The 144179-nt window shown below is 32.5% G+C and overlaps 6 protein-coding genes and 1 long non-coding RNA gene across 8 annotated transcripts in view; 4 read left to right on the top strand and 3 right to left on the bottom strand.

Moving 5' to 3' along the window:
• LOC127716548 (deoxycytidylate deaminase-like) overlaps positions 1-21075 on the top strand; it is a 29816-nt gene extending 8741 nt beyond the window's left edge. For both annotated transcript variants that reach the window (XM_052222774.1, XM_052222773.1), the window contains exons 2-6: positions 3688-3736; positions 15549-15655; positions 16676-16808; positions 19338-19578; positions 20729-21075. In XM_052222774.1, coding sequence (XP_052078734.1) covers positions 3709-3736; positions 15549-15655; positions 16676-16808; positions 19338-19578; positions 20729-20792 — 573 coding nt within the window. In that variant the 5' untranslated portion in view covers positions 3688-3708 and the 3' untranslated portion in view covers positions 20793-21075. The remainder of the gene's footprint in view (positions 1-3687; positions 3737-15548; positions 15656-16675; positions 16809-19337; positions 19579-20728) is intronic.
• A 1359-nt stretch (positions 21076-22434) lies between these two features.
• Positions 22435-31398, top strand: LOC127714292 (probable G-protein coupled receptor 158). Its single transcript, XM_052220351.1, has 6 exons — positions 22435-22530; positions 26295-26842; positions 27434-27601; positions 29586-29718; positions 30323-30404; positions 31009-31398. Exons 2-6 carry the CDS (start codon positions 26304-26306, stop codon positions 31065-31067), a joined length of 981 nt encoding a protein of 326 aa, XP_052076311.1. The 5' UTR covers positions 22435-22530; positions 26295-26303; the 3' UTR covers positions 31068-31398.
• Positions 31399-41224: 9826 nt separating this feature from the next.
• Positions 41225-49163, bottom strand: LOC127714517 (uncharacterized). Its single transcript, XM_052220602.1, has 6 exons — positions 48596-49163; positions 47716-47832; positions 46825-46906; positions 45971-46114; positions 45100-45215; positions 41225-41807 (listed from the first exon to the last, which is right to left on the bottom strand). The coding sequence occupies exons 1-6, from the start codon at positions 48734-48736 to the stop codon at positions 41760-41762; spliced, it is 648 nt and encodes a 215-aa protein (XP_052076562.1). The 5' UTR covers positions 48737-49163; the 3' UTR covers positions 41225-41759.
• An 18974-nt stretch (positions 49164-68137) lies between these two features.
• Positions 68138-74874, bottom strand: LOC127714518 (uncharacterized). Its single transcript, XM_052220603.1, has 6 exons — positions 74691-74874; positions 71606-71722; positions 70676-70757; positions 69827-69970; positions 69212-69327; positions 68138-68221 (listed from the first exon to the last, which is right to left on the bottom strand). Exons 1-6 carry the CDS (start codon positions 74829-74831, stop codon positions 68174-68176), a joined length of 648 nt encoding a protein of 215 aa, XP_052076563.1. The 5' UTR covers positions 74832-74874; the 3' UTR covers positions 68138-68173.
• A 3290-nt stretch (positions 74875-78164) lies between these two features.
• LOC127714405 (uncharacterized) lies at positions 78165-84164 on the bottom strand. Its single transcript, XM_052220462.1, has 6 exons — positions 83970-84164; positions 82859-82975; positions 82147-82225; positions 80850-80999; positions 80174-80286; positions 78165-78635 (listed from the first exon to the last, which is right to left on the bottom strand). Exons 1-6 carry the CDS (start codon positions 84120-84122, stop codon positions 78591-78593), a joined length of 657 nt encoding a protein of 218 aa, XP_052076422.1. The 5' UTR covers positions 84123-84164; the 3' UTR covers positions 78165-78590.
• An 8738-nt stretch (positions 84165-92902) lies between these two features.
• Positions 92903-98735, top strand: LOC127714407 (ependymin-related protein 1-like). Its single transcript, XM_052220463.1, has 5 exons — positions 92903-93050; positions 95453-95563; positions 96044-96131; positions 96608-96864; positions 98596-98735. Exons 1-5 carry the CDS (start codon positions 92907-92909, stop codon positions 98629-98631), a joined length of 636 nt encoding a protein of 211 aa, XP_052076423.1. The 5' UTR covers positions 92903-92906; the 3' UTR covers positions 98632-98735.
• A 14071-nt stretch (positions 98736-112806) lies between these two features.
• On the top strand, positions 112807-117848 carry LOC127714415 (uncharacterized). Its single transcript, XR_007987723.1, has 4 exons — positions 112807-112923; positions 114674-114806; positions 115640-115897; positions 117674-117848. It is a non-coding gene; the product is annotated as an uncharacterized LOC127714415 (long non-coding RNA).
• The last annotated feature ends 26331 nt before the right edge of the window (positions 117849-144179 follow it).

Genomic DNA, 144179 nt, shown 5'->3' with positions numbered 1-144179 from the left:
TAGGATTTGTATAACAGTAATCTGCTAAGATTTGTTACAAATATAGCTAATTCAGCATGCCGAATATTAAGATATTGATAAACGGTTGTTTTAATGTGATGTAAACATATTATCAGGATAACAATCAGCAATATTATATCAAATGTGTGCTATTAAACTTGCATTATCAATATTTCATACTTACGCAGTGGCACGTTAAATAACCTTTTCATAAGAAAAGTAATATACACTTTAAAATAGATGATGCATACTACCTTTTAATCGTTTACATCAAATCAACCTACCTACTGTAGGACATGTCAATGTAGATATTGTATACAAAAATATTCTGCAAATCATATGGCTACATAAGATATATAAGGTTATTTAACAGTAAAGCTCATTTTTATGACCTTGTGTGTGGTTGTATTATTTTTGAAGATATTCTAATCATTTATTACACAACAAGCTTTGTCTGGTTATATTTATTATACAGCTAACTCTTTGTATACACCAAGCTTTGTACGATTTTATTATTTATACAGCAATTTTAATTATACAGCAAGCTTTGTACGATTTTATTATTTATACAGCAATTTTAATTATACAGCAAGCTTTGTACGATTTTATTATTTATACAGCAATTTTAATTATACAGCAAGCTTTGTACGATTTTATTATTTATACAGCAATTTTAATTATACAGCAAGCTTTGTACGATTTTATTATTTATACAGCAATTTTAATTATACAGCAAGCTTTGTACGGTTATATTATTTATACAGCTAGGTTATATTATATATACAGCTAATTATTTATCATACTCCATCCAAGCTTTGTACGGTTATATTAGTTACAAAGCTTTTTCTGTATTATACACCAGGCATTGTGCGGTTACATTATTTATGCAGCTATTTTTTAATTGTACAGTTATATTATTTATACAGCTAATTGTTTATTATACACAAAGCTTTGTGCGGTTATATTATTTATACGGGTAATTATTTCTTAAACATCAAGCTTTGAACGGTTATATTATTTATACAGCCATTTATTTATTATACACCAAGCATTGTGGAAATATATTATTTACACAGCCAATTATGTATTTTACACCGAACATTATACAGTTATATTATTCATACAGCCAATTATTTATTATACACCATATTTTTTTTTGTACAGTTATATTATTTATACAGACAGACAGACAAACAGACAGAATAGTTTATTATAGTTTCACATACCAAATACAGCAAATTATTCATTATAGACCAAGGTTGTATGGATATATTATTCATACAGCCACTTATATATTATACACCAAACTTTTTACGGTTTTATTATTAATAAAGCTAATTATTTAAAGATTTCCACCATTAAACCCTAGGTTTAAACCAAACAACAAATGTCACACAGTGACACAATCAAAGTAAGTTTATTTTAGTAAAGTTTTAAGCATTAATTTGAAATTGAAAAACCCTGGCTTCACGGGAATTTCTCTAGCTTTGTTTTGTTTTATATAGTTTTTCTCTTCATACTTCATTGAAACCTCAAAAGTGCTAACATTATCGTGGACTCATGGCGATTGAGTGCTTGTAATATTTTAAAGATATTTGTGTATAAAGACAGTATTGTGACCTCTTGATATACTTTGGTTCTTTCAACAGTTGGTTTGCTGAAGACGTTTACCCACATATAAAAAAAGCAAAATATCAAAAATAACAAACTCCAAGGGAAATTCAAAACGGAAAGTCCTTTATTAAATGGCAAAATCAAAAGCTCAAACACATCAAACGAATGAAAAACAACTGTCATATTCCTGACTTGGTACAGGCGTTTCCTAAAGTAAAAAATGGTGGATTAAACCTGGTTTTAAAGAAGACATTTCTGTTGAATAAACTGAATGTGATTAATTCTCTGTGAAATACCGGTTATTTCAAGCATTACTGTCAAGTTTTGTCATAATCAGTTCAACAGTTTGAGAGAAATTTAATATAACGTAAGACGACATTAACAGCGATTTGAGCAAAATTTAATCGAAAAATTGAAATCACGCCGCATCATGATAGAATATAGTGTGAACCAATTAATTCACCAATAAATGATCAAATATTCATCGCATCTGCATACAAACAGTTGAATATGATACACAAGATGACTCTTAGATGATGAAAACCACTAATGTACCTCTTTCTCTTTATTATAATGTCCCTTTTGGTCCATTTATACCTCTCATTCCCTCAGAAGGTTTATTTATTCGGCTAATAAATCAACATTTAGGGGTAACTTGCACATATGTATGCAAAAGTTGTGATAATAATTGAGTAATTGAAGTGTTCAAGCTAAATTAACTAACAATATAAAAGTTGCATGACTCCATGGAGGTCTCAATAAGTCCTTACGTAAAACTTAAATTTACGCTGCGTTCCAGAGAGGGACATAAAATGGTTCCCTTTCAGTAGATAATTTGTTGTTACTGCTTGTATAGCCCAATATAGGAAATAAGGAGAAAAAGTCAGTAAAAAGCTCCCTAAAATACTGAATATGGCTTGCTCTTCCTACTCATATTCATGGTAGAGCCCTATTTCAAGGAAATTTCCCTTAAAATGTGTTTTTGAGCATCAGTCCACTCAGAATATTTCAATTTTGTTATATTTGAGTGAAATAGGATGACATTTTAAAAAAATGAGAGAGCATACAAGGTCAAAGGTGCATATGCAGCTTCCCATTTAGGAGTAATACCACCATTGATTTTCCCCTATTAGTCTTTGTTAAATTGGCACTTTTCAAGCAATTGTGCAGAATTTATCTTTGTTTCAAATAAAGAAATATTTGGCATGAGTAAGGTTTTATCCAGTCCAGTACTACAGTGAAAATTTCACAAAACATTTCATTGCATATAAGATAATAACCATCACCCGAAGTAAACCAATCAAATTTTCACCCCTTTTTTTACTCTTAACAAGCTTTAGTAACCATGTCACCTGAAGTTTCCAAAATATTTTATAAAAAAAGAATAGTGCTTTTAAACACTCAAGATATATCATGTATATGTTTATGACTCAAAAAAAAATTTCTGCAATGAAATGCAGGGTTAATTTCCTACAACTGTCAAAATCAAGGGAATTTTTTTTTTCGACCCTTTTTCGTATGAAACCGGTTGTTATTGCACCTTTATAGCTAGCTAAATCTCTCACTTGTATGACAGTCGCACAGAATTCCATTATATTGACAACCATGTGTGAGCAAAACAAACTGACATAATAGGTAAAAATGTCAAAATACAAACTTGACCATAGCACAATATCACAATGGCGGGATGTATAAGTACCGAGCCAATTTGTCATATTCAATTGATTTTTCTTAGTATAAAATTAATACATGAGAAATTTGTAGACCACATTTCTTATTTTCGGTTTATTTCTCTTCATCTTTAATTTGAACATTACTGATTTCCAAAATTTGTTTTCGAAAAACGAAAAACCAACCTCTTGAAATGCGCATATGATGCACCACATTGAATACGGTATATATATTGTTAGTGTGTGTAACAATTTGTGAGTCATTTCTGCTGGTATAAAGATATTATAGATATTATAATACATTTCATAATATACGATTTAAATCAAGTATGCATTTGTCTAGGGTATCACATTAAAATGTAAAAGCATTATAATGCATTTGAAATGTTCTCTTTGCTTATAGGACAAAGTATAGATTTGAAGAATGGAAACACAAACAAATCAAGCAAAAGGTAAGTTTATATGTCATAGTTTGCAATCTTGATCTCTTTTTTGTTGAATAGAAATATAAAAGTAAACGTTTGAATGGTTTTACATTAGTAATTTTTGGGGCCCTTTATAGCTTACTGTTCGGTGTGAGCCAAGGCTCCGTGTTGAAGACCGTACTGTGACCTATAATGGTTTACTTTTATAAATTTTGACTTGGATGGAGAGTTGTCTCATTGGCACTCATACCACATCTTCTTATATCTATAAATTGTTCCTTGGTTTCAGTAGTTATTTTTTAATAAATGTTCTTATGCTATATGACGCTAGAAATCGTCGATTTTGACTTTGATTAGAACATTTAAAAATCAAAACCTAAGAAAACAAAACAAATTGAGCAGTATACATCCAAAATCATTTCTTCTGTTTACGCATTTGCACTGTATAAATAGAGAATATCATATGGCTTTTTCAATATCACACCTGTATCAACCCGAGACACCAATATAATCTCATGAGCTCTGCTTTATTATATATACATGTACCTAAAGTACCATTAATGCAGATTTTTTTTCACGTGACATGACGTAAAACATTAATAAGGGGTTTGATAAAGCCCTTGTAGCCATGACTGCTATCGATAACGTGACGTCATACAAAGTAGGGGTTTGATAAAGCCTTTGCAACCGTGACTGATATTGATATCATCAAGATTGGCTGATACAGCATGATTGCCATCGATTGTATTACACATACAATATACTTGTATTTACTACGAAGTATATAATAAATATGAACATTTTTATGCTCCAACCACTTGCCCAAGTTTAACCCATGTCTGCCATTTTGTAATCCAACAAATGTCCAGATTTTTGTTGTCTTAATATAAAATACAAGGAGACACATGACAGATATAAGCAATTACAGGTCATTGTACGGCCTTCAACATGGAGAAAACCCAATAATGCATAGTCAGCTATTAATAAAGACACTGACATAAAAAAGTAAAATAATTCAAACTTAACGGCCTAATTTATCACAAATCAATTTACGAAAACAAATATTACAGACATGAACCAACAAGAACCACAGATGTTAGGCTCCTGCTATAGGACAGACACATAAAGAATGTAGCGGGGTGAAATTATATAATCATAATGATTCAGTACAGATAGAGTTTGAGTTATTTGTTAGATGCTCTTCTTTTAATGAAAGTGTTATCCTTATTGATATAAAAAAACCATTGCACTTCTCCATTATGCAAAGCTCTAATTCCTTGACCGGGTTTCGGATTTTCAAATATTTTGGCCTCCGAGCACCATTGAAGAAACTGTTCATGTCGAAATACGATCTGGTGCATAAAAAAATTGGTATCGTTAATGTAATTACTACCACTGGATTGATATCCCTGCTAGTCCCCGAGGGTATCACCAGCCCAGTGGCCAGTACCATATACTGGCATGCAAATATGGATATTGTGTTATTAAAATTTGCTGTAGCAGTTACACAATTTTAGAAATCATTTTTAAATTAAGGAATGTATCTCCGTCATGCACAGCTCTGTTTCCTTGTCCGGCTTTGGCTATTCTTTTTGTCCTTTTCGGTTTATAAGCTCTTCGTTTTTTTAATAAGTTTTGGATTTTCAAATATTATGGCCCCGAGCATCACCGAAGGGCGTATCTGGTGCAGGAAAATTGGTACCGTAAATGTTATTCCAACTTATTTCATTATGAATAGAAATATTTTGGTTAGTTTAGATTTGTTAGTGTATAATGATAAATTACTGATCAAGTCCTCGTTTCGATGCAGATGTCTTGCTTTTCGAAGATATACGGAGTCCTTTTTTCATTCCACATGCCAGTTAGTTCGTGTTGTTCCGACAGATGGAAAGTTGTTTCATTGGCAATCAAATAACATCTTCTCTTTTTATAAATGTTCGGAAAAATAGTTTACATAGATATCTAAATGTAATATTGGAACCCTATCGTTATTTGTTTCTGTTAATATTGACTCCTGTCTTATTCTAATTTAATATATTTAATTATCTTAACAACACGACCACACGACGGCAGATGCGAGCATTCATCTAGACTTTAGGACGAGTTAGCGAGATATTTTAAGTCGATTTGTGATCATTTATCTCGGCAAGTCAACATAAGATGTGATTACGTCGACATAACGCAAAATGTTAGTCTACCTGATGAGATAATATTATATTATATTGACTTCACGTCGGCTGAAATGCATATGATTGTCAATTAAACAACTATAGAGTAAAGTCCAAATGAAGCGGGTTTAAGCAACTATAGGTCCACGTACGGCCTTTAACCATAAGCAAAACCCATATCGTATAGTCAACATTATATCGTATAAATCTCTTTTCGTATGTGTATATACATATCGTAATAGTTTTGATAATGATTCTCATTTCTGTTAAATGTTTTGGATGTCCAATGAAATCTCATTACAAGACAACGTTGTATACCAATGAAATTCTTTATGACCCAAGGATGTTCTCGAGGCATTTCCAAATTAATAGTATTCTGTACAGTTTATTTGCGTAAGAAGGAAATGTAACTGACCAATTTTATATCATAAATTAAGGTACTTACCTGACATATGTACTTAAGGATTTCAATCTCGTTGGTATTAGACTCGACCGGAAGTTCAAAACACGCGGGAACCAGATGTTATGCTACATCCGTTCACCATGAACTATCAGTTTTCTTTCTCGGCGGTTTGAAAGATATTCGTGTTATTACGTGCTCGTAATTCTGCCGTTTGAGATGGCAGAGGAAAATAGAAACGGAGATATTTCTCCGGTAGAAGAAGATACTTTGGAGGATTCCTCTCGTGAAGGGCAGAAGCCACGTCGACCTTCATCTTCGTCAGTAGTTATGAAGAAGAGGAAATCGAGGTCCAAGTATACTCAAGTTAGATTATAAATGATACACTAAGTTTGGAAACTTAAACAGTAAGTTAGACAATATGTTCGATTTTATTTAGAGTGAATTAACTACTAGACAGACAAGTACCGCCAATGGTGACAATAATACGTCTGAAAATACACTGTCACAAAGACAGTCCAGTTCAAGTCTGTCACAAAGACAGTCGAGTACTACTACAAGTCAGTCACAAAGACAAACACGTAGATCTAGAGATTCTGATAGTGAATCAGCTGATGATCGTGATGATGTTATGTCTTTGCAACCAGGTCAAAACGAAGTTTTGGGTTCAGTGACAGAGTCTGACAATGAAGGCTTTAATGATGAACAGTTGTCAAGTAAGGCAAAAAAATGTTTGTTTGATATTTTTGGGGAGGATGCCATTGCCAAGAAAACAGAGAAAAAAAATGGCATTACAATGAATGATTCTCAAAAAGAGGTTCTTATGGGTCACTGGCGTGTACGCAAGCCTAATTTAGTATCAGCCTTTGCTGAGGAAACTAAAGAACTTTTTCCTGTTGATGAGGAAACAGATTAATTCCTTCAGGTACCGACTTTAGACGATTTCACTGGAAATTGTTTAGTTAAAAGACATCGCAGTAAAGCCTCTTTTTCTAAAGGAAAAAAATATATTCACAGCCTTAACAAAATGCTTGAGAAAATGGCATACAGAGGGCAGCAGGCAAGTTTCATGGGCATTGTCATTTGCATGTATATGCAACAGAGTCTTGGTAATTTGTTAGAATTATTATCAGATGAGACACAAAACATTGATAAAGCAATTCAACAAGTTAGGGACATTTTTGCGATGTCCACGAAAGAGTTAGATCAAGCTGGTAGAGCAGGTGCTTTTCACCATATTTTGAGACGTCAAATGTGTATGACTGATACATCCATGTTTCTACTTCATGATTCTAGAGACATTTCAGATCTGCCTCTTACTGGAGAAGGTGTTTTTGGTGACAATTTAATTTCTGTTTTAAAAGCTAGAAAAGACAAAGATAAAACTCTTGATGATGTGTTGCCTGATATTTTCTCAAAAGACAGAAAAAGGAAAACACCTTTGACAGATGATTCTAGTAAAGCTAAGAAGGTTAAAATAGAGAAATCAGACCAAAACAAAGACAAGCCATCAGAAAATTTTCGTATACCAAAGCTGTATTCCAACACAGGACCTAGAAAGTTCACCAAAAAGACAGAGGATGGAAAATTCTCCAAACCAGATACAGGTTACAAGAAGACTCCCTTTCCGGCTAGAGTAGGGAAGTTCCATAGAAATGACAAGGTGAGAATAGTGTTGTTTCCGGAGATACCCGTGGGTGGTCTTCTTGTTCATTTTCTTCCAAAATGGGAAGAAATAACAAACGACAAATGGGTTTTGGCTATAATTCAAAATGGTTACAAACTAGAATTTTCACAAAAACCTCTCTTTTTAGGAGTCAAAAAGACATTTGTAAATGTCACAAATTTGGAAGTTTTAAAACAAGAAGTAAAACGTTTATTAGAAAAAGATGCTGTTGAAATTGTGCAAAAAAACGCATGTTCAGACAGGTTTCTACAGCACACTTTTCTTAGCAGAAAAGAAAAACAGGAAGTTGAGACCCGTAATAAATTTATGACCACTGAACAAGAATCTCAAGAAACAACACTTCACAATGGATTCAATGACCAAGGTTTTACATCTAGTCAAGAAAGGAAACTGGGCTTGTTCTCTCGATTTACAAGATGCTTATTTACATGAACCAATCTTCCCAAAACATCGAAAATACCTAAGGTTTGTAATAGACGAAACTGTGTATCAGTTCAAAGTACTATGTTTCGGTCCAACAAGCTCACCTCGGGTATTTACAAAGATAGTCTCAGTGGTGGCAGCACATCTGAGAAAACAAGGGATAAGATTAGCAGTATACCTAGACGACTGGCTAATAGTCGATCAACAAAAATCCGCTCTTTTAAAAAATCCAGATACAACCATCACTGTCCTTACTTCTCTAGGTTTTATAATAAACACAGAAAAGTCAGATTTAATTCCAACGCAAACAATTGCATATATAGGAGGACTATTCAGACTAGATCTAGGACTAGTGTATCCAACTCCAGAGAGAATCAAAAACTTAAAAATAACAATTATTCAGTTAATGAGAGATCAGATATCAGCAAGACATTATTTGAAAGTTCTTGGCTTAATAGCATCATGCATAGAATTGATTCCCAACAGTCGTCTGTTCATGAGACCAATTCAAATGCACTTGTTACAAGTTTGGAGACCCTCCAAAATGAGTCTAGAATATCAAATCCCTTGTACACAAAAGCTTAAAGCTCATCTAGCATGGTGGTTGTGTCAAGCAAATACTATGAAAGGGCGGTCTCTATTTAAAAAAATAACAAGTGTAACAATCACCACAGATGCCTCAATGACAGGTTGGGGGGGGGGGGGGGGGGGGGAACATTTACGGACATAAACAGTACAGGGTCTGTGCTCGACAAATCAATTGGGATTGCTCAATTACATAAACAATCTGGAGTTGGAAGCAGTATTTCTAACAGTCAAACATTTCCTTCCTGTCTTGAAAAACAAACATGTACTAATTCGTTCAGACAATACAACAGTAGTACAGTACATAAACAAACAGGGGGGACAAAATCGATCCAGCTCTCCAGAATCTCTGGAATATGGTTTTGAGAAAGAAGATTGTAATCAAGGCAGCCCACATTGCGGGGGTAAAAAATGTTCTAGCAGATCAACTGAGCAGGATGAAAGTAAAACCAACAGAATGGTCTCTGAACAAGGCAATGATAAACTTTTCTTGGAATGGGGGTCACCAACAATAGATCTTTTTGCCTCAGCACAGAATCACAAGTGTCCAGTGTTTTGTGCTTGGGATCAAGATACAACAGCACTGACACAGGATGTCCTATCTATCCGATGGAACAGGATGTTTGCTTATGCTTACCCTCCTCTATCACTAGTTCCGAAAGTGTTGCAACACATGATAGATTATCAATGCGAGATGATGCTAATAAGACCTTTTGGCCAAAACAATGATGGTATCCACAGTTATTACAGCTGTTCAGAGCACAACCCCTACTATTACCTCAATGGGAAAATCTGCTAGAACTAGGTCAGGGAAGATTAAAAAGAGTTCATCCAAATCCAGAGATATTCAACCTGACTGCATGGCGATTATCGACAAACAATTTGAAGCAAAGGCTTTTCATTAAGCACTAGAAAATTATTGTCCGCGTCATGGAAATCTGGTACACACAAAGACTACAAATGTAAATTTAGACAATTCAGTAGCTGGTGTGATCAACGGAAAATTTATCCATGTGTTGCAACTTTAGAGGAGTGTGCAAACTTTTTAGCATCTTTATTTAATAAGGGGTTCAAATATAGAACAATTGCAGGATACAGATCAATGTTGTCTTCTGAGTTGGCTCCTGTTGATATGACACCAGTTGGACAACATCCTTACATTATCAGACTTTTAAGAGGGGTGTTTAATAGTAGACCCCCGGATCGCAAATTACTGCCAGAGTGGGATTTACCACTTGTTCTGGACATGTTTAAGAAACCTCCTTTTGCTCCTATGAAATTTGCTACCCTTAATCATCTTACGTGGAAAACTGCCTTTTTAATAGCTTTTTGAAGGTGTAGTGACTTACAAGCTTTAAAACTAGGCGAAGGCGCTGTAAATATTCAAGAAAAAGGAGTTACTTTCTTGAGACATGGTTTAGCTAAACAATATAGAGCTAACCATAACAATTCAAAAATTTTCTTACCCGCTTTTCCAGAGAGCAAATTAATAGATCCTTAAAAAACTCTTTACATGTATCTGAAGAAAAGAACAGAAGAACTGTAACAAAAGGAGAAAAAAAATGAATTTAAATTGTTTTTAACAATTAACAAGCCTCACAAACCAGTGACAGCTCAAACTATATCACATTGGATAGTGAAAACTATCAAGATGGCTTACAAGCAGAATAAAAAGCAAATAGACAAAGTAAGAGGTCATTCTACTAGGTCAGTGGGACCATCATGGGCCCTTTTTAAGGGAGTTAGTATGAAAAATGTGTTGGATAGTGCTGATTGGGCAAAATCCACAACTTTTACTAAGTTTTCTTTAAAAGATGTTAATGTGAATTTTTTAAATTTGTAGGATGAAGAATGAGTTTTTCCTCGGCGATTTGCTGAGGGAGTGTGTATATATGTTTTTCATTATGTGGGAATGGTGGTAGATTTTAAATGCACATAGACAACAGTTTGCCTGAGTGTTGGAAAATACAGGTTTTTAACGGTTAATCTGTATGATCAGATGATTTTCAACAATGTTGAAATATATATAAACTTTTTAGAACTACATAGTAAGAGTACGTATTTCCATGTATAATAAGTTGTATATACTATACTTTATAGTTTGTGGTTTATTGGAAGAAGTATTTTAGGAAAACTTTTTGTCAAAACTTCCTACTACAAATTATTACTTTGTAATCAAAAGAAAACTCTAAGTACATATGTCAGGTAAGTGACTTATTTTTGATATAAATTTCCAAAAATTTGAACTCAAATTCAAATTTTATGAATAAATTATACTTACCTGACATATGTACTACCCACTCTTCCTCCGCAGGAAGTTTTTAAGTTTTCTTAACGGGGTCTTTCAAACCACCGTGAGAAAACTTATAGTTCATGGTGAACCGGATGTAGCATAACATCTGGTTCCCGCGCGTGTTTAACTTCCGGTCGAGTCTAATACCAACGAGTTTGAAATCCTTAAGTACATATGTCAGGTAAGTATAATTTATTCATAAAATTTGAATTTGAGTTCAAATTTTTGAATTTTATCTATTGTTTCAACTTCAACTTTGTATTTGATTTGGCATTCCAACTGTTTTGATTCGAGCGCCAATGACGAGTCTTGTGTAGACGAAACGTGCGTCTGCCGTAATACATTATAGGCTTGGTATCTTTCATGATTTTTTTTTTAACTAAATATGGCTTGCTTTATATTCATTTTTCTTTGTTTTTGTGCATAAGCAAAAACAACTAATTAGAATTATAGGTCTCGTGAAATTAATTTTGTACCAATAAAATCCGTGCTAAAAAATCAAAAATACTTGTATTTAGACAATGAAGGACGAGGTTTGGTACGTTACATTACAGTTATAGCTCGAGCTTAATGGTCCTATATTGACTGAAGGTAATGGTTAACAAAATAACAAAACTGATTTCTTGTTCAAAATGCAAAATTCGGTGTTAAATGAAATTAATTTAATCAAACACTTATCATTCATTTTGAGGTTGGGATGCCGCTTGCCTTATAATGGATGATTGGGGGTACATGTTAAACATTTAGTCGAATTTGATCAATTGAGTGAATGTCTTAGCTAAATGTATTGTAAAAAGAAACCCCTATACATAATGATATCGTTTCTATTTAAATCTATGCTTACCTTATGTACAGTTTATATGACGAAACAACTAATAATACAATATTATCACGCAAACGAAGTTTAAGCTGTACAATTTCAATACCAAAAATATCGAGCACCATGTATCTACCTCTCTTACCGTTCCCTTTGAGTAAATTAAGTCTAAAAATACAATCCCCGTGGTGGGAGAGTTATACTGATATGTGTTGCACGTAAAGAGAAATCTTGTAAAATCTTAAGGTGTCGGCAGATGATGTATTACAATTTACATTAATGAAAAAATTTATGTCCTAACCACAGATACATCTTTTCAATAGGCAATCTTAAATTTTCACCGTCCATTCATCAGTCCCATTCGACCCTTCATTTAAAATCAATCGCCGTAGGTATAGTGTCCGTCTTTGATCGTGGTTTTTTTTCAGTAAATCAGTGCACTTTTTTCGAGTGATATTACATGCATTCAGACCGATTTATTGCTATTTCGCAAGTATAATAGTTTTATTTATGACTGTTCATCTTATTCTGAATACTATGCATACTTTGAGCACAAACTGCGCACAATTTCCTTGATTTTCACTTAAATTTCAGCGTTTTACTTTACTTAGTGTTTTGTTTTTCGAGAGCAACATTTAAAACGTCAAGGTTTTTAACAAACGGTCCTGGTTTTTCAAAGAAAATGTGAATAAGAAAGAAGGCAATATCTGCATTTAAAACTGATTTTTTTTCTAGTTTATAACTGTAGTTTAGTGAAGAACAATTTATATTCCCAATAAGTCACAAAAACATATTACAATATTGATCAAATTTAACCATTTTCGATATAATGCTCATTTTCTGTAATGAAAACATTTTATAATGACCTAGCAATATAACGATATATAAGAAATCACTGGATCCTTTTTAAAACAGTCTTTTGAACCGAGTACAGGGGACTCGTAATCTTTTCCTTTTCATTTCATGCTACTTCTGTTTTTACAGTCAATACTATCTTATGATTTATATATATTACTGTTGCGAACCCATGAGTTTTGAAATATGGGAAAGAAATCTGAAATAGCAGTAAAAAATTAGAAAATTCAATATATACACAAATATTCTACTAAAAACATTAAGGTTATCAATATTTTTCTTCACGAGATGCGAATGTCGACAATAAATGTCTCTTCAGTGATGCTCGGGGCAAAAATATTTGAAAAAATAGCTAAAAGAGCCGGGAATGGCTGTGTACTTGTACATCCCGCACAGCCAAACGGACGCCCCACTTTGGTGAGGGTTTTACTGCCGGTCGAAAGAGGACATGATTGACCATATTTTTAATCCCCAATCCCTCCTTGGAGATAAACAATTTTAGCAAAGCTTTGTTATAAATCAAGCCGTACTGACTACTGAGCTGATGATTGCTATCCAATGTATTTAACAAACATTGAAATTAATAATCTATAAGCTTTAATACGATCCTTTGAATTCGAAACAATTTAACGGTTTTCCAAATGTGTTTACAAAAATCTGCTTGTGGTTATATTTTGAAACAAAAAATATTTAGGTATGTCTGTTCAAAGGATATTTTGATAAATGTATAAAACTTTGACCCCATTTATCCCTAAAAGTAGCACATGAAGGTATATTTGTATTAGTATCATTATAGTGATTAAGATTATAACACAATGTTGACTGATGTACCCCTATTTTTGACATTTTTACCTATCATGTCTGTTTGTTTTGTTCACACATCGTTGTCAATATAATGGCATGTTATGCGACTGTCATACAATTAATGGTTTAGCTAGCTATAAAACCAGGTTAAATCGACCATTTTTCTAAATAAGAAAAAGCCTGTACCAATTCATGAATATGATAGTTGTTATCCATTGGTTTGATGTGTTCGAGCTTTTGATTTTGCCATTTGATTAGGGACTTTCCGTTTTGAATATTCCTCGGAGTGCGGTATTTTTGTTATTTTACTGTTTACATATTTGAGTTCACTAAGTGAAAAATAGCTTGTATGTAAATTTTCGTAAAAAATCACCGTGGACTAAAAACTGTATCGTATGCACCTAACTGAACGTTACCGTCTACGATTCAAATTTGGATTAAATCATCAAAACGGCGTGCTTGAGGTTAGCAATCGATCGTTTGTTGACCCAAGCAATTCAAAATGGCGGGTCAGTCCTTAGTTACGACATGTAAAATGTGCATTTGATGGTAACTTTTAGCAAATGAAAAAAAATGTTAACATAAAAATTGATTCAGTATCCTCAACTCACTTCTGAAGGCAGTGATAAGCCAGAGCTAGTCTATTTATAATATACAACGATTTGATTGGACAATGAATATGTGCATATTTTGTACAGTCAACTAAGACACGACATTGAAACAAGATTAATAACTATGATACAAATCCTTGAAAGCTGTACAATCAACGTACGAGAATTGAATTAAGGAAATGAAGTATATATTAGTAGTGAACATTGGAAAATGAAGAAGTTGCTAAATCTGAACTAATTTTGAAACTGTTTATACGTAGAGTGATATATCTATAGCTCGAAAACTCTAGTTACGTTTACCAGTTGAAGTAGTTTTATTCTAACGTTAGTAAAGGAATAGTTATATCACAGATATAGAATTGAGGATGGAAACTGGGAATGTGTAAAAGAGACAAAAACCCGACCGAACAGCGGGAAAACAGCCCAAGGCCACCAATGGGTCTTTAACCCAGCGGGAAAATCCCGCAACCAGAGTCGGGATTCAGCTGGACCCTAAACAATGATGTATACTAGTTCAGCAAAATGGACGCCACACTAAACTCTGAAACATATAAATGAACCAATTTTTTTTTTAAATACTAACAAAGCCTATAGATTCTTAACTTGGGACAGACGCAAAAATGCGGTCGTTTTAAACATGTATTGTTAAATCTCAACCCTCCCCCTATACCTCTATACCGTTCTTTGAGTTAGTTTTTTTCCTTTAACTTAATTTAGATTTGGTCCATTTTAAACTGGCACCAAATTCTCCTATTAAAATAAAAAATACCTTTGTATTAATACCTTAAAGTAACATAACTCGCATTTTTGAGTAATGACACTCGGTGGCTAGCGTGTTATATTCCGCAGTAATCTATAATCTAACCGAAACTTGTTATGTTGTAAATGTGCATTTAGTTATCTACAAATGATCAATGTTTGAAACTCTTATTCAGGGGCGGATTTATAGGGGCAGGGTGCCCGCCCCCTAATGAAGCTTCATATATGGTTTATGCATAGACTTTTTACATGATCCACTCATACAACTATGATTGCCTTCAATGAGACGAAAACAACAATCAATCATCTCCAAAAGCCGTATTTACAAATCAAATAATTAAAAACAGCAGAACATTTTCTAATTACGCACACGGAGACAACATCTATCATAATGTTGTCTTTTTCTACACAAACAGTTTTTTTTCTGAATTTTACAGAAACAATCGAAAAGAGTACCAAGCGTGAGTGGAATTTAGAATGGGACGAGTATTTCATGGCGTTAGCATTTTTATCAGCACAAAGAAGTAAAGATCCTAAAACTCAGGTTTGTGACAATAAATGATATTCCTGTTGTATTGAATGTTTATACTAAAGTTTTGCTCATAGTTTTCTTTAAGAATAATTTTCATGTAAAGGAAGCACTGATCATAATATGCATGTACAAAATAATTAATGAACGTGTACTTGTAATGCTACGTTGAGGCCTCTTGCCCCGTCTTGATAGAAGTTTAAACGCATTATCGACTCGCATGCGATCCGCCAGATTTTTTAAATTCTCAACTTTTACTTACAAATTAAGATATTCAATTCTTTTTCTTTCTATCAAGGTAAACAATTTTTGGTTTTATTAAACCAAAGTGTAAAGAAAGATCTCTTAATTTTGGTTTATATGTGTCTTTTAAGAAAATTCTGAACCTGTTTCAGACCTATTGAACAAAATATTGAATAAATAGTAATCGACTGAAAAACGAATTGTCAAAAAAGCATTTAATGTAAAAAGTAACAAAATTGTTTTCAAATTTAGCAAATAGACCATAAAAACTCAATAACTTCTTAATTACACTCTTTTCAAGATTTGTCTAAAAAACTATATCCATTTCAGTTCAATTTCCGTATCGCCTCGGTGGTTTTCGTGGTATCGTGCTTCGTATGCGAGAGGTCTTGGGTTCGAAACCATATCGAGTTTAAGCAAAACTTAAAAATTGGTATTTGGTGCTTTTTTAAATTTACTCTATGCATTTAAAAGGAAGATCAATGACCGATCAGCTCGACGTCAAAATAACATGTCTTTGTAGGGTGATATTTCTCTTTCGAGTGTTAACGTAGCTAGTATACTATCACGCTACATATCCGGCTCAGCTTGTTTTTCTGGTACATAGTATGATTAATATACATATTAAATTAACATTTGCTCGTTCTTATATGTTTCTAAAATTTGCTTAGAAGTTAACGAAAAAAAAATCCCCAACATCACCAAAACAATCGTTTTATTGGTTAAGTAAGCATACATACAACCATTTCAAATTAAAGAGCTCGAAAACAATAAACAAAGATATAATTTCAGGTTGGAGCATGTATTGTCAATAACGACAATAGGATTGTTGGGATGGGATATAATGGTATGCCAAACTATTGCAAGGATGAAGACTTTCCCTGGGGAAAAGGTCAAACTGCTGAGGACAATAAACACTTGTATGGTAAGTCAATTTGATGAATCCTAAAAAATAATTAACAAACCAGAATTGCTATTGCAAACAATAACGGATGCCACCCTCCCAAATTGCCACTAAGCGGCGGCCACTTCAAAAAATCTTAAAAAAGAGCTCGAGGCTAAAGATACCAGAGGGAATTTCAAACTCATAAGTCAAAAATAAACTAACAATGCCATGTCTAAAAATGAAAAAGATCAAAAGACAAACAATAGAACACAAACCACAACATAAAAGTGAATGCACATTATATGCATTGCTATACATCTCTCTGTAATTTTTCGGAACATTTGGAGCAGTCTGAAAATTTGAGTATTCTCAGATCAGTAATTTGAGTCTTTTGTGTTTTTGTTAGTTGTTATAATAATTGTGCTTTACATCACAACTAATTGGTTTTGGTTTTGTTCTTATATAATGCTGTTACACTACTGCCCCAGGTGAGGGAGAAGGTAAGGCTCCTGCAAACATGTTAAGCCTGCCACATTCTGTGTGTGTTTGTGCAAAGTCAGACGCCTGTTATTCAGTGGATGTCGTATGTTGCTGTATATCATTTTTGTTTTTTCGTTTATTGTTTTGTACATGAATAGGGTCGTTTGTTTTCTCGTGATTTTTTTTACATTTGTCATGTCCTTTTTTGGCATATGGTATGGGTTTATACATTGTTTTGTTAAGGCAGTGAGGGGAGCTAAATAATTGCTTACATCTACGTCATTTGGTCTCTAATGGAGAGTTGTCTCATTGGCAATCATACAACATAACCTTTTATATATATATATATTTCAAGATATGACATACAAGATCAAACTAAAAGGTTGCTGACGTTGAACAGGCACACACAAATGTAGTGTTTTTGTTATTTCAATTTGAACTCCCCAAGTCTTAATGTCGATCAGTAGATTATCAAAACGTACATAAAAGAACACACAAAGAAGTCAGACCAGGAATAGCATTTAACGCTTAAGGTAGATAGGGTGTCTTCCTCCATCTTGGATTTTGAATACCTGAAAACAATCGGTCTAGATCTTTAATAGAATGTGCAAATTTTGAGAGTAGTAGGTAATTCATGTGTAAGAATTTTCATTTCAATATAGAAAATGACATGTTTTATCATATTTATGGTTGTATTTTACAAAAAACAGAAAACTTTTGTTTGATTCAATTTTTTCCAACTTTGCCACATAAGGGGAGGCAACTCAAATGTAAGGGCAGATAATTCAGATGAAGGTACTTTTACAATAGAATGTGTTAGGAATTTACCTATTTTATTATGTAGCAAGAAAACGGGTCCGGTGACCCCATTTTTTCTTTTTCTTATCTGAAAGCATACTATTAAAGCTATCTTCTCATATTTTATCTCAAAATTCTATGGTGTAGTTTTCGTTTTATGGCAGAAAATTGGGTTTTCGATGCATAATCTATACAAAATCTGTTAATTTTGAACAACCTGTAGCGTGAAAATAAGCCCCGTGACCCATTCTTTTTATCATTTTTTTTTAAAAAGCTTGATATAAACTACATTTTGGCAAATTATTAAAATATTCTATGGATTATAATTTAGACACCCCATCTACCTTAAACTAGATTATAATAGGGAACTAAAAATCAAAAGGAATAACAAACTATACTGTATGCTCGCAGTAACCGAATGCAAGCTCTGATGGCTTAAACGGCCGAGAAGAAATCATATCGTTCACACTTAATGTCAATTGCTGTACTTCATTGTACTTCATAGAATATTTTACGCAGCAACGTCATAAACAGTACAAAAAGATATGATCTTTCTTTGGTGCCGAAAACAAACTAAACCAAAGAAACAAGAGAAATAATACTAGTACTAGCATTGATATCTACCCAAATGAAATACGAATCGCAGTTATCGAATAATATATATAAAATGTACATGTATAAAGTTAGGAAGACGAATTTATAGGACATTTCCTAATTATGTTAACTTTATAAACAATGTTACCGTTAAAAGCTGGATGCAAAATACTACTCTTTATTATGTTCATGCACGTTGACTTCCACAATAATTATCAACAATAGTGATTCAATTAAGTAGAGTTGTGACTTATTTATGACATCTATGTTCATGCAGTAAAAGTTTTTTAGTTACAATATTACGTCCATTGAAATCCGAGACGTCACTACAAAACACTCGTATATCGAACCAACTAAGAAATATACACTTATACAAATGTATATACCGTCTTCCTAAAGTCAGTTGTCTTATAGGAAAAAATTAGAACTTTGAGAAATCCAATTGTAAAATTAGTTCTACTTTTTGACAGAAATAAGCAATAATGCACACTTTTCATTAAACCTACATTAGTAAATATCTTTTTTTCTCTATAACGTTAGGCAACCAGACTTTATTAGATACTTATGTTTAAAACGTTGGATGTTGTTAAAAATAATAGTCATATGTTTTACTTTTTGTACTTAAATGATTTCAATGATAAATATATAAGGTTTTCAACTCTATACATGTGATTACTTCTTGCAATGCTTTTGTAGTATGTCACGCTGAATTAAATGCTGTAGTAAATAAAATACAGGCAGATGTTAGAGGATGTCGTATGTATGTGACGCTTTTTCCTTGCAACGAATGCGCCAAGATAATAATTCAGTCTGGATTAGAGGAAGTAATATATTACAAAATGCCCGACCTACCAGAAGACGAAAAGAAGCAGCAAAAAGAGGAAAAAATAAAAGCCACTCAAAAAAAGTTCGAATATAAAAATATTGTTAAGTTGACGTAAGTACACACACACGTAAGTCTTCTTTATAATAAAGCACCGATTATTCTGCGTACATGGAAATTTGTTACCAACACTTTTTGAGTGATTCTCTGGTAGCATTGCACTTATATACAAATTACCAAAGACAAAACTAACCTTTATATGAAAACTAAAATCGTATAAAATCAACTTTGCCCGAGTGAGTATCACATGTATCATTAGAACAGAGGCACTTGCTACGGGTAGGACAGAATTCAAAATTTAAGGACAAGCAAATTAACCTTTTGCACTTTTTTTCTATAAGTTTAATTATATATTATTCTTTGTGTTTATTTTGGAATCATGGTACTTTAAGAGGGGGAAGATACCAAAGGGGGATTCAAAAACATGAGAAAAAGGAAACAGACGACACCGTGACTATTAAGACAACATTTATCAAAACACTACACAGAACATTAGAGATAGAATATTACAAACCTAATTAGACTGGTTCCCTGTCCTTTATCTGTTTGGCTCTGACAACAAGGGTGTCTCAGATACCCGTATGTTGCAAGGGAGAGAACCAGCCTATGAACCCAATCAAAATATTTGGGGCTGAACTTAAATGTTTCGGAAGGAAAACAGTTCCTACTCCCATAGTGGCACCCACTGTGGTTGATATAACAAATCATTGGTGTTGATCTCATATCGGTGATAGATTTTATTTAAATTTATTAATCTAAATTTTTGATTAATTATAAAGGAAGTAATTGAAGCATTATCCTTAAGAATAAATTCAATGATATAAATAAAATGATTAAGCAAGTCCATTTACCCATTGATACCAGAACATTACAAAAACGTATTTAGGATTTCTAAATAAAATGATATTTAGGTTTTAGCCAGTAATACATCAAAGATTGCCGAACGAACGGATGGGCAACCAACGTATCACATAATGTACATCTGTATGGTTTGCTTTGAAACTAACAAATTGTCAAAAAAGGCTATCAACGATTATCCGAGCAACTAAATCTTTTAATTGAGAGTAAACGTAAGGATATAATGATTAATTGTATTCAAAAGTAGAACTCATTATTATAACTCTTAAAGACAACATAATCCCGGCTTAAATTTGAAACAATATAAAATTGTCCAGAAACTTGTTTAATTTGACCTTTATTTCAGGAAGTACGAACCCAAAAGGGGAACAGAATTTAGAATTGGAACGGAAGATTCTATAATTTTGTAAAGAAATCAATGTCCAAATTACAAAACGAACAGCTGGAAGATCACTGATATATTTCAGTAAACGAATGATATAACTATAATTCATGTTTATCATATTAATTGCTGTGATAATTTTGTTTGATTAATAGTTACACTTTTTATATAATTATAATATATCAAGATTTCTGTTATTCGTTGTTTTATCAACTCATTTCTATCTGTGATCAATTTTGAAAATTTTAATTATGATTATAATGTGTCCTAATTTGCATGATTTGTTTAATAAACTAATATGCTATTTATAAGCTTTTATGTACTTGTGAGTTTTGGTTTTTTTGTTTTTCTGTGTATGTAAACAACTGAGAGGATCCAAAATGAAGGTTTAAAAAACAAGTCGCTCTCCAAGCAGACATCATCATGATCAATGAGATATAAGAATAAAAGACAAACCACAGTTCCTAAAACACTATAAAGAAAACTAAACATTAAGCAAAAGGAGCCCTGCATACATGTAACTATGGGATTAAGCAATACGAGCCCTGCATAACTATGGGATTATGCAATACGAGCCCTGCATAACTATGGGAATAAGCAATACGAGCGCTGCATAACTATGGGATTAAGCAATACGAGCCCTGCAAAACTATAGAATTGGATTAATCAATACGAGCCCTGCATAACTATAGGATTAAGCATACAGACACACATAATAAGTAAGTGAATTCTTTTCAGAGTAAGTCTTTTTTGCGGTGTGCTTTGTAGTGGAAACTGGTGAAGAAATTTGATGAAGTTAAGGTGTTGGGGGCTTCGGCTTCGGGCAAATCTTATACAGAGGACTGCTCTGTGATTTCGCTCCATGTTTATGAAATGTAATTGCCTTAAAATGTTTTTTTGGTTTTATTTCATCGTTAATCAATTTGTTTTCATACAATGCATAAGCTATAAAACAATCCAATCGGGGTAAACTGAGATAGGAAGGTAGATGGGTATGGGAGACTTTGGTATGTGACTTACCGAATTATACTATTTACCGGATTTGTAATAACATAAGCAACTCGACGGGTGCCACATGTGGAGCAGGATCTGCTTACCCTTCCGGAGCACCTGAGATCACCCCCAGTTTTTGGTAGGGTTCGTGTTGCCTAGTCTTTAGTTTTCTATGTTGTGTCATCTGTACTATTATTTGTCTGTTTGTCTTTTTATTTTTGGCCATGACGTTGTCAGTTTGTTTTCGATCTATGAGTTTGACTGCCCCTCTGGTATCTTTCGTCCCTCTTTGGTAAAGATTCTTGATAATGAAGATTTATGATCTTGTAGTCAGAAAATCAAGTTCATTTATGATCTGTTTTAGTCATTACAGTCAGTTCATATTGAACTTTAAAATTTGCAATATGGCAAGACATGATTTTATTTATTACACGTTTATCTAGGAGTAAGAATAAAGCAAAACAGAAGACTTCTGGTAAATTTGTTTGTCTCTTTGAAGCTGTCTTTTTGTGGTCCATCAGCGTACTAAAAATTATACATTTACGAGTCAAAACACTTTTTGCCGGGTTGTGTTGACAAAGTGTATTTGTGTATACACCTAAATGTCATTCAACATGGTAATTATTCGCTAATGTTTATATAATGGTTGCCTTATCGTTTATGACAGAAAAATTATTCTTTTAGTAAAGGGCAGATATCAATATTGTGAACAATGAATGTTTAGAAATGTATGTGGGATATAGTTCTGTCAGTGTATTCGGCTGAAGCTACAGGTAAGGAATAGGAACACAATGTGTGTTATGTAGAAGCTAAATATAATAGGATTACGGAAAATATAGATAAGAGTTAAGGTCGGGGATTAATGCTATAGAAATGTTGAGTAGAGATTGGATTATAGTAAGGTTAATATAAAAAGAAAGGTTAATATATAAAGGTGGCGAAAAGGATTATTATTAATTGTCAATGTCAGCAAGGTCAATATGGTTGGTTGTCTGTAAGTAAAACAACAATCATTCTATTATTGTCATGACGATTTTGTGTCAGGAGAATACACAATCAATCCTCAATTTTATCAGTTATAACTAAATAAAGCAAAATACCTATAGCAACATATATAATTCTAAAATAGGGGTAGAATAATGATTAGATTTTATTACTTTGTTTGGACTAAGATCGCGTACTGTTTATGTGGGATATAATTTTTACATTTTACTGTTATTTGGTTATTTTGATTTTGTTAAACAAGTGTTTTACACTGACTTGATTGATATGGTACTGTTACACTGACTTGACTGTTCTGTTACTGTTACACTGACGTCAGTTCTCTTACTGTTACACTGACTTCAGTTCTGTTACTACAACACTGACTTCAATTCTGTTACTGTAACACTTACTTCAGTTATTTTACTGTTACACTGACTTGACTGGTATGTTACTGTTACACTGACTTCAGTTCTGTTACTGTTACACAGACTTAACTGTTATGTTACTGTAACACTGACTGGACTGTTCTTTTACTGTTACACTGACCTGACTGTTTTGTTACTAATACACTGACTTGACTGTACTACTACAGTGATACTGACTTTACTGTTCTGTTACTGTTACACTGACTTTAGTTCTGTTACTGTAACACTGACTTGACCGTTCTGTTACTTTAAAACTTTAAAACTGTTCTGTACTCATACATTGGCTTGACTGTGTTTTTCCTTGTACACTGCGCTGACTGCTCTGTAACTTTAACACTGACTTGACTGTTCTGGTTTTTTTTTTAAATTACCTGACTGTTTTGTTACTATTACACTGTCTTGACTGTTCTGTTACTTTAACACTTACTTGACTATTATGTTACTGTTACACTGACTTTAATTCTGTTACTGTTACACTGTATTGACTGTTCTGTTACTGTTACACTGACTTGACTGTTCTGTTACTGTTACACCGACTTCAGTTTTGTTACTGTTACACTGACTTGACTGTTCTGTTACTGTTACATTGACTTGACTGTTCTGTTACTGTTACACTGCCTTTTCTGTTCTGTTACTGTTACACTGACTTCAGTTCTGTTACTGTAACACTGACTTGACCGTTCTGTTACTTTAAAATTGGCTGTACTGTTCTGTTACTCATACATAGGCTTGACTGTGTTTTTCCTTGTATACTGCGTTGACTGCTCTGTAACTTTAACACTGACTTGACTGTTCTGGTTTTTTATTTAATGATTTGACTCTTTTGTTACTTTAACCCTTTCTTGACTGCCTTTCCTTTCATTTTACACTGATCTGACGGTTCTTTTACTTCAACATTGACCTGTTTGTTCTGTTACTATTACACTGTCTTGACTGTTATGTTACTTTTACACTTCCTTAACCATTATGTTACTGTTACACTGACTTTAATTCTGTTACTGTTACACTGACTTGACTGTTTTGTTACTGTTACACTGACTTCAATTCTGTTTCTGTTACACTGTCTTGACTGTTCTGTTACTGTTACACTGACTTCAGTTCTGTTACTGTAACACTGACTTGACTGTTCTGTTAGTGTTACACTTACTTTAATTCTGTTACTGTTACACTGACTTGACTGTTTTGTTACTGTTACACTGACTTCAGTTCTGTTAGTTACACTGGCTTGACTGTGCTGTTACTGTTACGCTGACTTGACTGTTCTGTTACTGTTACAATGACTTCAGTTCTATTAGTTACACTGGCTTGACTGTGCTGTTACTGTTACACTGACTTGACTGTTCTGTTACTGTTACACCGATTTCAGTTTTGTTACTGTAACACGGCCTTTACTGTTCTGTTACTGTTACACTGACTTCAGTTCTGTAACTGTAACACTGACTTGACCGTTCTATTATTTTAAAATTGGCTTGACTGTTCTGTAACTCATACATTGGCTTGACTGTGTTTTTCCTTGTACACTGCGTTGACTGCTCTGTAACTTTAACAGTGACTTGAATGTTCTGGGGTTTTTTTATGATCTGACTGTTTTGTTACTTTAACACTTTCTTGACTGCCTTTTTTTTTATTTTACACTGATCTGACGGTTCTTTTACTTCAACATTGACCTGTTTGTTCTGTTACTTCAACATTGACTTGTTTGCTCTGTTAATTTTACATAGACTTTTGTTGTTGCTTTTACCTTGACCTTTTTTGTTCTGTTACTTTAATATTGACTTTGTTTGTCATGTTACCTTTACATTGACCTTTTTTGTTCTGTTACCTTTTACATTGACCTTTTTTGTTCTGTAACTTTTTACATTGATCTTTTTTGGTTCTGTTACTTTAAAGTTGACTTTGTTTGTCATATTACCTTTACATCGACCTTTTTTGTTCTGTTACCCTTTACATTGACCTTTTTTGTTCTGTTACTTTATACATTGACCTTTTTTGTTCTGTTACTTTAACATTGACTTTGTTTGTCATGTTACTTTTACATTGACCTTTTTTGTTCTGTTACTTTTACGTTGACTCTTTTGTTTGTTACTTTTAGATTGACTTTTTTTGTTCTGTTACTTTTAAAATTAACATTTTTTGTTCTATTACTTTTACGTTGACCTTTTTGTCATGTTACTTTTACATTGACCTTTTTTTATATGTTACTTTTACATTAACTCTTTTTGTTCTGCTATTTTAAATTTGACCCTTTTTGTTCTCTTACTTTTACATTGACCTTTTTTGTTCTGTTACTTTTACGTTGACTTTTTTTTCTGTTGCTTTTACATTGACCCTTTTTGTCATGTTACTTTTACATTGACCTTTTTTGTCATGTTACTTTTACATTGACCTGACTTGAATGTTCTGGTTTTTTTTTTTAATGACCTGACTGTTTTGTTACTTTTACCCTTTCTTGACTGCCTTTCTTTTCATTTTACACTGATCTGACGGTTCTTTTACTTCAACATTGACCTGTTTGTTCTGTTACTTTTACATTGACCTTTTTTATATGTTAGTTTTACATTAACTCTTTTTGTTCTGTTACTTTTAAATTGACCCTTTTTGTTCTCTTACTTTTACATTGACCTTTTTTGTTCTCTTACTTTTACATTCACTTTTTTTTTTCTGTTACTTTTACATTGACCCTTTTTGTCATGTTACTTTTACATTGACCTTTCTTGATCTGTTACTTTTACATTAACTCTTTTTGTTCTGTTACTTTTACATTGACCCTTTTTGTCCTGTTACTTTTACATTGACCTTTTTAGTTCTGTAACATTTTCACTGACGTGACTGGTCTTTCACTTTCATATTAATTTTGTTGATTGCACGTTCGTTATGGTTTGTTCTACCCGTAAAGTGTTCATAAGATTGTAGTTCAACACAGATCTTTTTAAACGCTTTTTAATACCAACAAGTACTTCTTTATTTCAGTATTGTGTAAGCATGTGAAAAATGTTTATATTGCGTCCCACATTCCATCCCTTTATTGTAACAAAAATTCCGTCTTGTCTTTGTTGTTTTAAGAAAATTGTGTATTGAAAAAAACCAAACAGTTTGTTTTACAAATAACTTATATAACCTTTTTTTAGAAAGTCTATATGATGATGAATCCAAAATGTAGATTCTCAATTGTTATCTTCACAAGTTTCCTTCTGATGCAAGAAATCAACTCATTTGCAAAAGATGGTAAGTTAGAAGCAATCACTGCTCTCAATATAATTGGAAATACTCGTACAGACATGTGCTCTGCGGCTAATCTTGACTTAACTCTAGATTTCACACTGTGGAATGGATATACAAACTTAGCTATTTATAATGCTAATTACATGTCGACAAGAATTTACCAGAACAAAGGAACATTGGAGTCTATTCCAGATTTAACATTCTTTAATTTTGCAAGAAATGTCGTTATCACGGGATCACCAAAAGTGTTCAGTTCTGGTCTTGCGTTTGAGCCAGGTGTATTTTCAAGATACAAAGAGTTTGCACCTTATGCTTATTATAAACATGGAGTCATTCGTCTATACGATTTATCTCTTTCTTATGTTTACACATCAGTTGATTCAGAGTGGTATTACAAACTAAAGTCAAGAAAGTGGGATAATGCATCGTCAATTCTAACGGAAATACACCAGAGGTCAGTAAATAACTTTTAAACAGAAGTGTATTTGCGCCAAACAATTGTGTTGATGATTTTCTTAGCATTTGGATTATTTGCAAACTTTTTCGTAATTTCGACATTTTAGTATTACTTTGTAAAATTTGCGAACTTTTTCAATCATTTGCATTAATCTGCAAACGAAAACATTATTTTTCAGAATCATTAGAATTTTCATCATATATTGAAAGTTCGCATTATTGTGTAAATTTTATCTTCTGTACAACTGACGTCATAACGAATAAAGGAAAATGCGGGTTATACGTCAATGATCAAGTAACCAAACGACACAAACATAAAACAAAAGACGTTAAGATGTAAACCTTCGGTTTTTAACAATGAAACAATTTTCTTTACAATATTGCAAGCTCCGCATCGCCTCTAAATCTCTGTAAAATTCTACCCTCAATACCACATTCCCTGAATTCATTGTTTTGTGTCTTTTTGACATTTCACATTGACAAAGCTATTTTAAATACAGGCAACTATTATAATACCGGAATCTATAATTATTTCATTGTTGACTAATTGACCCGTATCATTTTCTTATTCATAATCTTTATGAAATAGGAACGGTAGTACGGACATGAAAGATGAGAATGTTGTGTTGTATTTTGCACAAAAAGAAGATGGATACTGGAGTAAACCTTATTTTGATTGTGGGTTTAATAACATTTGGTTAGTTACATTTTCTGTGCCTATATTTGGACAAGATGCCACTGGAAATCCCGTTTTCAAGTAAGTCTTGTTTATGGTTTTTTATTTCAATTTTCCATACACATTTTCAATATTTTTTCATTTTTCTTTTCAAAAACTTAATATGATTAAAACGGATATGCTGGGAACAAATCCATGAGACGGAAACCGAACGACAAAAATAACCAAAAGATATTTTGGAGGGCACTATATAAACTTCAACAATAGACTGACGAATATATGATATGCCAAGCTTTACCGAGTCTGTAAAAGTTGTGAATAAATTGAAGAGAAACAATTCAAACGTACAATGTACTATTAGTTCTAATCGACATTTTCCTTAGTTAGGTAAATTCAGACGATTGACATTTCAACATGGTGTTTATGATACAAGGAACAACTTGAATACTTTTTAAAACAATATCTAAAAATAAGGAGATGCGGAATGATTGCCAATGAGACCATTAGTCTAAATTATGTTGATGTAAGCAATTATTATCGGTCACTGTTAGATAACGATTTCCTAGTGAGTTAGAATTAAACTATACTCTGCAAAAAAAGAAACGCATAATGGATTTTTAAGAATTTTAATTCGTGTATTTTGAATGGAAATTTTACAATTACTAATAAAGATATTCACTCAAAACGTGTTTGATTGAGAAGAGGACAGCCAATTCCTTCGAGATTGATGAACAAAAGTCAAGTTATCACAATTAGTGTTACTTCCGGTGCCATTAAAGTTAGTACCGTGTATGACCACCTCTCGCTGCTAAGACTGCTACGCATCTCCTCGGCATGGATGCTATTAATGTTCTAATGTTGTTGCGTGGAATTGCTCGCAATTTGTCGGAGCTTATCAAGGGTCTGAGGCGGGGTTTGATGATGGCGCACATGTTTATCCAGTCGGTCCCATAGATGCTCAATATGATTCGAGTCCGGTCATTTGGAAGGCCAATGTGGCACATTGATGTTATTCTGCTCAAGATAGTCCATTGTTAAACGCACTGTGTAGGGTCTAGCATTGTTCTGCTGGAATAACTCCCTCTGTCGGTCAAATACCCGGATGTAGCGATCTTGTCCAGGAGTGGTTAGGCGAGGTCGTCCACTCCTCGGGCGGTCCTTAGTACAGCCAGTCTGCTGGTATTTGTTCCAAAGTCGCGAAATAGTGCTCTGGTTAACATTTTCAGTTCTTGCTACTTCACTGTGGGACACTCCGGTCTGTTGATGGCCGATGACGATTTTTCTAATAGCAGGGTCCAATCTTGGCATGGCAGCGTTTTAACGTTGTGATGAAAAAAATCTTCAAACTTAGTCATTATATGCGCAAAAGTGTAACAGTGAGTTGACCACAAAATTCTCGTGAAAAACGTTAGCAAAATTTCGCGGCGAAAAAATTCATATGCACTAGGCAGAGAGCCAATTCAAACGAACGGGCATTTAAAGTTTAAAACTTACCTGTAAAAAGCCGAAGATGCAATATACCGTTTCATTTTACCTTGTAAAATATATATTTTGCATTTTGAAAAATTCATCCGAGCTATGCGTTTCTTTTTTTTTTTTAACAGTATAGTACGCTCGAACCACCTAACAGAAAAACGGATTAAAATGCGAAAATTAACAAAATATATAAGTGGGGAGAAAGACAGAAAAACCATCACCATCAGAAACAAAACAATTGTCTGTAACAGTTTATAAAACAGTTTACAAACAAACCTAAAATAAAATGTAACGAATCTAACCAAACCCAACACATGAAGTTATGTGCTCTGGAAGGGTTAGCAGTTCCTTCTCCACTAATGTCCTACGTCGTATGCTTATATAAAGTAAAGTCCAGTGTTAAATCATATTCGGGTAGCAATAAAGGAGGAACAGTTTCTTTCAAAATTGCATGTGTCATATAAGTTTGAGGCTACATGTTTCATATTCTATTTCAATCGCACCATAACACATTCGTGTATTATCACCTTTATTTAACTATGCATGTCCTGAAACAGAGAACTATTTATTTTTTCTTATTTTTTTATAGAGGTATTGCATTCATAGATATGAACTTAAATGAGTCTGATATCAATCAATGTGACATTGATGACGATGATGAATCTGCTGATATATTCCTAAATGTATTTAGAGGCACTCACAAATGTCTTCCCAATACAAAGGTAAATTGAAACAAGACATTGATTTTATATTTTATTCGCCTCATCTACTGACTATTGAAATGCCCAAAATTCTTTTTGTGTGCAGGTCAGATCCTTATATCAGAACAAACGAAAATGTCATGTAATTTTACACACAGACTTATTACATAAAATGTTTGAACAGATACCGTATCATCTGAGATAATTCACGAATTTTGGTATATTCGGAATGCTCGTTCTTTCGTTTTGTTCTGTTAGGTTTTTGTAGAGTGCTGTTGGTAGTTTTCTTCGTCTTGTTCTTTTATCGTGGTGTGGTTAGTCTTTCTTTAACTTAAGTTTTGTTCCCTTGGTACCTTTGTGCTTTTTTCGTCCTTTTAAAAGGAAAAATATGCAATTGTGCTTTAATTTCACAATACGAAGGAACGACCTGTGTCAATATTATAGGGAGAATGGAAATTTTGTAATTTAATTCTGGTTTGAATTTTGTGCAACAACTTTTTATTCTAATCCCTTTCTTATTGATTAAAAAAAACGCTGTCTTTTTGTTCTTTTATCTTAAATATATATACATCATACTTGTATATTGTAAAGTCGTATTCAATGACAAATTACAACTTTATTTCAGTGCGAGTTCCAACCTGGATTAGGTTTTAGAAAAGGTAGTTACAATTGTTTGCAGGTGAATGGATCCTTTTTCAACAGTGAAGGTACTTATTCTCTAACGAAATCACATGAATCATGCTACAAATGAAGTTAAATATCTTCATTTGTTAACTAAATCCCAAACAAACAGCAGTTCTTTAGAAATATTTAAAAAAAATTGAAGTTATGACACACACACCCATACACGTGTCTAACAGCAGAACAGACAGAGTTAAATACCAAATGATTATAGCACTGAAAACTATGTTAGTGTGAGAATTACCCAAACAAAATAATTCCATAATACTTGCAGGCTTGCATGACAAAGAGAGGCGAAAGATACCAAAGGGGCATTCAAATTTATAAGTCGAAAATAAACTGACAACACCATTGCAAAAAAAAAACAAAAGACAGAAGACAGAGCAACACGAACCACACCAAAAACCAGTTTGTAAACTGTTTAACATTTATGTATAAAACACAAGCAAAGGATAGTTTAATAAACATGAATGTACTTCAGTAATGTAAATTATGATGTGAAACACATCAACCATTGATAATCGTAAGAGTTTTTAGAAAAATATTATCACAGAAAGGTACTCACTACGAAAGTCATTCACTTAATTCATGTTAACAATATTAATGTCACATATTTCTTTCTTTATACAGGAAGATTATTAGTTATTCTATTTGGTATTGGTTTCCAGATATTTTGGACTGCTTGGTGACTGGGGATAATCATGTTTTGTTTAGTTTAAAATTAATATTTGTGTATTTAATAGTTATACTTTTTGTCACGGATGAGTCTTTTGTAGACGAAACGAGAGTCTAGTGTACACAATTGTATACCTAGTATCTATGATGAGTTTATTTTTCATGTACTTTGCATATATGCGTCATGTGAGAATGACAAGAAACAAAAGGCTTCTAAACATTTGTCAAAATTTACTTCTACATTTGTAGATTTAGCCAATAACCTCATATGCAGATGTAAATTTGTTGAATATTTTTGCTATTTACAATTTTTTTCTATCTATTAAAGTTTCGGCAGAATGGTTATCCCTATTATTTCTTCTTGTAGAAATTTGAAGAAGCGGTAAAACACTAAACAATACAGAAATGAATAAAGCTAAAGGTTACAATATAGTTACTAGCGAGATTCCTGTCTTCGGACAGGCACACGTCTAGGCTGCGATATCTCAAACATTTCTATTGTTAAACGGGATCAGTGAAATAACAAAAAGATACATAACGGAACGTAAAATGAAAATCATTTCAGTGAAAATCACCTACCTCTGTTATACAGATATAGTAAACAACAAAATGTCCCGATCAATCAAAATTAAATACTGTGGATTCATCAACCACGAAATCTAATATCCACGAAAATACAATTTTTCCTAAATCCACGAAAATTAGTTACCAACGAAAATAATTGAATCCACAGTAACACAACCGTGTCAAAGAATGCTGGCAATCACCAAAACTCAACCTTTTGATATTCAGTCATACTGCGTAACAGTCACAAAATTTAATCCTGGTATCTATGATGAGTTTATTTGATACAACTACAAGGTATCGATGCAAATCAAATTGATAATGTAAATTGATATTGAAAATGCAAAAGTAAATAGTGATCTACAACTTTGTCAACAAGTCAATGAAGCCATAAGTAAAACTTTGAAGGACAATTCCCGAACTTTTACAAAATATGTGCGCAAAACACCACATTGTAATAAACGTGGAACAATATTAAAACCCCGCCGCATTTTTGCGCCTGTCCCAATTCAGGAACCTCTAGCCTTTGTTAGTCTTGTGTGTGTGTGTGTGTTTTGTTTTTTTTTAATTTTTAATCGTTAATATGTTTCTGAGTTAAGTGTGACGTCTTGTTCGCTGAACGAGGATACATTATTGTTAAGGGGCCAGCTGAAGTTTGCTCTGTGGTCGGGTTGTTGTCTCTTTTACACATCCCCGTTTCCATTTTCTTTTCTATTACACAGTAAATCCTGTTCTTGTAATAAACTGTTATAAAATGTTTGACCAAATCATGTTTTGACCACCTGTTTATCTGCCTGACTTGTCAGATTTGATTTGATGAGAAGCCGATATGTATTCTACGTTTTAGAAACTCCCTTTGTTATTACGACGATTCGGAATAAAAAGGGTAGGGGGGTGATATTTTACAGAAACAGCGTTTTACCTCGCCAATTAATCCTCTACCTGTCTCATGTCAGAGGTTGCCTTTTCTTAATTATACCTTGAAGTGTTTTGTCATTTGGATAATGAAGTGGTGATGACAGATATGTGATAGTCTTTGTAAAATTTATATGTTGACATGGATTATCATTGATATGGTCAGAAATATAACTTAACTGTTTACAAAACTTCGAATTACTAAGGATTTTCTATCCCAAGAATAGCCAACTACTTGAGTATAGGTTTGTTACTAGCTTTGGATAGACATATAAAGAACGTAACGGGGTATAATATGTGAGCGCTCGACCCTCTCCTAACTTACATCACATCACATAAAACTGTAAACTTCAATTGTTTTTTTAGTAATATATATTTTTATTTTCATATCATTCTCAAGTCTCATCTACAAATAAAGATGTACAAAAAATCACTTTTGCAATAACTCATAAATATATGGTTAACCATAATTGTTATAATAGAATACTAAGTCAATAATACAGTAAAGAATACATCTTCTTTTAAGCTCTATTTCCGTTAATAATATTATCAATATTTGACCATTTTTCTTTAATATTTATTGCTTTATTGGTTGAGCACAAACTCATAGAGACCATGTCAATCCTATAATAATATCTAAGCCATTCAATTGCTTCAGTAACAGATGGAACTGTAAATTTAACTCGACATAAGTGAACATATCTCTTCAATATCAGAATACATGTATTAAGGATATCTTTAAATACATGATATTTAACACCCAAGATTATACTTGATAAAGTTGGGTGAAAACTTATTTTACATACCTCTTCCAACTTTTGGAAAAAAAATTAGCCAGAACGTTCGAACATATCTACATTCAAACAGATATGTATATATGTTTCTTTTGTTTCTATACAAAAAGTGCACAATTCTGTTTCACTATATTTACATTTCATAAGTAAAGTATTTTTTTCTAGAATTCTATGGAGTAATCTATATTGAAATGCCCTTAATGTGGGATCTTCGGTTATAAGTAAAGGAAGACTAAAAAAGAAACTCCATTATTCGGCCACGATATCGATTCCCAGTTTTGTTTTCAATCTCTCTTGTATACGAGATGAGGTTTCCTTTATTTTATATAGAAAAATTTTATAGAAATGTGTTGATACTTTATCTATTGTTTTTATGGCGGTTAAAATTTTGTGACAGACTGTATTTATTTTGAAAACGACTTGTGAATGAATAACACTTTTCCATTCCTGTGGAAGTGCATAAATTAGTCAGAATGAACTCTAGGAAAGTTGTTTCTATATTGTAGTTTCTAATAAATTTCTCAAAATTGTAAAATTCTCCATTTTCATTTATGAAAAAATATTTTTCTTTATCCAACTATTATAAAAAGCTGTTCTTCCTCCAATCTTAATATTATCATTAAAAAAAAAGTTGAGACAATATGTCACTTGGGTCTGTGGACAGAGGTTCACACAGTGAGGCCCATGATGAAATTACATTTTGCCAAAAAGGGTTAAAATCATTTTTAATTTTGTTGAGTGCTGATTTTGAAATATACCAAATATTTTCTCCACCATTCATTTCAAGATTATCTGCCAATAACACCTTCCATGTAGAACAATTTGAAGGGTCTAAAAAATTTTACCCAGGACAGTTTAAGTGATTTTATAAAGGATTCTATATGTGGCATTTTTACACCGCCATCCTCATAATTTAAGATAACTATATTTCTTTTAATTTTGTCCTCCTTTACCATCCCACACAAATCTGTATAGCACAGCTTGTATCTCCCTTAATATATCAGGGGATGGACCTGGTTAAACAGTAAAATATTGAATTAGAATTGGAAGGGCAAGAGTTTTCACAACTACAATTTTTCCATATATAATAATATTTCTAAATGACCAATCACTTAAGAGATTTTTTACTTTTCGATTTTTTTCTTAAAAATTGTCAACACATATATCAACTTTTGACAAACAATATTGAATGCCTAGGAATTTGAAATTTCCTGAACGGTTCCATATTTTTTTTTTATCTGTGTTTAGCTCCTCACCACAGCCCCTTTTTGCCCCAATCCATATAACTTGGGTTTTTTCAAAGTTAGCCTTCAAACCAGAGCAGGAGTAAAACAAGTCTATCTTATTCAAAGCACTATTTAGAGATTCTTCACTATCGTCCAGGATCAAAGTACTGGCTGAGTAAAAATTCAGAATTCTTTATATTTATACCATTAATGTTGTTGTCATATTTTATTGATGCACTAAGGAGTTCCAAAGGCTGGGAGACAACGGATCCCCTTGCCGTACCCCCTCTCTATTAAAAAATGATCAGATAGATAACCATTATTTTGATTACAACTTTTTGAGTTATAGTATAGGGTTGTGAAACATTTCACTATTGTGTCAACAAAACCTAGAAATGTCAAAGTTTTGCATATAAAGTTCCACTCATGAGAATCGAAAGCTTTTTCAAAATCTAACAAGACAAGCAAGCCATGAATATCTTCCTCATCTACTTTTTGTAGTAGGTCATATATAAGACGTGTACACTCACCAATATATCTGCCTTTCATAAAACCAGTTTGAGTTTCACTAATCAGGTGATCAAGGACTTTTTTAATTCTATTTGCAATACATGTTGATACTATTTTATAGTCTACATTAAGTAGTGAAATAGGTCGCGAATTTTGTAGAAAATGTTTTAGTTTTCCATCTTTAGGTAGACAGGTGATAACTCCTTGTGTTTGTGAAATTGATAATTTACCTTCTTTAAATGCTTCTTTAAAAGAACGCAGCAGGAAAGAAATAATGTTATGCAAATTTTTTCTCATAAAACTCATTGGTAAAACCATCCAAACCAGGAGATTTTCCATTTTTCTTATTTTTCAATGCATTATAAATTTCTGAGCTTTTTAATTCCCCCTCTTAATCAATATTTCGTTCATCAGAGAGAATTTTGATAAAGAAAAAGAAAAGAAATTAGTCCTGTGTATATTATTTATAAATGTTTTCTTGGATGTATAAAGATTCGCATAATATAACTTTTGTTCTGCGCGAATTTTTGCTTGATCAGTGATAGTTTCCCCACTATCTAAAGTTAATTTTTGTATTACTTTTTCTATATAATTTCTTTTCTCTAGATTGCAAAAATATTTTGTACGTTTCTCTCTCTCAATTTGCCATTTTGCTTTTGCTCTCATTATTGCCCCTTTATTTTTGATTCTCTTAAAGACCTTAACTGAAGTTCAATACGAGTAATGTCTTCTCTTTTTTCATCAATGTTTTCATTACTGTTCAATTTGTTCAACTGCAGTTCTACTTCTCTTTCTTTCCTACTTCGTTCTTTTTTTTAGAGATGAATAAGATATTGTTTTACCTCGTATCATCATTTTTAATGTTTCCCAAAACAGTTGATCTGAAATGGAAAATTCTATTTCTGCCATGTTTTCAGAATCAACTATTTTGAATTGTTCAATACAATCAACAATACAAGTTTTAATATTAGCAATACATTCTTTGTCGTATAACAAAGCATTGTTAAATTTCTACGTCCCTTGGCCTTTTTCGTTTGTATTAAATTGAATGGACAGATATACAGGTGATTGATCAGACCTATATGCAACACCAATATCACATGAGGTGATAGGTGGTTGAAAATCAGATGAGACAAGAAAATAGTCCAGTCTTGCTTGCTTTTTGTTAGGTCCTCTCCAGGCAAACCTGTTTTCCTCTAGGTGTAATTCCCTATAAACATCAACCAAATCTATTTCTGCCATCATTACATAAACCTTTTTTTGAGCTTCTGGATTATTTTTATGCAAATAATGTAAAGTATCCATATCATAATTTCGTGGTTAATTCCAATCACCCCACTATTACTGAAGTGTTACCAAAATTTTCAATATCTCGTTGGAATTTTTCATAAAAATCTGGTTTGTCCTCATTGGGTCCATATACTACTGCTATTGTCATTCTCTGATTGAAAATTTTTATATCTAGAATTGCATAACTCCCATCTTCATCCACTTTCTGCCCAAAAATTTTCAAAAGAAAAAATGGTCTAAACAAGATAGCCACACCCCTACTGCTCGTGGTATCAGACCCAAATATTATTTTATATCCCCATTCTGCTTGCCAATACTTCTCAAGTTCTTTCTTACTATGAGTATCTACCAAGAAAACCATATCATAGTTTTCTCTACATTTGCTCAATATATCTCTACTTTTTAGCTCACTTGGCCCAAAAGGTCCAAGTGAGCTTTTCTCATCACTTGGCGTCCGTCGTCCGTCGTCCGTCGTCCGTCGTTAACTTTTACAAAAATCTTCTTCTCTGAAACTACTGGCACAAAGTTAACCAAACTTCTCCACAATCATCATTGGGGTTTCTAGTTTAGAAAAAAGTGTCCGATGATCCGACCCACCAACCAACATGGCCGCCATGGCTAAAAATAGAACATATGGGTAAAATGTAGATTTTGACTTATATCTCTGAAACCAAAGCATTTAGAGCAAATCTGACGGGATAAAATTGTTCATCAGGTCAAAATATATCTGCTCTGAAATTTTCAGACATATCAGACAACCCATTGTTGGGTTGCTGCCCCTGAATTGGTAATTTGAAGAACATTTCGCAGTTTTTGGTTATTATCTTGAATATTATTATAGATAGAGATAAACTGTAAACAGCAATAAAGTTCATTAAAGTAAGATCTACAAATAAGTCAAGATGACCAAAATTGTTAATTGACCCCTTTAGGAGTTATTGCCCTTTATAGTCAACTTTTAACAATTTTTCGTTAATTTTTGTAATCTTTTACAAAAATCTTCTACTCTGAAACTACTGGGCCAAATAGAATCAAACTTGGCCACAATCATGATAGGGTATTTAGATTGAAAAATGTGTCCGACGACCCCGCTTGCCAACAAAGATGAACTACGTGGCTAAAAATAGAACATATGGGGTAAAATGCAAGTTTTGTCTATTATTCTGATAACAGTTATAAATAGAGGAAATCTGAAAGTGTAAAATTGTTCAAAATGTTGAGCTCTACCAATTGTCCATATACGTCAAAACTGTCAGACGATTTCCTGTAGGAGTTATTGCCCTTTAATGAAAAATTTTACCACTTTTTTTCATTTTTGCCCATTATCTTGAAAACTATAATAGATAGAGAGAAACTTTAAATTGCAAAAATGATCAGAAGGACAAGTTCTACAAATAAGTTTTATGGTTAAAATCGTCAGTTGACTCCTTATTAGAGTTATTGCCCTTTGGTGACGATTTGTACAATTTTTTTTTTGCGTTTTTGTCTTATATCTTAAAACTTATAATAGATAGAAAGAAACTTAAATAAACAAAAATAATCAGCAAGACAAGATCTACAATTAAGACAAATGGCAGAAATTGTCCGACGACTCCTTATTGGAGTTATTGCCCTTTAATGACGATTTTTACCATTTTCTTTCCGTTTTGCCCTATATAAAAAAATTATAATAGATAGATAGAAACTTAAATAATCAAAAATGAAAAGCAAGACAAGGCCTACTAACAAGTCAAATTTTGCCGATATAATAAGTAAACTGTTACTCTTTATAGAAGTTGTTGCCCTTAAATTAGGAAATTTTTTTTACCCTCTCTTTTGTATTTGGAGCAAAAGCTAAATAAGATAGAGAGAAACTTAACAGACTTCAATGATCGGCAATATAAGATAAAAAAAAACTAAGATTTTTGTCATTAATTCTATTCTCGTCTACAATGTTGGAGAGTGTCCTTTGTTGAATATGCATATAGACCAAGTTGAGCGACACAGGTTCTTTAGAGCCTCTAGTTTTATTTTATCAGAAGACAGGCCTCTACAATTTATGCATCCAATTTTCAAACTACCCATATTCCGTATCACTTAGAGTTGTGAAAGATATATGTACTAAAATTACACAGTCAATAAACATATTCAGAGCAATATAAACAAATAAAGTACAAATTATTAAGCAGAGAGAAATGAAAGTGACATAAAAATTCTTTTTTCCTACCGTTCAAACAAAAACCACCAAATTTCTCTCGATTCATGGCAATACATTTTAATTAACTAAAATACAGTGAGTTTTCTTTCCCCCCAGCCATTTGTGTAAACAAAATCTAGTTCTTATATTTTTTTTTTCTCTAGCTTCATGTCATTAAGGGTTAAGGTTTTTTATCCATATGTATGGTGTAAACATCTCTAAATCTGTTTCCCAGTCGAGACTTTGTAATGTTTCATTTAGAGGATCGGATGTTTAACTGTTCATCATTGTTGACAGAGGTCCCCCCTTTTTTGTTGAAAGCAGATTGTTCTGGTTTTAGTTGATTATGAATTATCTCTTAGATTGATATGTTACTTTAAAGATAATAAAGTTACTAAAGACTCTTTAGTGACATGTTACTTACATGTGGAGCTCTTAAGCCATCAAAAAGGAAAAGTAATAAAGAACTATCTCATGACATGTGTGCTTCAAGATTGACCGCCAGTGACCGCGTTCAAAACTTATAAAAACTATTGACTTCTAGACGAGTTCAGAAAGGGTGCATATTTGGAATACCTTTTACCTAAATACTCCCAAAAGACACATATTCCGTGGGTCTTTAGCTTAAAGTGATTTAGAATTGTTATCCGTGTTTTTATCTGAAAAGCTTAAGTCAAAACATCCTGTGAAATTTGCGCATGCTTACCTGAGCTATCTAATATGCAAATTAGTCATGTGCGGAGTAACCGGAACATACAAAAAAGAAAGCAATTCAGAGACAGTTTTAAAATACTCAAGGCAAAAAAAAAAGTGTAATTATATCATACAACAATAATAAACAAAATGTTACTATAAATTTCTAATGAGTTTTGTTTGATACATTTTTTGTCACGTTAATTCAGTAAAGTTAGTTATACATGAAAGTCTGCTAGAAGTCTATGATGATCCCTTCTTTTTCAGCATAACGAACGGATACCCTTTAATGTAAACTAGATGGTCTTTCCTCTGTTTTGATAAAGGCAGTGTACGTCTTTCATTTAAAAGATTGAACTTCAAGCGTAGTGTTCAACAGACGGCGGCACATCTGGCACGACACTATACCCACTTCCACGTTTTAATTGCATCCCAGCGGCCAGAACTTCGTCTCGATCTATTAGACTGTTGAAGCGCACAATGATCTTGCTCTCCCTCTTTTCCTAGTATGCACGGCCTGGAACAGCACTTTTTCGATGCGCTCCTTTAATAGGTATCTCTAAAGTTTTTTCAAAGAAAATCCTGACAAGTAAATCAGTCACTTTTGCCATCTCGACCAAAGGGGTTCCGCCCACACCACTTATCACCAAGTTCCCATTTTCGGCCCCAGTACTCCAGCTTTAAACATTCTTTTTCTTCTGCTTAATATCAGGGATGAGTGTGTTGTGTATGTCTTGTATACTATCATCCAAGAGTTTAGCATGAAAATCAGGGTTTTCTACATTGTCCCTTAGTACCTTGACCTCTGTTTTCAGAATTTCGACATCCCCCTCTAATTTAAGGTACAAACTTGCAAAGCATTCGGACACAGATTTTGATTCATTCATGCTTCAATGTCTCATACCTTTCGTGTTCCTTGGTGTCCATGGTTATCAGCCGTATCAGTATAATACGCAAAATTGACTATCTACTCTCGATTCTGACTCCGACCACTGACCTCTGTTTACACGGGGAATGGATTTCGGTCTACTCTTATGCTCTTTTTAAAATAATGTTTGTAGCAATTAAAGTCTTTTGTATCAGATATATGTCCTAAAAACATACAGAGTTGTTTCTGGATGATCTATTATTTCTATTTTATGACCTACTCATAACTCATAAGTCATATAGACTTAATAACTAGTTTTTTTCAATAAAAAGGCGGAGAGTAGAAAAAAACACCACTTCATGCAATCTCCATGCTACCGGAAGTGAAATTCAATTAATAGTGTTTTATTCATCAGATTGGCAGTAATCATAACATATGACACAAAGTACCGATCTCAGAGAACTCGCAGTGATGACAGCTACGTCAAAGCCCAATTTCACCTTGTTTTTATAGTCATCTGAGAAAGCATGACAATGTGTAATGCAAAATTACATGTATCAGCAGGATGTGAACCATAAGTGTTAATAACAGGAACGCAATAAATGTTTAATTATGTATTAAACCTTATAGCTAGGATTGTTTTAATGTAAAGAATAAGTTGATCAAAGGGGCAATTAAGTTTACATGTATTTAGATAATTGACGAGATATATACACAACATCACCACTAAAGGATGTTATACCCCCGAACTATGAATGCATGTAGGAAACCGTAACGTTTGTAAATGTCTTAAATATTTTGAGTTATCAATAATTTCCAAAAGATGTATATTTTCATTCTATGGTGTAAAGTAATGAGTATTATATATATTCCAGTTTTCAATATAATTTCATTTACAAATGTATGTATCAGGTATTTTATTTACTGCTCTCTCTTCAAGATTTTTCAAGAGTTTTTAATATTATTTCATCTACAAATGTATGTATCAGGTATTTTATTTACTGCTCTCTCTTTAAGATTTTTTTCTGCCTCCTGTATTTCTTTCAGTGGTAACAACATATTCTTTCTGTAGATTTAGAACTTATATACATCATTTCTTTTAATGGCTTTTAATGGAACAGGGAATAACACAAGGTTTGTTTACAAATGCGTTTATTATAATATACTTAGTCAGTTAGACACAATATTCAAAGCAAGCAGAAACACAGTATTAATATGAATTAAAGTAATAAGGAGGCGATAACTAAATTAATAAAATATGTTTTGAAAATCTATTGAAATGATTTAAAAGATCAAAGCGCAGATGCCTTTGATAAAATACTTGTTCTATCCTATGCGTTAACGTTTGGTTTCAAAATAATTTAAAAAGACATTGCTGTGATTCATACATGTACCTGTATTTAGTCATTCGCTGTGAACGTTTAAAATATTGCTAACAAGACGACGTTGAAAATGGTATGAAATTTTATGCAATTTGATTGAAACAAATTTGATAGGGACAAAGATAGAAATATTTAATTCATTGGAAACTCGGCAGAGAAAATATAAAATTATATAGTAAAATAGATGCACAATGCTACTACATTTTATAATTGAAAGATGAATTTTAACAATTTTTTTATCATTTTTTGACACCCAATCTGTACCGTCTTTAACCGTTTCGTTTTTTTCTATAAGTAGAATGGATGAAATCCACGACCGTGAGCCTGTGGTAATTCCTGAAATTAGAATAATGTAATAAATTTGAAGTGATATTACATAATTACAAATTAACTATATACTAAAGTTTTCCTTATAACTTTGGCTCATTAAATAAAGCATTAACCTAAATTCACGGATAATTCTTGTGAACTATGCTAAATGCCAAAACTCTTAGATGTTGAAATGAAAAGGATATATATAGGAGGATCAAAACCGATCAGACAGACAAACTACATCTGTACATAGCATATTTAACAGAAAAAAATAAGAACAAAAGCTATGCCTTGAAGGAGGGACCTGACACAGATGCATCATGATCGATAGAATCGAAGTTATATTTATCGAGATTCTTTTGTTAAAAAAACTCATCAAAGATACCAGGCTTATAATTTTGTACGCAGATGCGCGTTTCGTTTACAAAAGACTCATCTGTGACGCTGGATTCGAAAAAAGTTTAAAAGGCAAAGTAAAATGAATGCGACAGAACTGCATTTAAAAAGATGAGTTGCCAGTTGATAGTGGAAACAATTGGCAAATGCTAGACAGTTAAGCCGATATACACCTTTTACTGAACATTCAGACTCTTTTTCGTTTTTACAGAGGATGACCTTGAGGTCACTCCGATGTATTGCTATCGCCTAAATTTCCATTATGCAAATTAGTTTTGGGATTTCAACCGATCTATAAAAATTATAGATCCGCGGTCATTACAAGGGAAAAAAGTGCATTTTTATACCTGCGATTCCGTTCTCCGTTCGTACGATGTTTCATCAAAAAATGGAATCTTTTCAGTTGTTGATTTAGTACTGAAAATTTGACTGAATTATCTCCTTATTAAATACGGTTTTATATGTTTAATAGGTGATTAAGAAAGAGGTCAGGTGCTCATGTTCATTCATAAAATTATTGTTCATTCATGAATTTATCGTAAAATCAAAATCACTACACAGGTCACACAGGTTGTATACGTAGTTTTCAAAAGATTACCTGTATAGTATCTAAAAATAGACAAACTTAACTGACTCCCCTTACTGTAGTGTGTGATAACATTTTGTGAGGGAATTCGATGTTTGCTATATTAGATTACCTTCAAACTGTTCATGCTTTTTCGTACGAGTATATTGATTAAATCAGAGCGTGCATGAATGTGTACAGAAAATTAAATGACCTGCAAACTGGACACTGTACCAGTCCATATTACGTTTTATCAATGAATAGATTTTTTTTTTATTTCCCAAATTACAGGACCCATAAAGGGCATAAAATCAGATACAATTGATTTACATAATTGGTAACAACAACAATAATAGCGGCATATAAATAGATATTTAGTATATAAGCATTGGTCAGAATCAGATGAACGAAACTTATGGTATGAAAGGTAACAATTGCCACTTTTTATCTTTTCACATAATTTTCCACATACACATTAGATAAATTATTTTTGATAGCCTATCGCGGAGAAAAAAGAGAAAGTTTACTGTATTAACGTTCTATTCCATTAAATACGCCATTTTTCGAAGATAAATGCAGAAAAACATTTATGAACGGCTACGCCAGGTAAAATTGTTGTTTATCCTAAAAAAATATACAATTTTCAGTTTCATTAGAATATTATAATAATAATAAATCCCAAATTTATGTAGTCATTAGATAAAGTCCTTATATGTCCGATCTGCCTATTTTTGGACATCAAAAGACAATACGATCGTTTTAAGGTCAATTTCGTCTACCTCACGCAATCTTGTTAGGCACTATAATGAAATGGACCTGAAATTTATTTCACATGTTTCCTGAAAATTGATAAATATCAAAGCAACATAGAGCTGTTTGTTCTAGTTCGTATAATGACAATTTAATGTCATGTTTGTTTGTGATGACCCCCCTTTTCAGGATTGCATCAGAATTATAGTTATCTCGTATCGCATGAGGATGACACATGTCAACTGAGCAATTATGTTTGGGACTTAGTTTTAAGGAATGATGTCAAAGTAACATTATGAAAATATTTGTAGTAAGCTGAAATATATATTTATTTTTTACATGTTTATGTCTTGTAAGATATTTTATTTCTGTCCCGTTTTTCAACATTTGCGTCTGGAAAGTTGAAATGTTTTCACTGAATGGTTAATTTAAATTAATTATGAAAATGGTTAAAATTAAATCAATAAAGGAAATTATTGCCCAGTTACAAACACTACCAGGGGATAATCCATAATGATTTTTTTTTCAGTTATATGTTTCAGTACATGTATAATTAACCCCAACTTTAGCCTGGTAAACTTGTTGTCTCCTCGTAAAATATAAAACATATTTAAAACGATTTCCTGCTAAAGTCTTATATTGATATAAAGTTAAAACCGTCTTGCTTCTCACTAGTCAACACTCCTGTCCTGTCAGGTTTAATTCTTATATATATGGATGAAAAATAAAAGTCCACAAAACATTAACATGGCAGCAATTGCTTTTACAGCCTTTAAGACTTTGATTTTTTTTTACAGAAGAGTGTCCACCATACACTTGCATTACACTATAATAATAGTAGAATAGTATGATATACATATAGATGAAAATTATATATACATGCAACCGTAATATTGATATAATATATAACAACAAACCAGTGTATTCTCTGGAACTATTATTATATTAGTATAATAGTCTAAGGTATACTGATTTGTATCACTACAATATAATAGTTATTACGGTGAGGTTGAATTTCCTGTCATTTATTCATCATCCAAGCACGAACTTGTATAAGAAAAAAAAAAATCTCTGTAAATTAACCTCAGTTTCAGGTATAGAGATGTGATCTGTTTCTGTGACATGTGCTTTTGACCATCCACAAGAACCTGCGGTCATCCGATGTTCAGTACTTCAGTACTTTGATTATTTTTTTCTCTCTAACAATAACGTTTTCAGGTTCATTAAAAGTTGATGGTGACATCATTTTTTTTTTGGTGATATTATCACTATCAGTCAATAACGTATGTTTGTACATTCAATGTGGTTAATTGTTTAGAGCAAGTAGAATTTAGTTGACCCATGGCATGTCATGTATAAGCTGTAAATATTATGACCTCCGAACGATTGGGTCAATCTAGACCCAAAGTACTCTTAATGGTGTACCCACCAGCGGTATGTTATATTAAAACATGACAGTTTGTTCGTTATATAGCCTCCAATTTTTTCCGCATTTTTCATTTTTAAGTCTTTTATGTCAATTTTGGTCATATAGCTAATCCCGTATTCAATATTTTTGCAGCAAATTTATCAAGTACTTTTTTAGTCTCTTCAGCAAAACGTTACCTGTGTATTCCAAAAGATCTTCTTACAAATAGCGGGGATTTTGAAGACCGACGGATCCTTTATCCCTAATGTCGTACCGTAAAAATGTGTTCTCAAACTTGTTGGATACTCAGAGTCTGTAATAAAGTAATTACTGTAGTTAAAGTGTATTAGAATACATGTTATATTGATAAAGAAATTGCCTAATCATTAAAACTGGAAAACTTTCTTGGATTTGTTTTTGTATATTCAAACAACGTGTATACATTTATAATCGTATTAATATCAGACTTGTAAATGACGAAAACATGATTTTTGTTTATTTCAGACAACGTTTAAAATATAGACGTTGATTTAAATAAACTAATCATAAAAACCAGACTTGAAAATACATTTTGTTTGTCAGACGCGCTTTTAGTCTATAAAAGACTCATCAATGATAAAAAGGTTTAAAAAGACCAAATAAAGAATCATATGTGCATTTTTTATTCTATTTTTCTTCCTTTATTTATTAAAAGAAATACATATATTTCCCAAGAAACGATATTGGTTTGTTTTGGTTTTTTTTTTGCAAATCAATCAGCAACAATTCTCTTTTCACTTAAAACAATATATAACTGTCTGACAAATTTTTTCCATGACTGCAATTTATAACACTATTGTTTAATCATTCGGCTAGTGCAGCGAAACTCCCTCGGACGAATTAGAACATAGACGATTTTTCTCTGTTAAGTAGCTTTTTGGGGTTTTTATGCCCTTGAATGTTATAAATATAAACCTTCACAAACTTTGAGTCTGGATCGTACTGGAAAGTTTACGAAACTATTGACTTGTGCATTAAATTTGGTATCACACATTTACAAGCATCATTTCAAAAAAAGAGTAATCTTACCATTGAGTTCGGAGCTGATGAGATAACATTTCTCTTTCGTTACTATCGTACTAGTTGTTTGATTTCCAGATGTGGACTGATATGTCTTAACAGATAGCATATCTTTCGCTGCGCCGAGGTGTGTGGTGTTTGTAGAATTATATGCTACAAGAAAGAAAACATCAGAAGTTTAAATGATGAAGGTCAAGTTGTTTTCAAATTCATTGTTGCTCTTAAGCAATTTAATACCATTTTTTATTCAATTTTGATGTATACGAAGATAATAATTACCCTTTTAATACTTTGTACTTAACAAAAATGCTGAGATCAATATTTAAAAATTACAAAATGCACAGTTCTACATTAACTTAACATTTTATTTATATAGAAAATGAGATAAAAACACTCATTAAAAGTATGGGTTATTGAGTGACAAAACATCATCAATATATATCTGAATTTGGAATAAAAGAACTTTCAAAGATGCTTATTTTTTGTCTTTAGAGTTTTTAGATTATCAACAAAGTAGATATAGTGTCTTTAAGTTAATGAAACTTTTTATAAACTAATTTAAAAGGTAAAATGTTTTTATAAAGAATTTTAAAATACATCATTGTAATAAAAGTATATGTTTATAAATGTGAAAAAGGCCTTAGTATAATTCAGATATTCGAATGATGTATTTTACGAGTTCATTTTATAGTAGTGTATTTATAGCTCCACAGAGTTGACAAATAATAAGAGTATGTATACTGTCGCACTATTTTTCTTGACAAATGTAAGTCGGTATTTCTAAGATCATTTTTTTGATACTTATATAGATTTTACGATTTCGTTTTATTCGGTACGAACTACATCTTATAAATGCCAATTACCTGGTACGCATACAGGGTTCATTCTCCCAATAGGTATCTTTTTACAATATTTAGACCGGAGATCATATACGTACAAAAATCCCTAAAACATACAAACATTATAGAGTATAGGACGCTGAACTAGGAAATATGTTTCTACTACACATTAGTTTGGGATTACTTATATGGAAGGAGTGGAAAACTAAACCAAAAAAAGACGAGGAGAATATCTGAGTGTATCTCTTTTAATTGAACAAAACACCAGCACAATTTCACAAGAAAGAAAGATTACATTGACATTAAAACTTTGACAGTGCGAATTCTCATTAAACAAGATCGAGGCAATATATGTTCTGAATCCGAAAATCCTTTTGAAATATATCAAAAAAAAGAGATAGAATCATAGTAATTCGAAATATGAAGTTTGTAGAAAGGGAACGCGTCTTATGCTATGCATACATTCTCCGCACGACTATAATTGTGTCTTAAAATCTAAGACCATCACAATATGTCTCTAGTGAGTTGAAGCATAGACTAATCATCGGTCAATCAATCATTAGTACTATTATTTGGTACAGCGGAAGCGAACTCACAATGTGAAGCATTATACATCCTCGTCTAGCTAGCATGTAGCCAAAACCAATACTTTGTAATATACCATAATGAGTGAGTCCGTGTGCTCGAACGGATTTCATTAGATTCAAGTTGTAATGCATAAAGCAAACAGTATTGATAAAAAATCAAATCATTTGCACATAATGAGGTGAACACTATATTTCTTCTATTTTATCTCTATCATTTTTTGGTATACTTTACTACAATTGAAGTGTCATCAACATAATGTCATGTTAAGAACATGCCCTGTATTTGATACAGTTAAATACTAGTATACACGATATTTGTTGTACTTACCGAAGAATGATCAAATAGATATGTTGGTGTGGGTACGTCTTTTCCGTTTACTTTCACGTCATAGAAGAAAAATACAGATTTTTTCACTTCCAAGTCGAAAGATATATTTGCATAGCCCTGAAAAAGAACAAAAAAAGAAATGTATATGCTGTTTGTAATAGTTTTCACTTCTGTCACCCGTTACATTATTTCTTCAAAATATATCACAAAGTAAAGAAAAACAATATGTGTTTTGTAATTATTTTTAAAAAGAAAACTAATGTTCAGCTCCCTCGGGCAATTCACCTTAGATTGTTTTAACTCCCACAGGCAAAGTTAACCTTACATTGATTTCCACAGTCATAATTCTTTCAGGCTAATCAAACCTTACATAGTTTTCAGGCCCTCAGGAGACGTTGGCCTATAATGGGTTTGACTATTCTTTTAAAGGCCAATTTTGATCATATAATAGAAAAACAAAGGATATAGTTATCCACATATATATGTATATATAAAGCTAATTTATTTATACATCGTTGGGTTTTAATTCTATGGTTTTCAGTGTTCCTGGTGAACTTTTATTCAGAAAAGCGCTTTGGATGCAATACATTTATCTCGTGTAACTTTTCTTAATTTATACGTGTTTGAGAAATGAAACTCAGAATCTTACTTGTAGATACAAGTAACATGACATGACTACATGAGTATGAACATGTTAACTCTAAAGATATCTATTTTACGGAAATCATATTATTGTAATTTTAAAAAACTAGGTTTGTTGTCGTCAGGCTAAATATGTTTTATTGCACGGTTGTATTTAGCTTTAATTTCATATATTTTTTTAAATAGTCTTGCAAATAAAAAATTAAAATGTATTTATATATTGATAATATAACAATACCGTTTGTATGCTTGCTGATGGCCAAGTAAAGATATCTTCCACATATTCGTGCAGTTCAAATTTCTCTGGCATGCAACAACATGCTTCAGCTGTATGCATGTATGTTGATGCCACAAGTAAACCAGCAACTAGCAGGAACATTTTTACTCTTCAGACAAATGTATGGTATCAATGTAAATATCAGTCATAGAATAAAAATAAAGATTTGGATATATATATATCATTTAAAGCATGTGATTAATCATAAGATGTAAAACAAACACTATGATCACAAGAATAAAAAAAAAACAATTGAAGAATCCGGGAATTAGTTAATATTATATGACCACGGATAAGTGTCAGCGCTCAAAAGAAAATGATAAAAAAACTTTAAAAAAAATAGACTAATTGAAAGAAAAAAATGAAAGTCATTTTCCTTGTTGAAAAAGATTTTCCTGTTCAAGCCCTTCATTAAAAAGTGATATGACAATTAATATGAAGTCATTTGATACAATTGCAGTATTTTATATATTTTTCCTGGATAAAACATCTGACCATACAGATGACTGACCAATCATGTGAAGTGCGTTAACCTGTTATTGAATTTTTCATCATTTCAATATTTTGTTTATCCTTGAATTTTATGGTTTTTATTATTGATAGTAGTATAAATAATACCGTGGTGCTCCTTACACATTATATATTTTAATGTGGTACATAACACTACAGGGAGAAAACTCTGTAAAAATCAGCTGATCGTTTTTAATCACATTCTATAATATATGACATAAGTTTATAAAAATTTGTAGATTTTCCAGATTCAAGAATTTGACTATGAAATTGATCCCGCTCACATGCCATGCCCTGACGCTGTTGTGATCTGATGCGTCTTTTGATAAATCTGCGTTCATTGATTATTGGATGTTGAATGTCTGAATTTCAAAGTACCTAACAGCCACGTTTGCCTATTCTCCAGGACCCAACACATCGTGTTTCTGCAGTACAGAATAGGACAAACTCTAAAATATTCCGTGGCTCATATGAAGGGTGGGTGCTTCATCAGGGGTCCTGACCCAATCCTTCATGTTGAACTAAGCTTTGACTATCGAGCTAGTCAGTATTTCTTTTAAGTTCCGATGTCTACGATACGCCACCATTGGTGGTTTTGGAAATAGCTCCCTACATTTCGCATTGCGAAGTAGTTTTTTATAATGTTTTCGCAAAGCTTTATTTATATTTCCTAACGAAAAGTGATATTTAGTTACAAATACTAGTGGTATCTGATTGTCAGATTCTTTTGTATAAAGCGGAGTAACTCTGATCGTTCAATATTGAGAACCTATTCACAGTTATGATGTATTTCATGCTCCTTATATCCCCTTTGCTTAAGATGGCCTTTGAATTTACAAATTGTATCATTTAAATTCTGCGTGTTGCTGTTGTTTCGGTGGTTGCGAATAGCTTCCCCTTTTATAAATCCAGAGAAGACTGTCGGGTTATGCATAGACGTCCTATCTAAATATTGAAATGTACTACTAGTAGTAGGTTTGATGTAGCTCTTTATATCAAGGATACCTGTGTTCCTGAACCTCAACCCTTTATGTACGACTGTATCGAGAAAAATAATTTCTTCGTTTGAAATTTCATAAGTAAACTTTAATAAAGGGTGATGATCATTTGCTATTTTAAAAAAACTCCTCAACTTCTTCTCGTGATGAATGAGCTATTATAAACGCATCATCTCTATACCTTCCGTAAAATAAGATCTTATTTTTATACTTATATTTTTCAATAATTTCATTGATAACTTCGAATGCTCTAATATCAAAAATTTCTGGGCTTCATTTACTTCCCATACTAGCGCCTATTTTCTGTACAAAGTATCGGTCATTAAATTCAAAATAATTGTTTTTCAACACTGTGGCTACTAACGATTTAATTGTTTCACAGCTAGGTAATTTTATCGGATAATCTTCTTTTACTGCACTGCTATAAGCCCGTCCAACAGATTGAATGAGTTCATTGAACTCCATGTTTGTATACATGCTAGTGCAGTCAAAAGAGATTAAAAGGCAATCCCGATCAGGCCTTAAACTTTCTATTTTATTTATGAAATCCCCCACTATCTCTAATGTAACTGGTCTGTCTTTTAACTATAGGTATCAAAAAGTCAATAAATTTGCTAACCCTTTCGGTGACAGAGTTACATTGAGAAATACTTGGTCTGCATGGGGGCAATTCATTTACTGCCATCGTTTGTTTTTTTATCCCTTGAATAACAAGTTCACTCAATTCGTGAAGTTTAGGAAGGAGAAAAAGACGACCCAATTTGGGTCCCTCTTTCGATGAGCCACGGAGAAAATCAAGAGTTATCCCATCAATCTCACCATTGTCAAAAATCCTGCTGATTTGTGTTTGTATATTATTTTTAATCAGTAATAGATTAGGTTCTTGTATCTCCGTGTAATAGATAGAGTTTAACTGCCTTAACCCTTCTTTAATGTAGTGTGTCTTTTTAGATATTACAATTGCGCCTCCCTTGTCGCTTTTAGAGAAAATAATATCATGCATGTTTCTCAAAGATCGTAATCCTAGCTGTTGTTCTTTAGTGAAATTGTAGTAGTTATTTCGTAAATCAAGATTAGATAATTCAAACTTTGTTAGATCTAGATAATTTTCAAGTTCAAAGCAAGCAGGTGTTGGTTCATAAAATGATTTCTGTCGGAACGGATGCATTCCCCGACTTTCTGTATTGCCAAAATGAAAACGACATCTAAGTTTTCTGGCAAATTCATTGAAATCTGCCATTACAGTTCTGCCTATATTACACTTCTTAGGCATAGGTATAAATTTTAAACCCCTACCTAGAACTATGTATTGTTCGTCTGTCAATTGACAGTTGGCTAAGTTATATACATATTGTTTAGCTTTATATACCTGTGCTTTTTTTTTTGTCTTTTCTTTCTAGAAACCCGATCGAGTTTTCTTATTTTTTGTTTAACAGTTTTTACTTTCTTTTTAAATCTGCGAGCCATTCTTAATATTGACGATAGCAATTCTGATAGTTATAATTGCGATCACAGTTATAACCTTTACGCCTAAAACAAACCACAATGGGAAAACCAGCTGTCTGCAATCACAGACAAATGGAAACTGAATGCACACATTTTATCGTACATCTACTTAATAATAAATCATGATGTTGACCTCAGAAGACCCAATATGTCAGTGGTTGGAAAGTAAACATATTTTATCCAATATATTGATACCTTAATTAACATGCATAACTCCACTTATCTGTATTGAGGAGTGGTAGAAGTGGTACTAAGAACATTAAAATCCAATTAAGATGACAGATTAACACTTGTTTTATTAAACAAGAAATAGAAAAATCCAATTACAACATAACAAATTTCCATAGAATTATAATTAGTAATTATATGAATTGTCTCTGTGTCTTTTCCTTTGGTCATATGGCCCATTGTGTTTTTCGGATTGTTTGTAACGGATTGCTGCTTTGAATTCGACTAGCTTACTGTCATTATGGTCTTTCAGTTCTCCTAATTTTTTGTACATTATTGACCTTGCTGTACCTGCACTTTTACTTGTAATTCCAATTTTTTCCTTCGCCTCTCTTCTTATAGTTGTTATTGCTTCCTTTTTTTCTTCCAGGAAACCGTCTAATGTTCGGATAATTCTGTCCGTGAAAGTATTTCTTGTTTCTTCTGTGATGTTCTTCATTTGATCCCTAAACAAATTGTTCATTTCAACATTGCCCAGATCAGGGGTGCATCTCATATTCAGGTGACAGAAGGGCGGCATATTATTTGATGTTTTGCCGTACACCATTCCTTCTCTGGCTTTCGCTATGCTGAGTCTTTGGTTCATTACCTCTTCTATTCGGTTAACAGCTTCAAAAGCAATATCTATGGGTGGTGGTCCGGTACTGTCATTTAGATCTGTTAGGTCCAGATCATCGAAGTCACTGTCGTTCATTTCATTAGCAGCGATCGCGAGTGCTTTTTGGTTTAATGGTGGATGTGAACTGTCCATCTTTCTACTTTTCTTTAATTTTAGCTTGTTCCTTCCTGTCTTATTCATAATATGAATGAAATAATCGAACTAGGCTACCAGAGATTCTTTTAGCTCGGGTTTTTCCAAACTCATAAATAAACACGTGTCAGCAAATTTTTGACAATGGCGAGACTTAAGAATGCCTTGCAGAAACACTTATCAAGTGTGAGTCCCTGAGAACAGGAAAAACGAATCGACATCAATTACAATTGAAGCGATACACGGGAAGGTACTAAAAAGGACAATGTCCTATAATCTACATGTTGAATGTCTGAAAGTACCTAACAGCCACGTTTGCCTATTCTCCAGGACCCAACACATCGTGTTTCTGCAGTACAGAATAGGACAAACTCTACAATATTCCGTGGCTCATATGAAGGGTGGGTGCTTCATCAGGGGTCCTGACCCAATCCTTCATGTTGTACTAAGCTTTGACTATCGAGCTAGTCAGTATTTCTTTTAAGTTCCGATGTCTACTATACGCCACCATTGGTGGTTTTGGAAATAGCTCCCTACATTTCGCATTGCGAAGTAGTTTTTTATAATGTTTTCGCAAAGCTTTATTTATATTTCCTAACGAAAAGTGATATTTAGTTACAAATACTAGTGGTATCTGCTTGTCCGATTCTTGTTTAAAGCGGAGTAACTCTGATCGTTCAATATTGAGAGCCGATTCACAGTTATGATGTATTTCATGCTCCTTATATCCCCTTTGCTTAAGATGGCCTTTGAATTTACAAATTGTATCTTTTAAATTCTGCGTGTTGCTGTTGTTTCGTTGGTGGCGAATAGCTTCCCCTTTTATAAATCTAGAGAAGACTATCGGGTTATGCATAGACGTCCTATCTAAATATTGAAATGTATTAGTAGGTTTGATGTAGCTCTTTATATCAAGGATACCTGTGTTCCTGAACCTCAACCCTTTATGTACGACTGTATCGAGAAAAATAATTTCTTCGTTTGAAATTTCATAAGTAAACTTTAATAAAGGGTGATGATCATTTGCTATTTTAAAAAACTCCTCAACTTCTTCTCGTGATGAATGAGCTATTATAAACGCATCATCTCTATACCTTCCGTAAAATAAGATCTTATTTTTATACTTATATTTTTCTATAATTTCATTGATAACTTCGAATGCTCTAATATCACAAATTTCTGGGCTGCATTTACTTCCCATACTAGCGCCTATTTTCTGTACAAAGTATCGGTCATTAAATTCAAAATAATTGTTTTTCAACACTGTGGCTACTAACGATTTAATTGTTTCACAGCTAGGTAATTTTATCGGATAATCTTCTTTTACTGCACTGCTATAAGCCCGTCCAACAGATTGAATGAGTTCATTGAACTCCATGTTTGTATACATGCTGGTGCAGTCAAAAGAGATTAAAAGGCAATCCCGATCAGACCTTAAACTTTCTATTTTATTTATGAAATCCCCACTATCTCTAATGTAACTGGTCTGTCTTTTAACTATAGGTATCAAAAAGTAATCAATAAATTTGCTAACCCTTTCGGTGACAGAGATACATTGAGAAATAATTGGTCTGCATGGGGGCAATTCATTTACTGCCATCGTTTGTTTTTTTTATCCCTTGAATAACAAGTTCACTTAATTTGTGAAGTTTATGAAGGAGAAAAAGACGACCCAATCTGGGTCCCTCTTTCGATGAGCCACGGAGAAAATCAAGAGTTATCCCATCAATCTCACCATTGTCAAACATCCTGCTGATTTGTGTTTGTATATTATTTTTAATCAGTAATAGATTAGGTTCTTGTATCTCCGTGTAATGGATAGAGTTTAACTGCCTTAACCCTTCTTTAATGTAGTGTGTCTTTTTAGATATTACAATTGCGCCTCCCTTGTCGCTTTTAGAGAAAATAATATCATGCATGTTTCTCAAAGATCGTAATCCTAGCTGTTGTTTTTTAGTACAATTGTAGTAGTTATTTCGTAAATCAAGATTAGATAATTCAAACTTTGTTAGATCTAGATAATTTTCAAGTTCAAAGCAAGCAGGTGTTGGTTCATAAAATGATTTCTGTCGGAACGGATGCATTCCCCGACTTTCTGTATTGCCAAAATGAAAACGACATCTAAGTTTTCTGGCAAATTCATTGAAATCTGCCATTACAGTTCTGCCTATATTACACTTCTTAGGCATAGGTATAAATTTTATACCCCTACCTAGAACTATGTATTGTTCGTCTGTCAATTGACAGTTGGCTAAGTTATATACATATTGTTTAGCTTTATATACCTGTGCTTTTATTTTGTCTTTTCTTTCTAGAAACCCGATCGAGTTTTCTTATTTTTTGTTTAACAGTTTTTACTTTCTTTTTAAATCTGCGAGCCATTCTTAATATTGACGATAGCAATTCTGATAGTTATAATTGCGATCACAGTTATAACCTTTACGCCTAAAACAAACCACAATGGGAAAACCAGCTGTCTGCAATCACAGACAAATGGAAACTGAATGCACACATTTTATCGTACATCTACTTAATAATAAATCATGATGTTGACCTCAGAAGACCCAATATGTCAGTGGTTGGAAAGTAAACATATTTTATCCAATATATTGATACCTTAATTAACATGCATAACTCCACTTATCTGTATTGAGGAGTGGTAGAAGTGGTACTAAGAACATTAAAATCCAATTAAGATGACAGATTAACACTTGTTTTATTAAACAAGAAATAGAAAAATCCAATTACAACATAACAAATTTCCATAGAATTATAATTAGTAATTATATGAATTGTCTCTGTGTCTTTTCCTTTGGTCATATGGCCCATTGTGTTTTTCGGATTGTTTGTAACGGATTGCTGCTTTGAATTCGACTAGCTTACTGTCATTATGGTCTTTCAGTTCTCCTAATTTTTTGTACATTATTGACCTTGCTGTACCTGCACTTTTACTTGTAATTCCAATTTTTTCCTTCGCCTCTCTTCTTATAGTTGTTATTGCTTCCTTTTTTTCTTCCAGGAAACCGTCTAATGTTCGGATAATTCTGTCCGTGAAAGTATTTCTTGTTTCTTCTGTGATGTTCTTCATTTGATCCCTAAACAAATTGTTCATTTCAACATTGCCCAGATCAGGGGTGCATCTCATATTCAGGTGACAGAAGGGCGGCATATTATTTGATGTTTTGCCGTACACCATTCCTTCTCTGGATTTCGCTATGCTGAGTCTCTGGTTCTTTACCTCTTCTATTCGGTTAACAGCTTCAAAAGCAATATCTATGGGTGGTGGTCCGGTACTGTCATTTAGATCTGTTAGGTCCAGATCATCGAAGTCACTGTCGTTCATTTCATTAGCAGCGATCGCGAGTGCTTCTTGGTTTAATGGTGGATGTGAACTGTCCATCTTTCTACTTTTCTTTAATTTTAGCTTGTTCCTTCCTGTCTTATTCATAATATGAATGAAATAATCGAACTAGGCTACCAGAGATTCTTTTAGCTCGGGTTTTTCCAAACTCATAAATAAACACGTGTCAGCAAATTTTTGACAATGGCGAGACTTAAGAATGCCTTGCAGAAACACTTATCAAGTGTGAGTCCCTGAGAACAGGAAAAACGAATCGACATCAATTACAATTGAAGCGATACACGGGAAGGTACTAAAAAGGACAATGTCCTATAATCTACATGTTGAATGTCTGAAAGTACCTAACAGCCACGTTTGCCTATTCTCCAGGACCCAACACATCGTGTTTCTGCAGTACAGAATAGGACAAACTCTACAATATTCCGTGGCTCATATGAAGGGTGGGTGCTTCATCAGGGGTCCTGACCCAATCCTTCATGTTGTACTAAGCTTTGACTATCGAGCTAGTCAGTATTTCTTTTAAGTTCCGATGTCTACTATACGCCACCATTGGTGGTTTTGGAAATAGCTCCCTACATTTCGCATTGCGAAGTAGTTTTTTATAATGTTTTCGCAAAGCTTTATTTATATTTCCTAACGAAAAGTGATATTTAGTTACAAATACTAGTGGTATCTGCTTGTCAGATTCTTGTTTAAAGCGGAGTAACTCTGATCGTTCAATATTGAGAGCCGATTCACAGTTATGATGTATTTCATGCTCCTTATATCCCCTTTGCTTAAGATGGCCTTTGAATTTACAAATTGTATCTTTTAAATTCTGCGTGTTGCTGTTGTTTCGTTGGTGGCGAATAGCTTCCCCTTTTATAAATCTAGAGAAGACTGTCGGGTTATGCATAGACGTCCTATCTAAATATTGAAATGTATTAGTAGGTTTGATGTAGCTCTTTATATCAAGGATACCTGTGTTCCTGAACCTCAACCCTTTATGTACGACTGTATCGAGAAAAATAATTTCTTCGTTTGAAATTTCATAAGTAAACTTTAATAAAAGGTGATGATCATTTGCTATTTTAAAAAACTCCTCAACTTCTTCTCGTGATGAATGAGCTATTATAAACGCATCATCTCTATACCTTCCGTAAAATAAGATCTTATTTTTATACTTATATTTTTCTATAATTTCATTGATAACTTCGAATGCTCTAATATCACAAATTTCTGGGCTGCATTTACTTCCCATACTAGCGCCTATTTTCTGTACAAAGTATCGGTCATTAAATTCAAAATAATTGTTTTTCAACACTGTGGCTACTAACGATTTAATTGTTTCACAGCTAGGTAATTTTATCGGATAATCTTCTTTTACTGCACTGCTATAAGCCCGTCCAACAGATTGAATGATATCATTGAACTCCATGTTTGTATACATGCTGGTGCAGTCAAAAGAGATTAAAAGGCAATCCCGATCAGACCTTAAACTTTCTATTTTATTTATGAAATCCCCACTATCTCTAATGTAACTGGTCTGTCTTTTAACTATAGGTATCAAAAAGTAATCAATAAATTTGCTAACCCTTTCGGTGACAGAGATACATTGAGAAATAATTGGTCTGCATGGGGGCAATTCATTTACTGCCATCGTTTGTTTTTTTATCCCTTGAATAACAAGTTCACTTAATTTGTGAAGTTTATGAAGGAGAAAAAGACGACCCAATCTGGGTCCCTCTTTCGATGAGCCACGGAGAAAATCAAGAGTTATCCCATCAATCTCACCATTGTCAAACATCCTGCTGATTTGTGTTTGTATATTATTTTTAATCAGTAATAGATTAGGTTCTTGTATCTCCGTGTAATGGATAGAGTTTAACTGCCTTAACCCTTCTTTAATGTAGTGTGTCTTTTTAGATATTACAATTGCGCCTCCCTTGTCGCTTTTAGAGAAAATAATATCATGCATGTTTCTCAAAGATCGTAATCCTAGCTGTTGTTTTTTAGTACAATTGTAGTAGGTATTTCGTAAATCAAGATTAGATAATTCAAACTTTGTTAGATCTAGATAATTTTCAAGTTCAAAGCAAGCAGGTGTTGGTTCATAAAATGATTTCTGTCGGAACGGATGCATTCCCCGACTTTCTGTATTGCCAAAATGAAAACGACATCTAAGTTTTCTGGCAAATTCATTGAAATCTGCCATTACAGTTCTGCCTATATTACACTTCTTAGGCATAGGTATAAATTTTAAACCCCTACCTAGAACTATGTATTGTTCGTCTGTCAATTGACAGTTGGCTAAGTTATATACATATTGTTTAGCTTTATATACCTGTGCTTTTATTTTGTCTTTTCTTTCTAGAAACCCGATCGAGTTTTCTTATTTTTTGTTTAACAGTTTTTACTTTCTTTTTAAATCTGCGAGCCATTCTTAATATTGACGATAGCAATTCTGATAGTTATAATTGCGATCACAGTTATAACCTTTACGCCTAAAACAAACCACAATGGGAAAACCAGCTGTCTGCAATCACAGACAAATGGAAACTGAATGCACACATTTTATCGTACATCTACTTAATAATAAATCATGATGTTGACCTCAGCTGACCCAATATGTCAGTGGTTGGAAAGTAAACATATTTTATCCAATATATTGATACCTTAATTAACATGCATAACTCCACTTATCTGTATTGAGGAGTGGTAGAAGTGGTACTAAGAACATTAAAATCCAATTAAGATGACAGATTAACACTTGTTTTATTAAACAAGAAATAGAAAAATCCAATTACAACATAACAAATTTCCATAGAATTATAATTAGTAATTATATGAATTGTCTCTGTGTCTTTTCCTTTGGTCATATGGCCCATTGTGTTTTTCGGATTGTTTGTAACGGATTGCTGCTTTGAATTCGACTAGCTTACTGTCATTATGGTCTTTCAGTTCTCCTAATTTTTTGTACATTATTGACCTTGCTGTACCTGCACTTTTACTTGTAATTCCAATTTTTTCCTTCGCCTCTCTTCTTATAGTTGTTATTGCTTCCTTTTTTTCTTCCAGGAAACCGTCTAATGTTCGGATAATTCTGTCCGTGAAAGTATTTCTTGTTTCTTCTGTCATGTTCTTCATTTGATCCCTAAACAAATTGTTCATTTCAACATTGCCCAGATCAGGGGTGCATCTCATATTCAGGTGACAGAAGGGCGGCATATTATTTGATGTTTTGCCGTACACCATTCCTTCTCTGGATTTCGCTATGCTGAGTCTCTGGTTCATTACCTCTTCTATTCGGTTAACAGCTTCAAAAGCAATATCTATGGGTGGTGGTCCGGTACTGTCATTTAGATCTGTTAGGTCCAGATCATCGAAGTCACTGTCGTTCATTTCATTAGCAGCGATCGCGAGTGCTTCTTGGTTTAATGGTGGATGTGAACTGTCCATCTTTCTACTTTTCTTTAATTTTAGCTTGTTCCTTCCTGTCTTATTCATAATATGAATGAAATAATCGAACTAGGCTACCAGAGATTCTTTTAGCTCGGGTTTTTCCAAACTCATAAATAAACACGTGTCAGCAAATTTTTGACAATGGCGAGACTTAAGAATTCCTTGCAGAAACACTTATCAAGTGTGAGTCCCTGAGAACAGGAAAAACGAATCGACATCAATTACAATTGAAGCGATACACGGGAAGGTACTAAAAAGGACAATGTCCTATAATCTACATGTTGAATGTCTGAAAGTACCTAACAGCCACGTTTGCCTATTCTCCAGGACCCAACACATCGTGTTTCTGCAGTACAGAATAGGACAAACTCTACAATATTCCGTGGCTCATATGAAGGGTGGGTGCTTCATCAGGGGTCCTGACCCAATCCTTCATGTTGTACTAAGCTTTGACTATCGAGCTAGTCAGTATTTCTTTTAAGTTCCGATGTCTACTATACGCCACCATTGGTGGTTTTGGAAATAGCTCCCTACATTTCGCATTGCGAAGTAGTTTTTTATAATGTTTTCGCAAAGCTTTATTTATATTTCCTAACGAAAAGTGATATTTAGTTACAAATACTAGTGGTATCTGCTTGTCAGATTCTTGTTTAAAGCGGAGTAACTCTGATCGTTCAATATTGAGAGCCGATTCACAGTTATGATGTATTTCATGCTCCTTATATCCCCTTTGCTTAAGATGGCCTTTGAATTTACAAATTGTATCTTTTAAATTCTGCGTGTTGCTGTTGTTTCGTTGGTGGCGAATAGCTTCCCCTTTTATAAATCTAGAGAAGACTGTCGGGTTATGCATAGACGTCCTATCTAAATATTGAAATGTATTAGTAGGTTTGATGTAGCTCTTTATATCAAGGATACCTGTGTTCCTGAACCTCAACCCTTTATGTACGACTGTATCGAGAAAAATAATTTCTTCGTTTGAAATTTCATAAGTAAACTTTAATAAAAAATTTACAATATATTTGATACAACTACAAGGTAACGATGCAAATCAAATTGATAAATGTAAATTGATATTGAAAATGCAAAAGTAAATAGTGATCTACAACTTTGTCAACAAGTCAATGAAGCCATAAGTAAAACTTTGAAGGACAATTCTTGAACTTTTTAAAATTATAAATGTTGTTTGGGTACAAAATATGTGTGCAAAACACCACATTGTAATAAACGTGGAACAATATTAAAACCCCGCCGCAATTTTGCGCCTGTCCCAATTCAGGAACCTCTAGTCTTTGTAAATCTTGTGTGTGTGTGTGTGTGTGTGTTTTTTTTTTTTTAATCATTTATATGTTTCTGAGTTAAGTGTGGCGTCTTTTTCGCTGAACGAGTATATATTATTGTTAAGGGGCCAGCTGAAGTTTGCTCTGTGGTCGGGATGTTGTCTCTTTGACACATCCCCCGTTTCCATTTTCTTTTCTATTACACGGTTAATCCTGTACTTGTAATAAACTTTTATATAATGTTTGACCAAATCATGTTTTGACCACCTGTTTATCTGCCTGTCTTGTCAGATTTGATTGGATGAGAAGTCGATTTGTATTCAAGTTTTAGAAGTTCCCTTTGTTATTACGACGATTCGGAATAAAAAGGGTAGGGGGTTGATATTTTACAGAAACAGCGTTTTACCTTGCCAATTAATCCTCTACCTTTTTCATGTCAGATGTTGTCTTTTCTTAATTATACCTTGAAGTGTTTTGTCATTTGGATAATGAAGTGGTGATGACAGATATGTGATAGTCTTTGTAAAATTTATATGTTGACATGAATCATTATTGAAATGGTCAGAATTATAACTTTACTGTTTACAAAACTCCGAATTACTAAGGATTTTCTGTCCCAAGTATAGCCAACTACTTGAGTACAGGTTTGTTACTAGCTTTGGATAGACATATAAAGAACGTAACGGGGTATAACATGTTTGTGAGGGCTCGACCCTCTCCTAACTTACATCACATCACATAAAACTGTAAACTTCAATTATTGTTTTAGTAACATATATTTTTATTCTCATATCATTCTCAAGTCTCATCTACTAATCAAGATGTAAAAAAATAACGTTTCCAATAACTCATAAATATATGGTTAACCATAATTGTTATATAGAATACTAAGTCAATAATACAGTAAAGAATACATCTTCTTTTAAGCTCTATTTCCGTTAATAATATTATCAATATTTGACCATTTTTCTTTAATATTTATTGCTTTATTGGTTGAGCACAAACTCATAGAGACCATGTCAATCCTATAATAATATCTAAGCCATTCAATTGCTTCAGTGACAGATGGAACTGTAAATTTAACTCGACATTAAGTAAACATATCTCTTCAATATCAGAATACATGTATTAAGGATATCTTTGAATACATGATATTTAACACCCAAGATTATACTTGATAAAGTTGGGTGAAAACTTATTTTACATACCTCTTCCACTTTTTGGAAAAAATTTAGCCAGAACGTTCGAACATATCTACATTCCAAGGAGAGATGTATATATGTTTCTTTTGTTTCTGTACAAAAAGTGCACAATTCTGTTTCACTATATTTACATTTCATAAGTGAAGTATTTTTTTCTAGAATTCTATGGAGTAATCTATATTGAAATGCCCTAATGTGGGATCCTCGGTTATAAGTAAAGGAAGAATAAAAATGAAACTTCATTAAAAGGCCACGATATCGATTCCCAGTTTTGTTTCTAATTTCTCTTGTATATGAGATGGGGTTTCCTTTATTTTATCTAAAAAAAATATATAGAAATGTGTTGATACTTTTATCTATTGTTTTTATGGCGGTTACAATTTTTTGACAGACTGTATTTATTTTGAAAACGACTTGTGAATGAATAACATTTTTGCATTCCTGGGGACGTGCATAAATTAGTCAGTATGAACCCTAGGAAAGTTGTTTCTATATTGTAGTTTCTAATAAATTTCTCAAAATTGTAAAATTCTCCATTTTCCTTTATAAGATCATTTATGAAAAAATATTTTTCTTTATCCAACTATTATAAAAAGCTGTTCTCCCTTCAATCATAATATTATCATTTAGAAAAAAGGTTGAGACAAGATGTCACTTGGGTCTGTTGACAGAGGTTCAAACAGTGAGGCCCATGATGAAATTACATTTTGCAAAAAAAGGTTAAATTCATTTTTAATTTTATTGATTTATTATTTTGATAAATACCAAATATTTTCTCCACCATTCATTTCAAGATGATCTGCCAATAACACCCTCCATGTGGAATAATTTGAAGGGTCTCAATGTTTTTACCCAGGACAGCTTAAATGATTTATAAAGGATTCTATATGTGGCATTTTTACACCGCCATCCTCATAATTTGAGATAACTATATTTCTTTTAATTTTGTCCCCTTAGGTTGCATTTCTGTAAATATTGACAATGCAATTTCCAATAGGAACTCCTTTTACGGCAAAAACTGTACCACTTTTACTATGAAGTTTTGAAAAAAATCATATCCTAGAATGGAAAGTTCATATGCACTACTATTTTTTTCAAAGGTCAAAATATAGGGCTGTGCGGCATGTTTTCAACGTTTATATGCCCCGAACTTCTAAGAGTTTAAGCTAACAGTAAATTTCTTAACTACCCCTACCTTAACTGTAGGAGTACCACAGATTTCAATATAAACAATATGCATATGTACTGGTAACATTTACTGGTAACATTCCCAAGTTATGTCTCTATGAGATGAAACATAGAGATCATAACTGGGAACCAGTATGTAAACAAAATTAATTAGCTATGAATATTCTATATCTCCCCAAAGGAGGCGTGGTTTGAGAAACAGCTGAATTTACAAAGTCCAACCTATACAGACATTTATTCAAATAGAAAACTCTATAAAAACACTTTTTTTCACATTAATACTTATTTATCAGAATTATAGCCTTAAAGAAATCACTGCATATACTCTAAGTTTTCTTTTACTGTACATTTTATACCCCTCCCCTGTTTCAGTTTTTTAAAGAATTTGAAAACAAGACTTTAATTATTGCCAGCTTACCCTATTTGCATGTTTTCTGACATGAAATGCCTAGAACCTGTTTAAAACTGTTCTGATAACAAATTGAAAGCATTTCAGAATACTGTAAATGTAATGTTTAGCAGTCAATCATTCCAACATTCAAGATTATATAAAGTATCCAATCCTACCTCTGTCTCCAGTCCACATCTTACTGTATGCCTATTTGTCAATGAAAGTTCACAATTTCTGCTTCAAATGGTCAGTTTAGATTTTTTGTCACAACAGTATCATCTCTTACCATATATCTGACATAATTTAGCTAATATATGAACTAGACGTGTTAAAACAAAGCCATTTTTGCAATAGTTGTATGTATGCAGATACCAGTCTGATGTACAAATTCACTTAAAATTTTATAGAAATGACTGCAATAAGAGCAAATCTGACATAGGGTAAAATTGTTCATCAGGGCAAGATATATCTGCCCTGAAATTTTCAGACAAATCAGACAACCCGTTGTTGGGTTGCTGCCTCTGAATTGGTAATTTTAAGAAAATTTCGCAGTTTTTGGTTATTATCTTGAATATTATTATAGATAGAGATAAACTGTAAACAGCAATAATGTTCAGCAAAGTAAGATTTACAAATAAGTTAATTGACCCCTTGAGGAGTTATTGCCCTTTATAGTCAACTTTTAACAGTGTTTCGTAAATTTTTGTACTCTTTTACAAAAATCTTCTCCTCTGAAACTACTCGCCCAAATAGAATCAAACTTGGCCACAATCATCATTAGGGTATTTAGTTTGAAAAATGTGTCCGACGACCCCGCCTGCCAGTAAAGATGGACGACGTTGCTAAAAATAGAACATAAAATGCAAGTTTTGTCTATTATTCTGATAACAGTTATAAATAGAGGAAATCTGAAAAGTGTAAAATTGTTCAAAAAGTTGAGCTCTACCAATTGTCTATATACGTCAAAACTGTCAGACGATTTCCTGTAGGAGTTATTGCCCTTAAATGACAAATTTTACCACTTTTTTTTCATTTTTGCCTATTATCTTGAAAACTATGATCAGAAGGACAAGTTCTTCAAATAAGTCTTATGGTTGAAATCGTCATTTGACTCCTTATTAGAGTTATTGTCCTTTGATGACGATTTGTACAATTTTTTTTTTGCGTTTTTGTCTTATATCTTAAAACTTAAAACTTATAATAGATAGAAAGAAACTTAAATAAACAAAAGATAAGATCTACAATTAAGACAAATGGCGGAAATTTCCGACGACTCCTTATTGGACGATTTTTACCATTTTTTTGCGTTTTGCCCTACATGATAAAAATTATAATAGATAGATAGAAACTTAAATAATCAAAAATGAAAAGCAAGACAAGACCTACTAACAAGTCAAATTTTGCCGATATAATTAGTAGACTGTTACTCTTTATAGGAGTTATTGCTCTTAAATTATGAATTTTATTTATACCCTCTCTTTTGTGTTTGGAGCAAAAGCTAAATAAGATATAGATCAGCAATATAAGATAAAAAAAAAAACTAAGATTTTTGTCATTTATTCTATTCTCGTCTACAATGTTGGAGAGTGTCCTTTGTTGAATATGCATATAGACCAAGGTGAGCGACACAGGCTCTTTAGAGCCTCTAGTTTTATTTTATCAGAAGACAGGCCTCTACAATTTATGCATCCAATTTTCAAACTACCCATATTCCATATCACTTACAGTTGAGTAAGATATATGTACTAAAATTACACAGTCAATAAACCTATTCAGAGCAATATAAACAAATAAAGTACAAATAATTAAGCAGAGAGAAATGAAAGTGACATAAAAATTCTATTTTCCTACCGTTCAAACAAAAACCACCAAATTTCTCCCGATTCATGGTTATACAATTTCAGGATAATAAAGTTACTGAAGACCGATAGTGACATGTTACTTACATGTGGAGCTCTTAAGCCACAAAAAAAGGAAAAGTAATAAGGAACTATCTCATGACATGTGTGCTTCAAGACCGCCAGTGACCGCGTTCAAAACTTATAAAAACTATTGACATCTAGACGAGTTCAGAAAGGGTGCATATTTGGAAAACCTTTTACCTAAATACTCTCAAAAGACACATATTCTGTGTTTCTTTAGCTTAAAGTGATTTAAAATTGTTATCCGTGTTTTTATCTGAACAGCTTAAGTCAAAACATCCGGTGAAATTTGCGCATGCTTACCTGAGCTATCTAATATGCAAATTAGACATGTTTGGAGAAACGAGGACATACAAAATAGAAAGCAATTCAGAGACAGTTTTAAAAACCCAAGGCAAAAAAAAATAGTGTAATTATATCATACAACAATAATGTTACTATAAATTTCTAATGAGTTTTGTTTGATACATTTTTTGTCAAGTTAATTCAGTAAAGTTAGTTATACATGAAGGTCTGCTAAAAAGTCCATGATGATCCCTTCTTTTTCAGCAACACGAACGGATACTCTTTAATGTAAACTAGATGGACTTTCCTCTGTTCGGATGAAGGCACTGCACGTCTTTCATTTAAAAGATTGAACTTCAAGCGTAGTGTTCAACAGACGGCGGCACATCTGGCACGACACTATAACCACTTCCACGTTTTAATTGCATCCCAGCGGCCAGAACTTCGTCTCGATCTATTAGACTGTTGAAGCGCACAATGATCTTGCTCTCCCTCTTTTCCTAGTATGCACGGCCTGGAACAGCATTTTTTCGATGCGCTCCTTTAATAGGTATCTCTAAAGTTTTTTCAAAGAAAATCCTGACAAGTAAATCAGTCACTTTCGCCATCTCGGCCAAGGGGGTTCCGCCCACACCACTTATCACCAAGTCCCCATTTTTGGCCCCAGTACTCCAGCTTCAAACGTTCCTTTTCTTCTGCTGTGATTTTTTTCTCAATATCAGGGTTTAGTGTGTTGTGCATGTCTTCTATACTATCATCCATGAGTTTAGCATGAGAATCAAGGTTTTCTACATTGTCCCTTAGTACCTTGATCTCTGTTTTTTTAGAATTTTACATCCCCCACTAATTTAAGGTGCAAACTTGCAAAGCATTCGGACACAGATTTTGATTCATACAGTTTCTTCAATGTCTCATACCTTTTGTGCTCCCTGGTGTCTATGGTTATCAGCCGTATCAGTATAATACGCAAAATTGACCATCTACTCTCGATTCTGACTCTGTCTTCTGTTTACACGGGGAATTGATTTCGGGTACTCTTATGCTCTTTTTAAAAAAAAATTTGTAGCAATTAAAGTCTTCTTTATCAGATATATGTCCTTAAAACATACAGAGTTGTTTCTGGATCATCTATTATTTCTATGTTATGACCTACTCATAACTCATAACTCATATAGACTTAATAACTAGTTTTTCAATAAAAAGGCGGAGAGTAGAAAAAACACCACTTCATGCAATCTCCATGCTACCGGAAGTGAAATTCAATTAATAGTGGTTCATTCATTAGATTGGCAGTTATCATAACATATGACACAAAATACCGATCTCAGAGAACTCGCAGTGATGACAGCTACGTCAAAGCCCAATTTCAACTTGTTTTCATAGTCATCTGAGAAAGCATGACAATGTGTAATGCAAAATTACATGTATCAGCAGGATGTGAACCATAATAAGTGTTAATAACCGGAAAGCAATAAATGTTTAATTATGTATTAAACTTTATAGCTAGGATTGTTTTATTATAAAGAATAAGTTGATTAAAGAGGCAATTAAGTGTACATGCATTTAGGTAATTGACGAGATATATACACAACATCACCACTAAAGGATGTTATACCCCCAAACTATGAATGCATTTAGTAAACCGTAACTTTTGTTAATGTCTTAAATATTTTAAGTTATCAATAATTTGCATAAGATATATATTTTTATTTCTATGGTGTAAAGTAATGAGTATTATACATATCCCAGTTTTCAATATAATTTCATCTACAAATGTATGTATCAGGTATTTTATTTACTGCTCTCCCTTCAAGGTTTTGTGGTTTTGTTCTGCCTCCTGTATTTCTTTCAGTGGTAACAACATATTATTTCTGTAGATTAAGAAATTATATACATCATTTCTTTTAATGGCTTTTAATCGAACAGGGAATAACATAAGGTTTGTTTAAAAATGCGTTTATTATAACATACTTAGTCAGTTAGACACAACATTTAAAGCAAGCAGAAACACAGTATTAATATAAATCAAAGTAACAAGGAGGCAATAAATAAATTAATAAAATATGTTTTGAAAATCTATTGAAATGATTTAAAAGATCAAAGCGCAGATGCCTTTCATAAAATACTTGTTCTATCCTATGCGTTAACGTTTGGTTTCAAAATAATTTAAAAAGGCATTTCTGTGATGCATACATGTACCTGTATTTAGTCATTCGCTGTGAACGTTTAAAATATTGCTAACAAGACGACGTTGAAAATGGTATGAAATTTTATGCAATTTGATTGAAACAAATTTGATAGGGACAAAGATAGAAATATTTAATTCATTGGAAACTCGGCAGAGAAAATATAAAATCATATAGTAAAATAGATGCACAATGCTACTACACTTTATAATTGAAAGATGAATTTTAACAATTTTCTTTATCATTTTTTGACACCCAATCTGTACCGTCTCTAAACGTTTCGTTTTTTTCTATAAGTAGAATGGACGAAATCCACGACCGTGAACCTGTGGTATTTCCTGCAATTAGAATATTGAAATAAATTTGAAGTGATATTACATAATTACAAATTAACTATATACTAAAGTTTTCCTTATAACTTTGACTCATTAAATAAAGCATTAACCTAAATTCACGGATAATTCTTGTGAACTATGCTAAAAGCTAACCAAAACTCTTAGATGTTGAAATGAAAAGGATATATATAGGAGAATCAAAACTGATCAGACAGACGAACTACATCTGTGCATAGCATATTTAACAGAAAAAAATAAGAACAAAAGCTATGCCTTGAAGGAGGGACCTGACACAGATGCATCATGATCGATAGAATCAAAGTTATATTTTTTGAGATTCTTTTGTAAAAACAACTCATCAAAGATACCAGGCTTATAATTGTGTACGGCAGACGTGCGTTTCGTTTACAAAAGACTCATCTGTGACGCTGGAATCGAAAAAAAGTTAAAAGGCAAAATAAAATGAATGCGGCAGAACTCCATTTAAAAAGATGAGTTGCCAGGTGACTGCGAAAACAATTGGTAAATGCTAGACAGTTAAGCCGATATACGTCTTTTACTGAAAATTCAGACTCTTTTTCGTTTTTATTTTTTTCTCTCTAACAATAACGTTTTCAGGTTCATTTTTTTTTTTTTTTTTGTGATATTATCACTATCAGTCAATCACGTATGTTTGTACATTCAATGTGGTTAATTGTTTAGAGCAAGTAGAATTTAGCTGACCCATGGCATGTCATGTATAAGCTGTAAATATTATGACATCCGAATGATTGGGTCAATCTAGAGCCAAAGTACTCTTGGTGGTGTACCCACCAGCGGTGTGTGTAATATTTAAACATGACAGTTTGTTCGTTCTATAGCCTCCAATTTTTTCAGCATTTGTCTTTTTTTAAGTTTTTTATGTCAATTTTGGTCATATAGCTAATCCCGTATTCAATATTTTTTCAGCAAATTTATCAAGTACTATTTTTAGTCTCTTCAGCAAAAAATTACCTGTGTATTCCAAAAGATCTTCTTACAAATAGCGGGGATTTTGAAGACCGACGGATCCTTTATCCCTAATGTCGTACCGTAAAAATGTGTTCTCAAGCTTGTTGGATACTCCGAGTCTGTAATAAAGTAATTACTGTAGTTAAAGGTGTATTAGAATACATGTTATATTGATAGAGAAATTGCCTAATCATTAAAACTAGAAAACTTTCTTGGATTTGTTTTTGTATATTCAAGCAACGTGTATACATTTGTATTAATATCAGACTTGTAAATGACGAAAACATTATTTTTGTTTATTTCAGACAACGTTTAAAATATAGACGTTGATTTAAATAAACTAATCATAGAAACCAGACTTGAAAATAAATTATATTTGTCAGACGTGCTTTTAGTCTATAAAAGACTCATCAATGACGCTCGAATAAAAAAAGTTCAAAAGACCAATTAAAGGATCATATGCGCATTTTTTATTCTATTTTTCTTCATGTATTTATTAAAAGAAATACATATATTTCACAAGAAATGGTATTTGATTGTTTACGAAACTATTGAGTTGTGCATTAAATTTGGTATCACACATTTACAAGCATCATTTAAAAAAAAGAGTAATCTTACCATTGAGTTCGGAGCTGATGAGATAACATTTCTCTTTCGTTACTATCGTACTAGTTGTTTGATTTCCAGATGTGGACTGATATGTCTTAACAGATAGCATATCTTTCGCTGCGCCGAGGTGTGTGGTGTATGTAGACTTATATGCTGCAAGAAAGAAAACATCAGAAGTTTAAAGATGAAGGTCAAAATGTTTTCAAATTCATTGTTGCGCTTAAGCAATTTGATACCATTTTTTATCCAATTTTGATGTTTAAGACGATAATAATTACCCTTTAAATACTTAGTACTTAACAAAAATGCTGAGATCAATATTTAAAAATTACAAAATGCACAATTCTACATTAACTTAACATCTTATTTACATAACAAATGAGATAAAAGCACTCATTAAAAATATGGGTTATTGAGTGACAAAACATCATCAATATATATCTGAATTTGGAATAAAAATTTCAAAGATGCTTATTTTTTGTCTTTAGAGTTTTTAGATTATCAACAAAGTAGATATAGTGTCTTTAAGTTAATGAACCTTTTTATAAACTGATTTAAAAGGTAGCATGTTTTTATAAAGAATTTTAAAATACATCATTGTAATAAAAGTATATGTTTATAAATGTGAAAAAGGCCTTAGTACAATTCAGATATTCTAATAGTTTATTTTACGAGTTCATTCTATGGTACTGTATTTATAGCTCCACAGAGTTGACAAATAATAAGAGTATGTATACTGTCGCACTATTTTTCTTGACCAATGTAAGTCGGTATTTCTAAGATCATTTTCTGATACTTATATAGATTTTACGCTTTTGTTTTATTCGGTACGAACTAAATCTTTTAAATGCTAATTACCTGGTACGCATACAGGGTTCATTCTCCCAATAGGTATCTTTTTACAATATTTAGACCGGATATCATATACGTACAAAAATCCCTAAAACATACAAACATTATATAGTATAGGACGCTGACAGTTACAGTTTCTTAAAATAAATTGTATAATTATAATTATTAAGAACTGGGAAATATGTTTCTACTACACATTAGTTTGGAATTACTTGTATGGAAGGAGTGGAAAACTAAAAAAAAAAAACGAGGAGAATATCTGAGTGTATCTCGATTAATTGAACAAAACATCAGCACAATTTCACAAGAAAGAAAGATTACATTGACATTAAAACTTTGACAGTGCGAATACTCATTAAACAAGATCGAGGCAATATATGTTTTGAATCCGAAAATCCTTTTGAAATATTTAAAAAAAAAAGAGATAGAATCATAGTAATTCGAAATATCAGGTTCGTAGAAAGGGAACGCGTCTTCTGCTGTGCATACATTCTCCGCACGACAATAATTGTGTCTTAAGATCTAAGACCATCACAATATGTCTCTAGTGAGTTGAAGCATAGACTAATCATCGGTCAATCAATCATTAGAACTATTATTTGGTACAGCGGAAGCGTACTCACAATGTAAAGCATTATACATCCTCGTCTAGCTAGCATGTAGCCAAAACCAATACTTTGTAATATACCGTAATGAGTGAGTCCTCGAACGGATTTCAATAGATTCAAGTTGTAATGCATAAAGCAAACAGTATTGATAAAAATTCAAATCATTTGCACATAATGAGGTGAACACTATATTTCTTCTATTTTATCTCTATCATTTTTTGGTATACTTTACTACAATTGAAGTGTCATCAACATAATGTCATGTTAAGAACATGCCCTGTATTTAATACAGTTAAATACTAGTATACACGATATTTGTTGTACTTACCGAAGAATGATCAAATAGATATGTTGGTGTGGGTACGTCTTTTCCATTTAGTTTCACGTCATAGAAGAAAAATACAGATTTTTTCACTTCCAAGTCGAAAGATATATTTGCATAGCCCTGAAAAAGAAATGTATATGCTGTTTGTAATAGTTTTCACTTCTGTCACCCGTTACATTATTTCTTCAAAATATATCAAAAGTTAAAGAAAAAAAATATGTGTTTTGTAATTATTTTTAAGAAGAAAACTAATGTTAAGCTCCCTCGGGCAATTCATCTTAGATTGTTTTAACTCCCACAGGGAAAGTTAACCTTACATTGATTTCCACAGTCATAATTCCTTCAGGCTAATCAAACCTTACATAGTTTTCATGCCCTCAGGAGACGTTGGTCTATAATGGTTTTGACTATTCTTTTAAAGGCCAATTTTGATCATATAATAGAAAAACAAAGGATATGGTTATCCATCCATGACACACACACATATATATGTATATATAAAGCTAATTTATTTATACATCGTTGGGTTTAATTCTATGGTTTTCAGTGTTCCTGGTGAACTTTTATTCAGAAAAGCGCTTTGGATGCAATACATTTATCACGTGTAACTTTTCTTAATTTATACGTGTTTGAGAAATGAAACTCAGCATCTTACTTGTAAATACAAGTAACATGACATGACTACATGAGTATGAAAATGTTAACTCCAAAGATATCTATTTTACGGAAATCATATTATTGTAATTTTAAAAAACTAGGTTTGTTGTCTTCAGGCGGCCCGAGAACACAGTTATTTCGTAGTGCATTTCTTTTAGACAATAAATTCAAATTAAAAAAATCGCACCTGCTCTATCTCAAAAAGATTTTTACAGTGTAGTGTACTACTATTGATACAAATAATATCAAAATTATAGAAACTTCTACCAGCTCTAACTCAAAATATTGACAATTCTGTGTTAAGGGGTGCTAAAATTCAGTTTGACAGCTTCAGACATTCTAATTTTTGACCTTTTTTAACTGGACCAAATCACTACTTAACATAAAGATTCAGCACTCAAATTTTTTTAACACGTAATTTCATCCCCTTACTTAATATTTCATGCATAAAATATCAAAAAATAAATTGGGAAAGTGTATAAAAAAAAAATGCAAGTTATACACTGTTCACACTAGGGACTATATTCGTAGACAACGAAAACCAAAGGACGATAACTGTGTCCTTGGACCTAATAGGATAGAAAGACTAGACCAATTTTAATAAAACTTTGCATGACCTAAGCTTTGGAAATTATAAGATAGTTGGCCAAGTTTCATGGCCATAAGATATATATTATAGAAACTAGGGCCATTTTAATATTGAAATTTGGATGTTTATTTTTGACGTTTAAATCAAATATTTTCAACTGTCAAGATTTTGGCCTAAAAAATTTAAATATTGCAAAAATGTGCTCTTCAAATACTCTTGAATATAATATAATAAGTATTAAAAGCAACGGAACACTCATTTGATTTATCAGATTTGTTACAGCTATTAAAAAGTCAAATTTATATGAGCCTGTGCCTGAAAATAGAGATTTTCGAATTAAGGGAAACCTTACATAAACATGCATTTTTTTCAACCAATTTGAAGTTTTTGAAGTTTTTTAACCATACATTATTCTTTCATATATATTAAATGTACTTTAAATGTAAAGAAAAGTTACAAAAAGCATACCACATGAGAATAGTATGGTCTTAGGCCAAGTGAGACTGAGAATTATTTAGAGTCAATTTAGGCCGTAGCCCATATTTACATATAAAAATGCACACAGAGGCTATAAGAAATAGAAATTTGTTACTTTTTGCTCATTTCTATGCTAAAATTTCATGATACAAGAAGTCTAATTGCAAAAGGACTCTTGAATTCAACTTTTTTTTGCAGACAGTATGGTCTGATGACCAGTTTTTTTACTTTTCAATGGAAAACTTGCATGTAGTTTTAGTCTCAATTGGCATATATTTGAACCACTTACTATCCTAAAGAAGAAAATTATGGTAGCATATGAAATGAATAGGGTGTACTGATCATTGTTGATTTTTTTTTTACAGACTTAGTGAAATATTTGTGATGGACTACAGACTGTATGTACAAAGCTCTTCACATTTCACATACATCAAACAGGCCGTTTAACCAGGGACATAAATACAAATATTCTGCACATTTTTCCTGTGATAATCTACTTTTCTCTAGATTCAGAGTTCACAAATGGTTAATTAAATTTGATTTAAGCATAGAAACACAAATATCAGGAACATAAAAAGCTGTCAGATAGAAAGTCAGCATGGCTCTTAGGCATAAAATGGAAACTGCTTTAAAATGCTTATTTTAGCCTTATAATGCCAAAATTGGACATTTTAACAGAACTTCTGTCAAACAAAGATGTAAATCCTTTACTTTTATTGAGTTTGACAAATTGAAACCAGCAAACCATTCAGTACAGTTGCCAAAGTACAAAATCGACATTTACGGAATTCATCTCTTAGGCCCGAGAACACAGTTATTTCGTAGTGCATTTCTTTTAGACAATAAATTCAAATTAAAAAAATCGCACCTGCTCTATCTCAAAAAGATTTTTACAGTGTAGTGTACTACTATTGATACAAATAATATCAAAATTATAGAAACTTCTACCAGCTCTAACTCAAAATATTGACAATTCTGTGTTAAGGGGGGCTAAATTTCAGTTTGACAGCTTCAGACATTCTAATTTTTGACCTTTTTTAACTGGACCAAATCACTACTTAACATAAAGATTCAGCACCCAAATTTTTTTAACATGTAATTTCATCCCCTTACTTAATATTTCATGCATAAAATATCAAGAAATAAATTGGGAAAGTGTATAAAAAAAAAATGCAAGTTATACACTGTTCACACTAGGGAATATATTCGTAGACAACGAAAACCAAAGGACGATAACTGCGTCCTTGGACCAGGCTAAATATGTTTTATTGCACGGTTGTATTTAGCTTTAATTTCATATATTTTTTAAATCGTCTTGCAAATAAAAAATTAAAATGTATTTATATATTGATAATATTACAATACCGTTTGTATGCTTGCTGATGGCCAAGTAAAGATATCTTCCACATATTCGTGCAGTTCAAATTTCTCTGGCATGCAACAACATGCTTCAACTGTATGCATGTATGTTGATGCCACAAGTAAACCAGCAACTAGCAGGAACATTTTTACTCTTCAGACAAATGTATGGTATCAATGTAAATATCAGTCATAGAATAAAAATAAAGATTTGGATTTATATATATAAATATATATATATATATATATATATCATTTAAAGCATGTGATTAATCATAAGATGTAAAACAAACACTATGATCACAAGAATAAAAAAAAAACAATTGAAGAATCCGGGAACTAGTTAATATTAAATGACCACGGATAATTGTCAGCGCTCAAAAGAAAATGATATCAAAACTTTAAAAAAATAGACTAATTGAAAGAAAAAACATGAAAGTCATTTTCCTTGTTGAAAACGATTTTCCTGTTCAAGCCCTTCATTAAAAAGTGATATGACAATTAATATGAAGTCATTTGATACAATTGCAGTATTTTATTTATTTTTCCTGGATAAAACATCTGACCATACAGATGACTGACCAATCATGTGAAGTGCGTTAACCTGTTATTGAATTTTTCACATTTTTGCATTGATCATTTCAATATTTTGTTTATCCTTGAATTTTATGGTTTTTATTATTGATAGTAGTATAAATAATACTGTGGTGCTCCTTACACATTATATATTTTAATGTGGTACATAACACTACAGGGAGATAACCCTGTAAAAATCAGCTGATCGTTTTTAATCACATTCTATAATATATGACATAAGTTTATAAAAAATTTTGTAGATTTTCCAGATTCAAGAATTTGACTATAAAATTGTTCCCGCTCACATGCCATGCCCTGTTACTGTTGTGATCTGGTGCGTCTTTTGATAAATCTGCGTTCATTGATTATTGGATGATTATCAGTTGGTCTGCCATATTGGATGATTCTCAGTTGGTCTGCCATATTGAATCCATTTTTTGTGGATTAAATTGCCTTGGGCAAGTAATTGTACATGTCGTAGTGCCGGACTAGTCTTCCATTTCGGTCACAATCTAATTGAATTTTCCTAGATGGTATAGCTTTGTTTGGTCAGATCTTTCAATGATGGGTATCTGAGTATTAGATAGAGTGCTCTGATATAACTTTATATCACAATCTTTCCACATATTTTACCTTCTTTCCGGTGGTTTATCAGTTTTTGTAAGGGTCAGGCTTAAAGTAGTTTTTATTTTACATACGACTGGGACATGACTAGAAGTATTTATAGGGTGTTGCTGACATATCTCAAGTTCCAGAAAATTGTTTTCTGCATGACTGAAAATGTAGTCAATCTGGTATGATACAATTCTATGCTGATGGGTTGGTGTAGCTCCTGTGTTAGCATAAGTGACTAGTTTGTATTTGTCTATAAATGATCTAAAACGTCTATCTGAATCATTACGTCGAGAGAGTAACATTGTTGCATTCATATCGCCGAAGAGTATAATTTGGTGTGAATCACAATACTTCTGAATAATAATTTCGAGCAAGTCAAGATTTGCTTGATACTTAACGGCAGTATCAGAGTATCCAGATGTAGAAAGGTAACAATTTATCAGACATATCGGTTGCGGAGAGCAGTTAATTCTACTACAATAACACGTTCATTGCCATCATCAAGGGTCTTCACATAGCTATCAAATTTGGTATTCCAGCCGATGAGAACTCCATCATTACCACGTGAACGAACAGAGTATACTTTTGGAACGTTACAGTCACTCGATCTTATAGAATATCTAAAGTTTTTAAGAAATTATGTTGTTCATACTGCCACAACTAGTGATCTTGTATGCAGATAAAATCATTAAAAGGTAAAATTTTCTCCAGGTAAGGAGCGTTCCCACGTAGGACTTCTATGTTAAAAGTCACAAGTTTAAATGGTCAACCAAATCCCTGGATTGCACGATTACATCTCCCGTATGTACGGTTCTGTCATTCCTTTGTCAAGGAAAGGATCTAAACATTGATGGCAATGGTTTCGCTAGATGGTAATACTACAATTTCAACTGCACTATGATTGTTGATACCAGGTTTGCTAATCAGTAATTTTGCTGATGAACATAAAAAGTCCTCTCTTTTGTTTTGACCGTATATTCTTGAAACTGATTCACGGTAGGAAGGTGGATATGTTCTGTGTGTTTGTGATGGACCTCTACTATTGTTGTATGTAGCCTGGGCATTACTAGGATTACGATTAGAATAATGCTGGGTGGTTGGATTGGTCATTGGATGAGATCTCCTTTGGTGAAAAGATGGAGATGAATCAATATGTCCTTGATTTGTAGATTGAGTCATGTTTGATGATTCATCAGAATTCTATAAGAGATGAACAGGAGTAATAGAGTTGTGTCCAGGAGGAGCAAGGTTAAGTCCTTGTTGATAAATTGGATATACAGGAATATGTTGAGGACGTAGTTGCATACGCATACTCGGAACATGTCTGATATGATCAATAAAGCTGTTTATCTGTTGAAAGTATGCTTGAGGATGTACAGGTACATGCTGAAAATGAGTTTGTGTTGGCAAAGAGTGGAGTGTACGAATTATGATTTGTTTGCAATGGAATCTGGGCGTTGTTCATCATAGAGTTCTGAAGATTATCGATTCTAGAGTTCAGATTTGAAAAAAGCTAACATGTCTTGATAGTCCATAAAAATAGCAAGCTTCTTTTCTATATTGTCTATGTGGTCCTTATATCCAGAGTAAGGAAGTCCATTAATGTTGTTAGAATTCTTCATAAAGTATTGCGTTACTGTATGATCATTACTAGGTTTTGCAGATTTTAGCAAATTTATAGTTCTCTCTTGATCGTTTATATTTTGCTCAAGCTCTATGATAAAAGATGTAAGATTATCATTCTCTACAGCCAATTTGTTTAATATTCAATGAATTAATTTAATAAGCCCGTTGGCTATACCATAAATTCTTAATATTATAGTTCTGTATATAGGGGTAAAGCAGTCTTGTCCAGTGGGGTATGTATGTAGGGGGTTCCAATTGTTTTATGTCTCTGTGGGGTTCCACTTGTTTTGAAAATCTGAAGGGTCCCCTTGTTCTCGTTTAACCCCCTTCATTCCAACATCACAAACCCTTTTACAGAAAATACAAATCACCACTGCGGTATAACCCTCCTGACCCCCTGATTCACTTCTCGTATAAAGTTGGGGGGAGTGTAGTACCTCTGGGTCAGGTCGGTGGTGTTCCACTGGCGGAGGATCCCGGCAACCAGGAGAAGCGGAGCCTCGTTCCGGCTGATTTACCCTGAGAGTAAACATCGTGTTGTACAGATATTACGTCCGGTCCGAAGTACCATAAAACAGTAATAGTTTTAGATACAATTGCCAAGGTAAGTGACACAAAGCTTACAATATAAATCAAATTATTTATGTTTACCAAAACAAGACAAAATAAGACAATATTTTATTAAAGTTTCACCTATTATAAAAACAATTACAAAAATAAAATCATCAGTCCTAATAAGTAGATTATGATACCTTTAACAATTAGTTATGAAATTGGAGGGATATCGTATATACATTGTATATACTAGTAAACAGATGACCATAGCATTGTATATTCAAATTAAAAAGCCGTAGAATTTTCCTCCCATGAAAGTTTCACAAAAATGTCCATTTCTTCCCTTCTAAATAAGAATAAAAGGTAAGATTTTTTTAAAATAAAATTACATGTGCGTATACTAATATTTTATGTTTCCAAGGCATCATCTGATGGATTTCATCTTCACAAATTATTTTTGGAGAATTGTTACTTTTAAATGTTAAGAAACTGAGAGACATAAACATGTTAGTCGACGAATTTTTTTCTTTCTCGTCAAACAAACGGATGGAATTTGCCTGCCTGGTATTCTGGTACATCCTGAAAAGAGAAATAGTGAAAAGTTAATAAACAAGAAGATATAAATATAACAGTGATATGCAGAAATGACACACCATATATATTTGGTAAAAAGATTGAAAAAAAAACATACCCCATAGTCAGCAGTAAAAGGCCCCGAAATGACAAATGTAAATAATTCAAACAAGAAAACTGACGGCCTGATTTATGTACAAAACAATGCACAAAAAACAAATATAATATACAGCAACAAACGACAACCACAGAATTACAACAATCAAAAAAACACATACCGGACGTGGCAGGGTATTTATACATTTCCACAAAAAAAAAAACATTAAGTACAGATCTGAGAGTACTCGCAGTGAGTGACAGCTAGTTCAAAGCCAATAGCAACTAATAAAACAAATCATTGGTTAGTCAATTATCTTGTTTCATTTGAATCATCAAAGTGCATATTGCATGATTTGATAATTCTTATCTATTTTTTGGTTTATTTTTAAGTTGTTGAAATATCTGATTTAAACTTAAAAGTTACTTGTTTGTTGTGAAAATATTGATTATTGCGCGGCGCAAGTGAATTATTGTTTCCGATTACAAACTTACTTAGACGTTGTTTTTTTTAAATCGTATGTTTGTATATATTTAGCGTTGTAATGATTTTTAAATAAAAAAATAGGATGAATCCCGAAAGGTTTAGCAGTCCCTTATGGTCCACTATTTGATTGTGGTAAAGAACGATAAATCGCATTTGAAGGCACATACATATTCAAATATGGTCGAATAATTGAATAGCCAATAAGTAAAATAGTACATATTGGGAAATAACTCAGAAGATCATTGTAAGTTAATTTTGAATTGAGTTAGATTTCTAACAAAACATCCAGTTTAGAAAATAGAAACAGAATTAGAAAGTCAAGAAATAGAAAAGTTCATAAGATTAACAGTTTCTTTACAATAGTAGTACATTATTTTTTTAATTACAAAAAAATTTATAGTTTAATGTATGATAATCATGGCAATGACTGTCATTATGCCATGTCTGATTCGAACACCACTGACGAGAATAATGGAAACAAAGCGTGTGTATTGCATACCAAATTGTAAGCTTGATAAATAATTTTTCTATACGAATGTCGGGAACAGGCTTGACCCAGCTGACAAAATATATTACCCCACGTTTTGTCGTAACGACCGTGTAGTGTTGTAGTTAACAGGCATCTTTTCTGTTTGAGAAGAGGATTGCAAGTTTTGTATTTAATTATTGTAATTGTAATGATAGAAATAACTCAATCATTTGGTAGATTTAAATATTTATAAACAATGTCGAAACACTGTTGAACATGTCTGATCTAAACCCGTTGCTTGAGATACATTCGTATCTTTCTTTCTTTAACACATACTTACCGTTAGGTTATCTATGATCTTAAGTTACATCAAGATAACATTTTCTCTCATCGGAGGGATTCTTTATATATATAATGAAAATAATGCCTGATCTTTAATACCTATTTGTCAAAGCTTTTTCTGGTTCAATATATGACTTTTCCGAATTTTACCTGTGGATCAGCTGTCTTCTTACATAGAGCAGGAACACTAAAGACTGATGGATCTTTAATTCCTAGTGTGATTCCAAATACTTCACCACGTGGCCTTTCTTCTGGTCTTTGGGCTGTTTTAAACATTAATTGTATGTCATATATTTCATTGTCAATATAATATGTTTTGTTATACAAATAAGTGTACTTTCGACTAAAGATGTGTTCTATACAATTGAAAAAAATGACTTTTGTATAAATTGAATAACAATATATAGATAACTATACTTGCTACAAATTCCGATAATGTATGGTCATATTAAAAAAATGTGTTGGCTCAATTAAAAAAAAAGTTAAATTGTTATAAGCGTAACGTTTTACGAGGACACTTAATCTCCTTAATGACAATGTGACTTTTAAGTACATGTACTAGTGAAATAGTATAAAGCTATATTCACATTAACTTTCAATTAAAATTTTCTATTGAAACTTTTCAGTTTACATTGTGTCTATTGCATGGATTGGTAGAACATTTTATAATTGCTTTTGAAGGCACTGCACCTTTTGTCGTTTCTCATCTTTGTCCATACTCGAAAAAGTGGCCAAATTGTAAATTTGTATTCTTGTGAATAGTTTAGGTTTTAATTTGTCCTTGGTTTTCTTCTTAGTTAACTGGACATTTTAAATATAATCTTACAATCGTGAGCTTCGTAGCTGATGTAATAACAGTTCTTTGCTGTAACTGTAAATCTGCTTGTAGTATTTCCATAGCTGTACTGATATTTATGTACAGGTAACATCTCTGAACCAGCCCCAAAATGTGTAGTTTCAGCGATCTTGAAAATTTCTATAATACAATCATTGGAACTATTTAAGAAGGTATACCTATGTTAAGGGTATCCATATCAACCGAATTTAAAATTAGCATGATCAACACAATGGGTACCACATGTAAATCTGCTGATTTTTTCCGGAGCAACTGAGGTCACGCCGGGATTTAATTTTTTTTTTTTTTTTTTTGGGGGGGGGGGGTCTTGTTGCTCAGTTTTTTTGGGTTTTTTTTCTATACAGTATTTCGTAGACTTGTATTTGTTTGTTTGTTTTTTTCCATAGTTTTGTCGGTTCTCTTCGACTTATAAATTTTGATTGTCCCTGTGGTATCCTCCGCTTTTTTTAAGCCGGCATAACGCTTTGGATTTCTTCTCGGAATTTTCATCTTATATGAGTTCTATATCAGGATTAACAAGACAGGATAGCTGAATGAACACATTAAAAACCGGTTGTTATTTCAAGTGCCGATCTTTCGACAGTTCCTACACTGATAATGCCACCCGTCGAATTTTCAAATGACAGTCTCTTAATGAATCGATTACGATCATAAACCATGATCAAGAGACGGAGAGGATATGCAAAATCGTTCACATTATTATCAATAGCATACTACTAGATCACCTTAACTGTAAGAGATAAACTGCATATTTAAGAGATCTTTGAATGTAACAATTAAAAAAAACAAAGTTTAGACAGAGAAGAGATAGGTAGCCGTCGATGACTCCTAGAATAGAGAGCTGAATTTTCTAAATCCCAATAACTTCGCCAGTGGTTGTCTAATTTCATGTCTTCTTTTTTATGACAGATCGTTGCTATTTTATAGTAGTTTTTCATGCAGACTTTATAAATTTGACGATTTAAAATTCGATATTTTGTATAGGCACTTGTTTATTTGTTAGACTCCTCTTTAGATGATATAGGGTTATTTGTATCTTTGAGTTGTTGTCTCATTGTCTTATATCCAACATTTCCTTTTATTAATATTAAAATGTCACCTTAAATGTATGCACAGGAAGTGATGTTACAAACTGAACACCTGAATAATATTTAGCATTGTACGAATTTATTTTGTTCTCAATAACATGTCTTAATTATAATGGAAACAAATCGAATCCTCCATTAACACCCTGTCAGAAACATAACAGGTACATTTCTTTTCTTACCTGGTACACAAGCACGTTGCATTTTCCTAGGAGCTGCACTCTTGGTACACTTATTGTTTTGAACAATGTAGGCAACTCCCTAAATGAAAGCATAATTGAATTCATTCGTTAATAATGATTGTGTATGATTGAAAGTAATATAATGCATGTATATTATAGATTGTGTATGATTGAAAGTAATATAATACATGTATATTATATATCGGTTATCAATATAATATTTTGAATTATATATGAATTATAATCACTTAGCCCAGAGGTATGTTCTTACAAATTTTCTTCTAAATATTCTTGTATATTCCAGACCAGTAGTTCGTGTTTTTGATTTAGATTGTAATCTATAAAATGGTAAAAAAACCTCATCAACTGAAAGATAAACAGAAATGTCGTCAAGAGGTCCAAATAACCCCGTGTCTTGCCTGCAATCGCAGCTGTTATTTTGTTATATAATATAATGAATGTTATAATATGTTCTAATATATAAGAAAGTTTACGTTGCTATGTTAACTTGATTTGCGATATTACACCCTACAAGTATATGTTTCCGTATGCCAAGCTAAAAAAACAATATATTATCTCCTTATTTGACAAAATGAGTTCCCAATATATATACTAGTATATAAATAGATTTTTTTTCAATAAAGAGCAGATTTGTTTAATTTCATAATTTTTATGATGAGTACACTCATATCTAATATTATTTTGCACTTACCGCCTCATAATCGACAAGTATAGACATTGACGGAAAACTTTTTCCGTCTGCCTTTATGTTATATATAACAGCCACTGTTTTTTTGCTCGTAAAATCAAACGAGATATTCACATTTGCCTAAAAAGATAAACACAAATTAAAAGATCACATTTTTTCTATCTACAGGCTTTGTCATATTGTTAAACATATGCTATCTTAGTGGGTGATTAATGTAAAGCAGGACCCTGTCAACGCAACTTGTATCCGTTTATATATAGTTCATACGATTCTGATTACTTTCATCCATATTTTTGGTTGATATACCCGAATTTATTTTGTATTGATAAAGATTACTTACCGTATCAATGGGTAATGTCTGTCATCTTTATTTTTATTTTTATTTTTTCATAAATCCGGGCGTAAGTCTTCTCGTTTGAATTATTTTACATTTGTCATGTTGTGGTATTTTATAGCTGTTTACATCTACGTCATGTTTGACTCTATTAGATAGTTGTCTCATTGGCAATCGTACCTTCTCATTATTTTTTATAAGCTTTATATTTTATAATGAACATAACTTTCGAAGTAAAAGACGAGCTAAATCAATTTTAAGGAGTTAAATATAATAATAAGGAGATGTGGTATGATTGCCAATGAGACAACTATCCACCAAAGTTCAAATGAAGTGGATTTAAACAATTATAGGCAAGCCGATATTTATTGAAAAAGTAGATACAAACTGAAGTTAGATATCATTGAATAAAGTCAGCTTTAACATTTTCTTATCCCTTTCTATGACTCGTAAAAGGAGTATGGATGTCCTTTTGGTATCTTCCGCCTCAGTACAGCAGATAAATATAGTTTCTCTCGACTTTAATTGTCACCATTTTGTTGTGAGAATCTGTGAATGTCGGTTTATGGACTTTTGTTTGTCTATTTCTTTTCCTTTTGACAATAGTAGTATCTGTCCGACTTTGACCTATACGTGTTAATTATGCTTTGGTGTATTCTTATTTTCTATTATATTTATGATATCATTTCGTTAATTTGACTTTTATTAAGAAACATTAGAAAATACATTAAAAAGTCACAAATGAATAAAAATAACATGAATGCATTATCAATATTTTACCGTTTGTAAATAAGTTGACTTGACCAAGTTGATGATACTTGCTTCTAAATACTCGTGCGATTCAAACTTATCTGGCATGCAGCATGGTGCTGAGGAGTACACATGTTGTGTCACAATCAGTAAACTAGCTACAAAAAGTACGAACAAAACCATGTTCAATATGTTATTCGAATGCAGTCTTTACTAATGAATCAATAAAAAAATCTGAATATATAGGTATACTAGAAATAAGGAAGGAAACGTGTATATTTAATAGAAGTAGGAACGAGAGTGACAGGAAACAAACATGTTGTACAAGTAGGAGGAGAAAAGGCAATGTCGTAATTTTAAATTTGCAACAGCGATTGCAACAAATGTGTCATTTTGCTGCAATTTTCTAGACATTAAAGATAAGAGGAAGAAAAAATAAATCTGATACAAGCAAGTAGGAATGAGCATTTTTCGAATAGAACTAGTCTCCTTATAATTAGTTTAATTTACATTTTATTTTCTCCAACAATAGACGGAAATTGTAAAGCTGTAATTACAATTCATTAGTATTGAAGTGTTCCTTTTATGCATTATAAAAGTCAATTATAAATTTCCTCAATTTACATTACTCAATTCTATAAACAATTATGAATTCTTCGCATTATAGATTTTTGGAAAATACATCAGTATTGAACTGTTTTAACATTGAAAAAAAATGGGAAAAAAACGAAAATTTTTGAGAAAATGCATATTTTTTATATTTTTTTAAGACCAGACTCAAGCTAGCGACATCTAAAGAACGCAATGAGAATCAACTTGTCAAAGAATCATAATGTGGTATATAGGAAAACCACAAAACCACATTATGAAACAACGTTCTGTTAAAAAGAAAATCTAGCTACCAGTACGGTATATATTGTTTTTTAACGTTTAAATGACAAGAGATGTCCAGCATTTGAAGTCAAAGGGGACACTACAACACCAATGACTCGTCTGTAGCTGAATTCACCGACTAGCTTGCTTGCTAAATGCCGACATATTGATATCAATCAGTAAAGAAGTGTATAGTTTCTATAAAAAATAACGTGCCAGCAATTCGAAAAAAGTCAAAACATCTTGATAAAGCCTGTGTCAGATGTATGATGTTTGATGAAATTCTGTATGTGTCTTTTATTAGGACAGTCTTTGTTAACGAACTATTTTTATTCCCCTTCATTCAAACGAATACTATATATTATCGTATATATATATATGTATTAATATAAATGAAAGTGCACCCCCTCCCCGGTTTTTACACCATCGGGAAAGGAACTAGTTAGGAAAATAATCATATTTTGACGTCTTATTTACGTTTCCTGTGTTTCCCAAACTCTAAAACGAGATTGTAAACCGGTATCAATTATTGCAAATAAAATATTGAAGACGGAGTGTCTACCCCCAAGCACAAAATGGCTATATAATAACTCACGGCGGATCAGAAATGAGAATAAAAAGTAAACAAATTGAATAAAAAAAGACAAGAATATTTGTCTATGATGATTTGCTCGCACAATCATTTTCCATAATCAGTGAACCGTGAAATTTGTGTCAAAATGGTAATTTTGGCATTCAATTTGGAAAGATTATATTAGAATGAACATGTATACTTAGTTTCAAGTTGATCACACTATAATGTCAATCTAATGCAGTATGAATGGACGGACGGACAAAGAAACGGGCGAACGGACAAACGAACAAACACACAGACCAGATAATATTGTTCGCTTTAGTGTCGTAGGCGGAGCATAAAATCGATACTTTATGTGAGTTGACTTAAACTTGTTCCTTTGTACAATGTATAAGTTTTCAAATAAACGAAATAAAAAAGGTACTATGTGCGATAGAATTACTATATCCCTTTCTCGATGGTGTAAAATCCAGGGAGGGGGTGCACTTTCATTTATATAAATACATATATATATGATAATATATATGTGTTTGAATTAAGGGGAATAAAAATTGTTCGTTAACAAAGACTGTCCTAGTAATAGACACATAAAGAATTTCATCAATCATCATACATCTGACACAGGCTTTATTTAGATGTTTTGGCTTTTTCGAATTGCTGGCACGTTATTTTTTATAGAAACTATACATTTCCTTACTGATTGATACCAATATGTCGGCATTTAGCAAGCAAGCTAGTCGGTGAATTCAGCTACAGACGAGTCATTGGTGTTGTAGTGTCCCCCTTTCACTTCAAATGCTGGACATCTCTGGTCATTTAAACGTTAAAAAAACAATATATACCGTACTCGTAGCTAGATTTTCTTTTTAACAGAACGTTGTTTCATAATGTGGTTTTGTGGTTTTTCCCATATACCACATTATGATTCTTTGACAAGTTGATTCTCATTGCGTTCTTTAGTGGTCGCTAGAATTGGTCGCTAGCTTGAGTCTGGTTTTATAAAGTAATGTTAACAACGGAGACATACATAATAAACACTAAAGGGATAATTGTTAGTTGGATATTTAATAATCTGAATCCAGTTGGATAAGTGTCAAAGTCAAACATAGACCCTACTCACAATGACTCCCGCTATTAGAGCTTTAGTTAATTGGTTCTTAGGTGAAGAAAAGGTGACTGTAGACTACTTTCAATAGTCCTGTACAATAAAACAAACGAATAAAAAAAAAACTTAAGGAAATCCTATTCCATAAACTCCAAACAAATAGAGACAACTTGTGTCAACAGGGTAAATGTAAGCGTCTCTTTTGATATGCATATTTCACCGGCTATGCGTACCTAGACTCAGGTCGTGTTCACATTGAGCTAAACTCGTTTTGATGTAAGTGTACTCGACGCTTAAACTTAACTCTATTACGTTCCCTGTGTGGGTTAAGTGGACATTAAACTAGATATTATGTACGTGGATTTTATAATGAATATTTAAGGAAGTTACATAATTATATTGAATAAAAATGATTAGAATAATATTATGAATTAACTTATTTACCTATTTATATGACAAAAAATAAAATATTGCCCAGTTAAAAACAAAATTAAAATTTAATAGCCTTATGGACCATTTGATTTTCAGTGCAAAGGGGGTTTTTGTTTGCTGATAGCGTATTCATTTTACACCGGTTTATAGTACGGTTTATTTATTTAGCTCGAAATTTATATTCAATTTTTGTACATAACTATTTCTTGCAAAGTCCTGCATTTTGTAGGCCGTAAAACCCTCGCCAAAGTTGGCCGTCCGTTTGGCTGTGCGGGATGAACAAGTACTCAGCCACGTCCGGTCAGAAAGGGAACATTAAATCCTATACCTCGTGTATTATATATAGAGAGAGAGAGAGTGCGCCACGCTCTTCGCACGGTAAGAACCTTTGCAACAACGCTTTAAGGGGTCCGTAGGTGGCCTGTTGCAAGACAAACTTTCTGTCCCTATCCAATATACTGTCATTTTCCAATGCCACTTGTGAACATTTTATTACATTTAATATTCGTAGTCCTTCAGAAGTTTGTATAACCTTTGATATTCTCTTTTTCGAATGAACTTCTTATAACATTTGCTATTCCCTATTTTTATGAAGTTTTCATTATATTCAATATTCCCTGTTCTTATGAAGCTTATGACATTTGATATTCCCTGTTTTTATGAAGTTTTGTTACACAAGATATTCTCTGTTTTAAACAACATTTAATTACATTTGATATACATGTGTATTTAGAAATAAGAAGATGTGGTATGATTGCAAACGAGACAACTCCCTACCAGAGACAAATGAAATAGAAGTTACCAACTATAGGTCACCGTACGGCCTTCAATAATGAGCAAAGTCCATACCGCATAGTCAGTTTTAAAAAGCCCCAAAATGATAAATGTGAAACAATTCAAACGTGAAAACTAACGGCCTGTTTTATGTACAAAACAATGAACGAAAATCAAATATGATATACAGCAACAAAAGACAACCACTGAATTACTGGCTCCTGACTTTGGACAGCTGGCACGTACAGAATGTGGCGTGGTTAAACTAGCTGCTGGCGCCCAATCCTCACCCTTACCTGGGACAGTGGTGTAACAGTACAGCACGAGGACCAAACTATTAAAATCAGATGAAAAGGGCTTAACTCATCAGATCCAAACAAAGCAGAAAAATATCTAACAATAGCACAGACAGGACATAACATTTTTTTTTTACATTTAATGATCCTTTTTTCTTCTGACGTTTTTTTAACATTTGATATTCTCTTTTCGAATGAAGTTCTAATAACATTTGCTATTCCCTATTCCTGTAAAGTTTTTATTACATTTTGTATTCCCTGCTCCTATGAAATTTTTGTTACATTTGATATTTCCTGTTCTAAAGAACATTTAATTACATTTGATATTCTCTGTTCTTATATAATTTTTATAACATTTGCTATTCCCTGTTCTCATGAATTCCTTATAATAATTGATATACCATGTTCAAATGAAGTTTATTACATTTGATATTCCATATTCTTTTAATTGTTTATTCATTTGATAATCTCTATTCTTATAGTCATTTGAAGCACTATTTTCTCGAGAAGTAACATAGTTTTTATTGTTTCTCGTTTCCTTTGGATGAATTATTGTAAAAACACAAGGTGTTTTAGTGTTCATCTAATGTTCTATCATGAAATGCATTAATATGTTTAACTGTCTAGTAAAGGACCATTTGTGAACTGGTGTATGGTCTTTACATAGTTAACCAATAAATAACAATAACTATGCATATAAAGTATGAAAAAGAAAAAAAATATATTCTCAAGATTAGTATAGTTAAGGTTCACCTAAAATGCCCAAATGCTATTTTTTCTTATCTGGTGATGTGCACACATTCATCATTTTGTTTTTGTAACTAACGTTCCTGACTTTTAAAAGAGAAGCTTTTATTGATCTAAATAATTCTCAATATTCTGTATTCTGACCTCGAGTATACATGTACTTAATCAGCCAAGGGTTGAATATCTGCTATCATATTTAAAAATTCTCTGTGAACATACTTCAGATAAAAATTCTCCATGTGACTTCGTGTCATTCTTCGAACATAATGACGGTAATTCCCTGTTATCTTATTGTAAATATTTAGCGAAGTTATATAATAATTTCATGTCAAAATTTTTGTCTTCAGATAAGGTCACTTTTTTCATGATCCAATCCTTAGCTTTAAAAAGTCTCATGTCTGTTACGTTTACTGGTTTTGTCCTTGAAAACTACTATGAAGCTCTATTTAAACATATATCTCTTATGAACAGCCTATTTTGGCCGAATAACCTCAAAATAAATAGTTCACAATTGGAACAATATCAATTTAAGGGGGCAAATCTACTAATAAAACCGTTAACCTAGATATGTTATTAAGTTTGATTAATCATGTATCAAAGTTAATCTCCCTGGGGCCAGTTTCACAAAGCTGTCTTAGGACTAAGACATGTCTTAGGATGGTCTCACGACATATCTTAGTTCTAAGTGGGTTTCACAAAGTGGTCTTAACTTCGGACATCTCTTAAAGTTGGAGGGGCCTCGGTGGCCGAGTGGTCTAAGTAGTTACTACTGTAATCACTAGCCAGTCAACACTGAGGTTGTGAGTTCGAACCCCGCTCGTGCAGGTGCACTCGACTCCAATCTTAATTGACTAGGATTGTCAGTTTTCCTATCGAAGGTCGGTGGTTTTCTCCGGGCGCTCCGGCTTCCTCCACCAATAAAAACTGGCCGCCACGAAATAGCCCAAAAGCGGTGCTTAAAAGTGGCGTTAAAACACCAAAAATCAAAAATCAATCAATCTTAAAGTTGGTCGTAAAGTTAGGACTAAACGAGAGGTGTCTTATGCTGGTCTTAGGATAGTCATAAGTTTATTTATATAAATTGCACTTATTTTTTCTATTAATTTTGCAAATTATCTAATTATTATTTAAGTATCTTATCTCCTTTTCCTGTTCGTAACTAAATCTTTATAGGTTGACGGATTATGAACAATGAACATTCGGTGTATTTATAGCAAGAATGCACGATTTTATCCTTTAACCTTATTATAACCGATACAGTGACAAATTGAATTCAACTCACTTGTACAAAAAAAAATGATCATCAGTGTATTGTTTCTCTCAAATTTGTATTTGAATTTTTATATGTGTATTGATATAGTATTGATAGATTATTCATATAAACTACTCTAATGTTTTATTTTAATTTTAAAAATTATCTAATTATGGAATATTATGAATTCGTTTAGTAATTTATGGGAAACACCTACTACATTTACATGAATTTTTCCATAAATCCGTGTTAATATTTAAAAATTTAAAGAATGCGACAGGTTTAGGACATCTTAGCTAAGATCATCCTAAGAGCGCTTCGAGGCGAGGTCTGAGATATGTCCTAGGATAGTCATAAACGGATCATAAGACATGTCCTAAGATATATCTTATGACAGGTCTTAGGATAGCTTCGTGAAACCGGCCCCTGGTGTCAATTGAAATAAAGTTTTAATCACTTTAAGATACATACCAGGAAATTTCTCAGTATCTACATTTTGGGTGTTTTAAACACGCATAAAATACTTTTCCCGGCAAAAAGTTCATATTGTGACCAAACTCCTATTGTGATCAACTAGTAGGATTTAACAATGATACCATTATAAGTCATTATTCCTGAGCAAGTGAGCAACTTACCGAAGTTCGATGGTTCTTTCCGTGTACTCCGGCTTCTTCCACCACTAAAAACTGGTCGCCATGATAAAGCCGAGGTCACTGAAAGTGGTTTTAAACAACAACAAACAAACATACAAACAAGTAGGCGACATATATAGGTCCCCTGTGTATGTAACATAATTTTTCGCGGATTAATATGTTTTATGAACATTTAAATCTCTTAAAACATAATTTCAAATGTTACAAGAACATAACCAGATATTTCCTGACCATTTTTAGAATATATATTCCATACTTTATATGACTATACAGATTTAATCCTGTCCAATAGACTTTATTCAAACCTGAACTTGATATCTCATTGGAGAGTTTTTAACAAACCTGCCTTTTAGTTATTTGTGTTGGTGCATTATTGGCATATAACCCGTTTCTCTTTTTATTCCTTGGGTTTTTTTTTAACAGATGGAATATGAAAGCACTATAAAGAACTTTTTTTTACTTTAGAATTAAAAAAAAAGGAGACGATATTAATTTCAAAAAAATTCAATATTAATATTCCGTTTTCTAGTTTCATTGTGAAAAATATTATGGTGCGGGTGCTCCTGGTGTTTTGTATTTCTTTATCATTAAAAGAAGGAAATGTGGGTTTAACGTCATTGAGACAACAGCTAGGCCTAACGACACACGTTGTCACACGACATCTATAGAGCAACATATAGCTTTCAACAATAGACAGCTCTCTATACGTGTGTTAAGCTCTAATTAGCCCGAGCGTGAATAAATGAAATAGAAACTTCCACGCAGTCGCGTCGTTTTTCTTCTAGTCTATTCTCCCGGGATAATTATGTTTTTCAAATCATCAGTGCCGTTATTGGGTACAATTATAAAAGATAAATTAAACCACCAACGGTCAAGAAGGCGAAACGAAATATATTGAGTCCTCGATTAACATGATATATGTCTTATTGATGGTCGAGAAATGAGGCAAATTACTGATGTCTGAAAAAAGTATATCTAAATCAACATTGTCTTTTTTATATAATTATACGAAAAGCGAATTCCTTAACAACTCTTCAATATACCTGGTCCCATAATAATATATTTCTTTCATAAATTTGTCTTTACATCTTGTTTCGTTTTGATCATGATACTGTTTGTTTTCATTCCAGTGATGGTTTTTAATCCCGCCTTGGTATCTTTTATTCAAACAAAAATAATCAACCGTTCGGTGAAAGTATATCGACTTAGAATTATACTGAAGAGAAAATATCGATTTCTGCAATATAAAGATATAAATCTGTAGTATTCAGAGTTTTGAACGACATCAATCAAAAAATTTCGATCGAACAAGTGCTAGGGAAACCAGTCCTAGGGAAACCAGTCCTAGGGACCTTCTTGAATTTTCAGTTAGTTGAGAGTGTTTGCTGCATGCTGAAAGTCTGACTTCGACTCTGATATGAAGAACAGAAAAATGCACTGTTAACTTGCTTTTGGATTTATCATGTGCGGATAGTGAGACTTACTATTAATTGTGATTTATAACAATGCAGTATAGGTCCTCTACTAAAGAGTAAAATTGGTTCCCATGGTAATTTATACATGTGGATGTACTTTATTACCGAAAGAAAATTTATGTTTTTATAATAGGATATTAATTCATTTCATTTTTTTATGCGTATTTGGTTTATGCGGTTTTTTAATAGCTTTTTTTTTTATTCGTCCAAGATATGTATATTAAAAGTGGTCAAAAGTGGTTCACCACTCTGAAATTCCGCCATTTATTGTATATAATTAAAAGATACAATTTAAAAAACAAATTGTCAAAAACTTATTTCAGGTCCTATTTGGTTGAAATTTTACTGTTAAACTCACAAATGTTTAAAGTATGTTATATGGTTTTCTGAAACTGGAGACCACTTTCATTTTGCTATAATGTGTAAGCTTTATTTGATGCATTGATAAGTTATTTTGGTACCCTATGTTTACTCCTTCTTTTCTACTGGTACTCAGATAAACGTAAATCAAATAAAAATATTATTTGATTATTAAATATAATTTCAAGGGCAGAAACTATAACAAAAACTTCTTCATGTAAGCCTTGATTGTATACCTTGTTAATTAATAGGACGATTTGCAAACAAAATTACCAAATAATATATTTTGAAATAACAATGAACAATTTTGTAAGCAATCTACAGTGAAGGTCAAGAAAGCATATGACTCTCAATCATCCACTTTGATAAGAAACTACTATAAATACTCTGGTTTACGTTCAACTTAAAAGTATTACAAAAGTCACTATGGCTAAACAAGTAATGTTCACTATAGCTGTTTTTGCAGTTTTTGTTCAGTTAGCGTCCTCGTGCTGTGGACCTGCCCAGTGGGAGGGATATGAGGGTGTCTTTGCAGGAGTGCAGGCCAATGGAACAGGTGGAGAGGGTAAAGTATGTATTTTCTTCTTTTATTTTTTAAATACAATGTGTTCCTTATAAATAATGTGAACAGTAAGAAAGTTATACATAAAATAAAAAAAAAAAAGGTAAACACATGTACTATACCCATATGTTTTAAATTATCTCAGTTTCGTTCATTATTCACAATGATATCACTCAATTACATTTATCTACGTAGTTTTTATCACATGATACTTAGTACTACAGTTGAACAAATATATCGAAAGCCTTTTTTTGTCAAATTTGGATAAAATTTTCAGTATCTCAAAGCAAACAGTACGTAAACTTTTACTAATAACTTACTTCTATTGTATCAATTTGAAAGTAGAACTTTATAATTTGTTTGCATTCGGGAAGAATGTTCTAGGTACATTCATTTTTATATTTTCTAATTTAAAGAAATACAATGTCTGTCAAAGTTATCATATATAAACTGACTACTCCTTTGTATCTTCTTCGTTGTTTTCTTAGTGCTAACATAATGTTCTTTTCTTTACGATAGTCCCTAATTAATAATAGAAATCAACAATGTCAACTTCAGTACTTACTCGGGCCAGTGCTACCAGTGAAGCAGGAACGGCTTATTTTTCTGGAGCCCTGGGTTCCTAGTGCATGGGTTTCGTATTGCTCAATGTAGTGATTTTGTTGAATTTTGTTTGTCTTTTTTCGTCGTTTTTATTTTGGCAAGGGTGTTGTCTTCTTCTATCTTCAACTTATGAATTAAATGAGCCCTTGGTATCCTTCCATTTTAAGGTTAAGAGATAACATGAAGAATTTTTCGAGTTTTTCTTAAATAGGTGATACTTCATACTACTATTCCAAATTGATGTATACGAAGTTATTTATTCAATCTTATGTGTAAGCCAAGAAACCATGTCAAAGAAATTGTATAATTGCAAAGCTTTAACGTTGTATACATATCAACATTCATTCAAATATTTCATTTTAAGGATACCACAGATACAGATAAGTCTGCCTCATATCTTGACTTGCATCTAGAAATTGACAGTAACATTTTATGACCAAACGGATGATGTCAGCTTCTCAATTGTGAAATTTCCAATTTTATGTAGCAACATTCCAGCAGCGCCTGCATATGGAGTATATATCTCCCAGTTGATACCATATTATAGAGCTTGTGTTTCCTATTACGATTTCCTTGATAGAGTGTTGATGCTTACAAGGAAACTATTGAACCAAGGGTTCAAAGTGGTAAAGTTGAGGTCATCCCTTCGAAAGTTTCACGGACGCAATCACGATTAAGTTGACCGTTATGGAATATATCTGTTACAAATAACCATGTGTTCCAATTGAAGGGACCAAATCCCGTCCTCTTTTCCTCGATTGTGCGATTAACGAATTAGACTTGTCAACAGATTTGTACTTGCATGAGCAATACGATGGCTGTCACATGGGGAATTTGCTTTCCCTTCTAGAGAACTGAATTCATTTCCGATCATGACGTTGTCAGCTTTTCCTCGGATTACAAGTTTTGAGTGTTCCCTTGATATCTTTCGCCTTGCAAATAGAGCCATTTACTTTGTTTATGTATGAAGCACGTAAATTTGCAATTATATTTTCAACGAAACTGAAAATATTCGAAAACGAAATCGTAGAAGTAACTGTATAAAAAAGTTAATGTACATTTACATGCTTTAATAGAAAGTGTTGAATGACAATGTTTTAATCAAAAAGATATTTACAAATATTTATCTCTAAAGGGCTGGCAAACCTGCTGATAGAAAAAGAACCCACCTTTATTTCAATATCACATAAATAAACAAAAGAATCAAACTAGATTTTCGTTTCAAAAGAGAACTATAATTGAAAGTTTTTTTTTTAATAATTAATTTGAATAAATAATATGTACATTAAAACCGTTATGTATTACTAATGCGCGTGCCCTCAGTGGAACAGGAACTCCAAGATCTTCACTTTTGGTTTTCAAGGGAAGATGATGGTTATCCAATCAAGTATGGACTGTTTTGTATCTTTTTTCATTTTCTTTTGGTCATTTTTGTTTCTGTCTTTCTTTGATTGGAATCTTCTTTTTTCTAGAGAATAAATTCTGCTTTTGTCTGTAAACAACAACGAGCCACAGTAAAATTGTAACAATAAATTATCTACTTAATTGGAATGTTTGGGTAAAATCGGTTTGTAAAAAAACATTTCATGTGTTTCTTTATATGGTTTACATATTGTAAGTTGTCGGTGGAAAACATATTGTAAGTTGTCGGTGGAAAACATATTGTAAGTTGTCGGTGGAAAACATATTGTAAGTTGTCGATGGAAAACATATTGTAAGTTGTCGGTGGAAAACATATTGTAAATATATAACAGTCAAGGAATATAATAAATAATATTCAAATAATAATCTACTTTGAATCTTTTAGGGACTTTTGAATATATCAGTTGATGCCAATATAAACAAAGTAGCCATCAAAGGATATAGCATGTGGAACGGTCAGCGAGTTAAACAACATCTTCTCAACGATTATTCAGCTGTAAGTCTCATTTTATCTTACACAACGAATAGGGACATTTAAAACTCGTAATTCGAAAAAACTGACAACACCATGGCTTAAAACAAAAGACGACAAAAAGTCCAAAATAACGTTACATAGAAAACCAAAGACTGAGCAACACCAACCCCACCAAAAAATCGAGGTTGATCCGAAAGGGTAAGTAGATCCTGCTACACTATGGACAATCGTCATGTGGTTAGTACACATTCGTACAAAAGTTTTTAAAATATTGTCGTACATTAAAAAAAATCTACCCTTTAACACATGTTAAGTTGCATCTACACATCTTTTTTTGTTCTTGATTTGAGTTGGGTTTTTTTAATCTTTTTTTATGTTTACTTTCAAAGCAATCTCTCCAATTTTAAATTGCATTCTTAACATGAATTATGATAAGTTCTATATATTGAAAGAAAATCTGAACTGAACACTTCCGTATTCTTTCACTTATATATATTGCAGGGCAATAGTTACACTGCTTACAATGGGAAATGTTTGACAGCAGCCTTACCACCTTATCCCAGTCCAGGGAAACTTAACTGTGTACCATGTGAGTAATGTCCAGGTTTGATTTATGCAAACAGTTCGTTAGCTACACTTTATGATCATTTTATATATTTTATATATATTAAGTAACTAAAGTTAGCTTAGAAACAAATTTTACTGTCAATAAACAAATTGTTCTGTTCATCGAAGAAGACAATATAGGAGCAAATTAAACACCTGGGCTGATATGCATAAAACCACTTAAGTTAAGATATCCAAACATAGAACTAATTTATCGTAGGACATGTAGAAAAATCCGTCCGTTCGAAATAAATGTTAACTTAAGCAGTTTTATGCATATCAGCCCTGGGCTGCTAAGATAAGCTGAAAGTTATTGCAAACAGGAGCGAAATAAGTTTATTGTCACATATAAAGTGTTGAAACGTAAATTAGAATTTTCAAAAATTCTTTAAAAAAAACACTTAGATACAGTAAAAAAGCTCGTAAAGGCAGATTAAGGAAACTATTTTTTTATTTCAGATGATGCTAAACTGGTACTGTCTACCTATTATGGAGCTGGTGATAATAAGTACGAAATTGATGTTTATGAATTTATGGTAGATGGTATCAAAATAGAATTGAGTGTCAATAAAGGATCATGTGTTCCTGTTGGAGAACATCAGCAATTGGCCAACGGCTTTGCCGATGTTGGCTTCATGGGAATCACCGAAGGAATAAAAGACCCATCAGTGTTTGATATACCACCAGAGTGCAATAATGCGAGAACAGTTTCTCCGGTAACTTTAAATCTTATATAATTATGTTCATTACGTATAAATAAAACATTAAAAGGCGTGTTTTTTTCTCAATTTGATATTAGACTATCGATAATGTTTGATTTACATGTATAAAAATAACAATCAGTAACAAAGGGATCTGCTCTGAGAAGTTTATCAAATGTGATTATAATTGTGATTGTTAGCCATGTAAACACACGCGCACAACTAAATTAACAAGATAAATGTTGCAACTTCTTTAAATTATTGGAGCTCTTTTTCTGACGCAGTCAATATAATTTCGGTTTGTGACCTATTTAAAAAGGACGCTTCACTATGGTAACGGGATGCATGATGTCACAAATCTTTATTCTGATTGGACGAAATAACGGAATTAAAAAAAAAAAAAAGAAAATAAGATATATGCTACAATAAAAGGAGAACATTACGGACATAAACTTAAAAATGAAATTATCTAGATAAATAAAAATAAATTCAGGTAAAGAAGTTAGCCTTTAATACATGAATGGGTAAATATATCACTGACCGGTTCATTAGATCTACCAGGTCAATATTGTGCTATTAATTATTATAGCTCGAGTGCTAAAAATATATCTTATCAACTAAAGCTTCCAATGCCTAATAATAATCTCAAAGAGTACAAAATATTATACTTGAAATAAAGATTTTCAAAATACATATATCGCAAATGTAATTACTTGTCAAAAACTGTATTATATAGATCATCTTCCTTTGGCGTCCGTCCGTCCCCGATATACACACCTAAAAAGGTTGTATCTCTAATTGTTAAAGTTGTTCTTGACATATAGATATAACTGACATTTCTTCATGGATCTAAACTGTTTCAAGCTTGTTATTCATTACAGATTGTAAACTACTAATATCTTATGTGTATGTCTATATTTCACAGTTATAGGTACTTGTTTTATCTCTGAAAAATACCTATATATATACATTTAATTAAGTACCATGTAGTATATGATTTAATTCTTTAGAGAAAAGCGCTTATCCTCAACTTTTAGAATTGTCAGCCTTTTGTCGTCAAATTTTGCATTTTTTTTAACTATGATAAAAAAAAACTGATAAAGATTTATTTAAACTTTATGCTCACATCTAAATGCGTCAGATATCTCTTTTTAAAGATAGTACTTGTATATTGTATCCATTTTTACTGTATATTATGAGTCTGGTTTATAAGTCAATATGTTTTAAGTTCGTAACTTTAGAATTGGCATGGATTATAAAAGAGAGGCGAAACTGCAAATTATTTCAAACGAATGGAAAACAACTGTCATATTCCTGACTTGGTACAGGCATTTCCTTATGTATAAAATGGTGGATTAAACCTGGTTTTATAGCTAGCTTTACCTCTCACTTGTATGACAGTCGCATAAAATTCCATAATATTGACAACAATGTGTGAGCAAAACAAACAGACATAATAATAGGTAAATATGTCAAATATTGGCCAATTGATATCAGCAAAAAACAAATACGAGATTATGTGATCAAAATCACATCGGAAGATTATAACTTTCCTTTGAATACCTATAACCCCCCCTAGATTCTGCATACGTATGTATGTTTAATTTCAAATTTAAGATGCACTATGTGGTACTGAAAATAAGAAATTGAAAGATTTCTTTTTTGGTTTAAAAATTAGTATCTCCAAGGAATGTCAAATATGTTTTTTTTTTCCATTTTCATAAATTGTATATTTTTTAATTTCAGAGAATGCGGTATATAAAAAAGACTGAACATGTTTAAAGTGAAATTGTATAAATCAAAGAAATAATTTCACTAGGAAAAAACTATATTGGTAATGTCACAATTGTAAATACATATTTAGAATTAAAAACTTAGAAATACTATTACTTCTTTTGATTCATTAAACTTTATAATGTAAAACAAGCTACTTAAGGATAATAAGAAAACAAATTTTTGTCAGTAAATGCTTGAACAGAATATATGATATTTTGATTATTGAAATTAAGTAAAAATAAGCTGCGCAATTTATTTTCAGTTACATACATTTGTTTTTTTTGCAATGCTATAGGTTGAAACCCTGTTACAGAAGCTTATTTCACAAAATGGATACCCTTCCCCGTTTGTCTGCACGCCCACTCGTCAACCACCTTCCCGCAAGTCCGACTTGTCTTATATTATTTGATAAGACAGTTCTGCATTGTGTGCAACCCGTCCAAAAGATCTTAAACCTCGAGTAAATCCCTATTTAAGTTAAAAGGGTCGCCTTTATTGATTTTAAAAATAATACCTATTATATAATGGACAAAGAGACAAAGAAAAACCAGAGGAATAAAAAATACAAACGATGGACAACTCAAGAATGTAACTAGAGAAAAATTATTAAACCTGTCGCAGAAGTTGATTTCACAAAATGGGTACCTTACCCTGCCCGTCTTTACGTCCACCCGCCAACCGCCCTCCCGAGAGCACGACTTTCATTCCAATTTTTTCCAATAAGACAGTTCTGCATTGGGTGCAGCCCGTTCAAAAGAATCTAACCTCGAGTAAACCCCCTTTAAGTTACAATTTTCGTCTCTAACACAAAAATTATAAATACAATTTGAAAGTATATATAGCTGTAATTTATAAGGGTGGACAGTTAGTTTTTCTCAACCTCCACTCCACCCCCCCCCCCCCCCCCCCCCCCCCCCCTCCCTCTCTCTCCTCTTATCTCTTGGCTTACCGTCTCTATTTTTTCTGGGTCCAGTTTTTTTTACACGTAATATATGTTAATGAATATTCGATCGTTAATGAATATTTATAATGAAATTAAAATTGAGAATGGAAACGGGGAATGTGTCATAGAGACAACAACCCGACCAAAGAGCAGAAAACAGCCCAAGGCCACCAATGGGTTTTCAACACAGCGAGAAAATCCCGCACCCGGAGGCGGACTTCAGCTGACCCTAAACAAAAATGTGTACTAGTTCAGAGAAAATGGACGTCATACTAAACTCCGAAACATATATATAAATGAACCAAAATTTAAAAAACATACAAGACTAACAAAGGCCAGAGATTCCTGACTTTGGACAGGCGCAAAAATGCGGCGGGGTTAAACATGTTTTGTGAGATCTCAACCCTCGCCCTATACCTCTAGCCAATATAGAATAAACAAACACACAGCAATACGCACAGTAAAACTCAGTTTAAAATTGTCTATTGTAATATTTCCAAAGAAACGTCTGTTACATGTATAAGGAACAGATATACGTTGACTTCAATGCTAGGTAGTTAAAACACAAGGTTCAATTGAAACACATGTAATTTGAATCTTCAAATCACTTCTGTGTTTTGATAAGATACTCCCATCTATAGTCTAGTTTGTCAACCCCAGCGGTTAGTATATATATATACCATTACGTAACACGTCTAATACAATCTCCTTGACCATGTTGACAGAGCGTTTCGCCTAAATGATTGTCTGTCAAGTATCACCATTCTCACTTTGTCGAAAGTACCCCGGCAAGTATTACATCTCACAATCAAAAATAGTAATGTGTGTATCTATATTCTACAAATTCATACAAATAACAAATAAATAAACAGAAATCCGACCTTTTCTCTGTCTTTCCGTACCGGATATTAGATACTTTCGAGTCTAAACTTTTTTGGGAGTGGTACTTTAGACACAAAGATACTGTATGGGACGACATCTATGTCTAACTTGAATTTTTGTGCGACAAAGGAATTTCGGGACGCAGGAGATAACTCAACAAAATTTGCTAAACTTGGCTCGTCAGAAGAACAAAAAATATCCCTAAAAATAAACGATTGTGATCAACCAACCTCCCCCAAAAAAATATATATAAGTATTAAAATATTAAATACTCTAAATTTTGAAACCTTAAAATATTAAAAAAAAAGTCCCCAAAATATATTGTTGGGCTCGTTTATCAATTTTTGTAGAGATTCCCGCCTCCCCATGGGTAATACCCCTTGTCGCCTTGTAATGAGTCTACACACCCGAATTAGATACAGGTCTTTAAGCTTTCCTATGGAAGCGTTCTTTCAGCGTGTAACTGGGGTTTTTTTCAAGCATGTTTACTGTTTAATTATCAGTAACAAATCCAATATACATATGGTGCAAGATTTTCCATGTGCTTTTTTATATACATGTGTACGTTAATTTATAATTAGATGATCTATGAGCTGAAGGACGCATTTAGGAGTTGTGTGCACCCGATGTGTCTGTACTCGGCAGACATATATTCCTAGCCTCATATTCTGATCTCCGCCTAGGTCTATTATATGCACATATAAGCCACAGACAGAGACGGTTTAACCTTCAGTTATTTTAACGGTTTTTTTAGCCTACCTTTATGCTTGTTTGTCTTATTTGTTTTTGGACCATTTAAAGCTTGCTATACAGTGTTGACTTGGTTGTGTTATGTCATCCCTTCTTTTCATAATAGCTGTCGATTGGGTAATTCAATCTACCATAAGCAGTAAAATCACAGGCATCAAGTGGACTCCCTTTTAACTATCTATGCAGATGATCTGGCCGTACTGTCACATCTAGAAACACACATGCAAGCTAAAACCACTAAGTAACAAAAGAATGCAAGTATGATTGGACTGAATATCAACATCAAGAAATCATAAGTTATGCCTCTTAACATATCAGAGTCTCTTGTGGTAGATTTAGATGGAACACAGCTGGAATGCACTTCATCGTTCACATACCTGGGCAGCAAAGTAACATCTGAAGGAGGAACAGACAAAGACATCCGAGCCAGAATAGGAAAAGCAAGAACTTTATTTTTAAAGCTACGTCACATCTGGAAGTCTAGCAACATCAGTAAAAACACCAAAATTAGAGTATATAACAGTTGTATTAGCAGAACGGGCTGCTATATTGGGCAGAATGCTGGGGAATGACCGAAAAGGACATCAACAAGCTTTCCAGTTTTCACAACGGTTGCCTCAGAAAGATCTTAAGGATATTCTAGCCACATAAGATCACCAACAAAGACCTCCATGAAACAACAGGATCCAACAACATGGAGACTCTACTAAAGTAAAAACGATGGAGATGGATTTGTCATGTTATGCGAAGACCAGATAAGGACTTGACCAGAGTTGCCCTAAGACGGACATCATAGGGGAAAAGGACGCCCAAAACAACTTGAAGAACAGTTGAAGCTGAAATGAAAGACCACGGAATCAGCTGGGGCGAGAAAGAAAAGAAAGCACAGAACAGAGATGAGTGGAAAGATCTAGTCCTTGCCCTATGTGCCTCCGGGCATTACAAGGACTGGGCAGGTAGGCATACAGTGTTGACTATATAACGGTCATATTAAACTATATTTGCATTGGTGTTGATGATCATTTCTTCGTTGTTTCAATTTAATATAACTTTCTGTTAGGAAAACATTTTACCATAACCTTGCTGTATTTAGATATATTAGAAATTACTGGATTCTTTGTAAAACTGTCTTTATATGCACATATAAGTGCAGTTTAATTATTAAATATACGTCAGTTACATCAGACGTCAGTATAGAAAATAATACTCCTTTAACATGAGACTGTGAAACATCGAAGTTTAGATATGATCCCTATGGCCATGTAATTACAGGGGACCCCAGCATCGTTCAAGACCGGAAGGTTATAAACTTTCTGAAAAAGGACCAAAATATCGACCCCCGTCGAAAATAAATTGAGAAGAGTGTCGTCAGGTTATTAAAGATGCTCTTTCATCCTATTGTAAAAAAATGTGTAAACGGGAGAAATCTGACAAAAAGTCACTTGATTCCTATTTAAATAAATGTCTGATTATTGTTGATATTCGCATATCACATTTCGGAAATAATTTAGAAATAAATAAAAGAGTAAGTAATACGCCAATTTCTTGGATTAAAAACAAAATTCAAGTACTCGCAAAGCGTTTTGCGTTCGTACCGACCGACAAAGCAGGCAAAAATGTGGTGGTGGTATGACGTAAATGCTACACGGAAGTCCTTAAGAATGAAATTATACATTCAACTACATTCAAGGCAGTACGCTCCACAGAGAGTTATATAGTAAATAATCATGTCACTACCACAGCTCAGCTTAAGGCCTCCTCTAAACATTTGAAGGTCCCCACTGCTACCTAAACTACACAAAAAAACCCGTAAAAATCGTTTCATATCGGCCTTTAGTAAGTGTTCTACTACTAATCTTTCGGTGCTTTTAACGAGTTCATTAACTACTATCAAAGAACTTATCATTAATTTTTGCAATAAAACCTATGAAAATAGTGGAATTAACCATTTTTGGAGTGTAAAAAATTCTTTGGATGTTTTAGATAAATTACGTGCTTTTGATGGTCCTTTTGATTCGGTTGACAGTTTTGACTTTTCCACTCTTTATACTACACTTCCACACAATATTATCAAAAAAAGTGTTCCTATCTAATTAAATGGTCGTTTGATAAAACTGGTTGCAAATTTATTTGCTGCAACTCATATAAAGCCTTTTTTTCAAATGAGAAAGGTAAATATGCTAGATATACTTACTGGAGGTGTTATGAGATGATTCAAGCCCTAAATTTTCTCCTTGACAACATTTATGTACGTTTCGGCAATAAAGTTTATCGACATGTTGTAGGTATTCCTATGGGCACAAATTGTGCCCGTTTCATAGCAGACTTGTTCCTATATTGTTATGAATCACAGTTTATGGCCAAACTCAGTAAAGAACCGTCTTAATTCCATTTAATTGATAAATCAATAACACTTACCGTTATCTTGATGACATCTTTTCGTTAAATAATCAATAATTCTCTAAATATACTGCTGAAATTTACCCAAAGGAACTTCTTTTAAATAAATCTGATATTAAAAGCAATAACTGTCTGTTCCTAGATTTAGATATTTCAGTATTACACCAGAAACTCTACACTAAAATTTACAACAAGAGGGATGATTTTTCTTTCCCTATTGTTAATTTTTTTGACGGTGATGTTCCTTTGGCACCGTCTTATGGTGTTTATATATCCCAACTCGTTCGCTATGCCCGTGTCTGTAGTGACGTTTTGCATTTCAATGAGCGTAATCTGTGTATTACTAGTAAATTATTAAGTCAGGAATTTCGTTACCACAAATTACTTAAAACTTTTACAAAATTCTTCCATCGATACAAAGATTTGGTTGGTAAGTTTGGCTGTACCTGTAGAAAACTTATTTTTTAACGGAATAGCACATCCTAAATTTTACGGTGTTGTTGTTAACCGAGCCCGGAAATTTAGAAACGATCCGAACTTATCAGTCCTTTAAATAAACTTATCCTTAAAGGTTACCAATTCAATACAGTAATTGAATCTTTGAATATTGTTTTTATTGGTATAAATATTGATATTGTTATCAGTAAATTAAAACTAGACTAGATATTACACATATGTACTTTCACGATACTACAATCTGTCGATACCTATATGTTGGTATTGCACAAGGTCATGTTGTTCTCTGACTGTTAATGACGTCTTTACACTAAATCAATTGGATGTTGGATGTGTACTGATTGATATTTTAGTCTTAGATGCATGATTTTTTTATTAGTTGTTATTGGCTTTGAACTATGAACTAGCTGTCAGTAACTGCGAGTACTCTCAGATCTGTACTTAATGTCTGTTTTGTTTTTAGGGATGATGGATAGATATATGCCCTGCCACGTCCGATATGTGTTTCTGTTTGGTGTTTTTCTGTGTATCTATCTGATGAGTTAATAGATATAAGAAGATGTGGTATGAGTGCCAATGAGACAACTCTCCATCCAAGTCACAATTTATAAAAGTAAACCATTATAGGTCAAAATACGGTCTTCAACACGGAGCCTTGGCTCACACCGCACAGCAAGCTATAAAGGGCCCCAAAAATTACTAGTGTAAAACCATTCAAACGGGAAAAACCAATGGTCTAAAAAAACGAGAAACGAGAAACACTTATGAATCACATCAACAAACGACAACTACTGAACATCAGATTCCTGACTAGGACAGGTGCAAACAATTGGAGCGGATTTAAACGTTTTAATGGTACCAAACCTTCACCCTTATCTGAAACAATAGTGTAACATCATAACATAGAAAGACACACTATACAATATCAATTGAAATGGTTTAACTCAATCAAAAGACATATTAACACAAGTGAACATACACTGAACGAATACATTTGATCTATGATACAATGTAAATACAAAATCAATAAAATAAGGAATGAATAATTAAACATTAAATAACAAAAAAGCATTACAAATAGTATCAACAGGTCAAATTAACAAGAAAGTACGATTTGAGAGTACTCGCAGTTACTGATAGCTAGTTAAAAGCCAAAAACAATTAATAATAAAAAATCATGCATCAGGGACTAAAATCAACTAAAACACATCCCAGGGATTTAAGCCTTTTTCAATATAAATAGCATACAATCACTATTGTTTGGAAAACAGTTTTCATAATATAACTTAGAACAACAAACAACGTCAACACAAAAATAATAGGCAAAGACAAACAACAACAACAAACAACCATACACGGTCCAGATAGCTTGACGTGGTACAGACACAACATATGATGGGGTTAAAAGCCAGATTTACGTCCTCACAAACCTCCCCTTCACGTATCTAGAACAGATGTCGTAAATTTAGAGCGCGTAAAGCGCAAAATAAAAAAAATACTTTCACATTGTAGCTAACAACAGGTTGGCTTATAACAATGACAATGAAATTACAAAAGTTATGACTGTTGGCTGCTGAAACTGGCGCTCAAGAAAAGCAAATTTCTAAAACACAACTCTTAACAGGTTTCATGACGATTTATCATCAAATTTAATTGAAATTGGCAGTATTGAGAGGCTAGTAAATATTAAAAATCGTCAGATGTTCTGATATCATAAATGAATGAATAAGCAAGTAAACAAATACATATCAAGAAACGCAGGGAGCAATCAAAATCCTAAGTCGAGGGTACCATGGCCAAAAGAAAACCAAAACAAATACTGCACAAATTATAGTCATACTGTAATCTAGACACTGAGCAAACGAACCCTTAAATGACCGCGGATGAACTCAAATGCTTCCATGTGAGCAGCAACCTATGTTTCAAGAAAATCAGGATATAGGAATCTCGTCATAGGTCGCAGTCGATGTAAAATAAAAGAGGAAAGGATACGACAAACTGATCTTATCCAAGTTCATCTGTCACAGATTTTCTGCCAATGTCAAAAATTTTGTTTATTTTTCTAATTAATGACGAAAAGGATTTTCACGAAGAGTTAATGATGACTATTAAATAAGAGATAATGACTCTTAGAAACGACTGGTCATTTTTAAATATCAAATTACTTTTTTTTCTGGTCTCGTATTTTCTTCTATATGTTACTTGATTTTTCAAGAATTTGATTTATGATTTATTAATAACAATTTTGAATCGACAAACAAATTTTTCTGCACTTATAATTTTATGTTGTTAGTAAAAATATGTAATCTACCTTAATAGATAGATACATGTAGTTGATAAACTAACATTTCACCAGATTGTGTCCTTGTATAAATTATGCGATTAATTCTACTTTTAATTAACATGTATATGTTCTTGTTTATATAGAATATTTAGACTCATTATCTTATTACCTTATAAAGATAAAATATATAGAAACAGGTAGATGGCTTGGAATTGTTTGACAGGAAAGTACTGTGTACTTTTTATTCCCGAGAGATAGGTGACGAATTTCACTATATTCTAAACTGTACAGCAGAAGAGCTTTTCTTAAACCTTACTATGTAAGCCGAGTAAATGTTGGGAAATTCGGCAGTTTATTTTTTTCAAAAAATAATCGGGTATTGAAAAGTTTGTGTAAATTAATCCGAATTACTAATACAGAAGTATGTTCTCCAGGTTGATCATCAATCTCTCATCTTTTTATGCTCTTTTTGTACTAACTTGTCATGCGCAGAATCAGTATGTTATTACATGTAACAATATCTTTCTTTGTATCATTAACTTGGTTTTATAAGAAATAAAGAATCTTGTTTCCGTGGCTTTATCTGCAATATAACATTGGTCATTTTGTTAATTGACCGGTCCAGAGCTCTATCACCGGCCTACACGGGATTACAAATGTAATGTATCAGTAGACCAAGAAAAATGTAACTATAGAGAAACGGATAATCCAAAAAATTACTTGAACAATTAGATACTTAATATATATATTTTATTATAAAATATTATATTCATTTTATGTTATTGATAAATATATGTCTTTCAAAATCATATTAGTCACACAAATATAAAGCATTTATAAACATCATATAAATATTTAAGCTAGATGTAAGACTTTACAAAATGAAATGAATGAAATAATGCATCCTGAAATGCCACCTCCCCTTTTTTCGTTGTTCTAAAAATAATCATCAAATTATAAGATAGCTGTTTTTTATTGAAAAACTAGACTCGTATCGAAATGGGTAAGATTGACATACTCGGTACTACAAGCTTTTCTCCCCGTACTCATCGATGTGAAAACCATACACAAATGTATTTTGACAAAAAACAACAGGTGATAAACCGAGTGTAACCGTAATAATGCCTGATTAATTGTATCAAAATAAATGTGAACATAATTGAAAATATATTGATACGGCTTTCTTAGTTTAGTTTAAAAAATATATTTATTTTTTTCAAAATTGAACATACAAAGATATATAGGAATTCGGAAGGAAGAGAAACTTTAATTCGTCTCCATACGAAATTCTTGACCAATGAATCAATACTTTTTTTTTAATTTGTTATTCATTTCCTTGTCAGTGTTTCCTTATCCATTGTCCTTTAAGCAATGTTTTGAATAGCTTGCTTTTATTGATAACAAAAAACGTCAGCGGAAATAGAATTTTGAATGACATTGGAAAACTTTAATTAGTGACAAAGAGCTTTGAAAACAGAAATTTGTTTCCTATATAAAATAAGGAAATCCTTGACATAAGTGTATTTTTTATATATTTTAATGTTTTGTTTTTTTTAAATTAATATTTCATTTTAATTGTTTAAAATAGCTACACCATCAAGTTCGGATTAAAAGATCAAAGGATAAAACTTTATTGAAAATATTTGAAATTATCATCTTTATACATGCACAACTTCAGGAATGTATCGTCCTCGTGTATACGTGTAGCTCTATCTGATTTCTTGGCCGACTTTGGTAATACTTTTGGTACTTTTCGATTATTAATAGGTCTACAACGTTCTATTCAGTTATGATTTTTAAATATTTTGACCTCCAGCATCACTGATGCGGCATTTATTACATCGAAATGCACATCTACTTGTGCAGTAAAATTGGTCATTATGATCACAAAGATAGACCTTTGTCACAAGATTATTGGCTTCATTTTTTTTAATTACAATTAAGTCTGTTCACTGCAATTGGACTGCTTACACCGATAGTATAACATGTATCCGGTAAGCTATTAGACACATTTTGTACAAATCAACAGTGCATATAAATTTTTTTTATTCAAACGAATTATTATTAAAAGGTACGTTTTTTGTGAAAATACTTGGGATGTAGTAAAGAATCACAAAATTATACACCAAAACATGTTGTTGTTGCTTATATCAGCATTTTACATTAAACACAATTATTGCGTTGATAGTTCTTGTAAAATTACAATGTTTACCTTCAAGTAGGTAGCGCTAATTTCCATTTATTGGTCAATATCAGAATCCCAGAGGGGTACTCTTCTGTATAGAAAGAATTGTTCTTAAATTTCCGTCTAATGACTATAATCCCATTAGCTGTGCCTGATGTATAGAAACCGTTACCACTTGATGTGATATATAAAGCGTTTAAATTCAAATCTTCGTACCTTTTAGATTAATTTCAAATTTATTGTTGTCCTATATGCATGACATTTTTGCCCCAGTACATCAGCAAACAACGATCAATGAAAATCTGAAATTAGAACGAAATGTATAAAAACGTAGGTTTTATCTATCGTATGACATTTTTGATTTGGTCCAATTTCCATTTAATATCAAACTAATATCAAAGAAGTTCATAAAGCTTTGATGTTGAAATTTTAGAAAAGATAAAAAAACTCGTTCGTTACATATTTTATACGATGTTTATATTTTAATGACTTAACTGTCAGTACCCTTACGGCTCTTACCCCCATTTTAAAGCAGTTGTTTCACATTCTATATCCCATGTAGTTTTGTGTGTTGTATTATAAGAAAGGCGGAAGATAACAAAGGAATACTCAAACTAATACATCGATGACTAACTAACAACGCCAACTTTAGAAGGAAAAAAACGGAAAACGACCAAATTGTATACTAGTATATATTGGGCTCACAACTCTGAAAATAGACCTTGAAAAGGACAAGGTACATGTATGATAAGTAACCGTTCTAGTCGCCATATTCCACTTGTGCTGATAAATCGAGGTAAAATCTTTTGAAGGTATTTTTTCTAAAATAGCTAAAATAAAATGATAGTCTTTGTTTCTTAGGGTCAGTGTTGCATCATAAAGTCACCAGCTGACATACTGTGCATTTTATTTTATATGAAGTTGCGACCGTCAGATATGAAAAAAATTAAAACATTGGGGAGATTCACGTGTTCAATAATTATATCAACACAGATGAGGTCCATACACTTTGGTCTATACACTTTGTTCTATACACTTTGGTCTATGCACGTTGGTTTATACACTTTGTTCTATGCACTTTGGTCTAATACACTTTGTTCTATGCTCTTTGGTCTAAACATTTTGTTCTATGCACTTTGGTCTAAACACTTTGTTCAATGCACTTTGGTCTAATACACTTTGTTCTATGCACTTTGTTCTATGCACTTTGGTCTATACACTTTGGTCTAATACACTTTGTTCTATGCACTTTGGTCTATACACTTTGTATTATGCCCTTTGGTCTATACACTTTTTTCTATGCACTTTGATCTGTGTACTTTGGTCTATACAATTTGTTCTGTGCACTTTGGTGTAATACACTTTGTTCTATGCACTTTGGTCTATACAATTTGTTCTATGCACTTTGATGTAATACACTTTTTGTTTTTTGCACTTTGGTATATACACTTTGTTATATGCACAATTCATATCAAATATAAGTTAATAGTAACACTTCACTTTCACGCGGAACATAGATATGAATACCGGGTGATTATATGTCCATAAGACAGCATCCCAACGAGACCAATACATAAACTTATCCACATAAAACTCCAACATTGGAAAATCTTCTATGTCAAGATCTATTACATTTAAAAATAAGAAGATGTGGTATGATTGCCAATGAGATAGCTCTCCACCAGGGAACATATGACATAGAAGTTAACAACTATGGGTCACCGTACGGCCCTCAACTATGAGCAAAACCCATACAGCATAGTCAGCTATAAAAGGTCCCGAATGACATATGTAAAACAATTCAAACGAGAAAGTTAACGGCCTGATTTATGTACAAAATGAAAGAAAAACAAATTTGATATACAGCAACAAACGACAACAACTGAATTACAGGCACATACAGAATGTGGCGGGGTTAAACTAGTTTGTTAGCGCCAATCCCTCCCCTAACCTGGGACAGAGGTGTAACAGTACAACATAAGAACAAACTATAAAAATCAGTTGAAAAGGGCTTAACTCATTAGATCGATACAAAACAGAAAAACATATAACAAAAAAAACAGACCAGACGTGGCAGGGTAATTATACATCCCCACAACAAAAAAGACACTGCATACAGATCTGAGAGTACTCGCAGTTACTGATAGCTAGTTCAAAGCCAATAACAACTAATAAAAAATCATGCATCTAAGACTAAAATACCAATCAGTACATATCCAACATCCAATGTATTTCGTGTAAAGACGTCATTAACTATCAGAGAAAAACATGACCTTGTGCAATACCAAGATACAAGTATCGACGATTGTAAAGTCATGAATGTGAATATGTATATAAAAATAATTTTTAGTTTGATTTTAATTGACGAAAACCAAATCAATATTCATACCAATAAAACATATATTCAAAGATCTATTTACAGCGTTGAATAGGTTACCTTTTAGAATAAGTTTATTAAAAGGATCGACAAGTTTACCAGGATCGTATCTAAATTTCCGGGCTCGGTAATTAAAATCTCCGTAAAAATTAGGATGTGCTATCTCCATGATCCCGTTTGAAATAAGTTTCCTACAGGTACAGCCAAACGGCAAAACCAAATCTTTGTATCTGTGGAAGAATTTAGTAAAGGTTTTATGTAATTTGTGGAAACAAAATTCCTGACTTAATAATTTACCAGTAATACATAGATTACGTTTATTGAAATCCAAAACGTCACAACAGACACGAGCATAGCGAACGAGTTGTGATATATAAAAACCGTAAGATGGTGCCAAAGCAACATCACCGTCCAAAAAAGGAAAATTAACAATAGGGAACGAAAAATCTTTCCTTTTGTCGTAAATTTTTGTGTAGAGTTTTTCGTGTAAAACTGAAATATCTAAATCTAGGGTGTCATCCTGGTTTGCCCACATTTAAATATACCAATTATCTATTAGTAAAGAAAACAAAAAAGACAAAAGGTTTAATGAGCATACAATAATTGTATAGTCTGTTCCAACTTTATAAGTATATAGTTTATCTGTGTTTTCTATATATTCAGGTATTTTTCATTTTGTAGTTCCATTCTTATTTGTATAGATAAATAATAAAGAAATCAACTGTTTTGTTTCTCAATAATTTAATATCAATTCAATTGATTCGCTTAACATGTGACAAAACAATGTCATCCATTTAAAACAGTGTCTTAAAAATTTGGACTCTTTGGGAATTTAGCTTTTCATAAAAATGCTTCAATTTTAATTTTATTTATTCTCTTATAGTTTTAGTTATCTTATGTGAGGAATATTTCTTCAAAGTGTCCAAATTTATACCTGTTTCTTCTTATACATGTTTTACATATGAAAACCAAGAATAAATTCCCAAAGAATCCAAATTTTTAAGGCACTTTTATAAATGGATGCCATTGTTTTGTCACATGTTAAGTGAATTAATTGAATTGATATTAAATTATTGAGAAACAAAACAGTTGATTTCTTTATTATTTATCTATACAAATAAAAATAAAGACTATACAATTGTATGCTCATTAAACCTTTTGTCTTTTTTGTTTTCTTTACTAATTATAGATAACTGGTATAATTGAATGTGGGAAAACCAGGAGTATTCCAAATCTAGGAATGGACATATATTACAGTTTACATTTGATTGATTTAAAGTAAGTTCCTTTGAGTAAATTTCGGCAGTTTTTTATTTAAGGAAAAATATTATCAAGATAACGATTAGTGTTATTGAATTTATCAATTAAATGCAATTAGGCGGGTCTTAACTGAGTTTGATCATAAACTGTGATTCATAACAGTACAAAAACAAGTCTGCTATTAAAGGGGTGCGATTGGTGCACATATGAATACCTACAACCTGTCGATAAACTGTATTGCCTTAACGTACATAAATGTTATCAAGGAGAAAATTAACAGCCTCAATCATCTCATTACACCACAAGTAAAAGGACCTTCAAGAGCACGTAATTTATCTAAAACATCCAAAGATTTTTTTACATTCTAAATAGAGTTAATTCCACTATTTTCATATGTTTTATTACAAAAGTTAATGATAATTTCTTTGTTAGCAGTTAAGGAACTAGTTAAAAGTACTGGATTTTAAAAGTTTACACCGCAATCGGGGCAAAGAAATATAATATGTTCGTTCAATTATCCATTATCACTTCCTTTTTACAATTTTGTCATGATTATAATTATCATAATTATAAATAACTGGTATAAAAGTCAAACATTTAAAAGGAAACCTGGAAAGTCCTATATCAGACATTTCACAACAAATTAAACTAGACTAAGTGTAACAAATTAATAATGGTGCACACGAAATCGTTATTCTGTCAAAAGTGTATAATATTAATCTGGATATTGCTGCTTAGTATCAAATTAAATATAATACATTGTAAGTACTTACTTGAACAGATATCATTCACATTTTTTTTTTATTACTGTTTTGTTAGAGGTAGGAATGCCTTTTACCGTCAGGCTTCAAACGGTCATTTTCGGCAACCGTTAGCGTCAAATTGGTTCAAATTTTATCGTGATTGGTCTAAATATCCTTATTGTGATTCGTCAGAGGTTTGAAATAATTATCCGTTACCGTTATATTTTTTTTTTTAAATAACGTGAATCGTCAAAGGCAGTCAAATTTTTTATCGTCATAAAGAAAATGTACATTTTATCGTCATGCACCAAAAATTACCGTTAACGTCATTTGGCAAGATTTTTTACCGTTATTCGTCATGAAGGTGCCCCCATTACGACCCTTTTGCTAGATTACAGCTTAAGAAGGGTTAGATCAGAAATAGATATCAGAATAATTGTATTGCTAATATTTCATAGCTGCGTTCGGTTCTACTTCTTTTGGCAATGTCATGTGTTTTAAATCTTCTACGTTTGTTCGTCGATCGAAACTAAAGATGTACATATATCATTTGTCGAAACTTTAACCACTGGGCCAAAATCTCTGCTCAAGTATAGCATGTGAGTGAGGTTGTGTGAAGGTTCACAAAATTCTAGAACTGTCGATGGTTCCAAAGCAGTAGCAGATACAAAAATATGGATGGAAGGACGAACGGTCGAAAGTACGGACATCCCAATCGTTTTATATAGGCCGTTTAAAAAATGGGGTATATTAACAATCCCATATATCCATATGACAACAGAACCTGACAAATATAGTTATCTCGTTACTTCGAGATATCAAGTTATCACATTCAATAATATTGATACATGTGCGATATATAATGGAAAAGATATGGTGTATCAATTTAAAACACAAAATCACTTCGCATGTATCTTTATTTCGACATAAAACTTACCTTTCTAGATAAAAACCAGAGTGAGAGAGTGGAAAAGAGAGGTCAAAGATATCAAAGGGACATTCAAACTTATTAGTCGAAAAATAAACTGTCAATGTTATGGCCAAAAACTAAAAACGATCAAAATTCAAACAACGGTATACAAAACACAACATAGAAAACCAAAGACTGAGCAACACGAACCGCACCAAAAACCGGTGTGATCTCAGTAAGCATAGTTACCCTTCTCCACATTGTGGCTCCCGCCGTGTTGTTCATGTAAGTACAACCCGGTGATAAATAAAATTCGGTAGATCGCATTCGAAGAAAAGAGGACGGGATTGTGGTAACGAAAATTTGAACATATCCGGTCATCTGTGAAACAGATATTTCATAACGATCAACTAACTCTTGATGGCGTAAAAATTTTCAAATGGATGATTTCAGCTTCACCACTAGGAACTCTTGATTTATTAGCTTCAATCTTAGCAGCAAACATCTACCAAAGGAATCGTGATAAGAAATGTGAGCTCTGAAATATCGTATCAACTGGAATATATATACTCCATTTGCAGGCGCTGCAGGAATGCTGCCACATAGAAATGGAAAGTTCACAATTGGGAAGCAGAGAGAAAGAGAGAGAGAGAGACTATAATTTATTCCCATAAAAACATTATAATGGATTCCCGCAAAAATGTTTACGTTAAGAGATGAAATTATATTGCAAATTTATATATTTGAATATTAGAAAAAATATAAAATGTCGGGAAAATATGTATTAAAAGCATATTAGCATTTCAGTCGTGATATGTCTGATATAATCAGCATTACTTAGCTTTATATTTTTTGTAGGTTCGAAGACATGCTCGTTTTCAAAAGATGGAACATATCATTTATATTTCTGCAAGAAAGGATCCTGCTGTCAAGTAAAAGGGAATGTTTACTGCGTTACCCGATATAAACACTGCTATAATATGATGTTATTGTAAGCATAGTTATTAGGGGGTAAATCAATGCATTTTGAAATGGGCAACCATTGTGTATGCGATGACCAAAACTTAGTCAATATGGTTCAGATCTGTATCATTTACACATGTTTTAGTCGTGTAAGGGCGTTTGACACATGATTAAAAACACACTATTCTATCTTTGTTTCAGAATTCTGTATAAAAAAGAGAGGCGAAATTAAAGATACCGAATGAACATTCAAACTCGTAAGCCGTCGAAAATAAACTGACAACGCCATGGCTAAAAAAGAAAAAGACCAACAACCAACAGACAAACACGACATTTGTTCTTCTCACTCAAACGTTACTTTTGTTGTCATGACATGCATACTTTTATATGTCTTATATGATATTATTTACATCATCATATGACAAATTTCCATTACTATACATTTATATTAAACATGTGTATAATAGTTCCTTACGTAGAACTACTATACATTCATTACAGTAGTTGTCGTCTGTTTATGTAGTTCATACGTGTTTCTCGTTTCTCGTTTTTATATAGATTAGACCGTTGGTTTTTCCGTTTGAATGGTTTTACACTAGTAATTTTTTTTGGGGCCCTTTATAGCTTGCTGTTCGGTGTGAGCCAATGCTCCGTGTTGAAGGCCGTACCTTGACCTATAATGGTTTACTTTTATAAATTGTAACTTGGATGGAGAGTTGTCTCATTGGCACTCATACCACATCTTCCTATATCTATTAAACAACGGACAGAATATATATCGAGGCATTTGGAGTAAAGGTTAATGAAGAACTGATTTTCCATCAGGCAATAGAATAATAAATTAAATGGTTTTTTTTTCAGACATGTTCCGCGGAAAGTACCGAAACCTACCGATGCATCCAGTGTTACACGTCATACCAGAACATCTTTCTTGTCGAAATTACAAATTACTGCAGAACCATTGAGGTCTACCGCTACTGAACCAAATACATTGGTTAAAAATGACGTGAAAACGGTTACAAACAAAACATCAACTACACTAGTTCCGTTATTTTCCACTGTCGAGAAAACATATTCTCCGAGTTTGGAGGTTAATGGTAGTAATGGTCTTCTAGATTGGTAAGCGTTGGGTTAAGTAGTTTATCGTGATTACCTTTCAGTGTATGAAAATACTTTAGAACATTTAAAACAATAAGTATTAATTTTTGACAACTTAAATAGAATGTTTTTAACGTATCTATACTACTAAAATAACGAAGTCCAATTTGTTAGCCGGCGTGACGTAAAAACGACGAATCAAAGAGTTCACCTTCATATATAACTAATATAGGAAAGTGTGTTGTTTGAAAATTACACCATTCCAGGCCCTTTTGTTTCCCACATAATAGATATTACCAATAATTAACAAATTCCGGGTCGAATCTGATATCGATACCAATAGTATATGTCACATGTAGTTTCATGTTACCTTTTGTAAATCCCTCCTCTATTAGGAGAACCTGAAATTCTTCTAGTAGTTGTTTTATATCTATGTTACACTATGTTACACTAATTAATAAGTCTATTTCTTCCACCTCAATACCCTAATTAATTTTGGTTAATTTGTTAAAAAAAAGTTTATAGTAAGTTTATTGTAGTAAGAAAAGCAGGACGGGTCCAAACAAAAAGATTTTGAAAGCCGAGAAAACTGCACCTGCCAATCAGCATGACTTTATCAGATGACAATACGAATACTAAAAATCTAGGCTAAAAATAAGGCATGAATACTTTAATTCAGTCACAACCCGCGATCTCGCGGGTGTGTTCTAGTATAATTTATCTTAAAGGTAAGTTTAACTTATTTTACAGTACACTGTTGATGGATGTTTTTGTTTTTATGGGGTATTCTTTCTCTTGGTTTAACTAGTATATGTGCACCTACGGATAATGAAAGAGTATGCAGAGATTGTTCTTGTTGGTATGTCAATACATTACCCCGAACGTAGTTAATTTTCGTTTGAGTAAATTTCACAGACATATATGTACATAGTACACTTATAATTACAGTTTTCTAATCTAAAACGAAGTAATTAAAAGAATTTAATATAAAAAATAAGAAGATGTGGTATGATTGCCAATGAGACAACTCTCTACCAGAGACTAAATGACGTAGAATGCTTACAACTATAGGTCACCGTACGGCCTTCAACAATGAGCAAAACAAGAAAGCCAGCGATGTATTATTCAAACAAAATTAGTGTAAGTATTTGTTAAAATCGTTTGTTTTCCATTGTATTGTCGGTTTTTCGTTTGTTTTCCATTGTATTGTCGGTTTTTCGTTTGTTTTCCATTGTATTGTCGGTTTTTCGTTTGTTTTCCATTGTATTGTCGGTTTTTCGTTTGTTTGCCATTGTATTGTCGGTTTGTTTGTTTGCCATTGTGTTATCGGTTCGTTTGTTTGCCATTGTATTGTCGGTTTTTCGTTTGTTTTCCATTGTATTGTCGGTTTTTCGTTTGTTTTCCATTGTATTGTCGGTTTTTCGTTTGTTTTCCATTGTATTGTCGGTTTGTTTGTTTGCCATTGTATTGTCGGTTCGTTTGTTTGCCATTGTATTGTCGTTTTTCGTTGAATTGTCGGTTTTTCGTTTGTTTGCCATTGAATTGTCGGTTTTTCGTTTGTTTGCCATTGTATTGTCGGTTTTTCGTTGGTTTGCCATTGTATTGTCGGTTTTTCGTTTGTTTGCCATTGTATTGTCGGTTTTTCGTTTGTTTGTCATTGTATTGTCGGTTTTTCTTAGACTAATGATGTTTGATTGCCCCTTGATTACCCCTTCGGTATATAACTACTATTTTTTATGATTATTTACTTTATGTGTTTAATTACATGTGACTAATTACAATAATATATATTTTCAGGCAGCTACTTGTAAAGATATCAGCCCCTATACCAGTTACATTTGTGTGCATTGCTGTATGTTTGGGAGCTTTACGCTATAAAAAGCTGATTAATGCAAGGAAATACAGATCTGTTAACAGGTTGAGAACCAATAATCGGGACAACATTAATGTATAGCAGCAGTAAAGAAATCTTACTTCACCTTGTTTATTCATCATTCATATCTGTATGAACAAGTTATGTGACTGCCAAACCTTTCGTGCTAACTAACAAAAAAATTTCAGGAATCTTCATATATCTTCTGATGAATCTCATGGCATACAAATTTTAGAAAGTAATAGGAATGATCCGTCGATGATCTAAAACAATTAGGGTTGAGCGCTCACAAACATGTTTAATCCAGCCACATTCTTTATGTGCCTGTCCCAAACCAGGAGCATGTAGTTCAGTGGTTATCGTTGTTTTATGTCTGTCATATTTGTTTTTCGTTGTTTTGTTATAAATTAGGCCGTTAGTTTTTCTCAATTGAATTTTTTCATATTTTTCATGTTGGGACCTTTTATAGCCGACGATACGATATGGGTTTTTCTCATTTTTGCAGGCCCTACGGTTGTCTATAATTGCTTACATCCACTTCATTTGAACATGAGTGGATAGTTGTCTCATTGGCAATCATACCACATCTCCTTCTTTTTATATTGGAGTTTTTGTTGCCAACCAAAATTTCAGATGGCATGTGCACCAAAATTTCAGATGGGCACCAAAATTGAACACAGTTTAACATGCAACAATGAATAAAATAGAGAATGGAAACAGGGAATGTGTCAAAGAGAGAACAACCCGACCTATGAACAGAAAACAGTCCAAGGCCATCAATGATTCTACATACACATAGCTTCTTCTCAAAAACCATATTATACACTTAAATTAAATCTTGCACATATGATACTGGGTAGATCATATACTCGTGTACCTTTCGTTGACAAACCGATATAACAAATGCCAGCAACAGTGGAACAAAGTAAAACCTTACGAGAAATACAAACATACAGCTTCTCAGAAACCATCTCTCACATTACAACACAATTACGGATCAAGTTTGTTCTCTACTAATTCGGAGTTTAGGTGCCTTTACAAAAACAAAGATCATAAATTAACATAGAAGCGAAATCTATACCAATAGTTTCTTCACCAAAACAGTCTTAGTAAAGAACATTTTAATCAAATATTTAATAAATGACATTATCATCTATATGAGTGTGTTTTATGCTACTTATCAGAACCAAAATGGCTGTCATTGTGGAACACAGTATAGCACAGAACCCTACGAGAAAGACATAGAAAAGGCTCACAAAATAAATAGTGATATGGTTCATTTATACGTTTTCGGTATATCGTTTTGACTTTGAGCTTAAAAAAACAAACAACGAATGCGTCTTTCCTCTAGGAGTTATCAAGTACGTGTATGTAAACGTTTCATATGATCGTAATGAAAACAAACAAATAGATAAAAAAAAAACATACACTTATCTAATTCATATATGACTTCTTTGGAATAAAAGCTTCAAATTTACCATAGATTTTAAACAACACGCCGTTAATTATTGTTCTAAAATATATGAAAGTCAATTATGGCATTATGTGGACAAGAAATAAGATACATGTTTCTATTCCTCATAAGTATGAACTGGATATCACCACCATAAGCTAAATGATTTTCGTCTTTCGTCGACCCACTTGGAAGATTTTTCCTTAAAATGTAAACAAAAATGTATATAGTTAAAACAAATACAACGTCTCCGACCAACTACTATAGACGGCCTTTGTTTGGGTTGACTCGACAAAACACCTATTTTACGCACGAAAAGCATATCATACATGTACGTATGATTTTTTTTTACTACAAACAAAACAAAAGTCCACAAAACACGTAGGTGCTCTCGAAGGGTTAGTTTATTTGTAAATTTCCAAGTCTATAAAGTAACAGTCAGTAAACCATGCATTGCATTGGTTTACTCTGCTTCATTTTCACATTTATTATCAGATTTTCAGATTTGTAGACTTACATCCCATTCTTCCACTTCAGGAATGAAAAAATGGTTCATGCAATGGACAAGAAAAACATAAAGTTTATTAGACACGACATCTTCACAGTAATTTAAATTAAACCAATTCAAAGGGGTACGCTTTTATTCTGTACTTTATCTCAAAGTCACAAATAGGCCTTCAATACGGAGAAATTGCTCACACCTTACTGCAAGTTTACGACGACTCATAGTTAAGTTCTTTTAACACATTATGCACAAGATATGTTAAAAACATTATCAAATGTTTATATACATAGCAGTTATATGTGAAATGTACGTGGGTTTTCTCCTCAAAAGAATGCGGAGGGGCATTAATTTTTTCCTTTATTCGTCTGTATGTCCGTCCGTACGTTCGTCCGTTTGTCCGTACGTCCCGAAATTGGTTTCCGTTCTCTAACTTTACCACAACCAAATGTTCTGAAACTTATATACCATAATCATTATCACAAAACACAGATCAAGTTCGTCTTTGGATGGTGTCCATTCCAACGTTCTTTAGTTATATATCATGTCTCCTTATAAATATGTCCCCTTATAAATATGGAAAAGTTACTGAATTTGCTGTTTCAACTTTCTAACTTCACTTTGCCTCGACCAAATAATATGAAACTTATACACAATGCTTATTACCAACAAACACAGATCAAGTTCGAATTTGTATGGTGTCAATCAAACCGTTCTTGTGATATGCCCCTTTATAAATGGAAAATTGCCAAATTTTCTGTTTTTTTCGCACTCCCTCACTTTTACTATTTTTGGAGTTATGCCTCTTTAAAACCGAAAACAATTCTTTTATCCGCACTCTAACTTTTGTATGCACTGACCAAACGTTTCATTTTTACGCTCAAAGGTTTGAGTTAGTACATTGACTCTTACATTTTTACATGTACAAGCACATGGACATATTCTTCTTTACTTTTATTTGCAATCACCAGGAACGCTCAAACTAAAATAAAAGAAGAAAGGTCTGAGGACACGAATGCCCCTTCTCAAGCTTTGCAATTTTCCAAGTTAAAAAGGTGCATAATATAATTGAGAATGGAAACGGGGAATGTGTCAAAGGGCCAATAACCCGATCAAAGAGCATATATCACCCCAAGGCCACCGATGGGTCTTCAACGCAGCGAAAAAATCCCGAACACGGAGGCGGGCTTCAGCTTTAGAACTCTAGAACGGTACATGATATACTGCCAAAATGCATACTCTGTCTGCGTGTTGTGATTCTTAGCATTATGTATGAGTTTCATAAAACATGGATGAGGCAAACTTAAGTTAGAGTGCGGCAATGAAAAAAAAATGTTATTTTCCAAGTTATAAAGGTGCATAACTCTAGAACGAGAAGTGCCTCACTGCCAAAATTCGGACTCTGACTGCGTGTTGTGATTTTAATCATTGTGTATGAGTTTCATAAAATATGGATGAGGAAAACTTAAGTAAGAGTGCGGAAACGAACAAATTTGCAATATTCCAAGTTATAAAGAGACATAACTCTAGAACAGTAAGTGACTCACTGCCCACATTCAAAATCTGTCTGTGCGTTCTTGTTCTGGTATTGTGTATGAGTTCCATAAAATTTGGACGAGGAAAACTAAAGTTAGAGTGCGGAAACGAAAATTGGACGGACGGAAGGACGGACGGTCAAGTCTAATACTTAATGCCCCCCTTTGACTACGGCAGGGGTATAAAAAATAGAGTCACGGATGTATAAATACCTGATAACATAAGGAAATATATATGACCAAAAAGGATCTACAAAGAATAGCAACAGTGGCATCAAAGATCACGTAGACTGAAGGAGTTGAAACCTTGGTTTGTAAATAATTTCTAAATTTATCAACACAGAAATCAACAAAAATGAAATTATTGTTATTAATCATGATGTAAGTACCGAAGCACTAACTACTGAGATGAAGATATTCTCGGAGACTAGCAGTCCACCAGCAGCGGTATCTATCCAGTGATATTAAAAAAAAACTGACACTTAATAGATTTGGGGCGCCCGAAGTACTTTTCTGTATACGTATTTACTTTTATCAACCTATATTATGGGTTATATGGAATGATTAAATCGTTGCATTTGCATGCCATATAGTTATATTTTAATCAGGGAATTTTTAGAGACGAAAATGTCGCTCTGAATTTTCCGCACAAATCGTTCTCTCCAAGATATTTAACAGGTTTAAACTAACGGTTGTATTGATTTGTAATTAGCAACTCCGAATAGTTTTAGCATTTCCAGATGTTGTCATTATTTCATGCTGTGGTAAAACTTATGGTAAAACTGATCGCAGTTTTAACGTGCACCCGTAACGCAATTAATTTTATACTTATTTTCTGCTCTGTATTTTATTGTTTTTTTTTTTGTTCCAAGTGGTCGAAATAGGATTTTAAAAAATAACGTTGAACTTTGTTGCCCAGAGAACACTTTAGAGACATTAATATGTTTTTCTTTCTTTTGTCCAAGATTAAAGGTTTGTGAAAACAATGAAAACACAAATAACCATAATGTAGATCCAGCTAACACACTCACCGCTGAAGACTGTGTTTGATTCTGACAGGATAATGGAATGTCGAAGACTTTTCTATTACTAATTCCTTCCGCAACCCCTATGTAATGCATTTCGCCAACTGCAGCCTTTGTCTCTACATGCTGGGTTACTGGCACACAGCTTTCCTTCACAACAGATATTTCTATCGCCGTTTCATTCAATGTGAACTGGTAGAAATTGACACTTAATTTATCCTGTCCAAAACCAAAGTATGAGGATAGCAACATCTTAGCGTTGGCTGTACCGAAAGAAAAAAAAAACAGAAGAAAAAATTTTTTCTAAGAAGTTCAAGACAAATATAATTAAAGAAGATACAAAATGTAATTTCTTAAAATATCCCGTTTATTGAAACTGAGCTTCGTGTATTATGTATTAGTGTTTTTACGACCTTGCTTGTTGTCAGAGGTAAAATATCTAACCATAGATGATGTTTGGCCACTCCTCTGTGGTTACGTAAGTCTTCATGATATTATAAACTTTTGAGTTGGATGTTTTTTTTTTTGGCTATGAGAGTTTCTGTTAAAGTGAAACCAAAATTAACTTCGAAAAGAACATAATAGTTTTACTGTTATTTATAAGTAATTGGTTAATGTATTAAGAATTAAGTTTGTGCATCTACTTGCGCATCCAAGTTTTTACCCTTTTTTACTCGTACTAGTAATTAGCAAGCATACGCCTTTATCTTTTAATCAGGTGCGGCCACTAGCGCTAGTTCTAAAGGTATTGAGGACAGCATGATACAATCACTGGGACTTTGGAAATCAGATTGTTTTAAACGCTACAGTAGAACATTTAAATTGGATATTAAATCCGCGATCGGTTATAACTTTGTAACATGTCCTACATCCTAGCCTTGTGTCTTTTCTTTTCACGTTGATCTCAATATTGTGGTTAAGGATTTTTATATTGACATTAATTTTCTCTAGATCAACTTTAATTTTAACAAGACACAAAGCTTCATCAGGCACAACATCTTCAAATTTTGGGGTTACTCAATATGCAACTTGGGCAGGCAACATAACGTTACATATTTCGTTTTGGGCTATGATATTTTATTTTGGCCAAATATAATATCGTTCCCCAAATTTTTCTGAGTAGTTAGGGTGCCTACGTACCTTAACGAGGAATAGTCTCATCTTGATTGCTCAACAGCTCTATTTCACGTCGGTCTATGCCCACAAAGATTTACTCTTATGCGGTACCACGTGGAAAATCAAGTAAGGCTATACCGCTCGGGAACGGCTTGCTAAAGTACTCTGAGACAAGTAGACTGGTAGACGTACACACACGCGTATGCAAATACCCCTATGGTGACGCATTTCTGTCAAAGATATGTGGCTAGCTCAGGCACAGTATTTTAGCGGCACATTATCCTTAATTATCTGAGAACACACTATCATTTTATGTACATACTGTGTGCTTTGTGTCAACTGCAGGTAGCATGTAATTTGTTTTGTTCTTGATTTACAATATGACAGAACTGAGTGAATTACATGATACTAGAGAAAAAAATATCCTCAAGCATTCACACAGTGTGACGCGCACACTGCTCGGATAGTTAAGTATAATGTTGGCGTCAGTTAGTTTACATTCATCGCTTTTTATTCAATGACGCCAAGGAAGTTTTCTGTAACATAACGTGTTGCCCTTAAACCCAAATATTTGCATAATAAAAATAATTATTTTATCATGTTTTATACTTTTTGAGTACTTCAACAATATCAGACTGGGTATCTGAAATACTTCCTGCTGGACGTTTACAGGCTTTATATCAACAATAACTACTTTTGTAATTATGGTATAGTGTCTGTGATCGTTCTTATAAGAGTGGTCGTTAATAGCTATCAATTATCTGCGGTCAAGGTTTATTTATATTTAGTTGTATATCTCTAATCATTGTTCACGCAAGTAATTCTCTTATCAATTGGTCTATTAAGGTCAACGCATTGAGGTTTTATTAGTTAATTGGCTTTGGTCTGCTGTGTCGGTATTTACTTAGATCATACGCTTGATGTGTATTTTATTATGTTTGAAACATGTTATATAAACTTTTATTTGTTCTGATATAATCAGCCACATGTCTATACTGTATGTTCTAACTGCATTACATCTCAGTGTTGATTAAAACGTAGAAACGAAAAAAACATTTTTTTTAGATCAAACCGCCTTTAGAATGATTTGATAGACTTACCATGGAGTGTCTTTGATAGAAATAATACAATAACGGAAAGAAGGTAAATATAAATATTCCACAAACACTTTGTAAAAGACCAATATGCAGTGTGACCTACTAGTATTATATCTTTATGATTATGATTCCTGGTATTTTCGATTCATACTTATATCGTAACTATAATACCAAGGAGGAAAGAACATCGTAATCTAAAGACAGAAACATCAACAAAGTTCCACAAAATATGACACAATGAAAATGAATAAAGGTGACATAGCCCTTGAAAAATCAAAGGGGATATCATTAAGTTCGAAAACCGGTAAAATTTCCAGCTTTACTAGAGGCATTCGTTTCGCTGCTCGTGACAAGTAAACGTTCAAAGATCAGAAGTTGCTATGATTTATATTGGATCACATCAGTTGTAAGCGATCAAAAAGCATAAAAAAATACAATAGTAAAATAAATGTTTATAGAGCTCATTGCGTCCTCCATTGCAAAGAATTAGTACATGTTTGTCTGTTAACAAACCCCAAAGAATGCTTCAGATTATCCTAAAGTAGATTTAGTTTAATGTAATGTACATAATGTACATTTTTCAAAGTGTATTTTGGAAATGCTGTCTATATGTTTTAACTCTGTAGTTTTGATCTCAAATATTTTCCCCTGCTATTATTCTTTAATAGAAAAGATGCATATATTATACGAATGAAATGACTTACATGGGATGCATGTCGTTACATTATTTCTTGTTAATGGTGTTATTTTGCAGGTTCCAGCTTTAACTGCATATTGTTTGCCCTACAAATATTAGATATGAAGTGCTATTTCTCATTAATAAACTAAAATAAAAGACAAATTGACTCTTCATTAAGCCTTATGATTTTGTAACTGCGTGTTGTTTTGTTTATGTTTCAAATAACATAAAACAGATGTTGGGTATACGTCAAATAGACACATATAATGACAACTGGAGACGCGGTCTGTTCAGTTGTCATCATATTAATTTAAATATAGAAAAATCTTTATGCTGTGACTATTTCACGTATACACTACATCTGTTTTATATTATTTGAAACACATACAAAACAAAACGCAGTTACAAAAACATAGGACATAAATGAAAACGAACGAACTGCAGGGAATTTAGCACGATTGCCCATCATAAAAGAAGAAAGTGCAATTAGTTATAATAACAAAAGAAAAAGTAGACCACCAATACAATTTCTAATGATCGTTCCAGATTTTTTACTGATTCTAAAATAAGGCTCTTCTGATGCAGAATTTAAATTTGTTGGTAATGAATTTTATTTAAACAAAGAAAAATACATGATTTTATCTTCTGATAAGAACTTATATTTGCAATAGCAAGTTTTATTGATTGGTTTTAAATTTAGAAAACTTTGATTTATACGGGTGAGATGGAAAGCTTTGTAAATTAGTCCTTGTCGCGATATAGCCTTTTTCTGCTGAGGCGGCGTATTAGCAAACAACAATCAATCATGTAAATAAACTCAGCATGGATACAAGGATTAAAATTTTGTAAGCTAGACGCACGTTTCGTCTTCAAAAGACTTTTCAGTGACACTCGAATCAAAAAAGTTAAAGAGGCAAAATAAAGTACGAAGTTAAAGTCTTAGAGCATTGAGGACCCAAAATTCCGAAAGGTTTTGTAAATTATCCAACATTTTAATTATGGCCAGAAAACAAGTACGGTGACCTTAGTTTTTAGTTTATTTTCTAAAAGCACTTTATAAAAGCAATCATTCGCTTCTTGTTTATTTGTATTATAAGTTGTTTGATTGTTTATTAATTATGATATAGATATATTTGAAATTTCCAACTTACAAAATAGGAAATATAACTGATATATTTCAGGGTTGTTCATATGTCTCATATTTTCCTGCATGCATAAGTATTGAGTTATTTTTTCTGGCTAAACACAACTTTGTTTCCATCAAATCACATGAATCAGTTGATAAACATTGGATAATTGTTAGTGGTTAAGTGGTTACAAACATCTAAGGGAGTTAAATCTTTAAAAACAAGCTGAACGTTTTAATCGCATACTATTAGTAATGATAAATCAAGCTTCTCAAATTTCGTTATATCAAATGAAATTATTATTGTAAATTTCTTGGTTCAAATTTCTTTACATTTTTATAGGTCAAAGTAAATATTATGTCAAAATTTTATGAAAATTGAACGAGCCAAATCTATTTTAGTCAAAGTGTTAGGTACTCCCTTAATCAACCCACCTTTGAATAATCCTGTATCACCTGTTCATACCATTCTGAGTAGTCGACGCCAATATGACCAACATAAGCAACTTTCTGGTTAATGGCATCAAAAGACATATTGTAAAACTCCTAAAAAAAATAACCGGTATGAGCACATGGAAAATTCTTAATTTGAAAGTTCAAAAATTATTATACACATTTATACATATTAAACCGTGTAAACATTTTACTATGTACAATTTTTATTGGGACAATATTTCGCTTTAGTCCAAATATTCGCATGTGTGTCAATCGGATTGGTACGAGAACCGAATCATGATAGTATGTGGACAATATTTTTGTATAATACGGAAATTATCATTGTGATCTACTTTTAATAAACTTCTTCCAATCTTAATATGAGGGAAATATGATAAGTCAACTTGAGCAAAATATACTCGATTGTTTTCATTTGTAATTTTGTTTTTTTATAACGAATCTACAAGTGTGACATCCCTTTAAAACAACTATAACAATGTCCTTGTCATTATTGCATCATCATCGCACTTTAAGCCTACTTTAATAGGACTGCGGTTTGGATACCAGTTAATGTAATCTTGTTTTTTATAACGAATCTACAAGTGTGACATCCCTTTAAAACAACTATGACAATGTCCTTGTCATTATTGCATCATCATCGCACTTTATGCCTACTTTAATAGGACTGCGGTTTGGATACCAGTTAATGTAATCTTGTTTTTTATAACGAATCTACAAGTGTGACATCCCTTTAAAACAACTATGACAATGTCCTTGTCATTATTGCATCATCATCGCACTTTATGCCTACTTTAATAGGACTGCGGTTTGGATACCAGTTAATGTAATCTTGTTTTTATAACGAATCTTCAAGTGTGACATCCCTTTAAAACAACTATGACAATGTCCTTGTCATTATTGCATCATCATCGCACTTTAAGCCTACTTTAATAGGACTGCGGTTTGGATACCAGTTAATGTAATCTTGTTTTTATAACGAATCTACAAGTGTGACATCCCTTTAAAACAACTATGACAATGTCCTTGTCATTATTGCATCATCATCGCACTTTAAGCCTACTTTAATAGGACTGCGGTTTGGATACCAGGTAATGTAATCTTGTTTTTATAACGAATCTACAAGTGTGACATCCCTTTAAAACAACCATGACAATGTCCTTGTCATTAATGCATCATCATTGCACTTTAAGCCTACTTTAATAGGACTGCGGTTTGGATACCAGGTAATGTAATCTTGTTTTTATAACGAATCTACAAGTGTGACATCCCTTTAAAACAACTATGACAATGTCCTTGTCATTATTGCATCATCATCGCACTTTAAGCCTACTTTAGTAGGACTGCGGTTTGGATACTAGTTACAGTTGTTTCTAAACTATGATCGTAAATTGATGTATCACATGCAACAGCAACCTTTCGAAAACAGCTTTTGAAAAAATTGTTTTAACAAAACTGGATCCTTAAATAAATATCTGTTGATACAATTTGTTATGTATTTATTTATTTAATGTTTACTTATTCAGTGTTATATCTAGTCTCACTATTTTTAATGTATACCACCTTTGATAAGTGTTTAGTATGACGATACATTTTCACTTTTGTTCTCGTACTAAGAACAACAAAATTATTTATTTTGTAAAGATTATTTCCGTACTCCATGTATACCTTACAACAAAATTATTTTTATTTACCTGTGTACGTTATTTTATTTAGCGGCATTTTGTCCAAGGTTATGGTTGTCTTTCTGATATTGTTTACATCTAACCCCCTTGTTCTATTAATTTTGTATTTACATTGTGTCATAGATCAAATTTATTCGTTCAGTGTATGTTCACTTGTTTTTGTTAATATGTCTATTGATTGAGTAAAGCCATTTCAATTGATATTTTATAGTGTGTCTTTCTATGTTGTGATGTTACACTATTGTTTCAGGTAGGGTGAAGGTTGTCGTCTATTAAAACGTTTAAACCCGCTGCATTTGTTTGCATCTGTCCTAAGTCAGGAATCTGATGTTCAGTGGTTGTCGTTTGTTGATGTGGTTCATAAGTGTTTCTCGTTTCTCGTTTTTTTTATATAGATTAGACCTTTGGTTTTCCTGATTGAATGGTTTTACACTAGTCGTTTTTGGGGCCCTTTATAGCTTGCAGCTCGGTGTGAGCCAAGGCTCCTTGTTGAAGGCCGTACTTTGACCTATAATGGTTTACTTTTACAAGTTGTGACTTGAATGGAGAGTTGTCATTGGCACTCATACCACATCTTCTTCTATCTATATAATACGAAACAGCAGCAGTCACACTTATATATGCAACTTGATTTACATTCGACTTGATGAATATATAAAAAAAATGTTTTCTAAAAGAGTGTACCAGATTGCATTTCGATGCATTCAAATATCGTATTCCGATAGGAAGTACTTTGTATTCATATGTAACTATAGTACCATTCGATACACAAATTTATCTAAAAGACGTACCCAACCAGCACTGAGTCGACCATCTTCAATTTCTCCAAATTTTATTGCTAACCGTCCTTCCCATTGGTCTGGAACGCAACAACATATGACATACGCCAGTTTCAAAGAAAACAGGAAAAGAACTATTAATTCACTGTCCATTTTGAATTAACAAATTTCGTTTATAATAGAATAAATATATATCTTTCTTTTCCACCTATCGTTTCTATAATGTACACATTTTAATGTATTTACCAAGTTTAGATAACAAATTATCTAAATTTGCACTATCTAGCGCAAAAGGCAGTGAACAGGGTATATAACAATAATAATTATTAACGTGTGTTATTATACATGATAACGTTGTTTTTTTTCTAATACAGTGTAGATTTGTAGGAAATTTCAGCTCGCTTCTTCTTTTAAGGGGTCCAATGATGTCTGTGTGTTAACAATGGTACGTCTAGTGGGACAAACATTAAGGTTGAATGTTGTAGTTGTTCGTTACAATAATATCACGAGAAAATCTTTTATGCAGATTTTGTAAAATGTGTGTGATTGGAGATAAATATCATTTTGTTCTAGTTTGCCCAGCTTATAGATCTGTGTGAACACAAATTTTACCAAACTATTATTGTTTTTGGCCTAATAATCATAATTTTTTGCATTTACTTCAAGCATCTAGTAAGTCTCTCAGGATCAAACTATGTAATTATATAAAACCTGCATGGAATATATTAGATCTCATAAAATTTCATAATTAGATATAAGAAGATGTGGTATGAGTGCCAATGAGACAACTCTCCATCCAAGTCAAAATTTATAAAAGTAAACCATTATAGGTCAAAGTACGTTCTTCAATAATAACTTTACATTTGTCATTATATTTTGATATTGTTCTGTGCTGTTTATCTATGTTTTATTTTATGTAATATATGTTGTTGATTTTGCCATAGTATGTGTATGCTTTTGCAATAAAGATTCATTCATTCATTCAATACCTGCAATATTTGAAAGATAGGCATAGTAATCAAGAGATTTTTTTTTAATTGTTGAAGATCATACCTTTACATGCTGTAACTTAATTTGAACTTGTAAATTTGTGCTGTTTCAATGACGTGTAGCACACATCTCCCTTTATGTGTCCGTATAACGAAGATATGCAATTTCCATGTGATTTTAGCAGAAAACAGTCTTTGTGGTTTTAGATTTGTTTCTTAAATTAAATCTTTTACTGAATGTAAGAACTCCCGAGTTTGTAATGGGTGGTCTTTACATAATTTAGGGTACTTTAATATGGTAAATGTTTATTTTAGGGTGCTGGTAAGGGTTGGGTCAGATTTATATTGGGTTAGGATTAGGTTTTAGGGACAGTGTAAGGGTTTGGTACATCGTATGGGTAAGGGTGAGGTTTGGTACATTGTATGGGTAAGGGTTAAGTTTAGTACATTGTATGGGTAAGGGTTAAGTTTAGTACATTGTATGGGTAAGGGTTAAGTTTAGTACATTGTATGGGTAAGGGTTAAGTTTAGTACATTGTATGGGTAAGGGTTAAGTTCAGTACATTGTATGGGTAAGGGTTAGGTTTAGTACATTGTATGGGTAAGGGTTAAGTTTAGTACATTGTATGGGTAAGGGTTAAGTTTAGTACATTGTATGGGTAAGGGTTAGGTTTAGTACATTGTATGGGTAAGGGTTAAGTTTAGTACATTGTATGGGTAAGGGTTAAGTTTAGTACATTGTATGGGGGTTAAGTTTAGTACATTGTATGGGTAAGGGTTAAGTTTAGTACATTGTATGGGTAAGGGTTAAGTTTAGTACATTGTATGGGGGTTAAGTTTAGTACATTGTATGGGTAAGGGTTAAGTTTAGTACATTGTATGGGTAAGGGTTAAGTTCAGTACATTGTATGGGTAAGGGTTAAGTTTAGTACATTGTATGGGTAAGGGTTAAGTTTAGTACATTGTATGGGTAAGGGTTAGGTTTAGTACATTGTATGGGTAAGGGTTAAGTTTAGTACATTGTATGGGTAAGGGTTAAGTTTAGTACATTGTATGGGTAAGGGTTAGGTTTAGTACATTGTATGGGTAAGGGTTAAGTTTAGTACATTGTATGGGTAAGGGTTAGGTTTAGTACATTGTATGGGTAAGGGTTAAGTTTAGTACATTGTATGGGTAAGGGTTAGGTTTAGTACATTGTATGGGTAAGGGTTAAGTTTAGTACATTGTATGGGTAAGGGTTAAGTTTAGTACATTGTATGGGGGTTAGGTTTAGTACATTGTATGGGTAAGGGTTAAGTTTAGTACATTGTATGGGTAAGGGTTAAGTTTAGTACATTGTATGGGTAAGGGTTAAGTTTAGTGCATTGTATGGGTAAGGGTTAAGTTCAGTACATTGTATGGGTAAGGGTTAAGTTTAGTACATTGTATGGGTAAGGGTTAAGTTTAGTACATTGTATGGGTAAGGGTTAGGTTTAGTACATTGTATGGGTAAGGGTTAAGTTTAGTACATTGTATGGGTAAGGGTTAAGTTTAGTACATTGTATGGGTAAGGGTTAAGTTTAGTACATTGTATGGGTAAGGGTTAAGTTTAGTACATTGTATGGGTAAGGGTTAGGTTTAGTACATTGTATGGGTAAGGGTTAGGTTTAGTGCTAGAGTTAACTAGGTATAGGCCTACACGGGTTTTGTTTTCACACAAAAAAAGAACGCCAATGCGCTTGATTGTTGACATCATCGTACATTCGGTATATCACTCTTATCATAGACATTCAGAAAAGGAGTTTCCATTGATAAGACGTTTAAAACCCGCCTTAATTAATATCAGAAATTCTTCTTTATATATGTTTAAGAAATATTTGAAGAAAACTTGGGTTGTCCCAAAATATTTTTATAGTGGTAGTAGACTAGGACAAATTTTGCACACTAGAATTAGAACTGAGAGCAGTGGTCTGAATGAACATTTGTATAGAAAAATTTTAGTTACTGATCCTTTTTGCAAATGTAGACAGATTGAAACATCTGAACACTTTTTATTGCGTTGTCCGCAATACCAATAACTTAGAGAGTTTATGCTGAGTAACTTGTCATGTCAGCCTAATATACATAACTTACTGTATGATAATCCTTGAATGTCCGACATTGAGAATTCTGATAACTTTCTAATTATTCAAAATTTTATTCTTAAAACAAAGAGATTCGTGTGAATTTCATATACATGTATTGAGATATATAATTATGTATAAATTAAATTGTCGTTAATTTATATTTATATTTACACCTGTGTAGTTTGATAGCACTGTAGTTCAGTTGTGAATTTGGTCAACAAATGCTTCTTATTCAGTTAAAAAAATATTTTTGACGCCATCCATCTATTATTATATTATATGGGAGAGGAATTTGTAAAAGTGAAAATTCACTTGTTTTCCAATCCTAATAAAACTGTCATTTTGTAATGTTTACGTTATTATTTTCTAAAATAAAATATTGTTTACACTTAAACCCGCCTTTATTTTAAAAAAAAATGTTGCTTTCTGGTATGTATAAGTATTGTCGTCAACAATTAAATATAATGTGCTCTGCTCCCGGTGTAATTTGCTTCCCATACATGCGCACCGCATGTATCATTGTTAGACTTATTAGGTTTTCGGTGTGGTGTATATGTTCATTTTGCAGCAATTCAAAATATAATTTAACTTTAAAGACCTTTAGCACGTTTAGAGGGCACCATTGGATCTTTAATAATAAACGGGATTCCTTAGGGGACAGTCAAATGACTAATAAATTAATAAATACACAATTGCAAAAACTGGTGAAGATCCTGACTTAGTACAGGCACATTTAACAATTGGCGCGTTCAAACTAGTTTTGGAATACAATGGCCATCATTAAAAAGACAGAGATCTTTACAAAATGTGAAGCTATGAATCGCCCCGAGTCTTGGAAAGTGGTAAAACAATTCAACAAAGGCTGTCAAGGATCTGCCTTCAACCAAAACAAAAGTCCTCAGTCCAGTGATTGTCGTTTATTGCCGTATTTTCGTAATTGTCACTTCACTTTCCACAGTGTACAAAGCCGTATTTTGTGCAAGATTCAAAATTTAATAGTAACCACTCAGACACACATACATCTTTGGGAAGGTTCTGTAGTACCTACGTATAAACTTATTTCTAAAAGATGCAATATTTGCATTTATAAACATGAATAAAATATGAAATTCATCGCCTGTATCATTCTACAAAAGTTACATTCTACCGATTTTACCGATTTTTTCCTAATCACGACTTTTTTTTTAGTACGTGTGAATTCGCATGGTGGTTGATGCACATATCAGGAGACGTTTTTTCTTTGCTAAAACACCCAGTCTCTCTCCTTTTCGAGTTCATACGATTCCCTCGGTTTTTGTCTATTACATTGATTTGTCTATTCCTATTAATCGATTTTGCGAGATTTAAACCTCGGTATACTACTGATGCCTTAATTCAACCAAAGGAAATGTCCCAAAGTTCGCCAATGTATATTCACATAAATACCCTTTTCTGTTGGATCTCCAACTTTTACCTTACTACTCCAAAAAAATAACGATTATATTTGAAAATTACTCAGAGTTATGGTTATGCGTCTACAATCATCTGAGGAACTTGACCTTGTAATATTGAAGTGAAATAATAACTTATTTTTCTTAGGAAAATTTTATTTTAAATTTGCTTTTCAACATTTTGTAATATCACTGAAAATATATTGCACTTCATGAATTTAACTTAAAAGTCGATATTATTTTGTTCAGCAGATTAAGGTAACACAGTACCGAATGGCATATCTCCCGATTTCTATTTTTTTTTTTGCACACTTGTTCTTTTATTCGAGTAACATCGGAATATGAAATAAAAAATGGGGGTCACCCTTTTTTGATTTTTGTAATTTTCATAAGAAAACGTCAATTTTGGCAACGAATTAACATAGATTTATAGGGAAAATGGCTTGCTGTAACTTTTTTTTTTAATTATTCAATGGATGGCTATGTTCTTATATACGGAGAAAGACTAAAATCTAAAATAATATCCAGGATTGTATACTGAATCCGTGCATATATAGAAACACATATGTCACCATCCTTGTTTGTTTAGATAAATTACTTCAAAGTTGACCGATATGCAAAGAATTTGACAGAAAAAGGGTGACGTAACCGAATACAAAATTACGTTATTTTTACGCAGAGGTATTGAAAAAATATGTAACGCGATCTGAATGGTGTTTGTTATTTTGTTTTCATTTCCCCTGTGCGGTTTCGTAAATTTCCTATTAATTTAACTAATCTAATTTTATTTCGTCCTAACCGGGTGCACATTCAGCTTATAAAAAAAATAATCTTCAACTTAACCCTATCAAAGTAGACAAAGGCGATGCCACCGCTACTTCCATGCATGAATAAAGTGCTTCAAAAATTTGATTAAGTAAACAGTGATTTTCAAGTACAATTTGAATTGATTGATTGGTGGTTGCTTAACTTCCAGTGGCAAATATTTCATGCATGTTCAGGACGATACAATGCAATTTGAAATAGTTGTGTCTAAAAGACATATTTAATGCAGCCATCAAAAAAGGTTTTAACATTCTGTTAGTTGTAAAAATGATAGATAAAATCAATATCTTGATGAAATACATATTCTTAATATAGTATACTCTGTATGGTGTAAACGTACGCGTGTGAGTTGTGTGTGTAGTTAATCGGACAAACCTTGCAAAGTGTGCACAATTTCACTTGAAAAGACAAAGTTCAACATTTTGACATTCGTGGAAAATTATACAATAAAAAGTCCTGAGAATATGTAACAGCCACTATGTTCCGTCAGTTACTTTGTTCCGGCGGAACTTTTCAACTAGTTAATTCGTTCCGATGGAACTTTCCAACTAGTTGTTTTATTCCGAGTGCAGTCGAAAAGTTCCGGAAAAAAGTAGCTAGTTGAAAAGTCCCGGAACAATGTAGCTAGTTGAATAGTTCTGGCGGAACAGAACAACTAGTTACATCGTTCCGAATATACCATATTTCGTCCTTTTTGTAGAAAGAGGGGGAAGAATGAGTATTAGTATATATAAGAACAAATCATTAATTTACAAGAATACCCAACGCACTGAAAGGGGTTTCTTTGGGGACAAATATGCAAAATTTAAGTTGTATTTCATAGCTCACATAAAACGGAATAAGTTGCATTATCATGCAAATTTAGTATTCATAGTACCCTCAAGAGAGGGAAGAATACCCCCCTCCTCATGTGGTTCTTTGCATCAATTCTCCAAATTGAACTTTGTGACTGGTTGATAAGTTCCGTTGGAACTTTTGGGCTAGTTTGTTAGTTCCGGTTTTGACTAATTTGGCAAAAAGGAACTTTCTAACTAGTTGATATGTTCCGTTGGAACTTTTCAACTAGTCACTTTGTTCCGGTGGAACTTTTAAACCAGAGGAAGAACAAAGTAACTAGTTAATAAGTTCCTCCGGAACTTTTCGGCTAGTTAGTTCTTTCCGCCCGGAACTTTTCAACGTCGGAACAAAAGAGCATTTACAAATATATATGCACCCTCCATATAAGTAAAACACTCGGCGCAATATAAAAGTTCAAGCTTTAAATTGTACATGTAGAAGGAGTAAGCCGGACTACTCTGCGTGCCTTTGTATATTATCAAAATGACAAATTTAGCAACCTATAATTTTATAAAAGAGCCAAACAAAAATCCTGACAATATGCGCACCTTTGGTATATAAACTAACACCAGGTACATAAATTAAAGTTGAAGCTTAAAACTATAATCCTAAGAACTAAGCCTATAAACCCTTAGCTATATATCAAGTGAGGGACGGGCAATCAAACGGACACGGGTAAAACAGTATGCTCCCAGCATTTTGTCGAGGGACCAAAATATATAAAAATATATATTAAAGGTATATGATGATGTTCTATTTTATAGGGCATTTGGTGACAAAATATCTTTTTGAATAAGCAGTTCATAGGGGAATGTAATTGGGAGATCTCAAATGTAGCAATGTAAGCAAGCTAAAATCTACATCATTTTGTCTTTGATGGAAAGTTGTCTCATTGGCAGTTATACTACATCTCCTTATTTCATAATGGGTTGAGTTTTCTTCTGAAATACAAGATGTTTAAACAAATATTTACTTGGAGACTGACATATGTTACTATTATAATTAATATCTGACTATTGTTGTGAACATGTGATGTTATAATTTGATAGATTTTATACTTGCTATAATAAATATACCTATTAACTTTCAAATTCAAGGGACCAAAGAATCTTTACATAATCTACAAATTAGCAGTAAACAAAAATCACTCGTCCATCCTGCATTTGTAACGTGTTATCTAGATGTCTTTGGTTTCTTGTGTCGTTAATTGACCAATTGCTCTCTAATTGAATCTCTCACATCTCCATTTATGCACACAAAGAAATACCAACACTTTAGTTAACATACAAATTTGTATATGTACTTGTTATAAAAGCTCCTTAAAAGATTGCGAATACCGTCTGACTTTTCCGGCGCTCATCCCAGCAGTGTGCCCTTCCCCAAAAACACACCTTTGTTAAAGTGCAATTCTCTGTAACCATCAACCATTTCCTATAGGGGGATCGGCACGCATAATCACCGATTTTCCTGAAACTTAGCCTGACCATATAATTAGGTGAAAGAGTAAGAAAAATGCCTCCCAAAATGTTGCTAGGCCACGGTTGCCATGGCAACCAATTTAATGAGGTTTCCCGTACATTAGGGGGAATTAAGCATCGAAAAAAACAACTATGTTGCAGGCATTCTGAAGCAAAACCAGATTTTATTTAATGATATTTGTTAAAAAAAAATTCAGAAACATGATACTTAACAAACGTAACAGCAATGTCATACATAAATAATATTCTGGCTGAATATTGTCACAACCGCAGAATCAGGGTTAATTTTTCATTGTATTTGTGAATGCAAATTCTACACATTAAGCATGAACAAAATATACAGTTTTGAATCCACCTTCATTTAAACTGTGGTAATAAATATAGGTATCAATGTTTTTTGGCCAATAATTAACAACAACATATTTGGGATTCAGGGTGCTAGGATGGTTGCTGTGGAAATTAAAATGTGTCATTTTTGTTTTTCTCTTCAGAAATTCAACCATGTTATTAAGATTAACCGAACACAGTAATATCTATTGAATGACTATGATGTGATAACTATTGAGCATTAAATGACATTCAATTTAACCCAATGTCAAAGGTCATAAATGACCTTGACCTTTGACCTTGTGTATATTAAATGAATCTTGTAAGAAAAGATTATAGAAAGAAGCAAACAATACGCGAGGAAAATATTTAGGATGATTAAAGCCATTGTTTTGTTTAAAGGTCAATAGTAAGAAGTCAAGGTCTTGTCAAAAATGCTTAGCAACCACCCTTATTTGATTCAAAACAACCTAGTAACCATATATGTTTAGATTCAGGACTGTATAGATTATTACATAGACCAAGATCAAGGATGAATGTTATCACACTAGTCCTTATCAACCATTCATTTATAGTGTTAAAGTGCCTAGCAACCATTTATTTATATTGGAAAATTGCCATGCAACCATTTATTTATATTAGAAAAGTGCCTAGCAACAATATATTTTCGGTTTCATTGAGACAAAAAACAGAAAAAAATTAATATCAAACATGCAGTGTTCTTTAAATTAGTAATCCATTTGAAGAACACACATTGCATGTACCGAATTGTTGAATTACACTGACTTGATTGTTCACATGCATAATCCAGAATTATGATAGTTAATCATATAAAAAATTCAATTTAAAGGTTGGAAAAATAAGGGTTTGATTACAAATCCAAATGCAAAAATAAGATGTGGTATGATTGCCAATGAGAAAACTTTCACCAAAAGACCAAGTGATATATTTAAGACAGGTCCTTTGAATGTACAAAAACAAGGCGAAACGAACAAAACTGCTTAGAGAACGACCAATTTATTTCTTTGGTAAGGGTTGGGCTTTTGAGCAAGAGGTTTTGCTCTGACAGAATAGTCAACCGTTTTAAGGCTGGATGACTTATTAAATTTTTTTTTTCGTCGAAAAAAATATTTTCCGTTGTGTACACACCTATTTCTTTTTTCAAATCGTATGTGCATCTGAATATACAGAAAATTCATTTTCAGCATGTCGTGGGCAAAAATATTGATCTTCAGTTCTAGACACCATCACATTCATTTCATTCAGCATCCTTTATCCCCATCACAAAATATAGAATGGTCCTTCCCTAGCTAATAGAACTACTCTGAATCCGCTCAATTGCTACTTATGTATTCTATAGATAATAAAAACAAGTCCTTCTTAAAAACATATATATTGTGTGTTCTGCAAAATTTACTTTTTTTCATGTAGATTTTATCTTGGTGTTCATATTTTATTATTTTATTTTATTATTATAAATTTGAAGCTAATTGTAAAATCTCAATATTTTGCTAAAAAAATTCTTTTCGGGCAATAACTGCTAAAGAAAGTTGATTAGCAATTTTAGCAATGTTAACCCATTTGGTAATTGTACACGTTTGTGTCTGAGGAAATACAATATTTTGTCTTGTCTTATCTTGTCTTAGTAAATCTTATCTTTAAGCTCATTTAAGCTGTATGTTGCCTCTCTTTACCTGTTAAAATTTTCAAGAACGGCCAAAACAATAATGACAATTTCAATTATGTCAACGTATTTTAACTCTTTTCTCGTTGATCTGTTTTTCTTAAAGTACATCTGTATCTATTATAGTTCTTAGAATAAATCCCAAAACGCAGAAAGGGAGAAAAATCATTATAAAGTGAATTTTCTATAACAATAGTACTGTAGAACCAAATCTATACGATGCCATTGCAAGATGTAGTTTCCAAAACAATAGCACAATTCATTTTTTACAATGCCACTACAAAATGTAGTTTCTAAAACACTAGCATGACTCAGTCTATTCTATGCCTTTACAAAGTGAATTTTCTTTTTTTTTGTCCAGTTTATCTTTTTATTTATTCAATGACAATTTGTCGCACCGGGGACTTACATGATCCATGTTGTCTATTCCTTCATTTTTTGTTGTAAATATCAAAGACTACTAGCTAAGTTTATCTAAAAAAACAAGTATTTTATTAAAATGCTTATTGTATTTCGATACTATGCGAATAAAAGTCTTTAATGTGTTTATCGAAAGAAACATTTTGTTTGATGGTGTATAACAGGAGTGATTTATATTGTACAGTGTGCAAATGGTTACTTGTTTTACTTAGAAATATAATCTTCATACTATAATTATGATAAATGATCTTAATGTAATTTGCACTAGAATGGACACGTGCTTCAAACACAGTTTCAAACACTTCAGAATTTTCAATGAAGGATTATTCGTGAAATAAATGTATGTGCACTTATAAAAAACACAATCTATGGTGAGTAAAATACTATTACAAAAACGTAATACAATTATCATGATTATGTAGTATGTAAAATAAATATGTGTAAAATATAAACTATAAAATTAACGTATGTAAACAATGGCGATTGTTGGTAAATGAAGGTGTAAACAATACACTAGTTTAAAGTGTGCTTTTTGTATTCAAAATTGAAATGATAACTATAACATGTATAACTATTATACCGCTATGCACAGAGATAGCAATCTTTTTATTTCTTCAATGATGGTTTGAATTTTATATTAATGATAGAATAGATGCTCTTGGGTTTCAAAAAAGTTGCCACATAAGTTACATAGACTTTCGCATTGGTTCAATTTAAATTCATTATGTATATTATGTAGTGATTTCCATTGGAATTGGAAAATATTGTTTGATACAGGCAGCTTGTTACGCTTTTTCAAAACTGATTGCCAGTCTAGTTCCATATTAATTAAATATTTTCACATTTTGCACTAGTACATTTATTTAGTATTGTTTGTACTGAATTTAATTGAATTTTTCTGAGGGAATACATTTTCTTTCCATATCGATCATATATTTTGTTATTCTGGGACCAGTTTCACAAAGCTGTCTCAGGACTAAGAATGTCTGAGGATGGTCTTACGACATATTTTAGTCCTAAGTGGGTTTCACAAAGTGTTCCTAAATTAAGACATCTCTTAAAGTTGGTCATAAAGTTAGGACTACACTAGAGGTGTCTTATGATGGTCTTAGGATAGTCAAAAGTTTATTTATATAAATTACACTCATTTTTTATATTAATTTTGCTAATTATCTAATTATTATCTAATCATCTATTTTACTTTTCCTGCTCATATCTAAATCTTTATAGGTTGACGGATTATCATGATTTGTCAACAATGAACATTCGATGTATTGATATCAAGAATGCACGATTTTATCCTGTAACCTTATTATAACCGATACAGTGAAAAATTGAATTCAACTCACTTGTACACAAAAAAAATGTCATCATTTTATTCTTTTACTCTCAATTTTGTATTTAAAGTTTCATATGTATATTGGTGTATTTTTAATAGATTATTTATATAAATTACACTTATTTTTTATATTAATTTTGCAAATTAACTTATTATATTAATCAATACGATTAGTAATTTATGGGAAAGACATACTACATTTACATGAATTTTTTTCCATAAATCCATGTTAATATTTGAAAATTTAAAGAACTTGCGACAGGTTTAGGATATCTTTGCTAAAATCATTTTGACTGCCCCCCTTTTTTGTAAGCTTTCATCTAGACAACATAATTTTCTGTCGACAAAACTGACTTTAGAGCCTAAAACAAATTCCAGAAATTTTAGTTTATTTCGAGGCGAGGCGAGGTCTGAGATATATCCTGAGATAGTCATAAGAAGATCATAAGACATGTCCTAAGATATATTTTATGACAGGTCTTAGGATAACTCCGTGAAACCGGCCCCTCGATTTTTATGTGCTTCAAATTTATTGGATTACTAATGGCGCTTCTTAGTTCGTTAATCCAATCCGTGGGTATTGATTTCTTTGATAGATTGTATTTGCATATCCAATTACGTTTATCTATTAGTTTATCAAATATTATTTTTTTATTACTTTTTGTTTCCGTTTCGATATTCCAAACATCTTTTATTTTGGCGATATGACTCTTGGTAAAGGAAGGGAAGAGTGTTACCAAAGATATTCCCTTCAAAAATGCAATTTTTTTAACGTTCGGTCATTTTAGCCTTTTGGTGAAACTTTGACATATACTTAATATTAATTCTATTTAGATCTTTACAGGTACACATAAAATATTCAATACCAAATGTTTTGTTAAAGTGTTTTAGCCAATATTAGGCAATTGCATTCCAACTTTGTGTTGGACTTTCTAAAATTCTAATTAATTTTATATGTTCGCTTTTTATGAAGCTTTCAAAACTAATCATTTGACTCCCTCCCCCCTTTTTTGTAAGCTTTCATCTAGACAACATAATTTTCTGTCGACAAAGCTGACTTTAGAGCCCCAAACAAAATCCCTAAATTTTAGTTTATTTCCTTTTCCCACTCATTTGGTATACATCTCATCTCAACCTCGTATCCCAAAATAGGTATTACTTGTTTTTTATAGTCAATACTTCACCTCTGTAAGTTAAATGTCTTGTTATCCAAACGTCAATACTATTAGTTATCTTGGTGTCAATTTGATTATCTTCTTCAATGCAGGTTATGACCTGGATTTTCATTTTCATAGGTTAACAGATATGTGTAATTAGGGATGTACAGAATTTTACACCGGTGTGGAAAATTCATACGCCCTGAGGCGCAGCCAAACGGTGTATGCATTTTCCATACCAGTGTAAAATTCCGTACACCCCTAATTACACCAAGATAACGAATTTATTTCTTACTCATTTTAATGGTGTCATCCTGGTTTGCCCACTTTTAATTACATGTATATGTAAACATAGGGGGATTTGTTGTTTTAACAATTATAGTTTATTTCTGAATTATAGTCATATTTTTTACCTTTTATTTTACCTGTAAAATTTTAAAAAAGATACTACAATCAGCTATTAAATCAAGGACAAAATGCAAAAATATTTTATATTTTAAAGTTTTTAGCAGGAAACTGTATTGTATTTAACAAAAAACAAGTAAAAAATAGACCAATGTGTGTATAGGAAATGTATATTATTTTTACACTTTATCAGCGAATAGTTTTCATTGTTGGTACATTCTGAAAAAAAAGTAAAAAAGTAAAATAATGAAAGTGAAGATTAGAATAAATGTCATTTAAATTTCTCTTTATTATTCAATTATTTTTTTTAATTTTTAATAAATATACTGTTCTGAAAAGCTTTACATTTGACACACCAACATCAGTTACAACTTCACCAGAAACGGAATTTACTGACTACTAAACAGCAACCATAGTACTGGACAGGATAAAACTTTAGTCATGCCAAGTATTTCTTTATTTGAAACACAGATAACTTATGCACAATTTTTTAAAAAGTGCAAATTTTACAAAGACTAATAGGGGGAAATCGATGGTGGTATTACACCTTCCAACATGCCTTGTTGAGGCTGTTTATCTTAAAACTTTAGAAGACATCATACCCGCTACAACATCATTTACTGATGACGTGACAGAGTTCTTGGTTGAAGGATATCGCTTTCTATGGAACCATTACTACACAGAAGGACCACGCACCACCAATCACCTGGAAGGATGGCACATCAAAATTAAGAAGAGACTCCAACATGTCAACCCCAACATGTACGAGATCATTGAGTAACTGAAGAAAGACCCAGGTACTGACAGAATGTAACATAATCCAGTATGCAGCAGGAGGAGCCCGCCCACCAAAAAGACGCAGATACAGAGTAATAGACACCAGACTCCAACTACTGAAAGACAGATACCGACAAGGACTCATCGTGATAAACTACTCTGACGCAGCATTCCATCTTTTCCATTTGAACTGAACAACTTCGTGAAATATTGTAATTACTGACTTTGTTAATATATTGTTTTGTGACTTTTGAAATATATATATAAAAAAGATTGCATTTCCCATCATTATACATATAGTGCCCCATATTACTTATTTTACCATATAGCTTTATTTATTTCCTTATGCAATGCATTTATATAAACTTGATTCATATATTATATAAATTATGATTGCGATAAAAGACAACTTGTATTGATGTATTTATATGAAAATCATTCAAAAACTATGGAATAATTAAGACACTTTTATAACTGAATGTCAATGTTTAATCATTAGTAACTGTTGTACACAAATGAATCGATTGAATTGATATTAAATTATTGAGAGAAAAAATATTTGATTTATTTATTATTTTTCTATACAAATGAAAATGTAAAATAAAAAATACCCGAATATATAGATAACACTAATAAACTATATACCCAAGTTGGAACAGACTATGCAATTGTATGCTCATTAAACCTTTTGTCTTTTTTGTTTTCTTTACTAATAGTATGAGTAATAGATAATTGGTATAATTAAAAGTGGGCAAACCAGGTGTAAACCATTTTAATACCAGGTGTAAAATTAAAAAAAATATTATGAAGAACTTCCACTACAACATTTTTTCAACACATTGTGCGCATTGTAAAATATTACCTTTTTTATTTTTTCTTTATTTTCTGGAAATTTGGAAATGTTTTATGTTTATAATTTCTGGAACTTTTTTTTTTTTAAATTGGCCCCCAATTGGTTTTTTTTTTCTAATTTTATCTTTATTTTATCAATTTTGGCCAATTTTTTTTTTTTTTTTTTTTTTTTAATTTGGTAAAATCTTTATTTTTTTTTTAAATTTTGGCAAAATTTTATCACCGGGTGACAAGGGTGGAGTGTTATTTCATCCGGGTAATTAACAAATCAGACTGCAGGGTTCTTGCTGCATAAGAAATAAAGTGTTTTTTTTATCTTTATTAATGTTATAACCACGGTGAACCCCTAAGCTTT

This window comes from Mytilus californianus, unplaced genomic scaffold, assembly GCF_021869535.1.
Source record: "Mytilus californianus isolate M0D057914Y unplaced genomic scaffold, xbMytCali1.0.p SCAF_9, whole genome shotgun sequence".
Lineage (NCBI taxonomy): Eukaryota > Metazoa > Mollusca > Bivalvia > Mytilida > Mytilidae > Mytilus > Mytilus californianus.
The sequence above is the reverse complement of the archived record's forward strand: the minus strand, read 5'-3'. Positions and strand labels throughout refer to the sequence as shown.

Excerpts from the sequence above, each read along its gene's own strand:
- LOC127714292 (XM_052220351.1), top strand. The coding sequence starts at position 26,304 with ATGATGATGAATCCAAAATGTAGATTCTCAATTGTTATCTTCACAAGT. Across the intron at positions 26,843-27,433 it reads CTAACGGAAATACACCAGAG|GAACGGTAGTACGGACATGA; the intron begins GTCAGTAAATAA and ends TTTATGAAATAG. Across the intron at positions 29,719-30,322 it reads AATGTCTTCCCAATACAAAG|TGCGAGTTCCAACCTGGATT; the intron begins GTAAATTGAAAC and ends ACTTTATTTCAG.
- LOC127714517 (XM_052220602.1), bottom strand. The coding sequence starts at position 48,736 with ATGTTCCTGCTAGTTGCTGGTTTACTTGTGGCATCAACATACATGCAT. Across the intron at positions 46,115-46,824 it reads GAACCCTGTATGCGTACCAG|CATATAATTCTACAAACACC; the intron begins GTAATTGGCATT and ends TCTTTCTTGTAG. Across the intron at positions 45,216-45,970 it reads CATCAGCTCCGAACTCAATG|ACTCTGAGTATCCAACAAGT; the intron begins GTAAGATTACTC and ends ACTTTATTACAG.
- LOC127714518 (XM_052220603.1), bottom strand. The coding sequence starts at position 74,831 with ATGTTCCTGCTAGTTGCTGGTTTACTTGTGGCATCAACATACATGCAT. Across the intron at positions 70,758-71,605 it reads ATCTATTTGATCATTCTTCG|GGATTTTTGTACGTATATGA; the intron begins GTAAGTACAACA and ends TGTATGTTTTAG. Across the intron at positions 69,328-69,826 it reads CATCAGCTCCGAACTCAATG|ACTCGGAGTATCCAACAAGC; the intron begins GTAAGATTACTC and ends ACTTTATTACAG.
- LOC127714405 (XM_052220462.1), bottom strand. The coding sequence starts at position 84,122 with ATGGTTTTGTTCGTACTTTTTGTAGCTAGTTTACTGATTGTGACACAA. Across the intron at positions 82,976-83,969 it reads AGTCAACTTATTTACAAACG|GCAAATGTGAATATCTCGTT; the intron begins GTAAAATATTGA and ends TTATCTTTTTAG. Across the intron at positions 80,287-80,849 it reads CAGCTACGAAGCTCACGATT|CCCAAAGACCAGAAGAAAGG; the intron begins GTAAGATTATAT and ends TGTTTAAAACAG.
- LOC127714407 (XM_052220463.1), top strand. The coding sequence starts at position 92,907 with ATGGCTAAACAAGTAATGTTCACTATAGCTGTTTTTGCAGTTTTTGTT. Across the intron at positions 93,051-95,452 it reads GAACAGGTGGAGAGGGTAAA|GGACTTTTGAATATATCAGT; the intron begins GTATGTATTTTC and ends TGAATCTTTTAG. Across the intron at positions 96,132-96,607 it reads GAAACTTAACTGTGTACCAT|ATGATGCTAAACTGGTACTG; the intron begins GTGAGTAATGTC and ends TTTTTATTTCAG.